Source organism: Cryptomeria japonica, chromosome 2 (assembly GCF_030272615.1).
Source record: "Cryptomeria japonica chromosome 2, Sugi_1.0, whole genome shotgun sequence".
NCBI classification, from domain to species: domain Eukaryota; kingdom Viridiplantae; phylum Streptophyta; class Pinopsida; order Cupressales; family Cupressaceae; genus Cryptomeria; species Cryptomeria japonica.
The window spans coordinates 27622634-27757479 of record NC_081406.1 but is presented as its reverse complement, the minus strand read 5'-3'; the positions used below and the strand labels follow the sequence as shown (position 1 = coordinate 27757479).

Below are 134846 nucleotides of genomic sequence, written 5' to 3'. Positions count from 1 at the left end.
CTAAAGTTAACAGAGTCTCTATATCACTTAACTTATGTAAGAGATCAAGAGCTTTGTCTAATGTGAGGCGTTGCTCATACATTAGTCCGATCAAGGATTGATATTCTGTTAGAACTTGTTCCGCTAGTCCATGCAAGGAGATCCATTTGGTCTCAACATCCCTAAGAAGCTTGTTTCCTCCTGTTACTCCCTCAACAAAAATTTGAAATTCTACAAAACGTTTAGGATTTCGGCAGAAGTATGAGTGGAGCTCGTGGACCAGATATTCAACTTTTGACACTGTAGGGAAATTGCTTACAATTCTATATGCTAAATTCATTCGATGGGCCATGCAGTGAATGCAAACCATGTATGGTGCAATACTAGTTTGTAATCTTGCACAAAGACCTGTCATTTGACCTTGCATTCCATCAGCTCCAACACACACCAACTTCTTGACAAATGTCAAGCCATCCATACCAGCAATTTCATTCAAAGCTTTCTTAACTTCCAAATATAAATTTTCTGTTGTTGAATTGCCCCTCATTTTACGAACACAGAGTAGATGAGCTCAGCGGACGTGTTCTTTTACAGTATACACATGCATACAAACCCAAGCAGTGTTATCTACCGCAGTAACTTCATGTATGGATAATGAAATAAAATTTGACTCTTTTACACTCTCTTGTAAATTTTGCTTTTCCACCTTAGTGAGATGGTTTGCCATTTCCCATCCAGCGTTTATTGACCAATGTGACATAGGATAGTGAGGAACATTCAAAAAAGATAATAAATTACTAAATTCTAGGAAATCTTTCATAGGACGCCCTCTCGACATAATATGAAAAACAACACTCATATGAACAGTCTTTGCCAGGTTTTCATCTTTCGTTGCATGTTCAAGTGTCATTTTTTGGTTATGCTCTTCATATTCCATGGCATACTTAACATGAAGACATTCTTCCTTTGATCTCCATCTTACTACTCGTGTTTCCTTTCCATCTATGATTTGTTTTTCATAAATCTTACCAATATGCTTTTCTATGGTGTCAAGCTTTAGCTGCATCTTCTTCTCTCTTTTAGTTTTCCAGCTACAAATCTTACACTTGCATTCTATTGGTTGTTCATCATTGTTTGGGACCGGTTCAATGAATGGGTACTTTGCTACCCAATCAATCTTAAAACTCCTTGTCATCTCCCACTCTCACCCCAGTTTTACTTTCCTTTTTCTTTTCTTCCTACCAACATCATCTTCAGTACTAGCATTTGCATCCGAGTGAATTATCTCATTGTGTGTATCCCTTACAACATCTTCTGTCATGTCGGTATTGTCATCCTCATTTGATGCATTTAACTCAATGGCAATCCCACCTTGTGGTGGTGGTGAGCTACTATGAATGGCTTCTGCAACTACAAAAGTTGATGGACCAGAAACTTTTCCAATTCCAAAGAAAGACTTTATGGTAGTATCTTTAAGTTTAGGTTTTGGGCATTTTGATGGCCTCTCAATCCCTTCAATTTCACCTCCTTGAGGAGTCTTACCCTTGTCTGACATCCCAATCCCTTCACCACCTTGAAGAGTCTCAGTCTCACCCTTGTGTGACATCTCAATCCCTTCACCACCCTGAGGAGTCTCACCTATGTCTGACTGTGACATCTTGAGTCTTGACCTGTCACTACGAATTAAAAGTTAAAACTAATACTATCAAGTATGAAGAAATGATTACTCACCTTTATGCCTTCTCAATTCTCTGAATCAGGAATCAGGAATGCATGGGCTTGTGTTGCAGGATTGTACCTCTGGCACTTCGCCCCGCCCTACAATGTGAATGAACTTCGACTTTCCAACTCAATTTGTGGAATGCGAATCGAGACTCGAGAGCTCCTTATTTACTAATCAGACACGAACAAATTGTAAGAAAGAGTGTATTTATAACAATCCATGATTGCATTTTTGGCAAATTGCACGGGGCTCGAGTGTCGTATTTTCCAATAAACATTTAATTTAATTGCATTTTTGGCGAATTGCGTAGGCGTGCAATGAACATTTAATTTAAGCGGGGTGAAATGGGTCCTCGAATGCTTATAATGTTTTAATTGATATTGGCGAATTTGGCCGACGCGTGCAATGAACATTTAATTTACCATTGGTGAATTAGGTCCTGGGTACATGGTCATTTTACTATTGCTAGCGAATAACGGAGGTGATCTAATACCCACGTCCAAGTGATTCCAGGAGAATATTACGGGCATGCACGTCGACGGTGTGTGGTCAATGGCGAAGCCAGATTCTATAGTGTGTCGTTAACCTCAAAATTCCGAGCAATTTGACCACGATGGTGCCCAAGACTATTCGCGCGAAATTCGCCAATTGGTGAAGATTCGCCACTAAAAAACTCTCTGCCTTAGGCTCCTCAACAATTGACATGGTTGACTCTTGACAGGTCTTTAACAAGTGGGAGAATGTTGGAATTAAGGCGTCTCAACCTTAAAGATTTATTTATTTATTCGATGCATATATTTATTATATCCTAAGTTGCTAACTTTATTTTGTTATATCACTTTGTAGAACCTCTTGGTGAGGTGGCATCTACATGGCATATGATGACTATGAAAAAATCCTATTTTCTAGAAAGTTGGCGCCAACCTTGGAGGACCTATATTTTAGGTGGCAAGTGTCATATATTGCTATGTTGGGACTATGATAACAAATAGTCCATTGTAATAGTTAGGAGTTAATAGAGGGTGTGTTACAGTTGGGACATGGGGAGGAATGGGTAGCAAAGGATGATTGGGATGTGGAAGAAGTTGCAAAGTCTAAAGCTCATGTTGAATGTGGAAAGGAGTGTCAGGTCATATGGCAATCCATGGATGTGAGAGAAATGAGGAAGATGGTAGAGAGTCATGATGTTGTCGATGAACAGGAGCAGGGCTAAGCGGTACTTGGTTGATGGTTGAGGCAATGTTTAGATGGATGGGCGTCAATGAACTATTATGGACACTCTTTTTTGTAATTTTTATACAAGTTCAAGCAATTGGATAGATGGTATATAGGTGATTAGTTTTAATTGTAGGATGGTGTAGATGTTTTTGTGCATGATTGGGAGGTAGGCTATTGTTGGATATGGTGGTTTTTTTTCTGGTTTATTACAGAAGACAAATTTACTGTAAAACTTTTTACTTATTAATATAATGGGTGCTGACCCTACCCAACTATTTCTTTACCGAAAAAAAAATGATCTAAATGTTCTCTTTTTTGATTTGAGAAATATGATTATAAGAAATACGTTTAAATCTTTATAATATTGTCTATGTAATTGGCTAATTATTGTCATGATCACTAAGTTGGATGCAGGATCCACTTTGCCCTCTAAGATGGAGAGGGAGAGTATCACAAAAGAGAGGGTTATAAACTTTGTGAATAGACAAGTAATACCATCAAAATTCTATCACATACCCTCTCGTAGGTTATGTTGGTTGAACTTGTATTTTTGGGAATGCCTTGCATCACTTCACGATAGTGTTGTATTGAACCTATATCAATTTAAATTGTCAAGGTTTAGTATTACACTTTGATTGAAAATGGAACTCGAATCTAGATCAACATTCTTTAAGTACTCAATATATATAGCTGATGTTTATAATACTAAATTGAATCCATCACTACATACATATGTATAAATACATATAAATGTGTGTGTGTGAATATAAGAAGTTATAAAAGTGATTTATATTTTTAAATTAATATGATTATTTGTATTTTAAATTAATTTTATCCGTGTATGGCTTTAACGCCAAGCCTTAATAACTCAAAGTTATTCATATATCATGAAGGGAAAATCTATTTGAGTATAGTCGCGATGCTTTGCCGCCTTGTAAGTGGTTTAAACAACTTATAATACTTGGGCAAAGATATATTGGTAAATGCATTGTTTTGGTTGATATTTTATTAGCCTTCCACATGTCGATTTAATTAGTTGTTTTGGTTGATATTTTATTATGCCAATATAGGGAGGCATAATGGAGAAATTATAAAAGACATTTTTATTTGTTTTGTATGATTGGTTAAGTATCCACAATGTAATTGAAGCCATGAGGCATAACTAACCGAATGGGAGGATATTTTTAACGGAATGGGAAGTGGAGCAATATTTTATAAGGAGATCATTCTTATTTCTGTTGGTTTTTAAAAAGACCGAATAATGGATATGATTACGGTTTTGGGGAAGTAATATCTTACTTTAAACCGTTTCATTTTACATGCTATAGAAAGTCATTATGATGTGGTAAGTTAAAAGGGAATTATCTTTTTTGGAACCGTTTTCTTCTTGGTACGATAAAGAGGAATTTTATTATCTTTGTGTGTAAGAATTGGTTAGGGAAATAGCCATCCAAGATTTAGAGGCCTATTAGCACAATAAGAGGAGAGAACAATAGAGACAAGAATAAACTATATTCTTATCAATGAAGTAGTAAGCTAGACTAAAATACATAGGAGATTCCCCTTGGTTATATAGCCAAGGTGAGTTAATGAGACAATGAAAAGTGTCGTTGTCTCATGACATGATAAGTACAACGAAAAGCTATCAACCCACCTAAAGTGAAAAATTGATCACATGATAACACAACTAAAGGTGGATCACCCGCCAAAGGTGGAAAAGTGCAACCACGAAGGGTGGATATGATAATGTGATAAAGTGATATTTCCACCTAAAGTGGAGATGCTCCAACTACTCCTATGCAATTCCCTAAGTAAGCTTAAGTGATGTGTAATTAGGACCTAGGTGAGAAATCAACCAAGGTAAAATGCCTTAATTACACCAACACACCGTCTTAAGTGCAACTTAGGGAGATGTGCATAAAAACTAACAATGCAAGATGGGTCTCAGCTATTAGGCCATGTTAGGTAGCCATGAACAAATGCAATGCAATCTCTCAAAAATGGAGAAAAGGAGAAAACCCAGTAGAACAAAACTCCTCACCAAAAGGGAGATGAAAACACACAATGCTCTCAATGATGGAATGAAAACATCAAAACCCCTTGTGAGTAAAAAGTCTCCCCCATAAGAGAGAAGAAGAGAGGCCATGAAGCCCCCCCCTCAATGTAGAATCTTCTACAACGATGGTCCAAGATGTCAACCAATATTCCTCCCCATTAGGAATAAATAGAGATAATGTCCCACCAAGAATGTCAAAGTGTGACAAAATTAGACCTACCACTGTCAATGAAAAACTGCTAATGAATCACTCACTACAACATGATGAAGATCAGCAATGGAGACAACCTGCATGAACATCAACTAGAGACTCAAACTACATACATTCTCAACTAAAGACATGTACCAAGTCTCACAAGATAGCTCATAATCTATAAAGTATAGGAGGATTACATCAAATATGTCATGAATGACAAACTACAAAGAGGTGTGGCACTTTATATTAGTGCAAGTACAATATAGCTAATGCAAGAGAATACAACATGATCATGATGATGCAAATATGGAAACATGAAGATGATGCCACCAAGGATGCCCTACAAATGATCGTTGATGATGTCCTCCAATTGGTATGTCGCTAAGAAAACATAAGAGCAACTGACCCCAGGGTACCTTTTGGAAGATGGATTGTTGCATGACAACTATGATATGTGAGCTAAAAAATATCTTTCCCAAATATGCTTATTTATTGTGCAAATTTTTTTCTACAAAAACTTTATTAAAGTTTAAATAAAAACATTATTAAAAAATAGCAAAGTGGACTTCTAATTTTAGTAATTACAATTCCCACAATTAGGCTCTATTAGACTCAAATCACTTATGCAAAAGACCAAACTAAGATCTAAGCGTTACAATTACTAAAATAGGCAAAAAAGACAAAGTGTTGAAAGTGAAATTTTTTATCACAGTGACTAAAAATTGATAGTGTCACTATAAAATACAGAAAAAAAAAATTATGCTTTTTGAAAGAAAAAAAATTACACCTAAAAAGGAGTCTATATGAGCCCGAACGAGGCCCTAAAAGTTGCAAAAATAGAGATTTTGCACTTTTCAAAAAAATCCATTTATGAAAATTAGGAAACACCTGCACCATTGTATAGAGAATGAAATTATACCTCAAATGAAAAAAAAAAATTGTTTGAACAAAAAGAATCTTGATGATTGAGATATCACTATTTGAAAATTGTTTGTGTAACTAGGATACCTAATCCGTCACCACACCTTCAAACTTTAGATGGCTCTAGATTTGGCCTTTGGAGTCAGATTTGGATTAAACAAAAGGAAATTATGACTTTCTCAAACCTCTTGAATCCAATGGTGGCCTCATATCTGACCCAACAAGCTCCAATTTTGACCTACAACAAAAAAGCTATGAATCCCAAACTCCAAATTACACCAAAAGCTCTCTAGTGGTAAACCAATGGCACTATATCAACTCTAATACCATGTAATAATTGGCTATGGAGATATCCACCCAAGATCTAGAGGCCTATTGAATAGCACAATAACAAGAGAGAACAATAGAGACAATAACAAATTGTATTCTCATCAACAATGCAATAAGTAGATCAAAATGCTTAGGAGGCCCCCTTGGTTATATAGCCAAGGTGAGTGAATCTCGTGACATGATAAGTAGAGTGAAAATCTATCACACCTAAAGTGGAAAAGTGATCACATGATAACACCACTAAAGGTGGAAAAGTGCAACAATGAAAGGTGGATATGATAATGTGATAAAGTGATATGTCCACCTAAAGTGGAGATGCTCCAACTATTCTTATGCAATTCCCTAGGTAAGCTTTAAGTGATGTATAATTAGGACCTAGGTGAGAAATAAACCAAGGTAAAATGTCTTAATTACACCAATAGTGAGCCTTCATTTTTTAAATGGAGAGAACAATAATTTGTTTTCTAGAGGACGATAGTAAGGGTGAAGGCATTTTTAATATTATCTTTTTGGTATTCACATGTAGTTATTTTCCATTATCTTCTTTCGAGAATGATGATAGGAAGGGAAGAGTCTTTTAGTAAAACATGTATGAAGTGTGTAGTGAAAGAAGAGTGATTGTCATTTCCTTATTGAAAAGTGTGTGGATTTTATATGTATGGCTTTACATGGCTTTTGAGAAGTGGGTGTTTGAAATAGTTATAAGTTGCTCTTGCAAATAGAGCTGAGAGGGAGAGTGAGTGTGTGAGGAAGAAAAAGATATTATTACTATTGATTACTTATGTGTGGGTGCTTTCTATGAAGTGAGTGATAGTTGTATTTGAAATAAAAGAATATTTGTTTTTAGTTTAGAAGAGTAGAGAGGAAAGAGTGTGTGGGAGGCTTGTATGCAAAGGGAGGTTATTGTTTCAATTGAACAAAACAAATTAGTCTGCAACCAATACTCAAGTGTAATTACTCTCTTTTCCTTCATTAGTTTCCTATGCAAGAGTTTACATTTTGAGTATGGTTAAATCTAAGTATTTGTGTATATCTAATAAATGTACACAAATACTTACATATGATTTAGTGTATTTATAATCTGATTTTTATTTTCATGGTAGAAATGATATTGCATACAATGCTCATATAGCAAGGGAAACAACTTCTTAGTTGCATGCAAACTTCTTTCCACTCTATGCAAAGTCTTAGTAGAACTATAATATCTACATGATTACTATTTAGTTTCTCCTCCATTATTCTAGTAAAGAAACTATGATTGCAAAGTCATAAAAAATCGATTATCTATGAAATTGTAGGATTCTACAAAAACAAACATATAAGGGATTCTTTCTATATATAGTTTGTTCTTAATGTTAGATTTGACATATAACAGAGTGGGTTCTATGAGGAACCATTGTATTAAGTGAGTCTCATACACTTAGTAAGCTCGAGATGAGAAACATTATTCTTGTAATTAGATACGTGAGAATCTAGGTATTATTTATGTAATCACACACATATGGGTACAAGGGTGTTTATCTATGTACATATATGGATGTATAGATACCATAAAAACCATTTACAGGTATATAGTGAGTAGAATGATTGAAAATCTTAAAGATATGACTATTTAATGGCAACAAGTAAGTTGTTCATTAACAAAGATTCAAATCATGGCAATAAAAGCATATTATAAACCTTCTTTTATTCTAGAACCTTAATTGACTTTATAAACTAAAATCTTATATTTAAACCAGTTAGAGAACATTGTCAAACCAAAGTCACAAGTGAAGAAGTTTTGTTAAAACATTAAGTCTTCACCCTTTGCAAGTGCAATGATAGTTGCCAAGTCACAAGTACACGAGGGGTGATATTGGTCCGATTTGCTATATCTAATTAAAAGTCGTCTTATAAGACTTACCTAACACTCTTCTTTTACCATAAAGACATATGATTTTTGTTGCAGTAGCCCAAAATCAATATCATGTGAGAACGCATGACAAGAAGTTTCAAGTCAATATTGTGAATAGTCTTTGAGTTAACTGAGTTGTAACTGTGGGATGACTGTAGTAATCAAATTTGAGTAGAGGTGTGCATGAACATTTGATTGCATTCCTTTATGTGTTATTAATATGAAACTTTGGTCAAAGTGATGCAATAGTCTTTGCTTGCATCCAATTGGTTCACAATGATCCAAATTATATAGTCCAGTCAAGATGGTCATACATAGCTAGAAGTATATCTATAGTTGTATAGCTGATTGGGTTATGTAGGATACCACACCAAAACTTGGTTGGCATTCCTTGACGATTCCTTTGTATATACTCTCATGAAGGGTAGGACCACTTCCATTTGGAAGGATGGCAGAGAACCACCAATCTATGGTTGGAGAAAAAACACTCAGATGATGCTCTCCCTCCTACAAATAACTCACTAAAGCTTGTGATTCAAAATAGAATATCGAAACACGGTAGTTCTTAACTCTATCTTATGCACTTGAAAAACTTCATTGTTTGATTGTAAGCTTGTAAGTACTTGAAAGTAAGGACATGCTTATTTCATTAATGAAAAATTTAAACTATTTCAAAGCTTCATATGCAATGCAAATTTTAAATTGACATGTGATGAAAATGTTGAATAAAAGTTGAAATTTTTTTAGTGAATATTACTTTCATGTTTTTACTTTACATTCTAGTAAATTCAATTACTTTCTTAAGTTTAGTAGACTATTGTTGTTACATAATAAAAAAGTATTGATATTTTTTTAATGTAATATATATCATAGATACACATTATTACTAATTTATTTCTATAAAGGCAGGTGCTCACCATTGCATGGCCCTTGTTCTATGATTTTGTTGCACTACCTTATGTGGATCGAGCTTAATTCTCAATAAAATATTATTATTACCTTCTTGGTTGTCGTACAATATGTGGACTCATATTTACTTAATAATATTATATATTCATTCCAATTGTCATACATCTTTTATGAGTGATCGTAGGCCAAACTCATACCTTGTCTGGTCTTTTAATTTTGTAAGTGGTCTATTTATATCCTATTTTAGTATATTAAATTATTTCTAGCATTTGTGAACTTCAATATCTATTTCAATTGGTTATCAAATTTGTATATGATTATTTGGTATTTTACTATTATTTTAGTATTTAAAAACAATAACAAATTAGAGGTAGTTATCACATATTGAAAAACTTTAACATCCTATATCATCAAGGAATTGATACATCAATTGTACTTTGAAAAATTGATGAAAAAAGATGGATCACTAAAAGTAGATGAAAGAAAATATACAAAAATACTGTTGTAAATTTTATGTAGATTGACCATTAGAATGCCAAATATTATGTTTAGAATGTCATTGATTTCAAAGTGTATTAATGAACCTACAAAAAGGATAGAAAGATATGTGAAAGGAACAAATGATTGTATAATCCAAGATCATCGAATTGAAGATTCAAAATTACTTGATTAAAGAAAATCATATGATAGAAAAAGTACATCAAAACATCGTTTTATATTTGAAAGTTGATTGATTTTAAGGAGTTCAAAGAAGGCTAATACAACTTCATTATCCAATATAAAAGAAAATCATGTTACATTACGAGCAACATGCACACAAGTAGTTTGATCAAGAAAAGTTTGGAAGATCTAAATGAAGAACAAAGCAATGCTACAATTAAGTAAAAATCTAGTATTTTACGCAAGAACAAAACAAATAGGACATATTAATGGGCTTGCTCGGGTTCATTTGACCATAAAGGAGAAAGTAAAGGTTGAATAGAGTAAATCAGATGAAGGTTGGATAAAGGTAAACTTTGATGGGGCCTTGAAGGGTAACCCGAGTTCGTCCGGTGCTAGATATGTGGCGTGGGATTGGAATGGCAGTATTATTGCTTTGGGGTCAAAAAATTAGTTGAGGGAACAAATAATGAAGCAGAATTTTAGGCCACCCTTGTGGTTGTCAAGATGGCAAAAAAATTAGTTGTTGCAAAGCTTCACCTGGAAGGAGATTCACTGATAGTCATTAATGCAATCATTAAAGGGGAGGCGATCACTCGGAGATTAAATAAATATTTCAATTTAATTCAAAATTATTTAATCTGCTTTAAAAAAATTTAAACTACCCACACGCTTGGGGTGGGAACCCTGTGGCGGATACATTATCTATCTAAGCTAGTGACTGCATTTAATGATGGGCAAAAGGACAAAAATTGGGAGGACTATTGAGATTTGGATCTCAAATTTTTAGAGGAATGTACGTCGCCAATTTCAATTTTCATCATGGCAATTAGAGGGCATTTAATAATGAAGCAAAATTTTAGGCCACCCTCTTGGTTGTCAAGATGGTGAAAAAATTAGTTGTTGCAAAGCTTCACCTGGAAGGAGATTCATTGATAGTCATTAATGCAATCATTAAAGGGGAAACAATCACTTGGAGATTAAATAAATATTTCAATTTAATTCAAAATTATTTAATTTGCTTTAAAATAATTAAAATTACCAACAAACTTAGGGTGGGAACCCCATGGCGGATACATTATCTAAGCCATTGACTACATTTAATGATGGGAAAAAGGACAAAATTTGGGAGGACTATTGAGATTTGGATCTTGATTTTTGAGGGGAACATACGCCACCAATTTTAATTTTCATCATGGCAATTAAAGGGCATTTAATACGGAGTGTCAAATGAGTTGTTAAATTTGGTAGTGGTGCTAACTCAGTCATTACAAAGGGTATTTAGAGGAGAGAATCTCAAAGGAGGCAACGAGTGGCACGGATTGTGGGACATGGAGGCAAATTTTACCTTGGTCACACCAAAACAATAGTTGGCCTTTCTTGGCTAGAAGACGAAGAAAAGGATGAGAAGCCTATTCAAATTTGAAGAGCATGTTTTTTTTGTAGATCACGGACATTTTGTTGGGTGAGTTCATGAAAATTGAATGCCATTATGGCACCAACATTGACAATGTCTCTATGGTGATGGCATGGGGGTTGGAGTTGGGGGACGAGGAGGAGGTCTTCTGAGTGATGGAGCAATGTGTCAAGGATTAATGGAAATACATAGTGAATGCATTTTTGGTTGTCGCAACTAGGGGTTGGAATTTTGGCTCGAAATGGGGAATGGCTACAAGTGGGGAATCTTGAGCCTCCACTACGACCCTTCATTTAGTGGAGTGCGATGACTAACAAGGATGAGAGGCGCATTGAAGCACAGATAAAATGGAGTGCCCTAGAGGACTTCCTTGAGAGAAGTGGAGCAAGCTTCGACTGGGTAAGCAACAACAAAGAGAAAAAGCACAAAATTCAACCTAGATGACTACTGGGTGAGTGACCCTCTTGGGTCAAAGAAGAAAAAATGATTTTGATAGAAATTTGAAAGGTTTTGTTTTAAAAAAATTGTATGTAGTGTCTATTTGTATACCTTATAAATTTTATATATTTTGTAGAGGTCTCTGAACGTGACGAGTCGTTAAGGGTTTTGTTTTCAATCACTGAAAGTGAATTATCTAATGCTCTAAAAAGGTGGCATGTAGTACTATTAGTAGATTACAAGGCATAAAGGGGCTCATATTTAGTCATGATAAGTAAATGTTGATACATGTTTGTAAGGGTGGTAGTTGCAGGGTAGCCATGGTGTTCTAAAGCGGCCTGGTTTTCAAGGGAAGGTGGACATTATTAAAATTTCTATACTTGTAATTGCTTTCTTTTTATAAATAAAATATAACTATATTACCAATAAATAAATAAAAAAACAAAACAAATAGATTTGAAGCACCATTACTTAAATGTTGCATTAAGAGAAATACACACAAGCAATCAATTAATAAAAGTTTTGAAAGATATAGATGAAGAACAAAGTAATGCTACAATTAAATAAAAATCAAGTATTTTACGCAAGAACAAAACAAATAGATTTGAAGTATCATTACTTAAATGATGTATCAAGAGCAACATGTATAAAAGTAGTTTAAATAAAAAATTTAAAAGATCTAAATGAAGAACAAAGCAATGAATTAAGTAAAAATCTAATATTTTATGCAAGAACAAAACATAGAGATTTGAAGCACCATTATTCAGGTGTCAAATTAAGAATAACATGCACACAAATAGTTTGATTAAAAAAAGTTTTGAAAGATCTAGGTGAAGAACAAAACAATGCTAAGTAAGTAAAATTCTAGTATTTTATGCACAAACAAAAACAAATAAATTTGAAGCGACTTTATTTAAAAGTTAGTATTAAAATTTAAAAAATAAAAAATAAATAAAAAAATAAAAATATTAAATTCAATTTCGCAAGTCAAGAACAATTAGCAAATATTATGACTAAAGGACTACAATAGATTATACACTCACTTTGAAGACAAAGTTGCAGATGCAGGGATTTAACATTGAGTAGGAAATGTAAAAAAATATCATATCAAATCAACAAGGAAATGTAAGAAAATATCATATCAAATCAACAAAATATTATTGAATAATATTTAATGAAAATAACAATTGTTAATGGGATCTTATACTACTAGAAGTTTTTTAATTCATTCCATAGTTCACTAGAAATTTATCCCTTATTTTAGTATAAGTTAGTTACTGTTTTAAAGATAAGTTTTGTTTGTTTATCCAGAAGCTATTTTTAATAGGTTGATCTACTAGTTTTAGCTGCCCAATGTTCAACTATTGTTTTACTTCTTTTTGGCAAGGGTGTGCACGAAGGGTATTGTGAGGGGCTAATCACCCCTATTGCAAATTTTAATAAGTCATTCAAGAAAATCAATTTACAATTAAAACATTGCACTTTTCTTTTAGAACCTTCTAGCCTCTTCAGCCATTTCTCATACAAGCTATAAAATAATGCAGCATAAAGGATAAAACTCAGATGAGAATCAAGTCTTCATATTGTTGTTACCACATTCTGGCTGAAAATTTAGATCGGAATAAAGAAAGCTTCTAAAATATTGAAGCTTGTTACTCAAGTATCAAGAGAAGTTGGAGAATTTAATGAAATGGAGCTTCAAGTAGATTCTACAGGCAACTAAGACTTTGCCCAAATAAATTGCCCGTCTAGTTCCTACCTGCAAGCATTGAAAGTCCATTTATGTTAAGAAAAGAGTATTATTATATTATGATTCAAGACCAAGCACGCAGAGAAATATGTACATTCAAAATCTCTAAACAGCTTTAAAAGGCTCGTTAGAAAAGAAAAGATCCACGAATACATTACGATTCAAGACCAAGCACATTTAGGAATAGGCTTAGTATGACATCATACATTGAAACTCTAAAGAACTTTAGAAGCCCATTTGAAAAGACAAGATCCACAAAGAAATCATGAAGCCTTCCAAAATTTCTTCACCCAGCGGTCAGAAAAGTCCTCACAAGATACCATCTTAAGTTTCCTGGAAAAAATGATATACAAATTAGATTTAAGCATTATGTTTTATATACTTACTTAAATTCGACACATTTTAAGGGCTGAGATTATCTAGTATAAATAATTTGTTAATTTGCCTCTGTATGGTGTCACCTCTATGTATTCTAAACATAGTCTTCTTGTTATCTTTTTTAATGATATTTTTCATCCAGCTTTACAAACTTAATACCCATTCCTCTTATGCAACATATCTCCGTCTACAAAAATCAGTGTACCTGATTATTAGTAATAGCTGAAACTAGTGAAGTGTGGCCCCTTTTGGATTGTAAAATTTGGGATCGCTGAAATAAGGCCACTCTTTCGGCTGTTTCCTTTGCTTTTTCTCTAGACTTTCCCATTAAAGATTTTTTAAATTGTTCCCGACGCCTTCTTTTTTGCTTAATCACTCTTTCACCATATGATTCGCTTTCACACTTTACAATGTTCAAGGGTGTCTGATTCACTTCTTTGGAAAAGTTATCTTCCTTACTGCTGTTGACTTCAGTTTCCTCTTTTGGCACGGCCAATCCATCATACACTCCTGAACGCAGCATTTTTTGTGCCTGCAGTCGCTTTGCAGAATCAATCAAAGCTTTTTCCAAGAAGCGTTTCTTTCCAAATACAGGAATTTTCATTTTTGATTGATTATTTTTAGCATTTCCTTCTGTACGATCAACCACGGCAGCACCCGTGGAATCATCACCACCTTTCTGACTGGAGCAAATATGATTCACTGAAGCAGAAACCACACAAGAAGACCGTCTGCGAGCCAGAATTCCTTCCCGCATGCTGGAAATTCTGGCCAGATTGTCCATGTTCCTAAATTTCCTAAAATCTGTTAACTTCTTATAATCATTCTTGAACTTTGAATGAACTCTTTTTCCTTTGGCTTCTGATTGTACCAAATGATTTGAGAAACTTCCGTTAATCTCTGCGTCGATCTTAAAATCTCTGGATGAAAAGAAAATTTTAATGAACTATATTAAAGAAAAGCATAATATATAAACATATAAAATCCAAATATTAAAAAAATAGTTTAATCAACTTGACCTCTGGATGCCTTTCTCATCAACATGCTGAACCTGCATAAAACAGAACAATATGTCAGCCTCTTGTATACACAATTCATCTATAAATTTGTGATGCTTAACTGAAAACATGCAGAAAAATATTCCACTCCATTTGTTTGAAATGCTAGTTACAACATTCTTAAGTTAAATTTTTTATATCATATCGCGTTTCTATTACATCGCAAATCCATTTATATAAGCCAAACTCCACATGGATAACATACACCTATAAGGTTCTTCATTAGAGTGCTTTCAAAGTTTTTAACTAAGATCATGCCATCATCTATGTGCTTTCATTTGTTAAAGATTTAGCTCAAACTAATTATATGATATCTATGTATGAAACAAGTACAAGAACCCTTGGAAGGATAGATGTCAAATAGCCTAATGTTGTCAAATTATTCTGTCAAAGGGTATGTTTCTTCTTAGGTTATATGAGAGGTGACATGTCATTGTTTTTAAATTGAATCAATAGAAAGTGAAACATATGTTTTTAATTTTGAAATGATGTAAACTAACATAATGCATATTTTTTTTGTGTATTTTATGTTTGTAATTTAAAAAATAAAATAAAAATTTATTTGAATATACTTTTGTTGGAATCCAAGAACACTGAGAGGGGGGCTGAATGAGTGTTTTGTCGGAATGTTCAATTTTAACCTTATTATAACATGCATTCACCAACCGGTAAACCAGTACATATATAATTGAAATAAGTAAAGCAATCAATGAACCAATCACACAAATTAACTCGATAACACAGAGATTTTATACGTGGAAAACCTCAAAGAGGAAAAACCATAGTGGGATTTTAAAAGGAATTATGATATAAGATAGGGTCTTTGTCTCAAAGTCCCTATTAAACATTTTTTTCTTCAAAAGAAAAAAATGGTAACTCTATAATAGTAACTCTATAACAAAGGATTTGCATGCTTTCAATATTGTGGTAACTCAATTAGCCTCAATTGATGATAATAGATGAAGAAGATGAATGTATAACTTTGTTATTTTCTTTGCCAGATTGATGAGATAATCTTGTTATGATCATTAGTACTATATCATCTAAATTAAAGCTTCTTATAAAAAGAAATGAGGCAAAAATTCAAGTATCTAACACAGCATGCCTTTTTGTGAGCGGTTGTTTCTAAGACAAACAAAAATAAGTCAAAGGGCATATAATCAAAGTCTAATTAACAAAGGTAAGGCACCTAACTATGGCCCTTCCACAAAAACAAAGACGCCCACTTAAAAAAGGAAGGGGTGGGTGCATACTCGGCACATCTTCAAATACACATTTGCAAGTACACATTTGTGTCATGGTGCATAGTTAATTGATCTGGGTGCTTCTTTTCATATATGACTTCTCACAAGAAGTGGTTTTGTGAATATGGAAGTTATAATGGAGGTGATGCCTTCTTAAGAGACAACTCACAATATAAAGAAGGGTTAAAACTTAAAATCCTCCCTCGGGTTTTACATATTCCAAGATTGGCTAGGAACCTAATATAAGAAAAATAAGTGATGTAGGTGTGCAAGTCATATTTAATAAAGATAATTGCAAGATGGTTCACAGAGTAATGATGTTGACAAGAGGAATCTACATAAGACCACTATTTAAGCTTGAGGCGAACATTGTGAATGATGGAACTAATAGCTCTATTGTTTCTAAGGTTGGAACATATGAGTTGTTTGCAAAGAAGACAATGCTTTGGCAAGAGAGAATGGGAAATATTGGTAAACATTGTGTAGATGGTGAATATAATTGGGTAAAGTGTTGTTGTGAAGTATTCACACATCGCCCCATTGCAAATGGGGACCCCTTCTTTTTGCTTTCTAGGGTTTGTTTTCTAGATCTTTTAGGGTTTTGTCTGTTAGCCTTTGCAGGATGAGTGTTGTCGAGGGGATCGTTGGATTACAGGCTTTGCTTGAGCCAAGGTGAGTCCATAGGGCCCCAGAATTAGGGTTTCTTTGAGAGTTTTCCTTAGGGCCTGGTTTTTCTCTCGTTGCTAATTGTGTCTTGCTTTGTGAGTGGGTATCATTCTTGAAGGTCCGAGCTAGGTCGAGTTGGTGAGTGATGAAGTCTAAAATGTCATCCTGATCTTCAAATGCCCTGAAATTTGGCTAAGTCTGGAATGTCTTGATCCTGAAATTTGGCTAGGTCTGGAATGTCCTGATCCTGAAATTTGACTAAGTCTGGAAAACTGAAGAATCCTCCAAAAACTAGATTTTGCAATATAACTCCTGGAGGTCCGAAACCATTCTCAAACATCCTGAAAGTATATATGGAATATAACTTAAAGTTATACTTAAATGTTATATTCCATAAAATGATCCTGACGGGGAGTCCAAAATGTCAAATTTCGCTCCTGACCCTTCCAAAGGGTCCAAAGCAAATTTCGCTCCTGACCCTTCCAAAGGGTCCAAAGCGAATTTCGCTCCTGACACTTCCAAAGGGTCCAGAGCGAAATTCTCCATAAGACATTCTACTTTGACCAAAACCTAGAACTACTGCATTCCTAGGCTTGAATGAAGGCAAAAGCACTTGTTTGAATGAAGAAATGCGAAAAAATGAAGTCAGGATCATGGCCTAAGGTGAATTTTGCTCCTGACCCTTCCAAAGGGTCCAGAGCGAAATTCTTATTTCCTCTATTTTTCTCCTTAGCTTGACCAAGTTTGTAGACTTTTGAGGCATAATTGAGAAGGTTTGATGCAACTTTGCCTTGGAGGGGAGATTTTAGACCTTGGGATGATGGATTCTAGCCTGGGTGAGGAATTTCGCTCCTAACCCTTCCAAAGGGTCCAGAGCGAAAATCCTTATAACTCTTGTTTTCTTCTTTATTTTGACTAGGCGTTGGCTTGAGGGGAGATGGATGGGTATGTTTTTGCCTTGAGAGGGAGTTTGATTGATTTTGAAGAACAAAATTTTGGCCTAAAGGAGAATTTCGCTCCTGACCCTTCCAAAGGGTCCAGAGCGAAATTCATCATAAACTTCATTTGCTACCTTGTTTGACCTTGAAACCTTCTTCCTCAGGTGGAAAATGATCTAAGTTTGCTTCTTGAAGTGGTTTGAAGTTTGAGAAGTGAGTGATCTAGTCTAGAATGAGATTTTCGCTCCTGACCCTTCCAAAGGGTCCAGAGCGAAAATCCTCCTAAGGCTCATTTCCTCCCTAGTCTGACCAAATTTTGAGTTGCAAGGCATCTTGAAGGGAAGTGTGGACATGTTTGGACTTTGGAAATGTTTGAAAGCCTTGAAAAAATGAAGGATTCTAGCCAAGAAGGTGAATTTCGCTCCTGACCCTTCCAAAGGGTCCAGAGCGAAATTCCTTGCAAGCCTATTCTTTTGACCTTGTTTTGGCTTAAGACCTTATCCCTTGGGTGAAGGATGATGTTTAGTTACCTCTTGAGGTGATTTTAAGTTGGAAAAAGGAAGAATCAAGCCTAAATGAGAATTTCGCTCCTGACCCTTCCAAAGGGTCCAGAGCGAAAATCCTCCTAGACCTCATTTCCTTCCCTCTTTGACCAAATTGTGATGTCCAAAGCATGTTGAAAGGGGAAATGGACATGATCTTGCCTTTAAGAGTGTTTGGAAGTTGTGAAAATGAAGGATTTTACCCAGGAAAGGAAATTTTGCTCCTGACCCTTCCAAAGGGTCCAGAGCGAAATTCCTTATAAGCCTACCTTTTGACCTTTCTTGGACATGAAATCTTATTCCTAGGGTGATGAAGGACGAAATCCTACCTTGCAAAGAAGTTTCAAGTTTAGAAAATGATGATTTTGGGTCAAAAATGAAAATTTCGCTCCTGACCCTTCCGAAGGGTCCAGAGCGAATTTTCTCAAAACCTCTTTTGCTATCAAGATTTTTGCTAGGTCAAGTGTGGGATGAGGCAAAATCAAGAAGAAGATGCCCTTAAGAATGACTTTAAGTTGTTAAAGACCATGAATGATGAAGGAATTGAGCCTAGAGGTGATTTTTGCTCCTGACCCTTCCAAAGGGTCCAAAGCAAAAATCCTTGAAAACATTTTTTTCCAAATTTTGAGCAAGGCCAGGCTTGGACAAGGGTGTGAGAAGGTATTTGGATTGTCTTAGAGTAGATTTTGATTGCCAAGAATGTAAATTTTAAAGCCTAATGAAAATTTCGCTCCTGACCCTTCCAAAGGGTCCAGAGCGAAATTTCTAAAATTCTCCTTTTTCCTTGCAAATTCAAGACAAGATTTTGGTTTTTATACCCTGGAAAGGAGAAAGACAAGATGTTCTATGCCTTGGAAGTGATTTGAAGTTGGAAGGATGGCAAGATAGCCCTAAAACAAGATTTTCGCTCCTGACCCTTCCAAAGGGTCTAGAGAGAAAATCCTAAAACCTACCCATTCCTTTCAAATTTATGCTAAGACAAGGCTTGACTAAGGTAAGAAATGCCCTTGAAGACTACCTTTGACTTGATGTTGGTTTCCAAAAGTGATGATTTTAGACCAAAGGAGGATTTTCGCTCCTGACCCTTCCAAAGGGTCCAAGGCGAAAATCCTAAAATCTCCTATTCTGCCTTGCAAAACGAAATCAAACTTGGATTGGGTGAAAGAAGAAAGCTATTTCCTAGCCTTGTGAGGTGGATTGAAGTTGGAATGATCAAAAATGAGCTACAAAAGGAGAAAATCGCTCGTGACCCTTCCAAAGGGTCCAGGGCGAAAAACACTAAAGTCACCTTTTCCTTCAAGGTTTGAGTAAAACTAGGCCTGAATTGCAGTGAAAGAAGCCATTTGGAATGCCTTGGAAAGATTTGGACCTTCAAAAAATGTGAATTTTGAGCTCAAGAGAGAATTTCGCTCTTGACCCTTCCAAAGGGTCCAGAGTGAAATTCTAGATAGGTCCTGTCCCTGGCTAGGTTACTGAGCAAAACTGACCTTTTTCGCCTTGTGAAGATCAAGCCAATGCTAGTAGGTTCAAACTAAGCGAATGTTGATGAATTGAAGTGAAGGAGATTGGAAAATTGGCTCGAGAGATGAATTTCGCTTCTGACCCTTCCAAAGGGTCTAGGGCGAAAATTCCTAAAAAGCAGTGTTTCCTTCAAAATCCTGTTGAGCTAACTTATTGGTTGAGATGAATAGATCTTGGAGATTGCTTTGGAGGAAGTTAATGATCAAGCAAAGATGAATTTTGACCTAAAAAGAGAAAATCACTCCTGACCCTTCCAAAGGGTCCAGAGCGAATTTTCTCAAAACCTATCTTTTCCCTCAAATTTATGCCAAGTCTAGTGTGGGTCAAATTTAGAGGTGCCTCTGGCCATGTCCTTGAATGGTCAACAATTATCAAGTTTGAAAGAATTGAGCCAAATGATGAAAATCGCTCCTGACCCTTCCAAAGGGTCCAGAGCGAAATACCTATTTTCACCCAATTTACTCATGTGAAGAGCTAAAAGTTGAAATCCAAGACTTTGTTAGGCCAAAACAAGCGTAAGTTCACTTTCCGAAGGATTTATAAGTGAAGAAAATATGGTATTCATGGCCTAGTCAAGAAAATCGCTCCTGACCCTTCTAAAGGGTCCAAGGCGATTCTTGTAGGGTCTGTTCCTGGAGAAAATCTTGGGCAAGTTTCATGTTAATATCTTTTTGTTGATGATTTAAGTTGAAAATGCTATTTTGAAATGAATTTATCATGTGTCCTTAATCATCTTTTGGTTTGTTTTGGCAGATGAAAGAAGACTAGGCCAGGACAAGGACGGCCTTCTCCAGCCTAGCATCAACAAGGACGACCTTCTCCAACCCAACCTCATCAAGGACGACCTCTTCCAGTCCAACATTTGAAGGAAAGACAAGGTGGCATCCCAGTCATCACTCCTCCAATCGGGTTGGTCCACTTCAGCATGTCCAGATTCAATGTACCTGACTCATCAAAGATGGCACTAACTTCGATGTACCTACCCCGGTTATCCATTGGTCGAATATTCTAGAGAAGACGTGTCCAAATAATGCAATTATTTCATTGGTCAGAATTAAGTTTGTTGTAATAAACCCTAATTAGGGTTTTCATTGTAAAATCTCGGCCATTGATCTCAAATTGATCTGAGCCATCGAATTGTATTGAGGGCACTATATAAGCCCTGGCTCCTCATTTGTAAAGGCTAATAGTTAGTCATTAATAGTTAGAAGGTGAATAGTTAGTTCATAGAGGTTAGAATAGCTAATGATTAATAGCAAATAGAATAGCAGTTAGAGTAGAATAGGAGGGCAAGGCAAGAAATTGTTGCCATTGATTGTAAATAAACTCCATTTTCATTGAAGTTATGGTGAAGTGTGTCGTTTCTTGCAATATGCATGGTTTCTTGTTGAATCTTCAATTCTAGATGGTAGATGATTAGATTGAATGAAGAAAATTGTTGAATGCACCTGTGTGGAATCGGTCTAATCCAAACCACTAGCCTCTTGCTGATGGTAAGTGTGCCTTGCGTGGTCAACTGGAATAAAATGAGCTTAATCTTAAGTTGTTACACGTCTATTGTTCATGCATTATCTTGAATGGTGATCAGTGTCTGATGGCGTACAATTTGAACATATTGGAAGCACTCCTTAGAAGATCGCATTGAGCTAGTGTCAAATTGTTCAAGCCTGATGGTGAGACCCAACCCAGTAGGACTCCACCTAGTCATTCATCCATCTTCTCGCATTCTAGGTAGTAGAGTAGACTTCCTAAACCTTGCATCCTTTGCCATTTGTTTGTCTTCCAGTTAGTAAATAGGACTTGTGATTCCAGCAAATCAGACGTTTAGTCATCAAGTGTAAGTCCTCTTGTGATTCCAGCAAAATCACATCATACCACAAAGAGCTTATCCACGAGTAGAGAACCTACATACAAGAACCTTGGAGTTGCCTCGACTGATCCTTTGGTGAGATCTTCAGCAGTCGGGAAACTTTGCTCAAGAGAGGATAAGGTACCTTTAGGTATTTTATTCTGTGTTCGCATGTGCATGAAAAACACATCAACAAGTCCCCACTAGTGCTAAGAGAGCATATAGGATTTGCAGATGATACATAATGATGTGTTTGGAGTCTTGGATCTGTCCCATGGGTATAGTTCCTCAAATAGAAATATGAGGTTTTCAATAAGTTCAAGGAATTCAAGGCTTTTGTTAAAAAAAAAAGAAGAAAATAAAGGTGTCGAGGATAGATAGTGAATTTGAACAATTTTGTAAGCAGTGTGGAATAGGAAGACAAAAGACAGCTCCATACACCACAACAAATTGGAGTTTGCAAAAGAATGAATAGGGTGCTGACTCAAAAATCCAGTATGATAAATGATGTAGGCTTAGAACAAAAATTTTGGGTACAGCAATAAATACTGCATGTTATCTGATCAATCAATCACATCAGCTCTTCTTGATTAAGACTACACAAGAGGAATGGATCAGTATTAAACCCACTCTTCAACATCGTAAAGTTTTAGGTTGTAATGCTTATAAAGGAGATTGAAGTTTTCACTGATTATAGTAATGTTATCATAGTTTACAAGTTTTAGAACCCAGAAAAGAATAAGATTGTTTACAGTTGCCATGTAATCTTTGGAGAGGTTAAAAAGCCTCCATGATGTGGTCAACAATAGGGTAGTAAATTAATGGCCTTGTCATTGCAACCAAAACCCAAATTTGATAGACATATTATTAATGCACACAAAGACACAAAATTCTAAGGTTTTAGTTCAGAATTTAAAACACAAAGGACCCATGAGGGACAGCACAAATTTGAAAAAATTTATGGCAGTCTCTCAAAAACATCTAGCATTCACTTGATCACTCTAAACAAAATCCTAGGTGTTTTAACCCCTCTATCTGAATTTTGAATTCATTTTTTAACAAAATTATAATAACAATGAATCGAATTAATCAAAAAATGAGAAAAAGTAATGTTGTTGATGTTAATTGCCCTACACCTAGGATACTCTTGCATCAAACATCTCAGTTAACTGAAAAGCACTATGAGTCTATGAGCCCTACCCACCTAGGATACTCTTGCATCAAACATCTCAGTTAACTGAAAAGCACTATGAGTCTATGAGCCCTACCGATTGATTAGATTAAAATTCTTCAACAATGTCCAAAGAAGCTGATTTTTTTGCATCTAGACTTTTTGTCAATTTTTTAATAAAAAAATGTTTCCAATTTCCTCACTCTATTTCTTCAGCATGCAATGCTTTCAATCAAGAACCTACAAACTTGATTTCTCTTACCAAGAATTTGCCCATCGTTAAAATCATATAGGTCTACTTCATTAAAAATTGGAGAAACGTCAATTCCCTCAGATACATTAAATTTGCATACAGGTCATTAATAAAATAAAATTTTGCACAATCAGATTTTATTAAATTTCAATTTATTATATGTGCCCCCTTCGGAAATCCCTCTTTCCTAAAACGAGTCATTATAAGATCTCCAATTTTGATACACATGCTCTCTTTTGCATACAGCATGTTGTTTATAACTTTATAGTTCTAATTGTTCTATTCCAAGGTCTTCACTTGTTAATGTATTTTCTAGAAAATCATCTGCTTCAACACTCTTTCCACTTGAATCAATGATTTCTCTCAATTCGACGACACCACATACACTATTTGAAGAGGGGTTTCTGTCATGCAGCCAAATTATTATTTGCAAACTCAATTACTGCCAATATCAAATCTCAATATTTGAATTTCCATACAACTGAACACCTCAACAAATTTCGGGGCTCCAATGACTACCTTAAGTTTGACCATCCAGGAAAATCATGCTAATGTCATTCCATGCTCTATAAGGCATTGGCAATGGCTGATACAATAGTTTAAAAAATTGGCAAGTACCTGCAAGAATTTTCCACTAGTGAGTAGCAATAACTGGCCCACAAGTTTCTGTTTAAAATTGCAGTGATATTTTTTCCAAAAACTCGCGATAAAATGTATAAAAATGCTGATTTGCATCTAGGGAAAAGTCATCCAACCTTTGGTATAAAATGCAAATGCGATTTTTTTATTTTTTAACTTGAATTTTTGGTGAACAAAAACCCTTCTTCACATGAACCACCCTTCACACAACTTCAAACGATTTTACAGTGTTGTGGGAGTACTTTTGTGGGTTGTTATTCCAGTAAGGACACACTTTGACTACAACCTGGCCTCTACTACCCATTTCTGTGAGTTGTTGATGGTTCCACTTCTAGGTTTTTAACTTGTTCCACGGGTTTCTAAATTACATTATAAATTTAAGACAATCTTAAAAAAAAATAAAGAATGTTGTAAAATTTCATCAGGGATGCGTATTTTGTTATGCATATGTACAAAAGTTCAATTTGGTGATCATGCCTGTGCTATCCAATTTGAAACATGCTGAGGAACTTTTGTTTATTGTATACAAAAAGAAATTCAGATTAACACTAATAATCATGCTAAGGCTTTGGATCTATATTGAAGAATTAAACTTTCACAAAGTCTTGACACTGCACATTTGTAAGAAACTGGCTCAGCAAAAATCAATTTTATTTCAATATGACTTAGATTAGTTAAAATAAGAAACTGGCTCAGCAAAAATAATCAAATGTGTGTCGTTCTATATTCTATTGATTTGATTGATTGATAAGTAAATTGTTCATTAATTAATTTAAGATGATTAATTTCAACAATTATGACCTTTAACCCTTGCATTACTCCAGTCTAAGAGGAAAAGAATGACTATGTTGTCAAGCGCTTTGATACCAATTTCAATAGGCTTCCCTCAAAGTTTACAGATCCAAGCCCTTATCCCATTTTGGACCCTGTCCTCAAGGTTCTCAGGTCGCTGATCCCCACCCTCTCTTGGGGGAAACAACTTATTGACTTGATTTAGACTGCCCCTCTTGGAAACAAGCCCATCACCTTTCCTTAGTTATTGGTAGTAATGGCAGGAATATTTTGAAGTAATTCCACTCTTATACTGATTTTACAATCTAATATTGTTATTTGTCTGATCAAATATTATATCTATATAAACAACTTATTGACTTGATTTAGATTGTCCCTCTTGGAAACAAGCCCATCACCTCTCCTTAGTTACTTAGTTACTAGTAGTAATGGCAGGAATATTTTAAAGTAAATCCACTCTTATACTAATTTTACAATCTAATATTGTTATTTGTTTGATCAAACATTATATCTATATATATATATATATATATATATACATAAATAAATAAATGAATCAATCAAATGATATTACCTATTTTAAATTATTAACACTAGCATTGCCTAAACACTAATTATTAGACTGCCCCTCTTGGAAACAAGCCCATCACCTCTCCTTAGTTACTGGTATTAATGGCAGGAATATTTTAAAGTAAATCCACTCTTATACTGATTTTACAATCTAATATTGTTATTTGTCTGATCAAACATTATATCTATATTAAACAACTTATTGACTTGATTTAGACTGTCCCTCTTGGAAACAAGCCCATCACCTCTCCTTAGTTACTGGTAGTAATGGCAGGAATATTTTGAAGTAAATCCACTCTTATACTGATTTTACAATCTAATATTGTTATTTGTCTGATCAAACATTATATATATATATATAAATAAATAAATGAATCAAATGATATTACCTATTTTAAATTATTAACACTAGCATTGCCTAAACACTAATTATTAGTCTATCTAGAGGTTGTAAAGGCAGACAGATCTGACATGCATCAGATCTGGTCTGCCACTATATATGATATTAAATATGACTGTCATACATATTGCAGTCTATAAATATTTAATAATATTTACTGTTAAATTCTGCATAAAAACATTGTCAGGATTCATATATTAAGCATACGTAATAAGCGAATCCCCATGCATACCACCCAAACAAGGATGTTCCTGCCTGTAACTCAATAACAATTCTGATCTGATCTGATCGCTGGCTGCCAGATAATATAAATTCCTGCAGACTTGACCATTCTTATTCTTTCCTTTTGAAAATGCTTATCTTTCTTCCTCCCTATTTTCCATCCTGTAACTCAATAACAATTCTGATCTGATCTGAACGCTGGCCGCCAGATAATATAAATTCCTGCAGACTTGACCATTCTTTCCTTTTGAAAATGCTTATCTTTCTTCCTCCCTATTTTCTTTCTTCCTCCCTATTTTCACCTTTTTCATTCCATCTTATAACTACATCTTTCTAATGGAGAGACATGTATCTTCGAGGATGATCATAACTCTTCCTTCCTTAATCGCACCCTTTGGTATATTTCCTATTTGTTTCTATTAACATATTGATCATTGTCTATAATGATTTCTTGTAATCCATGGTCATCTTAAACATAGAGTCTACTCAGCGCTAGTATGAATCCTTCTTTAGAGTCGGGACCTTTAGAGGATCGGGGCCCATTACTAATTCCAGATAATAATATCAATCATTAATAAATATTAATCAATTAATAATAATTCCAGGTAATAATAAATAAATGAATATTAATTAATTAATAATAATATTAATAAATATTAATCAATTAATAATAGTTTCAAATATTAATGAATATAAATTAATTAATAATATTATTAAATAAATATTAATCAATTAATGATAGTTTCAGATATTAATGAATATTAATTAATTAATAAATATTAAATAAATATTTTTTAATTAATAATTTAATTGTTACATTTGGATTATATTCATTGATAAGTTAAAAAATACGATGATCAAGGATGGGCATGACAAGATATGGGGGGCTCTTCTTCCATTGGACCACAAATACGAAAATTAGACAATGTGGGATATGGTAGTTCTAGTCTTTTTGTTCCTCATACCACTCCTAGTGCACAACTTTTGTTGGAAAGTATTGCATGCAATAGGAAATTGCATCATGAGAAGTTGGCATGTGCAAGTTTTGGTACTACAATAGCATTCCCTTTAATGTTGTTTTGAGTTCTTATTGGAAGGAGATAGTTACCACATTGATCATGACCAATAAGGGGTTCAAAGCCCCACAAAGTTATGAATTGAGTGGCCCATTATTGGAGGATAAAGTCCAAAACACATATAAGGTAGTAGAGTAACAAAAACAGATTTAAAAAAGTAAATGCTGCAATTTTTTATCTTATAGGTGGACAAATGGCAAGAATATGGCACTCATGAACCATTTAGTAGTGTTGTGATGTATTCACACATCGCCCCATTGCAAATGGTGACCCCCCACTTTTTCGCTTTCTAGGTTAACAGTCTTAGCTTAGTTGTTGGTTGTTGTCGAGTCTTTGCTATTAACCTTTTGTTCATAGTTGCTCAGGAGCTGGCCAAGTCTTTCTCTTTGAGATGAAGTGAGGTTTAACACTCCCTTTGCCCAGCCAAAGCATTATCTCTTCCACTTCTCCCGATCTTGCCAATGAGTGCCCAAACCCAATCATTCTCATTTCCATTTCATTCCATTTCCATCTCCCCTAACACTCTTCACTTCCATTTACCATACCTTCTAACTCACCTAACTTCCTATTCTCTATCCTCCATCCACCTTTCATACCCCATGCCTTAACCTTCTTCACATCTCTACATAACCTACCACTTCCATGTCCCTTACCTTACATCCCATCTTCTAACCTATACCTTTACCTACCTAACCCTCTCCCTAGTATGCTCATCCAATACCCTTCATCTACATTTACAACTACCTTTGCCCACACCTACATCTTCTACCCTCCTATCTCTATACCCCTTAGCCTACCACATCCTAACCTCCTTACCTACTTAATTATTCCCATTTCCCACCTTTATTCCTAATTACCTTCTTCCTACCCACACCTTTCCATCTTATCACCTACCCCCATCCTAGCCTACCCATATCCTATCCCTATCCTAACCTACCACCCTACCCCCTTACCCTTTTTCCTTACCCCTTATAACTCCCATTATAGCCTACATCCCCTTTACCCTTTCATTACCCCCCTTATACCTCCCACTCCACTTTATTCCCCAACATATCCTAACTCCTTCCAACCCCTTTTACCTCCCACATCTTATACCTCATTTCCCTCCACGTATCTACTACTTTCATCATTTATATCCCTTATGTCCACCTTTCTTCCAACATCCCATTCCCCCTCTTTCTCCACGTAGCAGCTACTCTTAACATTTCCTACCACTTCCCTCTCATATTTTTATTTTTTTTAACTTCTTCTATATATGTATAGGTCTTTTTCTCCATGTAGCAGCTACTCTTAACATTTCCTATCACTTCTTCCTCATATTTTTATTTTTTTTAAATTGTTTTATATATGTATAGGTAATAGATCAAAGCCAATAAAGTGTACATACCCTATCCCATTTGTGGACTCCAAAATGGAGAATTAAACAGATTTGTCTTAAGGACTCTTGCTGGGACCCACTAACCACTGGCTGAGAATGAAAAATGTTTTTTTTGTCTTTGATATTGCATGGGCCCCACCAGAAATTTTGAAATTTTAAAAAATAAAGTATCCACCTCATCAGTCCTTGCAAGGTGTGGCAACACAGAAGATAGGGAGCTGGCCTTTGAATAAGAATGTGTCACTTTAAGGAGGACAGAGTAAAAGACCTCTAACATCCAACGCCCAATATAAAGAAGGCACAGCACTAAAGTGAATTTAACCATCTCAGACCCGCAAACATCATTTGCTGATATTTCTAAGATGTTTTCATTAAATCCCAGCCTGATTTAAGTTGACATCTTTAGTGCAGGTTTGGAGCAGACATGTAGAGTTCTGAACATCGTGATTACCTCAGGGTGGCTCGTTTCTAGGCTTTCAATTATCAAATTTTGTTTCTATTTTTTGATGGAATTGTATTAACATGATTTGAGTTTAATGAAGGGCTAAGATATGAGTCTAAGGCTGGAAATCAGAATGACTATCAGATTTTACAATTCTCTGATTTTCAGAATGCAGTAACCCTTCATTTTTTTGCTTTCAATATCCTTTCAATACAGTAATTTAAGATGTTGAAATTGCAGGATATAGCTGGCAGCGCCAAATCAGGGAGGATTCAAAAGGTGAAGGCAAGCAAAATTTGATAAATCAGATCATTGTATGCAAATGAAGCCAAAGACCGATCTGTCTTAGCAGGGAAGGGCAATCATCACTTGATCAGAGAGATAAGCCAATGCAAATGGAAGCTAAAACACCAATTTGCTTTGTGACAACAAAACAATCAAAGAGTGATCTGATTTGATCAACTCACACAAATGGTTTTAATCCTTTTAGTCACCGATCTGGCATAGAACGTATATTTTGACTCCTTGAAAGTCTGATTTGGGCATCATCGTTTTAAAAAACAACTTCATGACTCAGCCCTTTTGAGCAAACTTCAACTTCATGACTTGCCATGTTGGACCGACTTCAGGACCTCACCTTTTGGAGCGAATCTCATTAATGAGCGTACATAAACGAGTTCACATGAGCGATGATTGAAGGAGAAATGAAGGATGTTTGATAGCAATCACCTTGAATGGATTCAATTCCAAATGCACTTCGGGACTTAGCAAATTGCAGCGGAATTCACATTTCATGAGATTGAGTTTATGAGCGAAGTTCCTAACTTCATGAACTGCTGTTTTGGAGCGAAGTTGAACTTCATGTTGGAGCCCTTTGAAGCGAACTTCATGTTGGAGGCTTTTGGAGCGGAGTTCCTAACTTCATGACTTTGCATGGTAGAGCGGAGTGCCTACTTCATGAGTTGAGATGTTAGAGCGAACTTCATGAACTACCGATTTGGAGCGAAGTCTGTTTACTTCATAAGCTGCCGATTAGGAGCAATTTTACAACTGCATGAATAAAGAAAATGGAGAGAGCTTCATATTTCATGAATCATCATTTTGGAGCGATTCCACTACTTCATGACTTGAAGGATAGGAGCAAAATTCCCTACTTCATGAGTGAGCAAATTGGAGCGAATTCCTTACTTCATGAATGAGACTTTTGGAGCGAACTTCACAAAATACATTTCATGAGTTAGGGAAATGGAGCGAAATTCATAAATTGAGCTAGAGGAGCGAAATCCATGATAGAAGAGCGAAGGGGATCTGAAAGCATTCAATTTGAAACAAACTTCACAAATCACCCCACGTGAGTGACTTCATGAGTTAGAAATTTGGAGCGAATTTCCTACTTCACGAGTATAAGATTTGGAGCGAAATTCCTACTTCGGGAGTTGAAGGAATAGAGCGAAGTTCATGATCTTGCTAAGTGGAGCGGTTTTTAAGAATGAAGTTGGGTATAAATAGGAGAAATGATTAAGAGAAACAACTCCATGTTTGAGCATTTTGGAGCGGACTTCCAACTTCGTGAATCATCATTTTGGAGCGAAGTTTTTTCACTTCATGAACTACCAATTTGGAGCGAAGTTTTTTTCACTTCATGAACTACCGATTTGGAACGATTTTACAACTTCATGAATTGAATATTTGGAGCGAACTTCGGGTTCAAAGGTTTTGGAGCAAAATCATTGCTTCATGAGTTGCACTTTTCAAGCGAACTTCACAAGCTGATGGATAACAGCGAGATTCATGAATAGAGAAGATGGAAACAGATTGCACCTTCAAGCCTTCGTTGACAAAGTGAGATTCAAGGGAATGAAACAAATTTAAAGATTATCGAACTTCATGATCTCTCAAATTGGAGCGAAACTCAATAGCTTCATGAATTGAGAGATAGGAGCGAAGTTTTTACTTCATGAATTGGAGCGAAATTTGTAACTTCGTGTTTAAGAGATTAAGAGAGAACTTCATGTCTCGAGGAATGGAGCGAGTTCCACACAAGCGAACTTAATGATTTGATCTACATTAACAACTTCATGATCTGAGTGAAGTGAGTGACTTCAAAGACAAGGAGAACTTAATGAACATCAATAATGGAATACACTTCAGAAGCTCCTCTTCACGAGCAAAAAAGCAACTTCAAGTGTTGATTCATGATGGCGAATCCTTTTTATATGCTCTTATTAAGCTCATGTATCAAGTGTATTTGATACTCACCTGTTTGTTTTGCAGGAGATGAAGAGGGAAATAAAGGAATCAAACAAGAAGCATCCACTTGCACGAAGACATGATCTACAACATCAACGACATGAAGGAAGTCACAAGAGAAGGAATTCCGAAGGAGAAATACAAAGATGAAGGCATTCCAACAGACAGTTTCAGAAGAGTTAATCAAAGTTAGAAGATCAAACCTACAAAGTGTGAAGTGGCATCCAAATCATCATCCCAGTCACCACTCACCAATCAGAGAGGTTCCACATCAACATGTTTAGATGCTACGTACTTGACTCATGAGTGATGGCACAAACTTTGAGGCACCTATCCCTGATATCAATTGGTCCACACTTTCTGAATGTCATTTTCTCATTGGCTATGGAGAAATTTGTTGTAACAAACCCTAATTAGGGTTTCATTGTAAAATCCTGGCCATTGATGGAGAATCAATCATGGCCATTCGTTGTAAAAGAGCTCTCTATAAAAGCTCAAAGTCTTTCATTTGTAAAGGTTAATAGTTAATAGTGGGATAATAGCTAATAGTTAGTAATAAGAGAGAATAGAATAGCAATTAGAAAAGAAATTAGATTAGGAGAAGGCAAAGATTGTTGCCAAACCTTGTTGTAGAGAACAATTGATTTCATTGAAGTTATGGTGAATTTGATTTGTTGCTTCAACAACTCGCATGGTCTTTGCTTCTCAATTTGCTTTCATGTTAATTAGATTGAGTGAAGGGATTTGTTGAATGTATTCATGTAGAATCCGCTTAATCCATACCACTAGCCTCTTGTTGCTTGTAAGTGTGCCTTGTGTGGTCAACTGGAATGATATGAGCTTAACGTTGAATCGTTCTACACTCATTGCTTATGCATTAACTTGAATGGTGATCAATGTTTGATAGTATTGATTCGAATATCTTTGAAATATGCTTAGAAAATTGCACCAAGCTTGTGTCAAATTGTTCAAGTTGATGGTGAGACCTCGCTCGGTAGGATTCCATATAGTCACTCACCCATCTTCTTCCATTCTAGGTCCTAGCGTAGATTTCTCAAACCCTATCTCTTTTTTCTTTTTTTTCTTCCAATTGAATAGATAAGACCTAAGTTCCAGCAAATCAACCATTCAGGCATTCGAATGTAAGTCCCCTTGTGATTCCAGCATAATCACATCAAACCAACTAAGCTTATCCACACATAGAGACCCTACATTCATGAACCTTGGAGTCTTCTCAAGTGATCCTTAAGCTAATCTTCAGCATTTGAGAGATTTTCTTCAAGAGAGGATAAGATATCTATGGTATTTTATTCTGTGTTCGCATGTGCCTAAAAAACACATCAACAAGTAGCTTCCAGAATATGATTGATATTTTTAAGTCAGTTGATGCCTCTAGTGGGATAAACAATGTTGAGACTTTCCGTAGCTTGTTAGATGAAGTAATGTTGGATTTGGGAATGGATAATGTTATACAGATAGTTACAACCAATGCATCTACATATGTGGCAGCTGGTAGACTACTAGAGGCAATGCACCCTACATTGTTTTCAAGCTCTTGTGCTTCCCATTTCCTTGACCTTCTCCTTGAGGATAGAGGGAATTTAAGATGGGTGAAAGTATGGTGGAAAAAACATCTTCAATCACACATGGGTCTTGGATCTCATGAGAGAGCACACTATTGGCAAGGAGTTTGTGTGTTTAGGGGAAACCCACTTTACCACTAGTTTCCTTACCTTGCAGAGAACGGTAACTACATTAGCCAAAACTATGTTTGTGAGTAAAAAGTTATTGGAGAGTCTTTACTACAAGAAGGCTGAAGCAGAAAGGGCTGTAAACACCATTTTTTAAAACACATTTGTGGAGACCATGGAGGAGATTATCAAGGCAAGTTATGATATTTTTCTTCTTTTTTCCAGTTTTACAATGTTACAAGTTATTCATTTTATGAAATTTTGGTATCTGATTTACTCTAATTTTCTAATTTCCTTTTCATGCACTCTCTTGTTTTAGGCATTAAAACCATTGGTTAGCATTTTGTGGTTGGTGGATAGGGATGAAAACCCCATGTAGTATATATATGTGGCCATGAATAGGGCCAAAGAAGCAATTCAACATTTGTATGGGTTGAATAGAACCAAATATGAACCCATATGGCACATTATTGATTGGATGTTGAACCAACTCCAACCTTTTCATGTTACTACCTGTAATTTTATACCCTAGGTATGTTAATCAGATTTATATAATTGATTATGCCCTAGATTGTAATCAGATTTGCAGTATTTTAATAAGCCAATATTCAGTAAAATCAGAAATAAAAACAATAGACAAACAGGCATCTGGGAAAACCTCCAAGGAGGAAAAACCCAGCATGAAAGACCCACAGGTCAGATTGTATATTCTCCTCTAAATCATAAGTACAAATACTTAGCTTAAATCTGATCTTCACATATCAGATCTGTCCCTTTGCATGCTTCAAAACTGCATCAATAATACACTATGTCCTCTTGGACAATTTCGCACAAGTCTAGAAATTTCGCAACCTTCCTTGAAAGTTCGCACCTTAGCAGCAGAGCTAAATTCGTTGTTTTCTTGAGATTGAATTGATGATTATGGCTTGAGAAATGTTATTTATTTATATGCACTTGTAACCTTTATTTCAAGTCGGCCTCCTTTAGGTTTTGGCGCCAAATTTATTAAGGCGTGAGTGTTTGAAGCTAGCATGGGAGAAATAGGGCTGGACCTAGCCTTGGGGTCACGTTACCTTTTAGGGCCTAGACCTAAAGGGTTCGGATGTTGCCTTAAGGCAATCCGAACCCTATAAATCCCTAGTTATAAACAACACTCCCTCTTAACTAGGGAGGAGAAGAATACATAATCTGAACCTTTAGAGTTCCATCTAGCACACAAGCATAGAATTACATCTTCCACCTAGCACACAAGCATAGAAAGTGTAAGACACAAGTGGGTCTTTACATAATTACAATCATCCATCTAGCACACAAGCATAGATTGGACATGATTCATTCTTGCACACAAGCAAAGGATGATTCACAGCACTGCATATAGAGTCACTGAGATTATAGCTCCCTCTCAATCAGGGTCCCGTTTTCCACAACACCAAGCCTGTCTCTGAAGTATTCGAACTTCACTCTGGATAAAGGTTTGGTAAGGATGTCCGCAATTTGTTCATCTATGCTAATGTACTTAAGATGAATGGCACCTCTTTGCACCATGTCCCGAATAAAATGATAGTGAGTTTCCACATGTTTGGACCGATCATGGAATATAGGATTTACTGACATCTTTATACAGCTTTGATTATCACAATGAAAGGTGGTGGGATCACTAGCTTGACCAAATAATCCAACAAGGAGCTTACGAAGCCACACTGCTTCTCTAGATGCAACAGATGCGGCGATGTACTCAGCTTCTGCAGTGCTTAATGCTACCAAAGATTGCTTTCTACATGCCCAAGAGATCATTGCAGAGCCCAAGTTGAAGCAGATACCTGAAGTACTTTTCCTATCCTTGACACTTCCTGCCCAATCTGAATCTGAGTAGCCTTCCAAGAGGATTGAGGTATTAAGTGAATACTTCAACCCATAACCAATCGTGCCACACAGGTATCTTAGAATGTGCTTGGCAGCAACCAGGTGAACAAGTTTAGGTAAGCTCATGAACTGGCTGAGAGCATTCACAGCATAGCAGATATCTGGCCTTGTATTGACTAGGTACATCAGTGAGCCAATCAACTGCCTGTACTTAGAGGGATCTGCAAAATCAGAATTAGCTACAGAAACACTTAACTTCTTTAAGTTAGATTCCATAGGGGTATGCATAGGTTTACAATCTAACATTCTAAATCTTTTCAAAATACCAATAGTATATTTTCCTTGACTTGGAAAAATTTCATCAGCTCTTTGCCATACTTCTAACCCTAGGAAGTAATGCATTAGACCTAAGTCCTTCATTTCAAATTCTGAGGCTAATTCCTTTTTACATCTTATGATTAATTTGCTTTCACCAGTGAGAAATAAGTCATCCACATACAAAACTAAAATAAGCATCTCATCATTGTAAGCTTTCAAGTAAATGTTAGCATTAGCATCATTCTTGGAAAATCCTAAACTTAGTAAGTACTTATCAATTCTTTCATACCAAGCACGAGGAGCCTGTTTGAGCCCATATAAGGCTTTCTTCAACCTGCAAACATAAGAATCTCTTTTATGGATTACATAACCTTCTGGTTGCTCAATATAGACTTCCTCCTCAATGACACCATTAAGGAAAGTTGTCTTAACGACCATTTGATGCAGCTCCCAACCTTTGGCTGTAGCAATAGCTATTATAGATCTAATAGAAGTATATCCAGCAACAGGGGCAAAGGTTTCTTCATAATCTATTCCTTCCTTTTGAGAAAAACCACGTGCTACAAACCTAGCTTTATATTTTTCAATACTACCATCAGCATTATGTTTAATTTTAAACAACCATTTAGAGGAAACAACAAACTTACCTTTGGGTCTGGGTACAATGTCCCAGACATCATTCTTGATTATAGACCTATACTCTTCATCCATGGCTAATTTCCAAGCATGATGGGACATAGCTTCTTCAATATTGTGAGGTTCAGACTCAATTATATTGCACATCACAGAAATGTAGTTGGCGTGATTTTGGAAACTCTTGCTATTTCTAAAGGTTCCTCTGGGAGCAGCAAACCCTTCAGCATCTTGAATCGTGTTTCTAATCCAAAGTGGTCTCTTCTTGCAAACCACAATATCCTGAGGTATATCGATAGAGTGCATGGGTTCTGATGGGTCATTTTGAGCTTCCTGATCTGGAAGGTCAGTAGACTCCTCCTGTAACTCAGGGTTAGCATCAACTATTGAATCTTAATTTTCAATCACCATATCATCATTGTTGGTTGATGAACCTTTAGATCTTTTGAAAGCAATATCTTCTTCAAAAGTTACATCTCTACTTACCTCAACATACCTTTGACCTAGAATGTAGATTCTGAAGGCTTTGGAAGATTCGTTGTATCCTACTAGGATGCCTTTCTTTCCAGATGGATCCAACTTGGTCCGTTTTTCTTTAGGCACATGAACATACACAGGGCTTCCGAATATCCTTAGGTGACTGATGTCAGGTTTGATTCCTGAAGAGGCTTCTTCAGGTGTCACATCCTTTAGGACGCGATGAGGACATCTATTCTAAATATAAACTGCGGTTTTGGATGCTTCTGCCCGTAGAAAAGGTTGCAAGTCTTGATCATGGATCATGGCTCTTGCAGCTTCAACAATGGTCCTGTTCTTTCTTTCAACAACTCCATTTTGCTGAGGATTGTAGGGAATGCAGAACTCCCTCTTAATTCCTGCATTAACACAAAAGTCATAGAAACTACCTGAGGTGTATTCACCCCCATTGTCAGACCTCAAACATTTAATTCGATTTCCTATAGTATTTTCAACTAAGGCTTTGAATTCTTTATATCTATTTAGGACTTCTTCAGACTCTTTAGATTTAAGAAAAAAGATCCATGTTTTCCTAGAGAAATCATCTATGAAGATAACATAATATAGGAAACCACTAGGAGATGCTACAGACATAGGACAACATAAATCTGAATGAATAAGCTCTAACCTTTCTTTAGCCCTACTATCACTTTTATGGAAAGGATTCTTTACATTCTTACCCATTGCACAACCTTTACAAACATCATCATGAGATAAACTGAGTTTAGGCATACCTTTGACCATTTTACCGAGAGTGGGAAAAGCTTGAAAGTGAAGATGACCCAATCTTCTATGCCATAGCTCGCATGATTCAGGGGTCTCATGAACGAGAGCTTGAATTGGATTAGCTGCAAGCTTATATAAACTGTCACATCTATTTCCAATAATACGAGCAGATTTGAAATTAGGTTTCTTAGGCCAAGCGAGTACTTTCCCTTCAGAAAATGCTATTTGTAAACCCTTATCTTCTAAGGCAGAAATGGAAATAAGATTTCTTTTAATACCAGGTACAAAGAGAATATCACAAAGTTGTAAGGAGATACCAGAATCTAGTTTTAAAGAGGTAGTGCCAGAACCTTTTACCGAGTATCGAACATCATCACCGATTACTACATGAAGATTGGTGTCCTTTTCAATCAGATCTGAGAGATGCTCACGAAATCCTGAGATGTGTCTGGAGGCACCACTGTCAAGTATCCACGTATTGCTGTCCGTAGGAACACTGCTGGATAGAGCAGAGATAAGAAGGTAATCTTCACTTTGTTCGGCAACTTCATTTAAATTGGCTTCCCTTTCCTTTGGGTCATTCTGACAATCTCTGGCATAGTGACCATACTTATCACATCTGAAGCAACGAATGTGAGAGGAATCTCTTGACTTTTTCCTTGGATCATATGAGGAGGATCTAAAATCTTTGCTTCTCTTCTCTTTCTTCCAATGACCACCTTTCCTAGATTTAGTTAAGAGAACATGATTATCTTTGAGAGAGTTCTTGAGTTTTCCTCTTACCTCAATTCGAGATTCCTCTTCGATGCAATCAGATTGAAGACGCTCAAAGTTGGGACAATCGGCTCTTCCACCAATGCTACGAATGAATGGTTCCCATTCATCAGGTAGACCATTTAATGCAATCATCACAAGATCTTTATCTGAGATTTGGCAATCAAGAGTGCTTAGCTTGTCCTTTAGTTCATTGATCTTCATGAAGTAGGCTATGATTGAGTCTTCTTCTTTCATTTTCATGTGAAGAAGCTGTTGTCTTAGAGCAAAAGCCCTGCTAAGATTGTTGACTTCATACATCCCTTCCAAGTGTTTGATCATTTCTCTAGCAGATACAAACTTTGATATGATAGTGACAAGATGATTCTTGACGGACTCAATTATGATCCTTCTAGCCTTGAGGGAATCTTTCTTGAACAATTTCAGCTCTTCAGCATCTTCTAGAGGAGACAGCCTTTCTTCTTCTACAAATTTTAGTAGATCATTCTCTTCAAGGATCAATAGAATACGGACTTTCCAAGCAGCAAAATCAATGGCTCCCTCAAGTCTATCTTCAGCCTTCAAACCTGACATTTTTAATCTAAAAACAAATAACAGCTATATGCAACAATTGATTTGCTAAATCAGAAGTTAGTGACACCTTAGCTCTGATACCATGTAATTTTATACCCTAGGTATGTTAATCAGATTTATATAATTGATTATGCCCTAGATTGTAATCAGATTTGTAGTATTTTAATAAGCCAATATTCAGTAAAATCAGAAATAAAAATAGTAGACAAACAGGCATACCCTGGAAAAACCTCCAAGGAGGAAAAACCCAACATGAAAGACCCACAGGTCAGATTGTATATTCTCCTCTAAATCATAAGTACAAATACTTAGCTTAAATCTGATCTTCAAATATTAGATCTGTCCCTTTGCATGCTTCAAAACTGCATCAATAATACACTATGTCCTCTTGGACAATTTCGCACAAGTCTGGAAAGTTCGCACCCTTCCTTGAAAGTTTGCACCTTAGCAGCAGAGCTAAATTCGCTGTTTTCTTGAGATTGAATTGATGATTATGGCTTGAGAAATGTTCTTTATTTATATGCACTTGTAACCTTTATTTCAAGTCGGCCTCCTTTAGGTTTTGGCGCCAAATTTATTAAGGCATGAGTGTTTGAAGCTAGCGTGGGAGAAATAGGGCTGGACCTAGCCTTGGGGTTACGTTACCTTTTAGGGCCCAGACCTAAACGGTTCGGATGTTGCCTTAAGGCAATCCGAACCCTATAAATCCCTAGTTATAAACAACACTACCTACTATTTGAAACCCATGTTTTTCTTCTCTCTTTCATTAGAGCAAATGCAAAGGTTATATTTGGCTTTAACACATGTATTGAGAGGTTAATCCTCAATGATAACCTTCAAGACCTCGTACATGATGAGTTATTGATTTATAACAGGGCAGAGGGAGAGGGCATTATTTTCTTCAACTTTATGCATTCATAGGATAAATTCTGCAACCAAGTAAAAAACACGTTATGTTTAGTTTTAGTTTACATTGTGTTTGAACTTTTAAGTTTACTAAATTTTTTTATTTCTTATAAAGTCATAAAACTGGTACTTACAAACTTGTGTTCGGAATATTTCAGTGCCACAATGTAATGTTCCTTTAGGGGATGTTCCTGATTTCTTTACCTTAAACAATGTCTTACTTCAAAATGAAAATTAACTTTATCAAAGATCAGAAATTCAAGATAGTAATCATATCAACCAATCATAGCACAAAAATCCTCATAATCAATCAAATCGTGAATTCTTTGGGAATTAAATTGCCTGGATAATTAAAGGGTCCCCATACCTTCCAACTCCTATCCCCTTAGCATGAAAGGTTTTCGTCCTTCTAACTGCTAGCCACAGAGCATGAAAGTATCACATCTTTCTAACTCCTACAAGACACTTCCTCAAATTCAAACTAATTGTTTGATGAATGTGCTTGATTAATGCTGATTGATATTTCTTGATTGATTGACAAGTTAATGTTTGAATGGAGTTCAATAGTTTATGCATAAATGAGTAATTTCTCTTTGCTGCTGTAATTAATATTTCTTCTTGCAGATTGCTTTGATTCTCCTTTGCTGATCTTTTCTTTAAATAAATAATGTTAATTTATTCTTCAACTGCTGCATATCCCAAAGAGACTTAATTGTATATGTTTTTCATTGCTGACAGCTGCTGATATCTGAATTGAAAGGCTTGAGTGCTTCAATGGATGGTTTTGATTCTTCATTCTGGGATGAGTTCCTTTTTCTGAATGTAACTCTGAATTCTTATGATCTGAAATTTGTTTTTAAATAACTTGTAGTTGAGGGTATCCCCCCTCAAATGAATTGTCTCCCCTTCTATATCTTCCATTTGGAGCTCTAGTCATACCTCTAGTCATAAACCCCATCGCCTATGCAAGAGTTGTACCTCTTTGAACGCTGCCTTAACAGGCTTAATTTAATTTTAATTTGGTAATTGCTAATAATTATATTCTCTTAGTCAGCCCTCTTTAAATAAATTGACACCATTTTAATTTCTTCCAATCTAGTCATCTCTCCTCATTCATTTGCTAACTCTTTTTAATTACATTGCCCAGGTTTACTGTTATTAAAGACTGCAATTAGTATGTATGAATGTTGTGATCTCTTTAGGTGGGGCATGACACACCATACCTAATCTTTATAAGCTTACCATCCACATCCTATCTCATCCCTATGGCACTTCTAGTTGTGGCCGCAACTAGAGTGTTTTTTGGGCCATTCACACAAAAAAGCACAACAGATTGACTCAAAAGCATTTGAATAACCTTGTGTTTGTGTAGCACAACCTTCAACTACATGAAAAGAAGATACAAGGGCAGGACACACATCATGTGCCTGACCTTGATGACATTGATCCATATTCGAATTGGGATGCTAAGGATGTGAATACACTGTGCACTACTAATGAGATCATTGATTTGGAGAGGGATTAAGTTAAATGGCAAGCAAATATGGCAGCATATGAGGCTTCAAAAAATGAGTTTAGTGAATCATCAAGGGTGCATTCACCACATACACAACTACAATTATACCATCCACATCTACAACACCCACACAATGGTAGCAAAGTTTTCTAAACTTTAGTCATAGAAGAAATATATGATTTGAAAAAAAAAATATACTGAAATTGGAAGCTTCTATATATTGAAACTTTGAACTCAATTTTCAGTCTATGAAGTGTATTGAACTTTTATTTTGATCTTTATACAAAGGAAATCAGTAAAATGGTTCAAAAATTAAATAATATGCATGTTTTTAAAGCATATTTTTTATAATAAATGGATTTTTAAATGTTCAATAAATTTGTTGAGTTATTGCCAGTCCCCAAATTTAGGCCCTTGGTCTCCCAGTCCCCGAAACCCATCCTCATGTCTCCCCGTTAGGAAACTCCATGGAACTATGGATGAAAGTGTCTTAGACAGTGACAAAGAAGAAACTTTGTTCATGGCAGCAGAAACAAGGAGTGATGTCTTGGAAGATGAAGACAACTATGTGAGAGAAGGAAAAAAACAAGATGGATTCAAAAGAGCAGGAAGATGCTGAAATTGAAGGAGAAACAGATCTTGAAGGAGAAATCATTTGTGCCCTAAGTGAAATCATAAGAAAAAAAATCTGAAACAAAAATTGTAGCTGCAAAAATATGAAGAAGAGGACCATTATTCAACAGAAAAAATGTCACAAAGCCTTGAGGAATCCGAAAAGGCCATCATCAGCCTAAAGATTCAACTAGAAGAGGCAAAGAGGATAGAAGAGGTGGTGAGAACTCAATTGAAGACAAAGGAAGAAGGCTGTGAGAAGCCAGAGTTTGATATTGTTTCCTTGAGGAAGGAACTAGAGAAAACTAATATTCAACTGAACAGAAGCTTAAAGTTTGAGAAGAGTACCAAAATATTAGATGATATTATCCACTGCCAAAGGTCACCATTCATTAAGATTAGACTTGGCTATGAAGAAGATAAAGGGAATTATAAAGAAGATCAGAATCTAAAGACTACAAAACCACCAAAGAAGATAAATGTAGAAAAGCCTAAAATCTATATGTGGTCCATCAATAATGAAAGCATCTAATGAAAGTATCAAGAAGAGAATGGTGTTCCTCAAAAAGACAACATGGATTTCAGAAGAGCATTCCCTCCAAAACAATCTCAAATGACCAGGTTACAAACTTCTTTCATTTGTTATTAGTTTTCATTTTGGTCATAAGACAGCAATGTAGGGCAAATGCAAGAAATAATTGTGTGGAACAAAAACAAGAGCTCTTCTAGGTTCTTGGATAGAAACTATAATTCATTTGCTCCTTTGTTGGATTACAATGACTTATGTTATAAGTGCAATAACTTGGTCATATAGCACATTTTTGTAGAAGTGATTTTGTGAAACCTCCTAGACAGAACAAGAAAGTGGATGCCCCTGCTAAAGAGAAGAAAGTACCTACAAAATTCTGGAAAAAGAAGCAGGAGCAAGAAAAAATAGAAGATAAGTTTCTGCTAGTGCAAACTGTTTTTCATGCCCGAGATGAAGGAAACCAATGGTGCATTGACAGTGGAAGCTCAAGCCACATGACAAGGGACAAAAGCAAGTTCCTCACTTTGAAGGAAGTAAACAAAGATACTGTAAAACTTGGAGATAATGCTACAACAAGAATATCTAGAAAAGTACTCTTAGCCTTGATAATGGAAAGACAAGACACACCATTACATTTCATGCTCAAGGTTGTGAGATCAGGAAAGCAATTATAGAAAAACTAGTTGCATAGGTAAATAGAACAACAAATAACCTACACATCCATAGTGAGATCAAAGGAGAAAGATGTCATATAGGACAAACAGATGAAAGATGATTATGTTATAGAAGAATGGGCCATATGAACTTTTGATAATCAAACATTGTAGAACTAGAAAGCAATGATTGGCAGCCTACTATATGTGACAGCATCAAGGCCGGACATTAGGCAAGCAGCACGCATGGTGGCACATTTCAAGTAGCACAAAAAGAGACTCGTGCAAGCAGTAAAAAGAATATTCAAATATCTAAAGGGCACTATGGACTTTGGTTTGTGGTATCTCAGAGGTGAAATTTTACTAGTAGCATATACGGACGTAGATTGGGCAGATAGTGTTTGATAATAGCAACAATGTTATGTTGCACACAAATTCATGTTGCAGAGGCAAAATAAGTAGCAGCAGTGTCATATTGGAAACAAGTTCTTTGGATGAAGCAAACATTGAAAGATAGTAAGGTAGCAAAGCAGCATGTCAAGATGGAGTATGTCAGGTAGAAATTTTGAGTGCTTAAGGAGAAGCACAGATTCAGGGGGAGCTAATGACTGTATTATCTTCGACCCTGTAGATTTCTTGGTAATATGCTTTTAGAAGACAGCTCAAAGAAAGATCAGCTGGTAGATTTCAAAAGAGGGAGAGTTATAGGAAAAGGGAGATTGAGGCCATTGAATTCAACAGAATGAATTACACAAAGGGGGAGATTCTTTGTGAGTATTGGACATCCCTTTGCCATTGATGTCAAAGGCGGAAATTTACAAAATGGGGAGCAATGCAGTAAGAGGGAGTGTTATGTTCTTGTTGTGTTCGCAGATGATTAATTCTTTGCAAAGTTGTCATCAATGACAAAGGGGGAGGATAGTTGGAAATGCTGACATTGGTGTCAAAGAGTGTTTTGTTCAAAAAGGGAGATTACTGGAAATATTGTCATTGATGACAAATGTTGTTTATGTCAAAGTTTGGGAGATTGTTTCTTATATTGATTTCAATTGTTGACCGACTCATGGAATTTTATTATTTTGAAAGAAGTGTAATTGGAAGCCGACTCATGTTATTTTGTTATTTTAAAAGAGGTGTAATTGGAAGCTAGCTCATGGAATTTTATTATTTTGAAAGAGGTGTAATTGGAGGCTGACTCGTGAAATTTTATTATTATGATTTATTTTCAAAGGGCCGACCTATGTGTTTTATGTAATAAAATTTGGTGCCCAAAGGGATATACAAAGGTGAAGCATGTTTGTAAGTATGATGAGTGAGAAAATTTTCTATTATTTGAATATAGAGCAAAGAAAATTTAATGCAGAGCAACTTTTGTGATGTGTGGCAGTGGAGAAAAATATGTTCATTTGTTGTAGAAACAAGATCCAGAAGGTGAAATTTTGCAGAAGAGTGCCTCCTAAAAGAAGAGACTAGTGTCTCTTGTTGAGATGGTGCTCAGTTGTGGGGATTAATTTCTTCAGTAGATTGGTGCCTACAAATTCTATAAGTGGGGATTGGTGCCTACAAATATTGTAAGATCATTTTATTTTTGTTGTGTCTAGATTTGGACAGTAGATCCAAGCAATCCTTCTTTGTGATTTTTTTTCCGAAAGGGTTTCCATGTAAATATTGTGTTCTTAATTGATTGGATCTTGTGTATGTTTTCTATTATTGTGGTTGTTAAATTTTAAATAAGTAAAAGTTTGTCTTATATTGATTCATCTTGCCCCGTCCCCCTTCAATATAAGTGTGTGCTCATCATTTCTTTGATCAAGTTTTCCCTCATTGACCCTTGAGGAATGCACAATTGATGTCCATTGAATAACAAATTATCTTGCACAAAGAATTCTAACCATGGAGTTTTATCCATGCTAGTTGGGTTTTTTTTATGCTTCTAATTTTCCACTTAAGCACATCAGCTTGCAACTTGATCATCAAAAGGTAGTATCTACTCAAAGCACGTTCAGTTCTTTGTGCAAGATGATTCTACAATTTTCCACTTTGCTGCTTTGAAACAAATGAATAACTTTGGAGAAATTCTATTCATTTCACATGTCTCTAATTTAATTTGGCTTGGTTGTTTATGAATTGCAAGGCTTGATCATTTGTGTGCAACTCAAACTCCTTCAATAGAAAATAAAGCCTTCACTTATTCAATGCCTGCATAATGGCATAAACTGAATATTTTTTGGGCATCATTCAACGTTTTGCTGAATATGCTACCGGTCTTCCCTCTTGACTCAGAACAATACTATCAATGTCCAGATAGCATCATAATCAACTTGGAACACTTCACAGAAATTAGGCAATGCCGACACTAGTTGTTCCATCACTTTCCTTGTAACTAGTACAAAACTTTCTTCTCTTGCAACTGTCCACCTAAACTCCTTTTTATCTACCTTCTATAAGGTTGAAAATTGCCTATTTTGCGATCTTCACCTTATGTTTCTACATTCATTTTGGTGTCCATCCCCATAGACATACATAGAACTTATTTGGCTCGCCTAAAACCTATCTATGGTATGGTTTGCAAGCACTTTCAAGCTATCCTAGATGTCATAAACCTACCCAAAATATATGAGCTCTTGACTACCAAAAGCCACTTTTTGCATCCAAAGCTAGTCTTCAGCTTCGAATTTGAAAATTCTAACCCCGACTATGTTTCCTAGCATATGTCTAATCCTAGACATAAAAATAAACCTTTCTCATTTTAAAAGGTCTTCTGCAATTCTTCTAGATATCGTGCTCTCTATTTTGTAGGCTTTTTGGATTACATTGCTGCAAGTTAATTTCAGCTAGGCATCTCCCACACCTACATTGCTAGAGTTTCTCCCTAATTCCAATATTTTGTGAGCTATAATCCTCTCTATCACTCTTCTCATTCTTTGCTCATTGGCTTTCTCCCATTGCTCCAAATCCTTCGTTGATTGTTTCCCAAAGCCTTATTTGTTGATATATCCATTTCTCTCTGGTACGTCTTGTAGATCAGCCCATTAAATCGCTTTTTTTTCCTTACTCCGAACTCCAATGAATTTAATCTTCTCCCCTACCCCCTCTACTAGACTCAAACACACCACCTAAGGTTTCAGATTTCTCTCTAGGTTTAAACATTTACACCTCTTACACTCAATACTTTCACCTCACTTGGGAAACACACGATCAAATAATTTTTGTAGCTACATGGAAGTTAAAAATGTCATCCTAGGGGACTAAGTAAGGTAGCCTCCGAAATCGCCAAACTCCAAAGTCTCCCCCACTTGGATCTTCAAATTCGAATAACAAGGTTGTTGATGTGTTTTTTATGCACATGCGAACAAAGAATAAAATACCCAAAAAGTATCTTATCCTCTCTTGAACAAAATCTCTCAAATGCTGAAGATTAGCTAAAGGATCACTTGAGAAGACTCCAAGGTTCATGAATGTAGGGTCACTACATGTGGATAAGCTTTGTTGGTTGATGTGATTGCTGGTATCACAAGAGGACTTACATTAGAATGCCTGAATGCTTGATTTGCTGGAACTTAGATCATCTGATGTTACAATATGGTGATGCGTTTGATCCTAAACTAGCTTGAGTTTTTTTAAAAAATAGCAAAAGGAAAGGGTTGAGAGAGTCTATTCTAAGGCCTAGAATGTAAGAACATGGATGAATGACTATATGGAACCCTACCGAGCGAGATCTCACCATCAACTTGAACAATTTGACACAAGCCCAATGCAATGTTTCAAAGATATTCGAATCAATACCATCAAACATTGATCACCATTCAAGTTAATGCATAAGGTGTAGAACAATTCGAAGTTAAGCTCATGTCATTCCAGTTGACCACACAAGGCATTCTTACAATCAGCAAGAGGCTACTTGTAACACGTAGAAATTTGAAAGAAAATTAAGTTCAAATAATCTAACCGTTGCAAAAAGAGCCATTAACATAAGCATAGCGAAAAGGATATATTTTTTTTTATATTCAAACAGGAAAAAGAATAACGATAACTGAATGATTAAGCGCATAAACTAAAAATTAAGCATACATGCAATATTTAAAAACTAATTAACTTGCATGAAATGAAAGAGAGAAAAGGGTTTAGAGAGTACTTTTAAACTGATGCTAAATTCTGAACTTCAAACTCTGTTATGATACTGGTGAGGACGGAAAGTATCATTAGGGCGCTTTTCCGCCCAACCACGGACTATCTAGTCCCCCGTGCCATATCCTTGTGGACTGGCCCGGCCTTTCGCAGGAAGGTAAAGGAATGCGAGAACTCAATGCCATCTGAGACTTGGTGTTAGGACCTACGCACTTAGTCGGTCATACACTAAGGGTAACTCCCTACTAGTATGACGCTCTGACTAAGGTTGTATCCAGTGCTAAAGATCAAACTAGTGCATGCATTACGCAGCACCACCTTGGCCAAGGTTTTACACTGTAAGCACGAGTCTTCGCACTATCAATGATCTCACCCTTCTCGACAATAAGTCAAGGTTCTACGAGTTCAACTGAGCTCAAGAGGGTAATCTCAAAAGATAGAGTATGTTTGACACTGCTGTTCGGATTGATCCAATTAAGAAAATCTAAGGAAGCTCAATAAGGTATCGACAGTCTTCTAAACACGAGACCTTGCAGGTTTTCAAATCTAAAACCAAAGGATGCTGCTGGCATGATTGTATTCAGCAGGTTACAAAATTTAAGGGTTCAAAAAACGCTTATTACACTCACACCGGTATGAAGTGTTATATCACCATGCTTACATACACATACACCCATGCATATGCACGTATCTATACAGACTGTATTTATTTGTAAGTATGTATAAAACACTACATCTACCCTTATTGCTTGGTCTGAAAGAAAACAATGATACAAACTGGCAGCCCCAATTTTTTTATAACTGATATAAAATGGACTGCTTCTTTTTAGAGACTTATAAATTAACCCATTTTTTTAAAAACAGTAAGGGATTAAATACATTCAATCATTTATTTCAAAAACCACCTATTATATCTATACATGCACATACATATATATTTTAAGTATGCTGATATACATGTGTGTACATATATAAATATAAATCTGTATGAATCTGGTGTAAGACAGCAAACAGAAAACGATTTACATAAGTTCAGATTTTCTACCCAACTTTCCTACGAGGATAACACAGAATTTTTCACAATCTTCTCTACTTTTCATGATACAGAAAAACAGGATAAGACACATTCCCTCCCTTATTTATTTTGTGAAATAGTCAAGCCCCTTTTACCCAAATCAGTAAGGCAGATTCAGAATTCTTTTGCTTGCTTTAACACCAGATTTAAGAGGTAGAAGGAGAATTTTCCAGAAGTACGAAATATATACGTATATATTTACATATATATATATATATCCCTATATATATATATACAATTCATATGTATACATATCATACTTCTTCTCACGGAGATAACACAAAATATAATATGTCCCGAAGTACGTTAACCCTCTCCTTACATTCCAGGAACAAAGTTAACACTGAATTTAATAGCAGAATGATGGTAATGAAATACGTATATCTACCTTCCAATTTCAATCTCCAAATAAGCCTTAGCAGAATACACAGCATTACATCAGACTGGTTATTTCCTACTAAAAACTGAAACAGAAACTAATATACATAGTAAAAGTGCAGAAGGGTTTTCAACTCATCTAAAATGCCATGAAATTCTCTTAAATACCCAGCCATTTACATACGACTAAAATATCTATGAATCCCTTCCATTATACTTCGAAAATCAAGAAAATAACAGCAAGAGATAAGTTAATATTGCAGGTCTAAGAAGGTAACGTGACCTGGTGTATCCGTAGGATTATGAAGTTCTGAAACCAGTTTTCCATGCTGAAACCACAAGCTGGAACCACTGAATGCCCAGCCGAAACCCTTGTTCCCTTTCTTTCCAGAAGAAAAAATATGCCGTAGATAATAATAATCCTTTTTCCTCTCTTATCCTTTGGTTTTTATAACCCACGCCCTAATACCAGGCAGATTTTCCAAAATTCCCAAGGAGTCACGCAGGACATGCTTCCATTTCCCATGGCTGCCTTTCATTTTCATCCAAAGCCCTTTTGTTTTCATCCAAAACCCAAAAAATGCAAAAATATCTTTCCACCATCATATATAATGGTGCGTGAAGTCTTTTAATTCATTTCCTTTGTTTCTTTCTTTGCCCGACAACTCCGAACAAAAGATGGTGATATAATAGGTTTATTTTACTATAACCTTTTTGCTCTTATTACATTCCAACCAGCCCGATAAACTATAAGGCTTGCTCCATTAAATAGAAATTATATGATGGTTAACATTAATAAGATTTAAAAGTTTTATTTAAGTCTTATTTCTTTCAACACTATGAAAGAAATAATTTCATCTATTTAACCATTGATATTGCCAATTAAAGTTGGTCAATAAAATAATTTATTTAATTAAAATAAAACTTGCCAAGCAATTTTTAATTAAATTTAATAATACATATTTATTTATATCTATATATGCGCAACCTATACTTCCTACGAATATCTAACTGCGATAGTGCGTATACGATCAGGTATACGTGCTACCGTACCCAGGTACTCGTATAAGATATGTCAGTTACGTATATATACATATACTTAAACATATATATTAAAAGGTAATATTAGTCCAGTCAACTTAATTAATAAACGACGAAATAATTTATTAATAGTAATAATTAATAATTATTTCAAGAAACGACAACCTCAGATTCTATGCATCGACCTACCGGTTAACTGACACACAGGCTAATCAAAGTCTGACAAGATCCACCTAGGTTTACCTGGCTTAGGCTAGGGTTTTCAAACGACATTTAGTTCTTGCATTCTTTCACCTCCCGACCTGATGATACTTTCCCTCCTTTTGGAGGGGACGACGGTCTCCTTCATACACTTGGCCCATGGAAATCGGTTAGATCAAATCTTGTCTAGTTCTGACAATTAATAAACCGTGATAAAAGTGAAACATGATATCATATAGCTAATTGAAATTCCTCAATTTACTAAATCAATTTACATCAATTTTGCATAGAAAACATAATTATCATTATTCACATACATAATTATCATTATTCACATATGCATAATCATCTGAACAAATCCATCATTTAAAGCATAAAACTAGGCACATCATACATCATACAAGTATATCAAAATGCACTAGGGTTAACATGTATCAGGAGTCAGGACGAAAATACTGCACAAAATCACTAGGGCACAAGTGGGATGTAACACTAGTGGTATGGACAAAACGGATTCCACACAAATACATACAACAAATTCTTCCATTCAATCTAATTATTCATCATCTAACATGAAGATCTAACATGAAGATCCAACAAGAAACCATGCAAGTTGTAAAGAAACAATACACTTCACCATAACTTCAATGAAAATGGAGTTCATTTACAACTTAGGCAACAATTTCTACCTTCTCCTAATCTAACTTCTATTCTAATTGCTATTCTATTCTCTCCTATTGCTAACTATTCGCTATTAGCTATTATCAACCTTTACAAATGAAGAGTTTGAGCTTTATATAGAGAGCTTATTTACAATGAACGACCAGGATTGAATCTCCATCAATGGCCAAGATTTTACAATGAAACCCTAATTAGGGTTTGTTACAACAAACTCTCCTTAGCAAATGAGAAAATTACATTCAATGAATGCGGACCAAAAGATATCGAGGGTAGGTACATCGGAGTTTGTGCCTTCATGCATGAACTAGGTACATTGCACCTAAACATGTTGATGTGGACTTCATTGATTGGTGGAAGGGATGACTGGGCCACCACCTCAATCTTGCACTTTTGTAGACTGGATAGATCATCATGAAGGAATAATTCTTGATACTTCAACATTGTCCAGCTTCCGCGACGATGATAATCTTCTAACTGTCTTCTCAAATGTCTTGATCATGGAAGTACAAGGTATAAATCTTAGTTTTGAAGTATTGATGAACTTCTGATGTTAGCATTGTCTCTCTCCTTTGAAATTCCTTCTCTTGTGACTCCCTTCATGTCGTTGACGTTGTGGATCATGTCTTTGTGCAAATGAATGCATCTTGTGTGATCTCCTTATTTCTTTCTTCATCTCCTGCAAAACAAACAAGCAAGTATCAAATACACTTGATATATAGGTTATATAATCTTTTAATTTGACATAATCTCTGATTTTGTATGATTTGTAGGTCCAATAGGTGCAGTCTTATGGGAGATCCACCCTTGGTTTTGAGCAAATTTTTAAATTTTTCTATCTCCTTTATGAGTTCCTTTCTTCCTTTGTGAATTTGTCGTTGTTCTAGTGAAATTCGCTCCAAACTTGGAGCAAGGTACATGACTCCAAAATTTGCTCTGGACCCTCTGCAAGGTACACACTTCAAGATTCGCTCCAGGACCTTGGCAAGGTACACACTTTCATAAAATTCGCTCCAGGACCTTGGCAAGGTACATACTTTCAAAAATTCACTCTAGGACCTTGGCAAGGTACATACTTTCAAAAATTCGCTGCAGGACCTTGGTAGGGTACACATGATGAAATTCGCTCTCTGTCCTTCGAAGGGTACATGACTCATTAGGGAAGTTCAATCTCAAATCTTAACAAGATACATGACTTCAACAAATTTGCTCAAAAACCTCTCCTTCAAAATTCACTCTCAATCTTCACTTGGATAAATTCGCCCTTGATCCTCAGCAAGGTACTCAACTTAGCAAAATTTTCACTATGGACCCTTAGGAAGGTACATGATTTGAAAAATGAAATTCACTTCATGACCTTAGCAAGGACATGAGTCAAAAAATGAAATTCACTCTATGACCTTTGGAAGGTACCGGGTCTCATGAAAAAGTTCGCTCTAGGCCCTTAGCAAGGACGTTCACTCTAGGACCTCTCCAAGGACATTCGCTCTAGGACCTTAGCAAGGACGTTCACTCTACGACCTCTCCAAGGACATTCGCTCTAGGACCTCTCCAAGGACATTCACTCTAGGACCTTGTGTAAGGTACATGGTTTTAAGTTGATCCTTAGTTCAATCTCTTCCTCTTTCTTCTACCTCATTAATTTGAGCCTTAAGTTTTCCAATCTTTCCACATGAAAGCATCATCGATTTGACCTTTGAGAGCACTTATGGAGGAAATTCACTCTATGACCTTTGGAAGGTACATAATTTGGAAAGTTCTCTCTCAAGCATCTGCAAAGTACATGATTTCTCAAATTCGCTCTGGACCCTCTCCAAGGTACATCACTTGGAAATTCGCTGTAAATCTTGAGTAAGGTACAGGAAGGGGTCTAAGGCAAGTTTGCTCCAGCAAGGTACAAGGCCTAAATGAAATTCAAGCAGGACACCATTCAAACAACCAAGGCTTTCTCCTGCCACTAGAAATATGAACAAATAACACAAGAAAAACCTAGGCGTGATCCAAGGGGTTCTAGTTCTACTTTCATGCTCACGGCCGACTGTCTTTACTCCACCCTAAGGAGACCAACCTGACTTGATGAACCATCAAGCTACTTGAGAAACTCTATCCCTTCAAAGCAAAGATTAATAGCAAAGACTCTAAGACAAAATAGAAAGCAAAAAGTGGGTGTCCCCATTTACAATGGGGCGATGTGTGAATACCTCACAACAAAGGTATGGTGGTCACTTTTTGAGATTCTACAAGTGTAAAAAAACTAATAAAATCTAAGTGGGTAACTTCTAAAGGTTTCAACACTATCAAAGAAAGGGGCAAGAGTGTATGGAACAACATCAATGCCCTACTATTAAACTCCAACATCCACTATCAAACAAGAGCATCCCTATGTCAAACACTTGTGCAAGACACTAGCATTCATTACTAACTCTAATGTTGGAGCACATTAGAATCTTTTACAACATTCCAAGCACCTTTCTCCCATCCTCGTACAAGTACAAGTGTTGGGTACAGCAACACAACAATTTTTTTCCCTTGGGTGCAAGTACAAATCCGGCTATATATGTATTAGAAATTTTAAAATTATAAAGTGCATCTACAAGGATAATCATAATTGCCAATAAAACAAAATATTTAAATGCCTCAAAATTTGCAAAAAAAATTAAAAATCATAAATTCATAATTCAATGAATTGTCAAATGTCAATACACAATGAAATTACAATCAATATTTAATAATCTACATATTGTTCTTATCAAAGGCATTAGAGTCAACATTTAGTTCAATTTCATTTGAACCACAATCAACTATAGTGCCACTCCCACTAGCCTCGTTACGTGCAAAAGTTGCCCCATCTATTGAGACTTTGGCAAGTTGTGCAACTATAGCATCTAAGTCGACACACTCAGGAATTTGATTCCAATTCTTTGTCATTGCCTCATTGAAATCAAGTGTCTTATATGACAAGAGACACAAGTTAGAGTGCACAAAGACCAAATCCTTAGCTTTTTATGCACTCAATTAATTGATTGCACTTAACTGAGTGAATGAAGAAGTGTGTACTCCAATTCAGCTCATCTATAGAACTCACAACCTATTGAATTCACATACAACATTTGTCATTTACAATTACAAATTACAAATTATATATATAGTAGCAAATGAAAGAAAAAGAAAGTTAAAAATCAATAAGATGCATATTTGAGAGAAAAAATTTATTGCAAAAGGCTACAAGTAAATAAAGCCTTGGCCATGTATGTACCACCATTCATGAGCTTTTTTTGGTACTTGTCTCAAAGAGTGCAAACATCATGATTCCTTGAAGATATGAAGTGGTCAAACTCACTAAAGCCAACACTTTGTATATTTATCTTTGGGCATATTCCTCTAAATGCAATCTTGTAGCCAACAACCTCTTCACCCTTCTATGGTGCCACTATTCTCCACAAGAATGTATCTCTCTATTATAATACTTTGGAGTCAAATGAACAACTATAGGACAAGCAAACAACATAAATAACTAAGGAAGAACCAACGGAGATCAAACAAGAAATATATGAACTAAATAATAGAATAGAAAGAATACAAAGGACCACCAATATGTGAAACCCAATCATGTTATGCTACCCAACCCTAGAGATTTGTGCGGAGACTCTACAACTACACTCAACTTAGCTCTCAGCTCTACCCAAAACCCAATCAACCAACAAGAAGCCCTTTAAATGACCAAAACTTCTCATTATATATTACATGCCACTTGCATTGCCCGATAGGATAGAAGAAGGTCAGCCAAATAAATGCAATGTCAAAAGGTAGATTGACTAACAAGGTGTCTTCCAGCACAGAACATTAACCATTCTTTAAAAGATTCAAATCTGATATTCTTCTAACTCTAGAACAAAAATGCCATTAGAAAACCCAATTAATGCCATCTAACAAAAGCATTCTAATGGAATGAGCAATTCCCTGACGGTTGGCATCAATTGATCGCTACAATGTGCATGCTAGGACAAGTTGGTGTCTGGTGAAGCTACACAAAGAATAGTGGGTTTTCGCACAAAAGAACTTGCACTTGGTAAAGATGTGGGGGGACTGTTGTGAGGTATTCACACATTGCCCCATCGCAAATGGGGACCCCCACTTTTTTCCTGCTTTCTAGGTAGTGTCGAGTCTTAGCTATTAGCCTTTGCATTAGAGAGGTATACACGCTTAAATGGCTAGGAGTCAGGTGGATAGTTTTGCATAAGTGTGAAGTAGGTAGGTTTGCAAAGTCTAGATATGATGAGTTCAATCATGAGTGAGGAAGATTTGTTATTTAAGGGTCTCTTCAAATGCTACTCTTGGGGAGCAAATTTCACTTCATGAACACTCCTTATATAAGTAACTAAAATTCATGTCAAACTTCAGCAGTTGCAACTTTGGAGCGAGCTTCATGCTGGAGAGATTTGGGGTGAACTTCCTACTCAAGCCTTCATAAGTGGATTTGAAGAGGTGAAGTGATAACATTTACCTTCAAGGGAACAATCTGAAGTGGACTTCACAAGCTCAATGAAGCAAGTGAACTTCATGACTTCATGTTTTGAGGCGAGCTTCATGAACTAACAAATCAGAGTGAACCTCATGCTTCAAGGATTTGGAGCGAACTTCTTCATGATGAAGATGGAAAAATTGAGAAATCTGCGAGCACTCACTTCATGTTGGAGAAATCAAGAATCAGCTTCATGGGCTAGAATTTTGGAGCGAACCTCATATCAACTTCATGAATCAAGGAAATGGAGCGAGTTTCACACAGAGATGAACTTCATGTCACGAGGTGAACTTCATGAGTTGCAACTTTGGAGCGAACTTCAGGACTTAAGCTTTTAGAGCGAATTTCATCAATGAACAAATATGAGCAAGTCCACATGAGTGAAGTTGGAGTAGAGGAGAGAAGGATTATGAATAACATTTCACCTTGAATGGATTCAACTTGAAGATTGAATTCATGACTTAGCAATTCCAAGCAAACTTCATGACTTTGTGTTTTGGAGCGAATCTCCTACTTCATGAGTTGCTGTTTTGAGGAGAACTTCAGGTTTGACAGATTTGGAGTGAATTTCATGACTCCATGGAGTTGCAAGGTGATTGAAACAAACTTCATGCTCGAGACTACATAGGTGAATATCAATTTCATGACTTTAAGATTCCAAGCGAACTTCAGGTTTGAGTGATTTGGAGCAAACTTCAGGTTTGAAGAGTTTGGAGCGAAATTCACACATGAAGCAACTTCACGAGTTGGAGTGATGGAGCGAACTTCAGGTTTGAAGAGTTTGGAGGGGATTTCATGTTTGGAAAAGACCAGCAAGCCTAGCAAGCAAGGCAATGGAAATAAGACTTCATGTGCATCCCCCTTAGATCGAAATTTACAACTTCATAAGTTGCAGTTTTGGAGCGAATTTTTCGCAACTTCATGGGTTGCCACTCTGGAGCGATTTTATAACTTCATGAGTTCAAGGTTTGGAACCAGCTTCATGCACAAGGAAATGAAACGAATTTCATACAAGTGAACTTCATGAATTGAGAAAGACAAGCAAGCAAGGTGATTGAAACAAGCTTCAAGTGCATGCCACTTAGAGTGATCTTCATGCTCAAGCCCAAATAAGCAAATCTCAACTTCATGAACTTCACAACCTCAACATGCAAGAGTAAACTTCATGATTTGACCTACATGAGCAAACTTCACAATTTGAAAGATATGAGAAAAGTTCAAGAAAATGAAGAAGATTAAGGCGAGGGAAACTTAATGAACATCAAGGATGGGATACACTTCAAGAGCTCCTCTTCGCGAGCAAAAAAGCAACTTCAAGTGTCCCTTTATGAGGGAGAATTCTCTTTATATGCTTTAATTAAATCTATATATCAAGTATATTTGATACTCGCCTGTTTGTTTTGCAGGAAATGAAGAAAGAAATAAGGAGATCACACAAGAGGCATTCACTTACACAAAGACATGATCTACAACATCAACAACACGAAGGGAGTCACAAGAGAAGGAGTTTGAAACTCCGAAGGGGAAAGGTAGTAGTGACATCAAGAGGTCGTTCCAAGGCATGATCAATACTTCAAAACTAAGATCTATACCTTGCACTTCCATGATCAAGGCATTTGAGAAGACAGTTTCAGAAGAGTTAATCAAAGTTAGAAGATCATCATCATCATCGCTGAAGCTGAATAATGTTGAGTATCAAGAGATATTCCTTCATGATGATCTGTCAAACCTACAAAGTGCGAGTTGAGGTGGCATCCTAGTCACCACTCACCAATTAGAGGGGTTCCACATCAGCATGTCTAGATGCAATGTACCCAACTCACTAGTGATGGCACAAACTCCGGGGCAACTACCCATGATATCTATTGGTCCACACTTTTTGAATGTAATTATTTCATTGGCCGAACTGAGTTTGTTGTAACAAACCCTAATTAGGGTTTTCATTGTAAAATCTCGGCCATTGATTTCAAATGGATCTAAGCCATTGAATTGTATTGAGCTCTCTAGAAAAGCTCAGAGTCTCTCATTTGTAAAGGTTAATAGTTAATAGTGGGAGAATAGCTAATAGTTAGTAATAGGAAAGAATAGAATAGCAATTAGAATAGAAATTAGATTATGAGAAGGCAAAGATTGTTGCCAAACCTTGTTGTAGAGAACAATTGATTTCATTGAAGTTATAGTGAATTTGATTTGTTGCTTCAACAACTCGCATGGTCTTTGCTTCTCGATTTGCTTTCATGAAATTAGATTGAGTGAAGGGATTTGTTGAATGTATTCATGTGGAATCCACGTAATCTATACCACTAGCCTCTTGCTGCTTGTAAGGGCGCCTTGTGTGATCAACTGGAATGTTATGAGCTTAACTTCGAATCATTCTACACTCATTGCTTATGCACTAATTTGAATGGTGATCAATGTTTGATGGTATTGATTCGAACATCTTAGAAACGTCCTTAGAAGATTGCACTGAGCTTGTGTCAAATTGTTCATTTTGATGGTGAGACCTTGTTGAGTAGGATTCCACCTAATCATTCACCCATCTTCCTACATTCTTAGGATTAGAATAGACTCTCTCAACCCCTCATCTTTTTCTATTTTTTTAAAATAAAGCTAGTTTAGGACAAAAAGCATCACCATATAGCAACATCAAATGATCTAGTTCCAGCAAATCAAGCATTCAGACATTCAAATGTAAGTCCCCTTGTGATTCCAGCATAATCACATCAAACCAATGAGCTTATCCACACGTAATGACCCTACATTCATGAACCTTGGAGTCTTCTCAAGTGATCCTTAAGCTAATCTTCAGCATTTGAGAGATTTTGTTCAAGAGAGGATAAGATACTTTTGGGTATTTTATTCTGTGTTCGCATGTGCATAAAAAACACATCAACGTGGACCTACCAAAACATGTGTAGAACACCAAAAGCCGCCTAACATAACATGGGTGTATGGAATAAGCCCAACACACAACAATCTACCATAACATGGAGCATGCACAAGGAACTAAACATACTTTTGGGGGGAGTGATGAAACATTGGACTAACTCAAGAATGCTTTTATAAAAAATTTGAGCAAAGTGATCAATGATCCCAACCTTTTCCCATGCACAAATGTTTGTCTAAGTCATCTCTCTCTATCATTGCAAGGGATTCTCTACCATCTTCTATAAAATTTATGAAGTCAACATCTCTAACATGAATGCATTTGTCACCTACTAGGGTTGTAAGAAGTGACTAGAAGGAAGACAAAGGGTCAAAGATTTTGAGTCAAACCTCATGTAAGCAAAAATACAAAATGTAAACAAGGAATCATATGAGAAACTCTACTACCACTACTATGTGATAGGAAATAGTCAAATAGGCTATAATATCACTAATCTAGAACATAGGGTGATACAAAATACAAATAAAGAATCATATGAGAAAATCCAATACCACTATTATGTGAGAGGATATAGGCTATGATATCACTAATACACAACCTACGGTGATATAAAATGCAAATAAGGAATCATATGAGAAGCTCTAATACCACTATTATGTGATAGAAAATAGGCAGTGATGTCACTAATCTAGAACCCAGGGTGCCTAAAGATCAAAACACTGAAACAAATTATATCGTGTTGCGTGGAAATGATATGATCCAATAATAACAACAATCAAAGTACCAAGATAAAGAGAACAAAATGACAATTGAACACCATCGTAGAAATATAATCCAAAATTTTGTTATACAGAATTATACTATGCAAAATTCTATAAAATAATCCAAGAGACAAGATGTGTAGCCAAATGGGTTTATATATTCATCTATTTGATGCCCATTCAACCAATGGTTAATATACATTAAGGAGAGAGCAACAAACAGATGTTAGGATGGTTACAAGAAATGCAACTGCTCACATTTTTTTAACATGTATCCCAAGATGTCGTTTTTTGCATGTGCTGTCTGTGTTGAACAAGGTTTTGGTAATTAAATATTGGGAGTTAGAACTTCATGGAATGGCCACATGTGCTTGAGATGATCTTGAAGCTAGTAGGAAATGGGGATATGCCACTTAGTACAACATTGGACTGCAAGCTGAGCAAAGTGCCAGATCCTCTTGGATGAATACCAAGTACAATAAGTAAGCTATCATGACTATTACAGCCCTGTAAACAAAATAATGACCGACATAAACAGATTTGCAGCTTCTATGGAAATGCAAGGAAAGGGAACAAAGCAAAAAAGACAAGACAACAGCCTCAATGCAAATATACACACGATGACAAAATTATTCCTAAAGCATGGGTCATTTAAAATTTATCTCAATCATTGTTGTACTTTCTTTGTTTTCCGAACACAAGAATTTTACTGAAACATTTGGTTATTTTATAAATCTCTCATTAATATTTAATATTCATCTGTCAGAAAGTTACTTTTTTGGCATCCTTGTATCAAAAAACATATAAGCTAAGCATAGAAACAAGCATCTGGAAAAAATCGCGATTATACGCGATTAATCGGGAGTCGAGGACAAAAAATCGGAAAAAATTGGTCAACTGCAGTCAATGATTTTTTCATTGAAAATCACCAAAAAATCGTGATTAAAACCCGATTTTGAATGCAAAAAACGGCAAAAAAACGCGACGGAAAAAGCAACCCTAAACCGCATGAAAAAACAGAGATATTTTTGCCCGCGTTTTCTTTAAAGTCTGCGGAGAGCACACATCGATCCATACAAGTCGACAGGGGCAGCAAGTCGAAGATATTTAGGTGCCTTTGGTCTTCTACGAAATCTGCAAGTCGAGAGCAAGAGCAAGTCTTTGAGAAATTTCACGGGAGCAAAATCAGGTTTTTACGTTTTTTTTTAATCAAAGTTTTTGTTTATTTCCATTTGCTATTTTCAATATGTTTGTCTCTATTTATGAACTTACTATAGTCATACATTTGTTTTTGTATATTTCCATTTGTTTATTATAGTCTCTCCCCACTATTATGGTCATATTTTACTGTAGATATTTAGGTTCGTTTACTTTACTTTAGCTTAGTCGCTCCTAATAGATATTTCCATTTGTTTACTATAGGAGTATATTTAGCTTCGTTTAGTTTACTGTAAATTTTATTTACAGTTTAGTTTAGTATATGATATTTTATTTGCAGTTTAGTTTAAACTTTACGTCAAATTGGAATTGTATCTTCAATATTTTAAAGTTTCTCTCTTCAAACTTTTGCTCATAGCTTAACTATGCCACCAAATGGCCTGCACTTCCTTGTCAAGTTGTCAACTATCAAATATGAAATAAATACATACACTTATCCAAAATGTTTTAGCAACAACCTTAAACAAGTCACATGAAAAAGTTTGCTCCAATACCAACTGATCGGTAATCAACTTAAATATTCTTGTGTAAACTCACCAACACTGATTTTTCCTTTTTTACTAATGTGCTGATCAAATGCAATATACTAATGTACTACTGAAGTCAACACTCATAAGGCCAAAATCAATATTTTTTACATATGGGAAAAGACCAGCAAAGTGGGTTTATGATTCCATTATCATCTTCTAAGTTTTACAAGCCAATTGCTTAAGGACCCTTCAAATGCATTGTGGATCTTCTGTAGAACTTCCATAGCTTACCAGCTTGCATTCTGAGGAAGACTTGCTTAATCCTCATGCTTGACTGCTGCAACAGTCATCTTCTACATGTCACCAATGCAAGAATTGATGATTCAACAAATTGAATTACTTGTACATGACCTAAATGGGTATATTCATGCTTACAAGAAACATAAGCATTTGAAACTTTCTTTCTTTTATGTAGTCTAAAAGCCTTCACAATTGTCTTTTTGGTCAAGTCATAACATTTGATTGTAGTCATAAAAACTCATATCTTTAAAAGTATCAATTGAAATTGTTGAAAGACTGAACTAAAATGTCTTTGCAGAACTCATTCTTGATCACAATGCCATGTCAAAAAGACTTTGCATGGACACATTGCACAGCAATTCCTAGTAGCACGAAGGTCAAGTGCAATTGGTGTCTAGAAGAGATCAGTGGTGGAATTTATCATTTCAAATGGCATTTGTCCAAAGAACGAGGAAATAACACCGTGATATGCAAGGCATGCCCTGCAGATGTCTCGTATCAGGCAAAGCAATCTCTTGACAGGATTGCTGAGAGTAAGGCCAAAAAGGCAAGAATTGGGGTTGAACTAGGTTCTAGTTCTGCAAATCCCAGGACGAACCATTTGGGTGAGGAAGATGGAAGATGGGAGTTTCAGGGAATCTGAGTCGACACATAATTCTATAGCACATGGACCAAACACAGGTGGAGGAAACACTAATGCTTTCTTCCAACCTCGTACCACACCAGGATCACAAACCACTTTGGAGAGTACAAGATGGAGGAAAACTGTCACTGAACAAGCAAAGAGGGCAATTGCTAATTATTGGTACTCCTCTCACACAGCATTCCATGCTTCCAGAAATCCATATTGGCAACCCATGGTAGATGCTATTGCAACTGTAGGTCCTGGGTTTCAAGCCCCATCTTGTGAATCATTGAGGGTTGGTATGGTGAAAGATGCAGTAGAGGATGTTCAAGATGTTGTTAAACAACATCCATTGCAGTGGGCTAGAACTAGTTGCAGCATCATGTCAGATGGTTGGACAGATAGAAGGAACCAAACTCTCATTAACTTCCTTGTCTCTTGTGAGATTGGCACTGTTTTTTTGAAATCTGTGGATGCATCTAATATGATGAAATCCACAAATGCATTGTTTGAGATGTATGACGTGGTAGTTACGGATGTAGGGCCACAAAATGTGGTTCAATTTATCACAGACAATGCTGCTGCTTGTGTTGCTGCAGGGAGACTTATGACAGATAAATATCCTTCCATGTTTTTTACACCATGTGCAACACATTGCCTTGATCTAACCCTAGAGGACATTGGAAAAATTGAACGGGTTAAGGCGGCATTTCAGAAAGCTCACAAAGTTACCAAATTTATTTATAATCACACAAGGGTTTTGGCTATAATGTGCTCTTTCACAGGAGGCAAGGAGCTAGTTCGACCAAGAGTGACAAGATTTGCAATATATTTCTTTGCATTACAAACATTATGTGAACAAAAAGGTAATTTGGGGCGAATGTTTGTTTCAGCTGAGTGGATGGAGTCTGGTTTCACAACTCAAGCAAATGGCATAGCAATGGCAGAGTATATGTATTCTACCACATTTTGGGAATCTATTGAACAAATTGTAGAATTTTCAGAGCCTTTAGTAAAAGTCTTGAGACTAGTGGATGGAGATAAACCCCCCATGGGATATGTGTATGAGGCCATGGATAGGGCCAAGGAGGTGATAAAGAGTAAGCTGGAAAATAACAGGGATAAGTATATGCCGTTGTGGGACATAATTGATAGGAGATGGGATGGACAAATGCACACTCCTCTCCATGCTGCAGGATATTTTCTCAATCCTTTGTTATTCTATAAGACTGACTTCCTGGAAATTGATGCTGAGATCAAACGAGACTTCTTCAAGTGCATGGAAAAAATGTTTCCTGACTTGGAAAAATTTGATGCGGCTACGATAGAGCTAGAAATGTACAAGCATGCTAAGGGCTTTCTCTCTTCTAGGGCTGCTATACAAAGCAGAAAGACAATTCAACCAGGTAGACTCTATAAACTTTTGACAATCTCTTTATTTTGCCAACCATTAAGTTTGTTAAGATTATAAGATATTCTTAGTCTTACAATATCATCTCCATATAATGTGTTTTTCAGCTGCATGGTGGGCTTCTTTTGGAGATGAAATACCAAATTTAAGGTGGATGGCGGTGTGTATTTTGAGCCAACCATGTAGCTCATCAACTTGTAAGCGTAATTGGAGTGTGTTTGAACACATACATTCTAAGAAACGCAACCACCTATCACAACAACAACTGAATGACTTGGTATTTGTTCATCACAACCTCCGCTTGAAGATAAGGAAAGCTCAAGGTGAGAATATTAATATATAGTTGCAGTTTTTTTAATTGTATTCACTATTCATTGTTTTTTCATTTGTAAGGGAAACACTAATTTCTACATGGGCAAAATCAAGAACTATTGAGGAATGCTTGCCAATTGACCTTGATGAGATATATCCAAAGTGTTGTTGTTGATGATGCTGATGATGATGATGATGATGTTGATGATGATTATGTTGCTGCTGATCGTCCGCTTGTGTCTGTAGATTTTGATATCATGAGGCAAGCCAACTTTCGTCCTGAATGGGTTGAAGGAATTAGGACAGGCTCTTGCCCAGGAGCTTCATCATCAGGGCCTCCTGCCCTCTAGCATGTCATTGCCTACATTTGAGATTTTGGAATTTTGTACTTAGTTTACAGGTTGACTTTGTTCAAAGTCACAAACTATATTGTAATTGACATTTTGACATCTATCACCATCTAGATATTATTTATGGTGTAGTATATTTTGTGGAACGTAATCAGTGATATGAATATAAACAACGAAAATCTATTTCCTGCAATTCATGTTTTCAAGTGTCTATTTTATTTGCCTACAATATCTCTATGCTATGGAAATACCCTAAAATATATTAAAAAAGTAGTTTTTGATTGTTTTTTTGCAATTTTTTTCGTTTTTTTGTATATCCGATTTTTTCCCGATTTTGATTTTTTCCCGATTTTTTGAAAAAATCTTATACTTTTGTTTTTCCGATTAATTCCCCAAACGATTACTGTTTCTATGATAAATAGCAGCTTAAAAAGGAAAAGGAAAATCCAGTATTCTGTATCCAACACAGAATACATGCTGGGAGTCAAAAAGTTCTTAGTCATTTATCTAGATCTCTAAATGCTTACACACATCTTAAATGAATATGGACTGCAAATTCCTAGTGATAATAGATAAAGAATGATTAGAAAAATATCCAAAGCCATGAGTAAGATATCATGACTGTCACCCCTGTCAACGAAATAATAACTGGTATAAACAGATTTGCAACTTCTGTGGAAACTCAAAGCAAGGGAATGGAGCCAAAAAGACAAGACAACAACCTGGATGAAAATACAAACTTAAGGACAAGAATGTCCCTAACATGGCTCATTTAACGTTTATCTCATCATTACTGTACTTACTTTGTTTTTCAAACAAATATTTTATTGAAACATTTAGTAATTTGATAAATCTCTCATTAAATTTATCTGTCAGAAATTTAATGTAATGTCCCCTACCTGATGTATTTCAATATATTAAAATTGATTGATATTCTTCAATTAGTTATTAACAAGTGCTTATCTATTTTCCTAATTAGATGATTAATATCATTATTAATATAGATATCAGACCTTGCTACTACTTCAGTTTTAAGGGAGAAGGGATTACGTATGTTACCAAAGCGCTTAGAGACCAACTACAATAGGTTCCCTCAAAGTTTACAGATCCAAGCCCTTACCTATCTTGGTCTATACTCTCAAGGCTTATGGGTCGCTGATCCCCACCCTATCTTGGGACTTAATCTATTGCTTGGATTTAGACTACCCCTCTTTGGAACATCTCATCCCCGTCTTCTTAAATACTGACAATAATAACATGATTTAGACTATAAGTACACTAACTTCTAATGTACTATGAATATATATGATATTAAGTATGACTGTCATACATATTGCAGTTTATAACAATATTATTACTAGATTCTGCATTACAACTTTATCAGGCTTCATATACTAAGCATACATATTGTAGACATATAAAAATGATCATATTCCTAAATGAATATTTTAAGTTCATTCCTCTATTTTAGTTAAATCTAATTTAACTAAATCACCCACATTTTTCTATTTAATTAAGTAAATTATTCAATTTATTTAGTTAAATTCACTTAAGCCCTTTATGTCATTTAATTGAATAAATCATTTTATTTAATTAAATCCCTTCTTCTTACCTTTTAATTAAATTTACATTTAATTAATAGTCTACCCCAAATTGAATAAATCTAATTTATTCAATTTCGCAAATTGCAACCAAATTGAAATAAAGTAATTCATTTTAATTAATTCTATTTTCCCTCACCAACTTGCATTTTCCTACATCTCCCACTTGCATCCTAAACCCTATTCCTAATTTCTTCTAGAATCCATCTAATCCTAATCAATTAACCCCAAACCCATCCATTATCACTTTTCCCTAAATTTGAGAAGGTCACTTCTCAAATTTGGAGTAAAGTCTTCAAAAGGCATTAAAGCCTTTATCCATTCAACAAGCTAACTTGTTGAATACCCCCAAATTTGGAAGGACTCTTACAAATTTGTTCCCAAAATCTTCAAACCATTAATGGTTAACTAACCCTTAGTGGCATGGTTAGAGACTTTTTGACTAACTTAACCTCCATCTAACCCAAGGGTCTCATCAAGCATTTATTGCTTTGACCATGGTTATTCCTTTAACCTTTGCACAAGAGTTTACCTCTTGGGTAAAAGCTTTATCCAATGGATAACCCTAACCTAACCTTACCCCTTACCTCCTAGGGTAACCATGAGGTCTTCTCAAGCATTTAATGCTTCTTACCTCTCCTCTCAACCAGCCTTATGTTGACAATTGTCACCATTTCACTAGTGAAAATTAAAAACGTGCATTGACAACTTTCAAACTTGACCCTTGATTAACTCTTTCAATCCTGACCATCCATTGCCCTATTTTTACTATAAATAGAGCTCTCATTCCTCCATTTTGATCCATGCAAGCTTTTAGTATCTCATTTATGCTCAATTTTATTAACCCATCTAGCCTCTCTTTGTAATAGGAATTAATCTAATAAGCATTTTAGACTATTTCCTTTATCATTAGCTTAACTCATAAACTAGTATATCATGTTAGGATAGTTTTGTTACTAATCTTGTCATCTTATAATCTAGTTTATTGCATTTGTAGAATCATGCATAGATAGGATGCATTTTCATAACTAAATCAATCATAAGCATCCCTCATTCTTGCATTTGTCATCCCTAAGCCATTTTGCTTAGTGATCTGAGAGCAAAGGCATTGGCTTGAGGGACCTTGTGAGATAGAGAACCATGGAACCAACCTTGGGAAATTGAGTCATTCTTCATGACTCCATAACTTGCACCAAGAAGTCCCGTGGGTGTGTGGACAAGCCTTTTTTAGCTTCATTTTTCACATTTTATGTTTCATCGCCCCAGTTTTCCCGCATACACGTATTAAGCACATCCCCATGCATACCACCAAGAACACAAATGTTACTGCCTGTAACTTGATAACAATTCTGATCTGATCTGATCAATGGTGATGTCACTAGATGCTTTTGATTCCTTCCCTTTATATCTCTCAATTTGAGGGAGAGGTCACACCTCTTCATCATGTATACCCTTTGGCAAGAGACATACCCTTTCACCATTAGCACCCTTTAAAGAGTGCAACTCTTCATTATTTCTACCTTTTGAAAGGGACACAGCCTTTCATAATCAGATCTGCACTTCTCATTTCCAAATTATCCCCCCTCTCAAATGAGGTTCTCTTCTCCCTTTTATATGTCATTGTTGAGGGAGTCACAACTTTTCCTTTCACGTCTTTTGGCTTTTCATTAACTTAATTAATTTTTAATTAATCATGTTCATTTATATTATTTTATATTTTAATTTAATTTTGAATGTATGAATTTTATTATTATCATTTATTATTAAATTCTATTTCAAAGTGGGGACATTACATTTAATTGGGCATCCTTGTATCAAAAAACTTAAAAGCTAAGCATATCAATAGCAACTTAAAAATGGAAATAAAAATATGATGCTTTGTAGTTCACATGGAATGCATGCTGGGAACTCAAAAAGTTTGTACTCATTTATCAAGATCTCTAAATGCTTACACATATGCAAAAAAGATATGGAATGCAAACTCCCTATGACGGAAAACAAAGAACAATTAAAAAATTATCAAAAGTCATGTGAAAACATCAAAATAATGATCCCTGCTTCTACTCAGAGTAAAATTGACTGACATACCTCCATTTCATTTTGAAAAACCTGTGGCTCATCTGGCTTATGATTTGGGTTCTTCAGATAATAGAAACCAGATGGCATGGAATCTATCATAACTGCATCTTGTTGGCCAATATTATTGGTAGGATGCCTTTTCTTAGCTTTCACTTCAATATGAGCATCTTCAGCCATTGTGTTTTTTAAGCCAGATTGTGTTTCTTCACAATACTGTTTATTGTCAATCACTCCTGTTTGTAAATGAAAGCCTTGCCCTGCCTTTGATGACTCTTCTACCATCAGTGTACAGCTTTCCTCTAGGTGGTTACTGAAGTCAACCTGTTTCAGTCTACTTTCAGATAAACATGCCAAAAGACTGACATACTCTTTACTAACACAGACAAATAATGATAACCATTACATTCATTTTAGAGTTTAGTAAACACATTTTCCATCCTATAAAAAGACATTCACAAGAGGCTTGAGATATTACATAGAAGGTGGACGGTATATTATCAACAAATCAATTGGAAGACTCAGATAGCACAAGAACAGTACATTCAAAAAGCTATCACCGTACCTGTTGCTCTTTACAAATCTGGGTCTTGGTACAATCACCTGCAGAAGTTACTGATAAGAATCTATTTCCTCCAGTGGGAAAGAGGAGAGACCTCACTCTACTTGACTCACAAGACATAAAGGAAGATGTGAACCTATTTGCACCATGTGGAGGTATAAGTATTAAAGATGCACGCCTAAGCACCCTTGATGCTCCATTTTTTGGGGGTATATTCTCTGGAGAAGAAGTGGCAAGACATCCTAATCTCGAAGTACCCAGATGGGGATCTCCAGAATCAACATGTTGAATTTCTGAGATGGCCTTCTCTGTCTGAAGAACATGTGAATCAATGAACTTGCTTAACTCCATTTTCTTGCCTACTGGATTGGAAGTTTCTTCAGAGATTCTAAGGCTCTTCATGACATTTCTCTGTACATCCACAGCATAAATATTGCATTCAGATAGAAATAATCTATGACTCTTAGTATTCAAATTTGCAGGAGCATTATTTTTCTTATCAAAATGTAATTTATTACGGTACTAACAACAGAGGACTTAGAAGAGTTATCAGGAGCAACATCAATAAATCCAATACCCCTGGAGACCAAATCACTATCAACAGTGAGATCTCTCTTCCTTCCAGTCCTCATATTAATAGAGACGGGTTTGTGGAAAATAATTTACTACTAATAACTTCACCAGCTAAGTCATGAATGGATTCTCTAGTTGATGAAGCATCACTAGAAATCCTGGGTATACAGTCATTCGCCACACCTTTAGTCTCAACGGAACACACCTTATTTAGTAATCCATTACAGACATCTTCAACAATATCAGTTGCCGTATCAAAAGTCATGTTTAGACTGTTCTGGTCGATTGCTTCAGAAGTGTAGTCTTTCTCAGTCAAGCCATTATCCAAATCATCTAAGTTACTCTGCATTTCATGATTAAATTGAAAGAACTCATTAAAATTTAGACCCAAATTGAAGCATTCCAGTAATCAGCAAACAAGGGCAGTTAATAGGATAGCATGATTAAAATAGTCAATGAGAGAACTGAGCAAAATTTACCATGAACGCTGCATTATCTTCCTCCTCTCCACCCTGCTGAAAACTTTTCCATTCCTGATGATTTATGTCATTTGCTTTTGCAAAATGCAACTGTTTTTCTGCACATATATCATCATGTTCCTGATTAGCAACAACCATTTCAAACTTTTTTGACAGAAATTGACTTTTATTGGCTGGGTCCGTCATCACAGTTGCTATTTTTCAATATCTTTTCCATTATTTCATCAGGGCGAGATTCACCTTCATCACCCTCAAAAACAACCTTTGGTGCTATTGAATTGCCATGTTTATTTTGTATTTCCATGTGAAGAGGACTAGAATTCTGCACTTTATCCTCCAGCCTAGCTATGGAGTTTTCCAGAGCAGAAACAACCTGCAGACAATCCAATCGTTGGAGATATGTCAACTTATTCTGTTTTGTATTCAAAACAATTTTGCTATTTATCACAAAACCAAGATATAATGATTCGAAGAGGTTGATTTTTTTTGCTGTTTAGAACAACAGTAAATCTTATTGCTAATTGGACCCCCAAACACAATAATTCATAATTTCAAACAATTAAAAGAGCATTGGTGAGTTTTCCTACCAAGAAAGGGAGAAAACTATTTTGACCCAATAGTGCATCCTAGCTGATACAATAATCCAGTTCAGTGCTGATTGTTGAGATTCAAGTTTTTGCTGTGTTTTACAACAAAAGTACAGCCTAATGACATCTGATTCCCAAAACCCTATAATCCAAGTATTAGAAGAAATAATGGTGTGTTTGTCTCCAAGTTAAAAAATTATATGATTCCAAAAGTGCATACTAATTGACACAAATAATCAAATTCAATTCTGATTGTTGTCAAGTTTATTTAATAGTTTATCCTTTACCATAATCAATAATTTTGCTACCATTGACTAGAAAACTGGATCTTCTCCAACATTTTATACTAAGTTACTGGTTCTGGTACAGGAGTGGGTACATGTACTTGGTACAGGAGTGGGTACATGTACTTGGTACAGCAGTACAGCAAAAAGATTTCCTTGGGTGCGGGTACAAGAACAAACATATATATATATGAACAGTGATACTCACAATTGCCAATAAATAGAAATATTTGAATACCTAATTTGCAAAAAATGAAAATACTCAAATCTCAAAATGTCATTGCACAATGAAATTCAAAATTACAATCAATGTCTAATATTCTTCATATTCTTCTTCATCAAAAGCATCAAGGTCAACATCTGGTTCAATTCCATTTGAGCCACAATCAATTGGAGTGACACTCCCACTAGCTGTGTCACATGCAAAAGCTGCCTCATCTATAGAGACATCACCATAACTATAGAAGCAAAGTGACTATAAAAGCATCAAAGTCAACATTTGGTTCAATTTCACTTAAAGGACAAGTTACAATGCCACTTCCACTAGCCATATACTGTACAAGTTGCCTCATCTAAAGCTATTTACTAGCAAGTTGTGCAACAATAACATCTATGCCAACACACTCAAGAGTTGGATCCCAGTTCCTTGTCACCACCTCATTGTAATCAAGTGCCCCAATGGGGTTGAGGGGCAGCATCCCTCTTGGGGATTTAGGGGCAATGCCCACAACAGGGTTGAGGGACAGCGCCCCTCATTAAGTCTAGGGGCAATGCCCCCAATGGGATCGAGGGCCCCTCATAGAGTCCAGGGGCAGCACCCCTCGCAGGTTTCCTATTGTGATACAAGGCAGAGTCGAGGAGCAAAGCCCTCGCCACCAAGCCCATAGTAAAGCCTTGAAACCACACAAACCTTCATAGTACACACCATTTTCACAATTGTATCACTTAAGGACGAAATTATGAATACAAGCACTTTTTTGTTTATAAAAATGTTCTTAAAAAATAGCTTTTTCCTGATTCTTTTGTGGGGCAGACCTTGGGTCCCCCAAGTTTGCCTAGGTTCAGCCCAGATTCACCCAAGATCCCTCCTGAGCACCCCAACTTCTCTATATGAAGGACCCATAAGGAACCCGGGGTGCTCGAGAGGGATTGTGGGCGAACTCAATGAGGAACCAAGATCCAAACTGATTTTATATAGAATCAAATGAATGAGGTAAATCATTTGGGCTTTTATAATGGAGCCCCAAGTTCAAATATCCATGACACGCATTACTGATATTGATGTCAACAAAAGATAACCAGCAAAAGAACTCTTGGATGATTTTGAAGAAAGATGTACACTTCAATCATGCCATCTAAGCCAAAAGTAACCTCACAAGGGAAACTTCACAATCAAAAAATTGCATCCTATTGCTAGAAGCTCTACATAGAGCCAAGAAGGTAGAGACACATTAAACATCAACCTTCGCCAGCAATGAGATGCCCCCACCACAGCCACATCATAGTTGTAAAAAAAGTAAAAAACATAAAGGTTCAGGTAAATCTTAGAGGAAAGCACAAAAAATGGGGCTAGTATTGGGATAATGATAAGGTTAGAGTCATGTGCACTATGATTGCCTAAAGTTTGAACCCTCCCTACTAAAATTTGACACATGCATTGCCATAAGTACTCAATTTTTTTTTGGGTCATTTGATACTACAAAAAAATTTTAACAAAATGTATCTGGTAGCTAGATATGTAAAGCTGTTAAATGGACATGATAAAACAAAGAATCGTGAATCATGAATGAAATGGCATAAAGGCACAAGTCTATAGACCCCAAAAGTTACAATTATGTCAACTACATAAAGGACTGAAATTAAGGATAAAGCACTTCTTTAAGTGAATTATTTCTTTTGCCATTGATGTGTATAGACACCAAAATAATTTATCTAATTATTATTAATTTATCCATTATCACCAGTCAATATCATTTAATATCCATTAAGTATCATTACATCATTTATCATCATTATCATTCTTTATAATCATTTAATTAAATAAATCCTTTATTATTTAATTAATATGAGGTAATTATCCATTCAAATAAATTAATAAATCACATTTTTATCCTATTATTAATTATCAACATTATCCATTATCATTAATATAATCATTTAATTAAATAATATTTTATTATTTAATTTAGATTAGATAATTATCCATTTAAATAAATTAGAATATCTATAATTATCATCTCATATCTTCTCCGCTAGTTTACTCTTTTGACAATTTAGTAGCTTCCTCATTGATAAATCCATTAAATAAATAAATGTTAAATTCAATTGTTATTCTCACATATCCTCTCCATTAGTTAACTCGTGCTTCAAGTCAATAACTTCTTCAGAAAAAAATCTATTAAATGAATTAAATAATTCATAATTATCTTTTCACATATTAACTCATTTATCAATAACTTGTTTATCTAATTATTCATTAAATAAATTAAATATTTCATTATTATCCTCCTAGAAGCTCAAAATGACAATTTTTCAATTTTGTTGAGTTATCTTCTCCACTTTCTTGAGTTGAATCTGGAATCAATCCAATTTAACTCAAATCCCCCATCTTGTCCTCATCCATCCTCTCAAGAAAATATATAAATACTATCATCCTTTCATCATTTTGAGGATGTTTATGCAAGTTTATTATATCAAAATTATCAAAATATAGTGTGTTATACTGCTGAGTTGTATCCGCATTCCTTAATAAGAAAGTTGCTACAGCAAGCTCAAGCTGAGGTTTGCAATGAAATTGATAAATAACACTTGATTTGTTTGAGTTGTTTGTTTGTATCTTTCAAGTACTTATTTTAATGTTTTCTAAATCTCATGCTTACAATGAGGATCAACAATTCCCCAAGACTCCAAAGTTTGGATCCTTGAACAAAGAAAACATATGGAAATCTTTAAGCCAGAAAGAAAAGGGATATACCATAGCCGGAAAGGAAGGGTCGTCAGACCTGGTGGAACTCATTTCTCCGCCGTCAATTCCACCATCTGTATGAAACTCGGAATCTGTATTACTCCCTGGCATCCTGTTCGTATTTATCGTGGCACTAAGTGACCTTGGTTTTATCAATGGTGACATAATTACAATCAAACGAAAGAAAACGCAAGTTACCTCATCAAAAAAGGCAAAAAAAACATTAAAACTCCCTGTTCAATTTTAACAGTGATGACTTGAAACATAAAATGCTTGTACGAATCAATAAAAACGATTAAAAATGCTTTAAGCAGTAAGAATTATGTCTTGTTGTAGCGTACCTGTTAATAATAGTTGCCGCTCTAGATTGTTAAAAGACAGGCTAAAGTTAAGGATGGTTTAGGGTTTTGATTCCCCAACAAGGAAATTACAGCTGGGAATGGAAAAGAAATAGCAGGGACAGAGAAGCTTCTGTACCGTTGAGCCAAACCAAAGTGAACTTAAAATTAGAAAGAAGAGGCACATGATACACAAAATCAAATAATAAGGCCGTTGGTAATGCGTGTTATGGAGAGTGAAAAGCCTGATGGGGATGAAGGCAGGCGTGAGATAATAAGGTAGCGGTTCGTAAGGGGCTTTTCAAAATATTTTAGCGAGGGTGCCTTTTATTTAGTGTATTTTATAAATTAATATTTATCTTTAGGAAAAAATTATGTGAAATATATTGAGAGATTATTTTTTAAGATGTTTAATATTAATTGGATATTTTATTTATTTAAATAGATATTTAGTTCTTGTAGAATGTTAATGTATTCATCTAGTTTAATTATTTCTAATAATAATATTGTTCAATAGATATGAAGTATTAAAATTTATTGATTTTTTTCTTAAGTTTGCATTCTTTTGTATTTATTAAATTTTTACAAATATCTTTTATCTTTATTTCTATTGGACAATAGTAGTGTATAGTCATATTATATTGATGTCAGCTTTCAATTGTTTTGTCAAATTTTTTTATGCATTTTCATATTACTATTGAAATTATATTAAGATGTGGACAATTGTGCTATTGTTGTCAAATAATACTTAACAATTTGCATATTGTAAACTATTATGTTTGAAATACTAATCCAAGTAGAAAAGCCAAACAAGAAAATGTTATAATATGTCTAGAGTCTTTTCTTGAACGATGTCATGGGAAATTCATACTCATGCAATAAGGTGTATTACATTTATTAACATTGGTGATTTGATAGAAATGCCACTAATTGTCTTGAGATGTTCATTGCATAAAGTATTCTTTTTGAAATACTAATCCAAGAGAAAAAACCAAACACAAAAAATGTTGACAAGATATCTTCTAATATTTCTAGAATTTTCTCTTTGAAGGTGGCGTGGAAAATTTATACTGATGCACATGAGAGGATAAGATTTTTTGTCTATTTCAATTAAATTTGAGTAGATAGAATAGACATGACAATATTTGTTGTAATTTGTTCTTTTAAATTTGTACAAATAATGTGAATTAGTCGTCGATTTCAAACATAGTATAGAAATTTTCTTATCCAATTATAAGACTTTTTTTAATATGTTCCATCCGACAATTTAAATCACTTTTGGTGCATTATTATGGTCGTCCATGAAACTATTTAAGTCACTTTGTTGCATTATTGTGATACTTGGCACAATTGTTTAAATCTCTTGTTGCATTATTGTGAGCAATGCATCTATTCTCAGACAAAGTTGTGTGAGCAAATCAATTTAGGTGATTTGTTTCCTCTATAGTAGGAAGATGAGCAGCAACAACCCCTACTTTTATCTTTTTATATTTTCATTGTATTAGAATTTGTATTCCAATTATATGGTTGAATGGGTTGAGCATCAATAAACCCTAGTTTTTATCCTCTTTTATTTTTATTGTGTTAAAATTTGTATTATGGTTATATGACAGAATGAGATTTTTGCTTTGATTTATATAGTGTTTTACATTCTCTCGATACTTTATCATCTCTTTTTGATTTGAATATGAGACTTTGTTATGAATCCACGGATACTTTTGTATTCCTCAGAGTAATTTTTTCTAGATTTAATCCAATTTTGAAGTAGATTGGTTTAAAGTTGAGAACCACTGACTTCTTTCAATTCACGTGAGAGGACAATTCTCATATCTTTATAATTTGGTGACTTTTTGTGATAGGTAACTAATATGTAAACTATTATGAATACTCCTAATCACTTTGTCAATTGCGTTGTTTTGCAGTATTTTTACTTAAAACATTCACCCCACAAGAAATGAATATGTTAACAGAAATAAAATAGAGACAATTATGGCTATTTAATGGAGACAATTGTATTATCAAATTTTGGGTGCCTTTAAGAATATAAACTGCATAAGACACTAGTCTAAGGACATAGTTTGGTGAGTGTCATAGTTGTGGTGCATTGAAGAATAGAAACAACATAGGACACTAGTCTAAGGACACGGTTTGGTGATTGTCATCAATTGTACCAAACCAATCATGTTTTAGCTACTAACTTGTGGGAAATGTTTTTGAAATAGGAGCTTAGCTTGTGGCTTTGTATTTGCTTGTTGGATGTTAGTTTTGGTGGGCTGGTTTGTAACAATAATAGGTTGAAATGGGGAAGAGTGATTGATATAATTTTTACTTAAAATTATTCTAAGTATGAAGAAGAATTTTTTACTCTTAGAGGACCATTGAAGACTTCTTGTGCAAGGCATTTTCAATCTTTTGTTGCAATGAAGATGTTTTTATCTTGAAGATCTTTGAGCTAACTTAGGAGGTCTTTCTCAAATATGTTGTAGTCACGGTTTCTATCAGATGACTTCACCTTCTCCAAGTCAAAAAAAGATGAAATTCAAAAAGCAAGATCCTCATCTTATCTTTCCACCATCCTTAGTGGTGTCAAACATTGCGAACACCACTTGTTTTTAGAATACAAGCTACCTGGCGACAATATGAAGATTTTCTGAAGACTGATGATCATAATAAAGATGTGTCTTTGGATACTTAGTCATTTTTATGCATATATAGTCAATTGTCATTTTGTTTTTTCAATCACTACATCAGGTGTCATTTTGTATATACAGTTTTGCATGTAGGATTGCACAAGTCCTAAGTCAAATCGAACTCCACTTTTGACTTAAACATAGTTAGCTAAGTTTTTCCTAATTTTGCTCATTACACCTCTTCTATATATATGAGGGTGCCCTTTGTAATTAATATCTTTTATTTTATGCAAAAAAACTCAGCCAAAGTAAAAAACAAACTGAGACTCTGTGTTCAAATTCTGATTTTGCAAGCTCAAACAAAATAAGAAGAAGACAAATTTTGGCTTTCAAACTTTGTGTTGGAATCATATTTGTTTATGATATAGATGTTCTTATGTCATTTATGTCATATATTCTTGAGAATTTGAGTTGAGAAGTGTGAGTTGTGTAACATATTGAAGAGTAATTCAAATTTGCTAAGTAGACTTTGTGTTACTTTGGGAATTCAGAAGTAGAATTGTGCGTGTGGATAATAAGTTAAAGACTTTGAGCTTTAATTTATTATTTTTTTCAAAAATTTCATTAATTGTATTCAAGTAGCAACATAAAGACTTTGTGCTTCATTTGTTATTTGGAAAATATTGGTTAAAAGGGTTATTTGTAAAGAGGTTGATAGGATCTAGTAGTAAAAATAAGACTTTGAGCTTCATTTATGTTGTCTCCTCCAAAAAATCATTTTCAGAAAAGGAAGCAATGGGAGGCTTTGTACTCTTATGGACACTTTACGTCTCGTTAGTATAGATTTTTGAATTACTGCAAGTGAGAACTGTTTTAAGTATCAATAAAGGAAATCCATTCTAGATCAAGAATTGGGAAAATACTTTGAAAAAAGAGAGTGAAGTAATTGTATCACCCTAGATTAGTGTAAAGTTAGCAAGTAGAATAAATTTAGATATAGATTGCAGTAGAAAGGGGGAGCCTTCCCTTATAAATAGGAGAGATTGTATCTTGCCTTCTGAGAGATATTGTCTTCCATACTATGGTGAAATCCCACATTTTGTAAACCTCCTCGAGTTCATAAAATCTTCACCCAACACCACCTTATCTAAATTAAAAAATTTACATATTGAAAATCGCACCCATTTGCCACACCCAGTAACATAGAATGTTGAAGAAATATTCAATGTTGTTTTTCTACAAATGATACATACTAGAAACAAAATACACTATATGAAAAACTTATAAAATACTTGACTAAACTTATATTAGATGATGAGCACTCTACAAGACCAAAAGGTGACGTCCATGGCTAATCTAAAATCTAAATTGCAGACCATAAAAAGTTTAAAATGAATGCTTACATTGTCTACATAATCAAGCTTTGGGTTTCTTTCAATTTCATTTAGAGGAGCCCTTCCATCTTATGTATACTGTACATCTTGAGTAATGTTAATGGTTCAGTAATATTTATCAATGCACTATTTAGTATTAACAAATCTTTATGTTTGATTTGAAGAGAAGGCAATCCCTGATTGTGACTAACTAAATAGCTACAATGAAAAATGATGTTTTCACTAAAACTCCACAAGACACGTGAGTGTTGAAGCCTATGTGTGCAAGCATGATTATCATGTTTTCTTAGGTTAGATTTTGTAGTAGTACAATTATAAAGAGCATATGCAAATCTTGGGATGTGTGTGGAGGGATTAGAAATCCTAAGAAAGATCGCATATGATCTTATAATCTCTAATGTACTTCCATGTTGACTGAAGAGAACCATGTTCTAGGCAATAACCTTCAATTCTCGTATACTTAGGAATTTAAATGAAGTTGAACTATCATAAAAACAAAAATGAAGAAGATTTTGTATATTTATTTACCATATTTCGTAAGGCAATTGCCAACAACATTGTAGTATCGAATTGTGAGCCGACTAACTAAGAATAAAATTTATCAAATGTTATTTCCTTCTAAAAAATTTTGGAAATATGAGGATGGAACTTGAATGACAATTCAAATTATCCACAGTCATCTGCTAAGAAAAAAAAAAAATTCAAAACTCACAAAATGCTTACCTTGAATAGAAAACTTGCTCAAATAGCATGCTTCAACATCATTCTCAACTTGTCATACATCCCACAACTTTGAAAAATGTGAAGACACATGCATCGTTTTGAAGGAGAGTTGTATTCAACAAGTGGAGCGAGAAATAAATCTTGTAGCTATTTCCCATGCTGACATTTGGTCACAATTTTGTTACAATAAACTCCACCAAAAAATAGGTAGCGTATTGTGTCGTAGCTTTCCCCTTTGTATGGCATTGGATTGTCATACAAGTATATGAACATCTAATTGCTTTTGCACTATGTTTTAAATTCATCAAACTTATAGTATATATCAATGAATGAGATGGGGAAATAATAAGATTATTTAAAGAACACATCCTATAAAACAAAATAAGTAAACATTGTTGTTGCTTGTCTCGAATCTACATATATAATTTAATATTCTTCTTACACATATTCAAAATATTTTCAAAAGAAAAGTTCAAGATAAATCTATATATTAAAATAATAAAAATATGTTGACTAGTACAATCACAAAGAAAACAAATCATTGCAAACTTATTTATAAACAATCTCAAAATAAAATATTGTTTGTAGACGTATAAAAATGACCATATTCCTAAATGAATATTTTATGTTCATTTCTCTATTTAATTAAATCCAATTTAATTAAATTACCCGCATTCATCTATTTAATTAAGTAAATTACTCAATTTATTTAAATTAAATTCACCATGCCCATTTAATGAATAAATCATTTTATTCAATTAAATCCCCCCTATCCACTTTTAATTAAATTCAAATTTAATTAAATAGTTATCCTAAAATTGAATAAATCTAATTTATTTAATTTCTCCAAATTACAACCAAATTGAATAAATCATTTAATTCAATTAAATCCTATTACCCCTCCATCCACTTGCAAAATCCTGCATCTCCCACTTGCCTTCCTAAACCCCTTCCTAAATTCTTCTAGACTCTTCTAATTGCTTCTAATTAGCTTAACCCATCTTCTAAACTTTGTCACATCCCTAAGCAAAGGGAGGTCACTTCTCAAAAACCTCAAAGTCTTTGATAACCATTAAAGGCTTCAAACCTTCAACCACAAAAACCTCAAAGTCTTTGATAACCATTAAAGGCTTCAAGTCTTCAACCACTTAATTCCCCAAAGTCTTCAATAACCATTAATGGTTAACTCAAACCCTCTTACATGGTTAAAATATTTCATTTAACTCAACCTTCATCCAACCCAAGGGTCTCATCAGGACTTTAATGCTTTGACCATGATTATCTCTTAATCATTTGCACAAGAGTTTATCCTTGGATTAACTCTTAATCCAATGGGTAATCTTAATTTAAGCTTGACCCTTACCTTCTAGAGAACCATAAGGTCTTCTCAGGCATTTAATGCCTCCAACCCCTTTTCTCAACCCAACCCTATGTTGACACTTGTCACCATTTCATTGGTGCAAATTGCAAACATGGATCCCCAACTTTCAAATTCAACCCTTGATTGAATCTTTCAATCCTGACCATCCATTGCCCTATTTCTGCTATAAATAGAGCTCTCATTCCTCCATTTAAAAAAAAAACAATCCTTCAAATTTGTAGTATCACACTTATGCTCAAATACATTCAAGCTTTCATATCATTTTATGCTCATCATTTAGCCTCTCTTTTAACTAGAAATTAGTCTGAATATGCATGTTTAGAATACTTTCTATTATCATTTAACTCAATCATAGACTAAATATATCATGTTAGGATAGTATTCATACTAATCTTGTCATCTTATAGCTAGTTTATTGCATTCTAGAATCATGCATAGCTTAGGATGCATCTCATACTAAAATCTATCAAAGCATCCCTCGTTCTTGCATTTGCCATCCCTAAACCATTTTGCTCAATGATTTGAGAGCAAAAATATTGGTTTGAGGGACATTGTAAGATAGAGAACCATGGGACCCACCTTGGGAAGCTGAGTTATACTTCATGACTCCATAGCTTGCACCAAGAAGTCCTCTGTGTGTGTGTGGACAAGTATTTTTGGAACATTTTCACATATTAAGTTCTATCAACCCGCTTTTCCCGCATACATTTATGGCGCCCACCATGGGGCCCAACCCCATATATCAAATCAGTTTTTAAAATTAACTACTTTTGCAAGTCTGCGGGAAACAGGAATCAACGCATAGGAAACATTCCCTAGTGCATCTGGTTAACAGTCTAGCGCGTCCCGCCTATTGTTTAGCGCGTGGGGTCTCTACTATAGCGCGTAATGTCTTTTCTTTAGCGCATAACCCCCACTAAACTTTTCCTGTAGGTCTCAGCGCGAAAGAAAAACAGAGTAGCGCATCTGCAAAATAGATTGGTGCTTCGGGTCTGTTGGATAGCGCATCTAGTCTACCATCTAGCGCTTTAAGTCCATCATCCAGTGCATACAAACCATCTTTTAGCGCATCAAATCATCACTTTTCCTGTAGATCTCAGCGTGGGAGAAAAACAGAGCAGTGTTTCCAACACACAGAGTAGCGCATCAAGAAAACAATGTAGCACATGTAGACATAATTATGGCGCATCTAGGTTTTATGGTAGCGCATACAGTCCTTTCTGTAGCGCATCACTGACAGTGAGCAAGAAAATTACAATTGTAACCGAAATAAAATCTAGACTTGTAGAAGTCCACCAAAATCTAGATTTTCTAACTATTCAATTGAAATTTTGCAAGACTCTAACAATTTCTTACAAGTGGAGCGGGAAATTTTCTTTAATCGATTTCTTTTGTTGACCACCAAGATCAAAAATTTTGCTTTGTTGACCAATTATTTTTCATAGATCAAAAAACCATTGTCTTAAAAGGATAAAATAAACACCATGTTTTCATGGAGCAACATCTCCATATAGATTTTAGCAAATCACTGAATTGAAAGGCTAAAAAGAACCAACTTGATTACTTTGTCTCGAAAGTAGAAGGAATATGCTCTCCCCTTAACTGGGTGATCAAAAATCCAGACCACACTTAAAAGCTTTCTTTATTTCAAGTATAAATCCTTTAGCAGGCCTGCCTTCCCGAGGAGTTGCAATCAACTCTTAAAGTCGTTTATGGCCGGTGTGAAGGGAACGACCTAAGTGGGGAACGGCTTTGACGCCAAGAATTCCAACTCACTATAATCAAATGTGGAAAGTGATGAAAGTCCTTTTCAATAGTTGTGCGCAGTGATTAGCCTTCCCCCAGTATCCTTGAGATACGTAAAGCCTTTGTTTTAAAGGTTGGGAAGCCTCCTGAGGGAGTTTATCACTGACGACCGAACAGGAAGCCTAATTACGAACCATAGAAATAGAAGCTTTGAACCGAGTCAGTAACCAGACATTTATAACATCATAGTGCAAGGGTGGGGAAGAATCCACCCCCAAGATTACTCACCATATATCTCCCAAGATAACTACTCAACTGTGAAGCAATTCACTTTGGGTTACTTTCTGGCAAAAGGCAAAAAAACGGGCGCCCTTTAGGAGGTGACACGGCTGTTTGAGCTGACGGAGTATCAAGACTAGTGGGCTATGATGTTATTTATGACCCTTGACTAAAGAGTCTTTCTAACGTGTATTTATTCGTATCAAAACCTGTTAAAACATTGGGGATTTGAACACATCCTCGCAGAACATACACTCTTTGTTAGATTAGGCAAAATGGTTGTACTTTTTGTGTCATGCTTGCATTTACTACTTCAAAAAATCATCCATCGAACTTGAAAATTTCACAACAAAAGTTTAAAATTTGAAAAAAATCAAACAAAGGAAAATTCAGGGCAGATTAGCACATAAGAGCAACTTCTTAGCGCTTAAGGTACTTATATTAGCGCATCCAAACATTCAGTTAGCGCATCGGTTCCAAACAGTAGCGTTTTATCCCAGGTCAAATCAGTGTTGAAACATTTAGCGCATCAGAAAAATAGTCTAGCGTGTGGAAGAAACAGCTTAGCACATAAAGTTCAACCGTTAGCCCGTGACATGCCCAGAACAGCCAGAAAACAATTTCAAACAGTCAAAACTTTAGCGCGTGTCTGGGGGCAGCCTAGCGTGTTTGGTTGTTATTTTAGCACGTAGGGTAAATTTTGTAGCGCATATAGTCTCTGTTTTAGCGCGTGGTCGAAAACACAAAAACAGAGGGCAAAACAGTGAGGAATTTTCAAATTTTCAAAAACATTTTCAGAAGCCTTTTTCATCAAACATCATTTTTTCATCAAACAAGAATAGCAAAAACAAACCGTTAAGACTATTTCTTGAGCTAAATTTTAGTCAAAACAAAAGTTGTAAAATCCTAAACGAATCGCATGATAAAAGATGTCTATCTTATCATAATTTGGAAACCTCATCAATTGTATCAACAGAATCCTTTACCATCTTACGGATTTAATCTCACAAAAACACTTGTTTAAAATCTTCAAATTGTCAAATCAAGTCTCCATATCGGAAGTCTTTTATCCATATCATTTGACGCACTTTGTCATGAAGGGACATCTAAACCTTCACTTTGATAAAGTAAGATTTGAAAATTTTCAAACAAGATCAACTGAATCCAAACCAATCAAAGGAAACCATTGATTACTCATGCATGACTAATCCTCATATTCTGAGAAGAAAGAACCTTTAACGTAACATCATGTTGAAGAAACAACAACCTAGTTTTTCCAAATTCATCAAGAGAAACAAGTTCTTATACATCAATCGTCAACTATTCAAATCTCATCAGGTATTCTTACATCACGTCAAACGTTATATCCAAAACAAATCCAACGAATTTGACAAGGAACCCTTGAAAACAAGAGCATACTGTCAAAAGTCTGCTTTTAATCAAACCATAAACCGCAGCGGAAAAATCAATCCAGCATTCTTGCCTGACGACTGTATCACTTATAACACATCTCGACCAGAGCCACTCACCCCTGAACAACATATCAATGAGGCTTTTGTCCCTTTCATCACTGAGAGTTTCTACTAAAATGCCTATTACTCTCTCTCAAAGCAATAAACAAAGCGAGACACACGCTGAGTCTAGCATGAACCGAAGATTGTCAAATCCTTTTGAAGTTCCACCCTTAGAAGAACCTGAAATTACTAAAGCACTTCTTCAAGAATGTCAGGAAAACCCCTCATTCCAAAAGCTTGTAGAAAAGCTCATGGAAAATGACAAAGAAAAATATCTGCTCATGCTTACAAGTAAAGGCGTTAAACTTTCCGAAGATTTAGACCCAAACATCTTTAAAACTGGATCTCGATAATATGCATATCAAGAACAACAAAGAGAAGAAGAAACTCGTAACTTTGAACAACACATATCTGAGCAACGCATTCCAGAACAACGCATACCAGAAATGCGTATACCCGAACTAGAAACACCAGAGCAAAATATACCATTTACCACACCTTTTCAGCTGAGAACAAATACAAGGGAAGAAATTTTCCCTCGATAAGAAAGTATACCATTGGCTGCCCTTACTCAACAAATGCAAATGTTGCAAAGACAAATACAAGATATGCAACAAGGGACAACAGTGCGGTACTCTTTAAACGAAATCTATCCTTATCTATTTGACAAAAGATTGAACATGGTGCCTTTTCCTCCAAACTCAGACGTTCCCAAATTTGATAAATATGATGGGAAAAGCGATCCCCGAGACCATGTTCGAGAATTTTGCACACTGAGCCTTGAATTTGCTCATAATGACACCTATTTGATGAGGTTATTCCCCAGAAGCTTGGGAGGGCAAACCATGGAATGGTTATCCAAAATTACACCACCTGTCAGATCATTTGATGAATTGGTTAACAAATTCATAACCCAATATTCCTATAACATCCAACATGCCATAACCATGCTAGATGTTTGCAACACCAAACAAAAGAACAATGAAACATTCATGGTATTCCTTCAACGCTGGCGACGTATGGTCTCCAGATATCCTCGAGATATTCTCGAATAGGAGAAAATGGAAATCTTCATCGATAACTTGAATAGTGAAATGAGTTACAGACTAAAACTTCAATGCATACCATCTTTCGCTAAATTAATTGAAAATGACATTCAAGTAGAGGAAGCATGTGTCAAAAAGGGAACGCTCAAATTCTACAAGGAAGGAACCAACTCATCAAACTACAATAACTAGAACAACACCAACCTTGACAAATCTCGCTTTTGGACTCGAAACAAAAACGAAGGCACCAATGAAACACATGATCCCAAATCTAAACAAACAGTGCTTGCATTATCTGGAAATCCTCAAAGCATGAAAAATCCTAAAAATGCTAATCCAAATGCTAACACATATGCACAAAACACCGATCAAGGACAACTCAACACAAACAACACCAATGATACTCAAAGCAAAAACATGAATCCAAGACCTAACAACAATTCATGCAACAACACAAACAATTTCCAAAAGCGTATCTTCACACCACTGGGGCAATCACTAGAATCAGCATTCAGAGAACTTTTGGCACACAAGATTCTTTTCTTGCCTCTAATCAGCAACTATGAACCTCAAATCAAACCACCTTGGTGGAATGATTCACACTATTGTGATTACCATCATAACAAGGGTCATCAGACGAACGATTGCATGAGGTTAAAACATGTGGTGCAAGATATGATTGATCGAGGTGACTTAACAATAGATGGTCTCAAAACAAATGGTGATCATGGAGCCTTTAAAAATCCTCTTCCAAATTACAACAAAGATGGAGCTTCAACCTCGAACGATACACGCGGAGCTCGTATCAACCATATCTACAACAACACCATCAATCACATATCAGCTGAAGATCATCAAGTAAATGTCATCACCATCCGAGATTAGCGTGATCATGAATCTGTCAATGTAACAACCCAAACTCAGAAATGTGTCTTGAAAGGACATACTGCACCTACAACTACCACACCAAAAATCCAATATGACTTGGTTAGCCAACTCCGTAAAACTCCAGCACATATATCTATCCTAGAATTGTTGAAACTATCACCAAAGCACAAAGACATATTAGAACAAGCGCTATTGGAAACCAATGTACCTCAAAATTTGGATACAGACAGATTTCAAGCCATGGTCGCCCATATAACTGGACCTCATAACCTAACCTTCTCAGAACATGATGATGCTTCCTTGATCCATCCGCATAATACTCCTCTCCATATTGAAGTCATTGTTTGCAAACACCGAGTAAAAAGAGTCATAATAGATGGAGGAGCCGGCCTTGATATATGTACTTTAAAGCTTATCCGTGCATTAGGCTTCTCAGAAGAATCTATTGATCCCTGCAAGAAGATTACCATAAAGGCATATGATGATGAGGAAAGGTCCTCTAAAGGAATTGTGATATTACCTATTCAAGTGGGACCAATACAAAAGGATACTATATGTCAAGTCTTGGACATAGACCTTACCTACAATATTTTATTAGGGTGACCCTGGATACATGAAATGCAAGTAGTACCTTCTACATATCACCAGTGTGTTAAATTTCCTTATGACGGACAAGAGGTCTCCATATCTGTTGATCACAATCCATTTCAACATTGCAACGCAATGGGGGCAGCCTAGGACAGTTTGGTTCCTCATAATAGAGAAAAGTAGCAATCTTCAATATCAGATCAACAAACAGCAAAATCCAACTCCTTATGGGGAGACTTCAAACAGAAAATGCAAATCAAAGACCAAGGTATAGGAGAATACTCTTTGGAACCCTTATGTTTAGCCAAATTGCCAACATCACCTAGATCTCATGGATTGCCTACTACATCGACACATCTGGTCACTCAGCCCATCACCAAATTTGATGGTACCTTCATCCAATTGGGCACTCTGGCACATGAATCAGAAGACAAGGATATTCTTAGCTGGTTATACAGAGATGAGAAAGAAGATAATAGAGCAGGTACCCTGGATATTGTTTTACCTACACACCTATATGGAAAAGGATACTTAATCATGCAGCAAATGGGATATGACGGTAATGACCTATTGGGAAACGCAAGGAAGGAGTCACTGAACCTATAAATCTTCCTTCACAACCCAATAGAAACAAAGTAGGATTGGGTTGTGAGCTCACTTTCTTACTGAAAAGGCCACTCCACCTAGCTATAAAACCTCAATGGAAAGTAAAGACGAAGTACAAAGAAGAATCCTGGCAGGAAGCACTCTTTGAATCAACAGAAACAATTCGCAAGGCACGGGAACGTCAAGATCAGAAGTTACATCAAGAGAAGCTTCTGAAACACAAAAGGGCCATATCTGCAACAGTAGCTCATATTCAAACACCAATATTTCAAGAACAAATAAAATCATCTCCAGATACCATTATTCCTCCCCGAGGAAGCACGGTCTATGAACAAATACAGAAAATAGAAGACAGATCTGACACAGAATCAACAAAAACTATCAAAATGGTATCTATCATCAAAGATTTGTTTTCACCATACAACATACCAGTTTACAGCACTGATAGAATCTGGGATGATGCCTCGGAGACTGATTCCAATGAATATGAATGGGGTACCTGCTCCAATGCTACTACAGATATCCCTAATGATACTGATTCTATATCTCTTTCCCAAGAAGAACATAACGCAAGAGATAGACCTCTTGAATTTGGCCCGCAGAATATCTATGATGTCGGGGAAAGCGAACAAAAACATTATGAACAAGTCTATGTGGAAGATAATACCATCGAAGACCTCGACGAAATCCTGGACTTCTTTAAAACCAAGAACACTCATGATGAAAACTCTGTCCTCACACTAACAGTAGCCGAACTTGATCCACCTAACGATTCCTTACCGCTTGTCTTTCCTGACCTCGTTGACTGGGATGAACCTGAAATCCATGATATACCAATTTTCCCAGATGATGAATCTATTATCCATTACCTATGTACCGTAAATCCAAAAACAGGCTCTACCAGTGAACAAAGTAATGATATCTACAAACCAGGGAGTGCCAAGTCTCTCAGCCGCAAAAATGAACAAAATAAAGAATATGATGCTGAAAACCAGTCAATGGCAGCTCTAGATCGCAAAAAAGTAAAAATAAAGGACGCATCTGAGGGTGAAAACCTTTTTAAGGCACCTAACGGTGGGAGACTTGACACTCTTCCTGAGCACTTTCATGAGCGATCACCCATATTGATTGAGCCCACTCAATCAATCAACATTGGTACCACGGAAGCAGTCAGAAACCTACACCTTGCAGAATCTCTGACAGAGAAAGAAAGATCAGCATTCATCATTTTCTTTAAAGAGCGGCAAATTAACTTTGCTTGGTCAAATGCTGATATGCCTGGAGTGGATCCACACTTAATCATGCATCACTTGTCCATCTCTTTAGGAGTTAAACTAGTCAAGCAAAAGCTACGAAAAATAAATCCACAGGTGGCACTCATGGTCAAAACTGAACTAAAGAAATTATTAGATGTCGGATTCATCTGACCCATTGACTATGCAGAATAGATTTCCAACATCGTTCCAGTATCAAAACCAGATGGTAGTATCAGAATATGCACTGACTTCAGGGACGTCAACAAAGCTTGTCCAAAGGACGACTTTCCTCTGCCCAGTATTGACATAATTGTAGATCTCACAGCAGGCCATGCAATGCTTTCACTAATGGATGGTTTCTTAGGATATAATCAAATCAAAATAGCCCCAGAAGATCAAGATAAAACCGCGTTCACCTATCCTTGGGGAATGTACTATTGGAATGTTATGCCTTTTGGCTTAAAGAATGCAGGGGCCACTTATCAAAGAGCAATGACCACAATATTCCAAGACATGATGCATACATTTATGGAAGACTATGTGGATGATTTATTAGCTAAATCCTTCACCAAAGCAGAACATCTTGGCATCCTAACAAAGATCTTTGATCGATTGGAGAAATTCCAAGTCAGGCTCAACCCTAAGAAGTGTGTCTTCGGGGTTACATCAGGCAAGTTACTAGGCTACATTATCTCAGCTAAAGGTATTGAAGTAGATCCAGCAAAGGTACAACCATTATGGACATGCCACCACCAAAGAATATCAGTCAACTCAGATCTCTACAAGGATGACTTCAATCAATCAGATGATTCATCGCTCAGCTAATAGATAAAAGTCTACCATTTAACCATTTACTACAAAAAAATGTACCATTCAAATGGGAGACCAAGTGTGCAGAATCTTTTTACCAAATCAAACAGTACCTGATGAATCCACCAGTTCTAGTACCACCAGTTGCAGGAAAGCCTCTTATCCTATATATCTCAAAAATAGATATATCGCCAAGGGCACTATTGGCACAAGAAGATCAACAAGGGAAGGAATGCGCCATATATTACATCAGTAGGACATTGAATGGCTATGAACTCAACTATACATTCATTGAAAAGGCTTGCCTAACAGTGGTCTTCGCATCTCACATTATATGCTAGCACACACCATTAAGCTAGTTGCAAAAATTGATCCTCTCAAATATCTACTCAGCAAGGTAGCTCTTACAGGCCGCTTGGCTAAATGGGTCATGAGTCTCAGTGAATTTGACATTCAGTACACAGAAAGACGAGCAATCAAAGGCCAAACAATTGTTGATCAGCTGGCTGAAGCACCGCTACCAGGAAAACACACCATGGAGATTGAATTTTTGGACAAGGACGTTCTTGTTCTTTCCACTAAACAATGGACCCTATACTTTGATGGATCCTATACACAACATGGTTCGGGTGCTGGCATTCTGTTCATCACTCCTGAAGGACACACTATACCAAGATCATATAGGCTTATGTTTCCATGCACAAATAATGTGGCTGAATATGAGGCATTGGTTATAGGCATCAAAATGGTCGTAGAATGGAAAATCACAGAGTTAAAGGTCTATGGAGACTCACAACTAGTCGTCCATCAAATTAACAACGACTATCAGACAAAGGATGACAAGCTACTACCCTACAAGCGAATGGTGGACGACTTCAAACAATATTTTGTGCACATCACCTTCGAGCAAATACCAAGGTTAAACAACAAAGTAGCCAATGCAATGGCTACTATCGCTTCATTGCTACAAATTCCAGAGCAACAGAGTCGTTACGAGTTCCTGGTCGAGCAATTGTTCTCCCCCGCCTATGACCACTCTGAGTCCCAAGTTATCTATCCCTTGACTGGTTCAGATTCTCCGTTATATGGACCAATATACGACTACCTCAAGCACAATATCTTACCAATTGACCAATCACGTAACCAAAAACATAACTTTATCCGACAAGCTGCCCGTTACACCCTTACTGCTGATACTTTGTATCGTCGAGGTCTAGATGGTACTCTTCTTCATTGCCTTTATCGTAATGATTCTGATTCTGCTTTACACGAGCTTCATGAAGGTATTTGTGGCACACATTCAAGTGGCACTACTCTTGCTAAAAAGCTTCTACGGATGGGATACTACTGGCCTACAATGGAGAAAGACTCATACCACTTCGCCAAGAAATGTCCTAAATGTCAGATCCATGGTAATCTGATACATGCACCAGCATAGGAACTACAGCCATTTACAACATCCTGGCCCTTTTGTCAGTGGGGACTAGACTTAGTTGGCAAAATTCATCTTTCATCTTCAAATGGACACAAGTTCATTATAACAACAACAGAGTATTTTACCAAATGGATAGAAGCAGTTCCCATGACCACAGTGACTGGGAAACAAATTGCCTCTTTTATCCTTAATTATCTAATCTACAGATATGGTATTCCAAGTTCAATCATCACAAATAATGGATGGCCTTTCAAAAATTAAGATGTCCAGGAACTATGTGAAAAATTCAAAATCCAACATAGATTCTCTACACCAAACTACCCACAGGGAAATGGTCAAGCGGAAGTGTCTAACAAGACAATACTGAAAATCCTCAAGAAAACAGTGAATGATGCAGGCAAAGATTGGCACGTACAACTCAATCCAGCACTTTGGGCATACAGAACCAGCATCCGCACACCTACAGGATCAACACCATACTCATTGGTATATGGATCAGAAGCCATTTTACCCCTGGAAGTAGAAATCTCATCTCTCAGAGTCTCTTTGAAAGGCTTAATCCCAGATGAAGAGTATCGAGTTAACCGACTGCAAGAGCTTGAACTATTAGATGAAAGACGTCAGCATGCTTATACTCATCTCAAAGCATATCAACAACGCATGTGCAGGAGCTACAATCACAAAGTGATCCCCCGCAACTTCAAAGTTGGTGACCTAGTCCTCAAAGAAAATCCAAGAAATCAACAAGATCGAGAAAAGAAAGGGAAATTTGAACCTAATTGGTTGGGTCCCTATGTTATCATATCAGTCTATGGATCCAGTGCCTATTAGCTCACAAATTCAGAAGGAGATGTGCTTGACGAACCAACTAACAGCATCCATCTAAAGAGGTACTACACATAAGTAACCTAGTGCATGGAAAAAGCCAAAATAAAACAAAAAAATCAAAAAATTCCAGAAAAAGCAAAAACATAAAGTACAATAAAAACAAAGGGTGAAAACCTGGTAAACAGGCACTCTTGTGAAAGAATGGCTCCTCTATCTATATCCCTACCATTTTATTTGTAGAAACACTATCAGCCATTGCCCGACACTTAGCAAATATCCATTCAGGACATATTTAGCATAGTCACTATCCTGGTTTATCCATATATATACTCTTACCACAAATACACTATGGCTTGGAAATCACTGTACATATTCACATCAAGAGGGACACTTGGCTAGGGGCATCAAATCGTCTCAATATTGCAAACATTCAAGACATCAAGGCTACTTGCAAAACTCAAAAACATGACATCCAACAACCAAAACTACGCTGCATAGCCAAAACCAAACAAAACAATACCAAGGATGGATGATTTTCTAAAGTATTAAATGTTGCATTATCGCATAAAAATCTTAACTAGTTTTGCATTTTGAACTTTTTGAATTATTGGATTCTCTTCCTTTTTCTCACTAAAAAGCTTCAAAGCTAGAGATCATGAGGGACTTCCAATATTTTCTTAGTCTTCTGTCTGGGAGGCAATCACTTGTACTGTGTGAATACTGGCCTCGAGACATGATAATCGAATATCACTGAAGGCCTGATTCCACTTCACGCATACAAATGATTCAATCTTGTCTGTTTACGCAATACGCACTCAAGTCGTCCTGGTTCAATTATACCTTGACGCTTGTGCTATCTTGCAAAATCAAACATCATGTAAATTTTTCTCAGGTCATTATGGTTCAATTATACCATTATGCTTGTATAAATTTTCAACATATCCTAAACAAATCAATGCTCAATGATGATATATACAAAGAAAGAAAACAAATGGCTATATCGGATGGCAAATACAGAATGAGGATGCTACCAAAAACATAGTTGCATATCATTTTACAATTATTTGCATATCATTTTACATTTAGCATCATATCAAATCACACATCTCATTTTCAAGATACATCTCACAGCATATAAAAGCATACATCCTGCATCATACATTCTATCATATATTTAAGCATTACATCATCACATAAATGAAATAACCCATATAACATGCATCCATATAAACACACCACATGATCAAGGAAAATGGGGCTATATATATATATATATATATCTCTCAAAAATGATCAAAATGTACAAAATGTGTCAACACTGTGTCCAGTACAAAGAATAACAATGATAAAAAATACAACAGAGACCACGTCTCTCAAGTATGACTATCCCTTGACGGAGATGGTCTAGCTCCAAATGCACCCGCCCCTAGATCCCCAGGAGGGTCCTTTCTCGGTGGTCCTGTCACACCTCGGCTCTCCGACCGCGACCCAGTATCTCAAGATCGACTAGATCTCGACTGTGTAAAGCTCTGTACTCGCCGGTCCCTAGGTACCATAGCCTCATAGTGTTGCTGATAGTACTCTACCTCTTGAGCTCTCAAAGCTAGCTCTCTCGAGGTGTCTCTCATAGGACCACCCGCCGCTGCTCTCTACATGCTAGACACCACCTCCTCCGCCCGTCCCCTCCGCTCTATCTCCGTATCTCGCTCAGTAGTCAACTACGCAATCTATCGCTGATATGTCAAAACTTGCACCTGCAGCTACTGTACAGTAACCTATAAGGTCCGAATCTGAGCATCCTCCATGTGACTCGGGACCCAAACCTGTAGCGGTACCTGTGCAGGGGCAACTCCTCCTACTCGGCCCGTCCTCGATGCTGGAGGGGGGAGCACATTTGTCCTCCTCCTCTGTGTTGGTCGCCTCGCCTCATCCACACCTCCCACTACAGGTAATGTCTCTCCCACTCTCCCCTCTCCCCCGACTCCAATAGCCAATCCACCTCTCCCCCTGTCTATCACCCCCTGTCTCACCGCTCTCTCCACACCTCTATCTCCTCTCCTCCCTCTACCTCCCCGCCTCCCCCTGGCTCTTCTCCCTCGTCCTCCTCCATCGTCTCCCCCGTCTCCCTCCTCCTCATCATCATCATCAAAAGTTGGCCTCATCTCCTCAGGATCAGATATCCTGGCCACCGCCCATACAACAAACAATCGGGCAAACTCATCAATCATGCCCGCATCCTAAATCTCAGGGGCATAATCCCATATCTGCCCGGCCAACCCTACAAACTCCTCCACCGCCACTACACTATCGATGGTTGGCCCCCAATCTGCTACATCCTGCCGCCACCGTGCATATAGGCATGCTCCCTGTGGAATACCTTGTTGGTGCCCAAACTGCCTCAAAACTCGGGTCACCACAAACCTCTCGATCATAAACGGGGTCCTCCCGATCAGATATCTGGTCATAAATACAAAGGGCATCTCCAGCCCATCCTCATCCCACACCTCACATCCTATATACGGTCGCCATGTGACCGTATCTATATCATCCAACACTCTCCTCCAGTGCTCTAGTTTGCCCAACTTATGCTGGACAACTAGACCTCTGTATCCATAGGCATATGCCGCTCCTACGGGCCTTTCTCTGTCTGCTAGTGGCCTCACCGCTGGAATGTGCTTCCAGCACCATACCTGTAATAATGTCACGTCAGCTGACAAACTGTCGTAACCGAGGTATACCACCTCATGTAGGCCCCTGTATAGATGGGTCAGCATAGCTGACCCCCATGAAAACTTCTCGCCCTGTGTGACCATCTCCTCCAAAACCAACCCCCATCCCACAGAGAATCCCTTTGACCTGCGATCAGGACAAAGGAATCCACCAATGAACCCTGCTAGTACAAATGGCAGTTGGGCGTAGTCTAGGTCCAAAAACTCCTGCCACAGGATCTCGTAGCCACAGACTGTCTCATCATGGAAGATGCGGCACAGTGCCTCTATCCCACCCTCCTCCGACTGCTCATATGGTAGTAGTGCACCTACTACGAAAATCCGCAGAATCTTGTAACAGTCCTCTGGGGTGACTGTCATCTCTTCAGTCTCAAAATGGAAGGTGTTTGTATCACTATGCCACCTCTCGGCCAATGCTGTCAGTAGCCCCCGGTTCACAGTGAATGGAGGCATATCCAAAAGGGATGTCAACCCACATCTCTCAATAATATCAAGATCAGCCTGAGACAACCGCGGTATCAATGTCCACGGTCTGGGAAATCGCTCTCATGACTGAACCACACCCAATCGCTTGTTGGGAAAAATGGTGTCTCAACCTTGCATTTATGCGAGGTTACTATTTATAGTAAGTTTTTATTTGAGCACGAAATGGTGCGAAACTCTCCCTGAAGCTTCTGGTTGGCTAGATAAGCATTCTGGTAAAGTTGCGTCGCAAGGTCACAGCTAGTTTTGAAGATATTAAAGTTTTCGTCTTGGAGGGGTGCAATAAAATGTTTAAACTTAATTTTGGGGACTTTAGAGGCTCCGAAACGCCCTGAAAAGTTGCCGTAACCGGCAAAGCCGGTTACGAGGTGATAGAGCACTTCGCGAGCTTTCCGGCGCTTCAAACGGTTCGTCAATCGGACACTCGGTTCTCAAGTTATGGCCTCCGGAAGTTTGTACTCCTGAAATAGGAAAAATAATTTGTATCGAATACATAAATGAGCTGTAAAAGGGAGCGACACGTGTTGATGTGTGCTTTAACATGTCATAGGGCATCTAGAAGGGAGATAAGGTCGGCTACACCTTATTGGGTGGTTTTAGCCCATGGTTTTGTAATACCGTTTGACGGTTTCTTGTATTGTATCTCCTATTTATGAGGTGTGTGAGATAGAGGTTGTGTGAAAGAGTCTTAATATGGCTATTGAGTTGCCTCTGAATCTCTGATTAGTGCTACTCCTGCGAAGAGCTTGCTCTGCAAGTATTTTTGTAATCTGTTTTTGATTGCTGAATAAAATATTGAGCTGCTTTTGGAGGGTGGGGTTTTTCTCCCGAAAGGGTTTTCCCCACGTAAATCATTGTGTTGTGGTATGAATGCTATTATATCTATTTCTATTTTCTGTAACTGTTGTAATGATCTGAAAAAGTTTTGCATTACCCTCCTCTCAAAGTTAGTGTAGGAAGTTGTTTCCGCTACTTAACTTCCTTACAAGTGGTATCAGAGCCTGATCACCTTTGGTTTCAATTGTGGGCAGTTGGGTTTTTTGAACTAATCCAGATTTGAGTGGGAGCTTGTGCAGAAGACACTTTTTGATCTTGTTGCAGGAATTTTCAGATGGCGAGTTCGTCAGGGAAAATAGAGGTGGAGAAATTTAATGGAAGTAATTTTGAGATGTGGAAGCTGAAGATGGAAGATCTGCTAATAGATCGAGATCTTTGGGATGCTGTTGATGCGAATGTCCAAAGACCCTCAGATCCTACTGCAGCAGCTCAGTATGATGTTATGGACCGAAAAGCCAAGGGTCTAATCAGACTGTGCCTGGCAGACTCTGTTCTAATCAATGTCCATGAAGAAAACTCTGCAAAGAAGCTATGGACTAAGCTTGGTGAGATGTATCAAGTGAAATCTTTATTAAATCAAATTTTCTTAAGAAAGAAATTGTATTCCTTGAAGATGGAAGAGGGTGGACGAATTGCAGACCACCTAGAAGCATTCAATATGATTGTGGCTCAATTAGTATCCGTCAGTGTTAAGATGGATGAGGAGGAGAAATGTCAGATCTTGCTTTGTTCTTTGCCTGATTCGTGGGATTCTCTTGTTATGGCTATCGGTAGTACTTCTGTTGTTTTAAAATCTGAAGACGTGGTGGGTGCCCTACTCGGTGAAGAGATGCGAAGGAAGGTATCCATCAGTTCAAAGGAAGCCCTAACCGTTCGTGGAAGACCTAAGGAGAAAGGCAAGAAGAATGAGAAGCGCGGCAAGTCCAAATCCAAAGGGAGATCGAAATCTCCTGGAAAGTCCAAAGTCATTTGCTGGAATTGCGGTAAACCGGGTCACATCCGTAAGGACTGCAAAGAAGAAAAGAAGAAGAAAAAGAAAAAGTTCGATTCTGATTCTGAGTCCAACAAGGAAGATGGCGATGCATTTATTGCGGCTTTGGCGACTCATGCAGGTAATGATGCCTGGCTAATTGACTCAGGTGCATCTTTTCATATGACTTCCAATAGAGATTGGTTTTCTGAATATGAAGGATTTAATGGAGGTAAGGTGTACTTGGGTGATGATTCACAACTAGACATTGTTGGTCGAGGTAAAGTTAGAATCAGGTTTTCTGATGGTAGAATAAAAAGGATTAATGGTGTGCTGCATATCCCTGGATTAAAACGAAACCTGTTATCTGTGAGCAAACTGATAGATGCAGGTGTGCAGGTAGTCTTTTCTGAAGCAGGATGTAAGATGATTAAGGGTGCTATGGTAGTTGCTAGAGGTGTCAGGTTTGGCACTTTGTATAAGCTTGAAGCATACACTGTTGAATGTAATAGCACTTCTGTAAAAAACAAATTTGCGGATACTTCACTAGAAGATTTGAAGGTTTCACCTTCAGCAGATGGAAATGGTTTTTGGGTACCTAAGGGTGCTCTTTCGTCTGAAGCAAAGTTACCTGCAGAGAAGACTATGTTATGGCACCAGAGACTTGGCCACATTGGAGAAAAGGGTCTAAGGACCTTGAAAAATAAAAATCTTGTTGAAGGTTTGAATGATTGTAATCTTGACTTTGATTTCTGTGAGCATTGCATTTATGGAAAACAAAACCGCGTTCAGTTTTACTCGAGTTCTCATAAAACTTGTAGTGTTTTGGATCTTATCCATTCTGATGTGTTTGGTCCAGTAGATGTCTCTTCGATTGGAAAATCCACATATTATGTTTCATTTATTGATGATTTTAGTAGAAGGACATGGGTATATTTTCTAAAGAGTAAATCTGAAGTTTTTAGTCGTTTTAAAGAATTTAAAGCAATGGTTGAGTTGCAGACTGGAAAGAAAATAAAATGTTTGAGAATTGATAATGGCGGTGAGTTTTGGTCTAATGATTTTGATAGATTCTGTAAAGACTGTGGAATTAACAGGCATAAGACAACTCCGTATTCTCCACAGTAGAATGGAGTTGCAGAAAGAATGAACAGGACACTGATGGAGAAGGCTAGGAGTATGTTGAGTGGTGCTGGTCTCGAACAAAAGTTTTGGGCTGAAGCTGTTGCCACTGCTTGCTACCTAATTAACAGGTCTCCTACATCAGCTCTTGTTGATAAAACGCCTATGGAAGCATGGTCAGGTCACAAGCCTTCATTGAGACATTTTAGAGTTTTTGGTTGCGAGGCATATGCACATGTGCCAAAGGAGAAGCGAACAAAGTTGGAGAACAAGGCTGTGAAATGTATCTTCATCGGGTATAGTTATGGTGTGAAAGGATACAAGCTTTGGGACCCTGTTGCACAAAAGGTAATTCACAGTAGAAGTGTTATTTTTAGAGAAATTAAGTCTCCTTCTGTTACACTGCAGCCAGAACAGACTAAAAAGGAAGATGTGATTCAACTTCCTTCTACACCTGAAAGAGTTGAATCGAGACCCCTAGATAGGCAAGAATTTGAGGAGAGCTCGTCTAGCTCTGAATCTTCAGAAGAAGAGGAAGAACCTCCAACTCAGCTTGTTCGAAGGTCTACAAGACATAGACAACCACCTGAAAGGTATTCACCTGATGATTGGAGATGTATTTTTGCTTTGAATACTAGTGTGGATGAACCGAAATCTGTAGAAGAGGCATTAGGTATGAATGATGCAGAATCCTGGAAGATTGCTATGGAGGAAGAAATGGCAGCTTTGAAAAAGAATGATACATGGGATCTTGTACCATTGCCTGAAGGACGAAAACCTGTTGGTTGTAAATGGGTGTTCAAGAAAAAGATTGGTTCAGATGGAAGCATTGAGAAGTATAAAGCAAGGTTGGTTGCAAAAGGCTACTCTCAGGTTGAGGGTGTTGATTACGGTGAGATATTTTCTCCTGTTGCAAAAATAACGTCCATTAGATTTTTGCTTTCTATTGCTACTGCTTATGATTTAGAGGTTGAGCAAATGGATGTGAAAACTGCTTTCCTTCATGGTGATTTGGAGGAAGATATTTATATGACACAGCCGGAGCACTATGTGGTGAAAGGCAAAAGTAATTTGGTCTGTAAATTGAAGAAATCTTTGTATGGCCTCAAACAAAGTCCTAAGATGTGGTACCAGAAATTTGATACATATGTGTTGAGTTTGGGATTTGAACGTTCTAAATCAGATCACTGTGTTTATTATAAATCTTATGGTGATCATTTCTTATTCATTGCATTGTATGTTGATGATATGTTATTCATTGGTAAAGGGAAAGGTATGATTTCAGAACTGAAGTCTCAGCTCGCTGCTAAATTTGAAATGAAAGATCTTGGTGCAGCAAAGCACATTCTTGGGATGGAAATTAGAAGAGATAGGGCGAACAGAAAGCTATGGCTAGGCCAGAGTAAGTATGTGAATTCAGTGTTACAGAGGTTCAACATGCAGAATTGTAGACCATTGAGTGTTCCTTTTACAGTTGGAACGAAACTATCTGTTTCAGATTGTCCTACATCCCCATTGGAGATGGAAGACATGAGCAGAGTGCCTTACCAGAGTGCAGTTGGAAGCTTGATGTATGCTATGGTCTGTACTAGACCAGATATTGCCCAAGCAGTGGGAGTACTTTCTAGATATATGTCTAATCCTGGTAGAGTTCATTGGGATGCAGTCAAAAGAGTCTTCAGATATTTGAAGGGTACTTCAGAGTATTCTTTGTGTTATCATGGTAATTCAGTTGGAGACATGACTTCCCTTGATATCCATGGTTATGTAGATTCAGATTGGGCAGGTGATATTGATAGCAGAAGATCCACCAGTGCTTATGTGTTTACTTTGTTTGGTGGTGCAATTAGTTGGATGAGTAAGCGACAGGCTGTGGTTGCTTTATCCACTACTGAAGCAGAGTATATGGCAGCTACTCATGCTTGTAAAGAGGCCATTTGGCTTAAGAGACTGTGTTCGGATATTGGAATAAAATAAGGTACAGTGACAGTTTATTGTGACAGTCAGAGTGCAATTAGCCTAGCTAAGAACCCGACATTTCATGCCCGGACCAAACATATTGATGTTCAGTATCATTTTGTTAGAGATATGGTTGAAGATGGTAGGGTGAAGCTGGTTAAGGTGGACACTTTGATGAATGTTGCAGATGCTTTAACTAAGGCTGTGAGCACAGAGAAGTTCAGATGGTGTTCAGAGTCTATGGGCTTTATGGCCCCTAGCAATTGATTCATTGTGTTGACATTCCCTTCCGCTCATGCAAGGTGTTCGACAAGTGGGAGATTTGTTGGGAAAAATGGTGTCTCAACCTTGCATTTATGCGAGGTTACTATTTATAGTAATTTTTTATTTGAGCACGAAATGGTGCGAAACTCTCCCTAAAGCTTCTGGTTGGCTAGATAAGCATTCTGGTAAAGTTGCGTCGCAAGGTCACAGCTAGTTTTGAAGATATTAAAGTTTTCATCTTAGAGGGGTGCAATAAAATGTTTAAACTTAATTTTGAGGACTTTAGAGGCTCCGAAACGCCCTGAAAAGTTGTCGTAACCGGCAAAGCCGGTTACGAATTGATAGAGCACTTCGCGAGCTTTCCGGCGCTTCAAACGGTTCGTCAATCGGACACTCGGTTCTCAAGTTATGGCCTCCAGAAGTTTGTACTCCTGAAATAGGAAAAATAATTTGTATCGAATATATAAATGAGCTGTAAAAGGGAGCGACACGTGTTGATGTGTGCTTTAACATGTCATAGGGCATCTAGAAGGGAGATAAGGTCGGCTACACCTTATTGGGTGGTTTTAGCCCATGGTTTTGTAATACCGTTTGACGGTTTCTTGTATTGTATCTCCTATTTATGAGGTGTGTGAGATAGAGGTTGTGTGAAAGAGTCTTATGGCTATTGAGTTGCCTCTGAATCTCTGATTAGTGCTACTCCTGCGAAGAGCTTGCTCTGCAAGTATTTTTGTAATCTGTTTTTGATTGCTGAATAAAATATTGAGCTGCTTTTGGAGGGTGGGGTTTTTCTCCCGAAAGGGTTTTCCCCACGTAAATCATTGTGTTGTGGTATGAATGCTATTATATCTATTTCTATTTTCTGTAACTGTTGTAATGATCTGAAAAAGTTTTGCATTACCCTCCTCTCAAGGTTAGTGTAGGAAGTTGTTTTCGCTACTTAACTTCCTTACATCGCTCTTGTCAACAAGCAAAACAAATCCAATATCAGTTTCCACATCAAAACAAAGCTATCGAATTCAAATTTACATCAACAATATGAAATAATTTGCTCATCTACATCAAGTTCAAAATCCTATCATTTCATATCAACTTGTAACACAACTCAAGTTATCAAAAACCATATCAAAACTTGTAACACAACTCAAGTCGCCACAATCACATAAACTTGTAAAACAACTCAGGTTTCCCACCCATATCAGCTTGTAACACAACTCAAGTTTCCAACCCATATCAGCTTGTAACACAACTCAGGCTTCACACATTGAACTTGAAACAACGATACGCAAACACATCATATTTTGATCACAACACCACATTGATATCTATACATAACTTGAAAAATCACAAATCAAAACAAGTTATATCGACATTCATAGTGGACAAATCCATAAAAACGTGACAGACAGACACGACAAATTTACAAATCGGCTCATCTCGCAAATTTTTTTCTAGATGCGCTAAAACAAACTCCTACTGCGCTAAACTTTACCCACGGGCTAGGCTATTTTTCCTATGCGCTAATCTATTTACCCTATGCGCTAGATTGACTCTACGCGCTAAAACTTTCCCCCCATGTGCCACCGAACCCACCCTATGCGCTAGACCGACTCTACGCGCTAATCTATACCACCCAGGCGCTATCTGTTTGACCCTATCGCTAGGTTAGCTCTATGCGCTAAACCCCCTTACCCATGCGAACCCCTGTGACCCCTATGCGCTAGGTCTACCTTACGCAGTACCCTGCTAACCCTATGCTCTACCCGCCTATCGCCATGCGCTATTCTGCGTCTATGTGCTAACCTAAATTTCGTATGCACTACCCTATTTTATTTCGGACACACCCCTGAACTAAGCTGGATGCGCTACTTCATTCTTCGTATGCGCTAATCTACGACTTAGACGTGCTAAAACCGAGTTTTGAAAATAAAAAAAATGACTAAAAATGACCAAATAAAAAATCAAAAGTAGGTCAAAAGCATTGACTTACTGGTGGTCCATACGCGGTAGGTCTCTGGTACCTCCGAATGCGCTCGAAACGGTGTCTGGAATACGGAATAGGCATTTTCTCTGCAGACCAAATTCTCTTTCTTCAAAGTCAACAAGGCACAAATGAATCAAATCAAAGCTCTTTTCCCCTTTTATAGGAGGAAAATGAAATTAGGGTTAGCCAAACGGATTTGTAACATGGTCGCGGTCTCCCCTATACCTTACACGTTGTACATTATCAGGAGATGAATCAATTTACACACATTTTACATTGATGAAATCCTACACATCCAAGAAACTCATCAAATCAAATCAAAAATTTTCAAAAAAAGTTGATTCATCTTCCGAGGGGGCATCACCATCAAAATATCGAACCTGGAGCATCACACAAATCAGGGGCACGACTGGCAAATCAAAAGAGCGACACAAAAATTGCATTTGATCATAAATCATGACAAAGCATTATTTTTTTTGAAATAACATGTGCACACATGTCACTTCAAAGAGGGGCAAAATGTAGACGTATAAAAATGGCCATATTCCTAAATGAATATTTTATGTTCATTTCTCTATTTAATTAAATCCAATTTAATTAAATTACCCGCATTCATCTATTTAATTAAGTAAATTACTCAATTTATTTAAATTAAATTCACCATGCCCATTTAATGAATAAATCATTTTATTCAATTAAATCCCCCCTATCCACTTTTAATTAAATTCAAATTTAATTAAATAGTTATCCTAAAATTGAATAAATCTAATTTATTTAATTTCTCCAAATTACAACCAAATTGAATAAATCATTTAATTCAATTAAATCCTATTACCCTTCCATCCACTTGCAAAATCCTGCATCTCCCACTTGCCTTCCTAAACCCCTTCCTAAATTCTTCTAGACTCTTCTAATTGCTTCTAATTAGCTTAACCCATCTTCTAAACTTTGTCACATCCCTAAGAAAAGGGAGGTCACTTCTCAAAAACCTCAAAGTCTTTGATAACCATTAAAGGCTTCAAACCTTCAACCACAAAAACCTCAAAGTCTTTGATAACCATTAAAGGCTTCAAGTCTTCAACCACTTAATTCCCCAAAGTCTTCAATAACCATTAATGGTTAACTCAAACCCTCTTACATGGTTAAAATATTTCATTTAACTCAACCTTCATCCAACCCAAGGGTCTCATCAGGACTTTAATGCTTTGACCATGATTATCTCTTAATCATTTGCACAAGAGTTTATCCTTGGATTAACTCTTAATCCAATGGGTAATCTTAATTTAAGCTTGACCCTTACCTTCTAGATAACCATAAGGTCTTCTCAGGCATTTAATGCCTCCAACCCCTTTTCTCAACCCAACCCTATGTTGACACTTGTCACCATTTCATTGGTGCAAATTGCAAACATGGATCCCCAACTTTCAAACTCAACCCTTGATTGAATCTTTCAATCCTGACCATCCATTGCCCTGTTTTTGCTATAAATAAAGCTCTCATTCCTCCATTTAAAAAAAAAACAATCCTTCAAATTTGTAGTATCACACTTATACTCAAATACATTCAAGCTTTCATATCATTTTATGCTCATCATTTAGCCTCTCTTTTAACTAGAAATTAGTCTGAATATGCATGTTTAGAATACTTTCTATTATCATTTAACTCAATCATAGACTAAATATATCATGTTAGGATAGTATTCATACTAATCTTGTCATCTTATAGCTAGTTTATTACATTCCAGAATCATGCATAGCTTAGGATGCATCTCATACTAAAATCTATCAAAGCATCCCTCGTTCTTGCATTTGCCATCCCTAAACCATTTTGCTCAGTGATCTGAGAGCAAAAATATTGGTTTGAGGGACATTGTAAGATAGAGAACCATGAGACCCGCTGAATTTGGTAGCTTTTTTTTGATGTGGAAATTGATATTGGATTTGTTTTGCTTGTTGACAGGAGCGATTCGGTGTGGTTCAGTCACGAGAGCGATTTCCCAGACCGTGGACATTGATATCATGGTTGTCCCAGGCTGATCTCGATATTATTGAGAGATGTGGGTTGACCTCCCTTTTGGATATGCCTCTGTTCACTGTGAACCGGGGGCTACTGACAGCATTGGCCAAGAGGTGGCATAGTGATACGAACACCTTCCATTTTGCGACTGGAGAGATGACAGTCACCCCAGAGGACTGTTACAAGATTCTGCGGATTCTCATAGTAGGTGCACTACTACCATATGAGCAGTCGGAAGAGGGTGGGACAGAGGCACTGTGCCGCATCTTCCATGATGAGACAGTCTGTGGCTATGAGATCCCGTGGCAGGAGTTTTTGGACCTGGACTATGCCCCACTGCCATTTGTACTAGCAGGGTTCATTGGTGGATTCCTTTGTCCTGATCGTAGGTCAAAGGGATTCTCTGTGGGATGGGGGTTGGTTTTGGAGGAGATGGTCACACAGGGCCGAAGGTTTTCATGGGGGTCAGCTATGCTGGCCCATCTATACAGGGGCCTACATGAGGTGGTATACCTCGTTTACAGTAGTTTGTCAGCTGGCGTGACATTATTACAGATATGGTGCTGGGAGCACATTCCAGCGGCGAGGCCACTAGCAGACAGAGACAGGCCCGTAGGAGCGGCATATGCCTATGGATACAGGGGTCTAGTTGTCCAGCGTACACTGGGCAAACTAGAGCACTGGAGGAGAGTGTTGGATGATATAGATACGATCACATGGCGACCGTATACAAGATGTGAGGTGTGGGCTGAGGACGGGTTGGAGATGCCCTTTGAATTTATGACCAGATACCTGATCGGGAGGACCCCGTTTGTGATCGAGAGGTTTGTGGTGACCCGAGTTTTGAGGTAGTTTGGGCGCCAGCAGGGTATTCCACAGGGAGCGTGCCTATATGCACGGCGACAACAAGATGTAGCCGATTGGGGGCCGACCATCGATAGTGCAGTGGTGGTGGAGGAGTTTGTAGGGTTGGTCGGGCAGATATGGGATTATGCCCCTGAGATTCAGGATGCGGGCATGACTGATGAGTTTGCCCAATTGTTTGTTGCGCGGGCGATGGCCAGGATATCTGATCCTGAGGAGATGAGGCCAGCTTTTGATGATGATGATGAGGAGGAGGGAGACGTGGGAGATGATGGAGATGATGGAGACAATGGAGATGATGGAGACGAAGGAGGAGGACGAGGGAGAGGAGCCAGGGGGAGGCAGGGAGGTAAAGGGAGGAGAGGAGATAGAGGTGTGGAGAGAGCAGTGAGACAGGGGGTGATAGACAGGGGGAGAGGTGGATTGGCTATTGGAGTCGGGGGAGAGGGGAGAGTGGGAGAGGTATTACCTGCAGTGGGAGGTGTGGATGAGGTGAGGCGACCAGCACAGAGGAGGAGGACAGATGTGCTCCCCCCTCCAGCACCGAGGACAGGCCGAGTAGGAGGAGTTGCCCCTGCACAGGTACCGCTACGGGTTCGGGTCCTAAGTATTCTAGTTACCTCTTCAATTCGCCACCTTGTTGCATGTTCTAGAGTGTTGGGTTGATGTCCTGGTGACTGGAATTCCTTCCTTAATCGCAATATAACTATGGTTTAAAATCTATTTTATGTAGATTAAGCAAGTATATTTATTAATTGAATATCAAGGGAATACTAATCTCGATATTCATGAATTCTGTGGATAACATAAATTTTTTACTAGAGGAATATTCTTCAAAACTGGAATTGAAGATTCAATTTTTTTATAAATTATTTTATCTTGGTCTATGTGTTTTATGTCTGAAGCATATGAGAATATGTTGTGTTTGAAAAGGTTATAATCTCATAAAAATATTGTGGTGTTAGGATCATCAACAATAATGCAATTTTTTCTAAAAAATATTGTGTTTTAAATTTTATTGACTTATATAGTATTTTTTTTATTTACTCATTTATACGTTTTCATGTTACATTAAAATAAAATATTACATAAAACTAAGAATAAAAAAAGATGGCGAGTGAGCTGGAAGCTAAGCAAAAAAGAGGAGGTGATATGGAGGGAAGAAACTTAAAGGAACTTGTCATGGAGCACCCAATCAAGAAGGCTAACAAGGGGAAGAGCAAACTAAGGGATACTAAACATGTTTCGCAATGGGTGTTTGAGAATGGACGATTGGTAGACAAATATTCACCTAGGCACCAATTGCAAGCAAGGAGGCAAGATGTGATGCAGGAGCATCCCTGGTTTTTGGTGTATACGGTGAAAAGTGATGTTGAAAACCTATGGTAAAACCATAAAGATCCAACAACAAACAATTTAATTCCTACAATGAAACATCCACAATAAACCAATAGGGATACCTAAGATCATGCAAATTCACAAAATGAACAATATTACCATTCACGCATCAAGTAGGGTTTCAATATCCATTGTCTCCTATCTCTATTGATCTTGTTTGATACATTTGCTCTCAGATTTTATGTGTGCACAAGAGCTCAATAAAGAACAGATTGTGGTTGATAGCTTGGTCGCAAGAGGGCTTGATTGTATATGATCGATTAGACGCATTGACTAGGGTTAGAAAAGGAAGAGGGCATCCTCTTATATAGAGAACATCATAGGAAATGGAGGGATAAGATTAAGAGGTGTAAAGATAAATGGTTGGCTAGGATTGAAGGGGTAGGTAGAGAAAATAAGAAAATAATGAGATGGTAGGCAGTGTAAGAATTAAAAGATGAATGGCATGTGTCATGGGTAGAAAACGCTAATGAATTTATGTAAAATCTTTATTAATTACATAAATAAAGATTTATTCGATTAATAGAGGAAGGGGATAATTAAATAAATAAAATATTTATTTAATTTAGGAGCAAGATAATTTAAATAAATAAAAGTATTTATTTAAACTAGAAAAGGGCTAGAAGAAGCTAAATTGAATTAATTAAATAAATAAAGAATTATTTAATTAATAGAGGACTTAGGGTAAAATAATTAAATAAATAAAAATATTATTTAATTAGACAAGACAATTTTAGGTGTCTACATTTTGCCCGTCTTAGAGAGAATATAGTTTGTCACATTGGCTCAAAGAAGATAAACTGATACAAAGTTGCCCCCATGATAGGAAGGATATGCCCCCTCAAGAGATTGGATGGAAAGACTGAAAGGGGTTGGAAACAATCTCTCGATAAGAGAGAAATACTAGGAAGGAATAACGCGAGAAGGACTGACATGGGGAGAAAAGATCGACACGAGAGACTAGGGCTAAGCAAACTATATGTACAAGCCACAAAGAAAACATCCTCATTTGCATCCACACACTTAAGAGATCAGAATGCATGGAGAGCTTAGAGAGAAGTTAGCAGAGCTAGATAGATGGCAGATAGGCTACACAAGTTTGGTCGTGTTCACCAATTCTAGAGGCCAGACGACATGGGTGAGTCGGTAAATACCTCGAACTCACTTTGTACGATTTTGCATTTATTGTCACTTTTAATGCATTTTAGGCTAGTTTAACAAAAATGTGGTAGCGACATTTAGGGTAGAAACACGTCTACGTTAAGTTTGAGCGCGTCTATGTCAAACAATTGCCTCTAGGTTAGCTACGAGCATATTTGTGATTGTAATTGCATCTAGGTATAGATGCGGGTGCGTTTGTGATAAATAGGTGCGTCTATGTCGACAAAATGTGTTTAGGTTGAACAGTCTCACATTTGTGATGAATAAGCACGTCTAAGTGGCAAAAGTGTGTTTAGGGTAGGTAAAACCACATTTTTGTAGTAAAAACGCGTCTATGTCTAAGTAGGCAGGAATCGACAGTTCTATGATGAACATACGTTGTCGATTGGATAAGCTATTGAATGGATACACTCAAACAGGTGCCCTAGGGAGACATACTAAAGAATAGGCAAGAATTGATAATTGTGTGATAAACATACGTTGCCAATTGGATAAACTACTAAGAGGATTCACTCAACAAGTGCCCTAAAACAAGTAGGCTTGCTAAGCTAAGTATCGGATTTAAGTCATCGAATTGATAAAATCTGGCGAGTGCTCTAGCAAAACAAGGATCAAGTGCAATTTCATAAACATATACACTAGGATAGGATTTAGCGCCATGTGATAAACACAAGCACTAGGATAGAAGTAGCATTATGTGATGAACATGAGTACCACTAGGATTGACATGATTGATTTGATTGGATGCAGTAGTATTTACCCTAGATTGAGTCTAGAGAGTGATTCCCTATGACTAAGAGATTGCACACAAAGTTGACCTTCAAGGAGCGTCCTGCTATTGAGGGTATGGGTTTGAGACACGTCCTATACATGCCAGAGATTAGGATGAACATTGGATTGTTGACTTCTCTTGTGGAGAGATGGCACTCTGAGACGTGCACGTGTCATTTGTCGACTGGTGAGATGTCAATCATATTAAAGGATGCATACAGGATACTGCGGGTTCCAATCCATGGGGATCTCATAGTTTATGATAGAGAGGGAGATCGAGATGCACTACGATGATTCTTTGCAGACCCAGAGCTAGATTTGAGACCAAGACACTTGAGCTGGGAGGTTATGCATTCTAGCGGACAGAGGTTAGCAACTGTGGTAAGTGGGATGATCAACAGATTTCTATGTCCTGACAAGGCTACACAAGGGTTGGCTATTGGTTGGGGGACGAATTTGGAGATCCTCATGACTGAGCACTAGATATTTGCATGGGGGCCATGCATTTTGGCATACTTGTACCATGAACTACACCAGTTTACTTATCTTGATGACTACAAATTGGGGTGTGGAGTTACATTATTGCAAGAATGGGCATATGAGCATATTGTTGTGACCAAGCCTATCCACTCAGATTTAGAGGGCACATGCAATCGTATACACATGTATATAGTATGATTACTTCCCAACCACGGATTGGGAAGGTAGAGTACTGGTGGTAGGTTATTGATGATATTGATAGTGTGATATGGAGATCGTACTTAAACTGTGAGGCATGGGAGGAGGATGTGACAAAGTTGTCATTTTGCTTTAGGAGCAAATATATGATTGGGTGGACTCCCTGTATTTTGGATAGACATCTTATTGATAGGGTATGCAGGCAATTCGGCAGATAGCAGGGGATGCCACGGGGTTCTGGTGAGTTTGCACGAACGGTTAGAGAGTAGAGTCATTGGTGGCCCATTTTGTCATATGATATAACAGTGTCATAGTTTGAGAAGATGGTGCATATGTCGTGGGATATGTTTCCAGATGTGATTGATGTAGGTACGGATGACGAGTATGCATGCTATTTTGCAGCTCATCCTTTCCCTACATTAACCGATCCAACAGAGCCCATTCCTGCAGCAGATGTGGAGGAGGATGATGAGGATGGAGGTGGAGGTAGATGACAGAGAGGAAGAGCTAGGAGGATGGTGAGAGGGAGAGGTGGATCCAGGGATGGAGGGAAGGCAAAGGATGTTGAGGGAGGTGGAGATGCAGGGCAAGTAGGCAAGCCACTTAGACCACACAAGGGCGGAGGGGGACAGGTATTACAGGTGCCAGCCCAGAAACAGGTATAGGGACAGTTACCGCCCTAGGTATAGGGACAAAAAAGTATACAAGAGGAGGCTACATAGGGAGCAGATGAGGAGGACGAGCTAGTCATGTTGTGGGAGCTCACAACAGGACAAGCCAATGATATCGAGGATCGAGAGAGAGACGTGACTCGATTGAGGTGATAGCTAGGAGACATGTAATGTGTGTGTGTGTGTGTGTGTGTGTGTGTGTGTGTGTGTGTGTGTGAGAGAGAGAGAGAGAGAGAGAGAGAGAGAGAGAGAGAGAGAGAGAGAGAGAGAGAGAGAGAGAGGATTCCATACAAAGATATACGGTCGTGGAGGAGATCATATGGGTTGCGAGGGCAACATTTGCAAGTGATACTGCATCAAGTTTTGCTTTTGCCTCTAGGAAGGCGATGATATAGCCTATTGGAGGAACCTCTACTATGCAGCAATACCACCAAAGCTACGAGCAGGGAGCTACCGGAGAGCTTCACGCTCTATGACTACAGGGAGAGATAGGAGAGAAGCATTTAGTGGCAGGTTCATGGGTCCACCGACACCACCAGGGGGAGGAGGGCAAATGAGGTGATATAGGGGCTAGATCTTTGGGAGCTCAGATTCCTTTGAGGCTTGTGGACTTCGAGGGAGGATCTTCATCATAGCTCTTTTGGATCCATTTGGCATTAGTTTTTGTATGATGATATAGACACTTGCGGGTGATTTTGTAGTCATATGAGATATTGACATCACTGTATTATGACACTGATATAATTTTGATATATATGTGAGATGACTTATTCCTTGTGGCATCTATATGCATGTGTTTCCATGTGATGTTTCTATATGCTTTATGATGATGTGATAGTATGCTTATGATTGTATATGATGATGCATGTTACATGTTTTATTACAGTGCAATGATGCTCATGATACTTAATGCGATGGATATATTATGGAATGCAATATTTTTGTTTATTTATGTTTTATGTGTATGTTATCCATGGTACAAATGTAAAATAGAAATGAATGGATAGTGATGACTTATTTACATGATGAAATGCATGATATGCTATTTTTGTCTTTTTATGTTTTATATGCGAATGCAAACACTAATCAATGATATATGCAAGATGTGATTCTTTCATGATATATATACATATGCATGATGTACTAACATGTGATAATGCATGTACAAACTACATTAAATGCATATATTTTTGGCGTGTCATTATACTCGGTCATGTGATAGTGGGCTACATGGACTCAAGAAGGAAGATGGAGGTCAATCAAAAAAGGGGGATGGAAGGTAGAAGATATCAAAGTGAAAGATTGTGCTTTATCATCATTGAGCTTTATTATGGCAAATAGGTTATGACCATATAGGTATAAGTTCAACCTAAAAATCGGTGTACCCATTTGCATGGAGATCAGACAGTTACAAATAAGGAATGCCCCAGTTTAGACTAGATTCACAATGTCCTCATATCCTTGGACAATCCATAGCATTACTAAGAGACAATCCACAGACAACAAAACAATAGGTGAACATATCCCATCCTCGCCTTTCTAGTCAAAGACATCCTAGAAATAAAATCTCTAGTTAAAGATATCTTGGAAAAGCTAAAAGACATGTCACCTTAAAAGATGAAATCAAAAGAAAACCAAGACTTGACACCAACACACAATGAAATCCTCAAGTTATTTGTGTTTCTTGCCACATATGTTAACATGTTTAATTTGGTCACAATGTTGTTATCCTAATAAAGGACATATTATGTTGAAAACCATGTTGTTGCCAAAGTTTGCTGAAAATTTTGATTTGTTGAAAGCCCATTGTTGATTGTGTCTCATCTAAAACTAACTAAATCCATGAAACTGATACCTTTATTGCAAAGAGAAACATAACTTTATTGTGGATTGGCGATGCAAGTGACCTTTTATTGTGAATTGTGTGCGAAGAGAAGAAGGAATGAAAAGATGATGCTCCTCAAAACATGCGATGCTCAGGGTACCACTTCCATCACTAGATTTAGGATTTTGCCCTAGTTGCAGATTGGACCTGATTTCTTATGGAAGAAAGGGTGAAAAGGGAGGTTTATTACAAATGGCTAACAAATCTTAGGTAGATCAAGAACAAGCCATGATGGGAATGGGTCAATTATTATGGATGGATAGGTTGTGAGTATTTGCAAGGTGAAAGGATGAGATTGAATCCTGAAGGAGGGAGGAGCAAAGTCTCCACACATGGCGTCGATAACCCGATTTTCACCATGGTACTTTCCCAGAGCGTCATCAAAGAGGTTTTCACCTTTGGATGGATTTATTTCTCTTTACTTTTTTTTATTTTTTCAACAAAAAAAAATTGTGTCACAAGGCTCCTATTTGACAAGTTTTCACCAAGTAACGGTTTTTTTGTATTTTTAATATTTTTTTATCTTTTTGTATTTTTTTTATTTTTGATAATGGGATATTTTGAAAAACTATGTGTAAAACCTATGAAGGTGCCTATTTTTTATCAAATCCTCCAAAGGTTCTCCATCTGGTGTTGAGAGCTAATATGCACCTGATCTATAGATTGTTGTGCTGACATAAGGACCAAGCCAATTTGGTTCTAACTTGCCCTTCTTCTCTCTGTCTTGCTATTTTTTAGGATTTTTTTTAGAACTAAGTCACCCACCTCAAATGTGTGAGGTTTTATCTTATGATTGTAGTTGCGACTCATTCTTTGTTGATATGATTTGAGATGATTAAAAGCAGTTTGTCGATGCTCATCCAATAATTCTAGATCTTGTAAGTGGGAGACCCTGTAATCTTCATCATTGATTAGATTGCACAAAGAAACTCTCGGGGATGGTAACTCGACCATAATAGGCAAGATAGCTTCGACACCAAGTGAATAAGGTGTAGCTCTTGTAGGTGTGCGAACACTTGTGCGATAGGCCCAAAGTGCGAGGTTAAGCTGGATATGTCAGTTACGGCTAGCATCATCAACTCCCTTTTTAAGGATTTTGAGAATGGTTTTATTAGACTCCTTAGCTTGACCATTACCTTGGTGGTAATATGGGCTAGAAAAGTGATGGTGGATATAGAAATGATAAAAAAGCTCACAAACATCCTGATTTTTGAAAGGACACCCATTATCTATGATAATGGAAAAGGGAACACTGTAGCGATAAATAATATAATTAAGGATAAAAGTTGCAATCTACTTCCCAGTGACTTGGGTGAGAGCAACGACTTCAATCTGTGTGAAATATAGATTGAAGTTGTCCACTATTTTCTTGTAAAACATTGCTTGAAGTTGTCCACTATTTTCTTGTAAAACATTGCTTGTCTAATATAGATTGAATTTTCTCAAAGACTATCTGCGTGAAATATTGCTTGAAGTTGTCCACTATTTTCTTGTAAAACATTAACTTTTCATCTTTAGTTTGATAATCATCATTTTCTTGACAAATTACAAGTTGGCAGTCCCCAAAACCATGAAATTCATGAATCTTCCACTGAACCACAATTCGTAGTCTTGTTGTCAATGATTCGTATTTTGCTATGTTGTTGGTGCAAGGGAATGACAATAGATACAACTTAGGAATGGATTCCCCTTGATGTGTGATAAAGATGATACCAACACCCGTGTCATGCTATGTGTATGAACCATCAAAATATAATTGCCAAGGCTTTGTCTTCGTCACTGTAAGAATGGATTCATTCGGGAATTCAAAGACAATAGGAGTATCATCAATCATGGGTGCATCTGCCAATTGATCTGCAGTATCTTATCCTTTAATTGCTTTTCTATCCACGTATTCAATATCAAACTCGCTCATAATCATAACCCATTTAGCTAATCTTCGAGTGATTGTTGCCTTATCAAGTAGATATTTTAATGGATCTATCCTAGCAACGAGCTTTTTCTTATGAGCTAGCATATAATGTTGTAATTTCTGCAAGGCAAAAACCACAGCAAGACATGCACACTCAATCAGTGTGTTGTTAAGCTCATAGCCAACCAATGTGTGACTGATATAGTATACTGCTCTTTCCTTGCCTTCATTGTCCTATTGTGCCAAGATTGCCCCCAGTGTTGTTTGTGTAGTTGATATGTATAGTAGTAGGGGTTTTCCTGGAATAGGTGGCATCAAAACTTGTGGATTCAAAAGGTAATCTTTGAGAATTTGAAAATCATGTAAACACTTATCATCCCATCTGAATTTGATATTCTTATGAAGGAGATGCTGAAAAGGATGACATTTATCTATTAGCTGTGTGATGAATTTGCTTATCAATTGAAGTCTTCTCTATAGAGACTGAATTTGAGTGATATTCTTTGGTGGTGGCATCTCTAATATAGCTCAGACTTTGGTTGAATTTGCTTCAATTCTCTTTGTGAGACAATGTATCCAAGGAGATTCCTAAAGGTTAACCCAAAGACACATTTCTTAGGATTTAGCTTGACTTTGTATTTTTCCAAACATTCAAAAACCACTGATAGGATATATAGATGTGTTTCTCTTGTTACAAACTTTCCCTGAGATCATCAACATAATCTTCCACATTGACGTGCATGAGATCATCAAACATTATCGTCATTTATCTTTGATATGTACCACTTGCATTCTTTAGTCCGAAGGGCATAACATTCCAGCAGATTGTACCCCAAGGACAAGTAAGTGTCATTTTATGTTGGTCTTTAGGTGCTATTTTGATTTGATTATACCCAGATAATCCATCCATCAATGATAACATTGGATGACTAGTTGTAAGATCCACTATCAAATCAATGTTTGGCAATAAGAAGTCATCTTTAGGACAAGCTTTATTGATATCACTAAATCTATACATATTCTAATGTTGTGATCCGGTTTACTGACAAGTACTAAGTTAGAGATCCATTCGGGATAGTCGATCGGTCTAATAAATCCCACATCCAATAATTTCTCCAGCTCTACCTTGACTAATAGTGCCGCTTGCGGATGCATCTTTCTCACTTTTTATTTTATAGGCTTAGCTCCTAGAGTAACTATCAAATGATGCATTGCTGGATCATGCTCCAATCCAGGCATATCTGCATATGACCATGCAAAATTGATTTATCATTTTGTGAAGAAACTTATAAACTTTGCTCTTTCTTTTTCTGTCAGAGATTGTGCTAAGAATATGTTTTGTGGAAGCTCTTATGTGCCAATGTTTGTCTCGATAGTCTCTTCCATGAGCATCGATGATTTATCTTCATATGATTTCATAGGGAGAGTGTCAAACCTTCCATCCTTGGGCACCTCAAAGAGGTTTTCACCCTCATATACGTCCTTTATTTTTACTTTTTTAGAGTCAGACGACGCCACAATATGGTTTTCACCATAAGACCCGTGATTTGTTTTTATTTGTATATTTTTGGAACTAGAAGGTTTGGCATTCTCTCCAAGATATGTCATGCTATCAAGTTCTATGATGTATCCTTCTTTGTGGTCCCCAATAGGTAGATCATCTCTTATGCCAAGATAGTCAATAAAAGCCTCATCATTTTGAAAAGTGTAATTGTGGAGGCTCTTGTTGGTCCCAATCAATGAGTTGTGGGTGAATGAGAGGAAGTCCATCAATATTTTCAAAGTCAACGAGAGTAAGGTAAAGACACAAGAGTCTTCAGGTATCTCAATGCAATCATCGAGATCATCTCTACAACTCTCCTCATTAGCCTCGATCATGTATGAATCCAAATCGACCTCACTAGAGGGGCACTCGGCAATGGGAGTCTTCACTCTTTGTGGTTTTGACCTATAACCTTGAGATATTGAGTGTTTGGGATCCCAAAATGTTTTTATCCATGGTTCGTTGTTGTCACTCTTCTCTTGTGATGTAGACTCTGATAAAGTTAATTGACCAACACTAAAGTGTCTGTAAAACTCTTCTTCTTTTCTAGGTTCACCTGGTTCTCTGAATGTTTTGGTGAGCTCATAGTCACTAGATGACTTATCTAAACCCCATTCCCATTCATTAGAGTATGTGGAATAGTGTTTCTTTTCTTGTTGGTCACTAGAGTCTGTGATTTGCAATGCTTTTGTAGGATTATGAATGCCTAATCTAAGGGGTATGAAACCAAGTCCTTTGGAGCGTTGATTTTTGAATGTCAACTCTAGTTGCAATGGTTCAACAATTCCTTTCTTTTCTAACCCATGAGGGCTCTTCCAATCATATACAAATTTTTACAAGAACTTGAATCCTTTGCCATATTTTTCACAAGGTATTTTGATGTGATCTTGTTTAGATTCCTCTTCAATTTCCTTATAAAGCATTTTGTAGAGATCTTCTTCTTCCATCTCACCCCATCTGTAGATAGTGGGATCCCATTTTATTGTAATGGTGGATACTTTCTTAGAGGGATGTGGTCATCCATAATCTTTAGGAGAATCTACTATTTGTCTTAAATACATAGTTTGATTCAAAGTATAATCTCCCATGCCTTTGTCCTTGTATTTTTCTTTAAGCTCACCTTGTTTTGATGTGGAAGGTTTTAACGATCATGAATCCACATATGTTGATGATGGAGTTACTTCTCTATTGATTGGAATTATTATTTTAGATTTTGGTCACAGGTTATTACTGATGCACGCTAAAAAGGACATAAAAGGATGCTCAAATTCAAACGTTAGTATTGTTAGTGACAATAAAAAATGAAAGATAAATGAAAATATGATTCTAAACATGCATATCAAGAGAGATATAAAATAGATAATGAAAAGCATACAAAAATGAAGGAAGGAAACAAAACCCCCCAAGATGCTCTCCAAAATGCTCATAGTTACTCCTCCCTTGTTCCTCTCCTCTCCAAGTTCCACATGAGTGTAGCCCTTAGCTTTTTGCACTATTTATGGATGTCTTATGGAGATTCAAGATTATGAAAATGAAAATAACTACTTATGCAAGTGTAAACAAGCTAGATAGGAGAAAGCACCTTAATTATTCTATGTTAATTTTAGCCAAAATAATAACACAAAATTCTTCTAAAATGTTCTCTCCAAATGACTATAAATTTGATGCATAAAGATTTGTGGATAATTTTGAAGAAGGAATGGGCTCTATTTATAGAGAAAAATAGAGAAATGGATGGTCAAGATTGAGTAATCTTAGCAAGGGTTGGGATTGAAAGTTAATCAATCCATGTGAGGGATTTCAACCCAATCCCAGGATGAAAAATGTCAACATAAGATGGCTTGAGAGGAGAGGGAAGAAGCATTAAATGCTTGAGATGACATGAAGGTTACCTTAGGAGGCAAGGTTAGGCTTGAGTTAATGAATAAATATTTTATCCAATGAATCCAATGGACAAACTCTTGTGCAAGAGTTAATGGAGATAACCATGGTCAAAGCAATAAATGTTTGAAGAGACCTATGAGTTAAATGGGGGTTGAGTTAGAGGGAAAGCCTCTAACCATGTGGGCAAGTTGAATTTAACCATTAATGGTTATTTAAGAGCCATAAATGGTTATGTAAGAACCATTAATGGTTTGGAAGACTTTAGGGGTTAACTTGTTGAAGACATAAAGCCCTTAATATTTTTCAAAGACTTTGGAGGCTTTAGGAAGTGACTTCAAGTTGCTTAGGAATGTGACAATAATTAGGAGGGGGATTAGGCTAATTAGAAATGCTTTAGAAGAATCTAGAATGGGTTTAGGATACAAGTGGGTTTGGTGGGTGAGAGAAAATAGGATTTTCATTAAAATAAAATTACTTTATTTCAATCAAATAGTGCAACTTGCATTTGTAGGAGAATGCAAGTTGGGGGGGGGTTAGAGATTTAAATAAATATTTATTTGTTTATTTAATATGAGGAAAGGGGGTAAATTAAACAAATATGCTTTATTCATTTAATTAATTGTTAGAGTGTGGTTTAATGAATTAATTTAAATAATTGAATAATTTATTTAGTTAATAGAAGAAGAGGTTGAAGATGAATTAAATTATATATTAATTTAATTAATTGTTTATTGATGGTTAAAGTAATCAAATAAATATTAAATATTTATTTAATTAAGTGGATAGATTTATGTGTCTACGTTTGCCCCTCTTTGAGACGGTGCGGTTTATCGCGTTGTTTCAAAGAAAGAAAGAATAGGTAAGAAGAAATATGCCCCATAAATGTTAATTTAGTGGGTGGTATGCCCCCTCGAGAGATGGCCGAAAAAATTTAAAAAATTGGGCGATCTCTCGAAAAAGAGAAAGAAGTTGGGGGGAGGTAGAATAGAAGAAATTAGAAAGAATGGGAGAAAATGGAGTTAATACGGAGAAACGACAAGCTAGTGAGTACCCTTAGGTCATGCAGGAGATTCAGTGCAAATGCGGTGTTTGTGCTTTTGATTGATACTTTACAATTGATCAAAATTGGTTGGACAATCTGGTGCAATCGATTGAATTGCCCCAATTTTAGTCAAAGCGTGATAGTTGATGTCAGATGTTCGCTTTGATAGGATAAAGTCTGAGTAAGTGAGTCAAAGTGACCTATTGTGACTTAGACAATTGATGTAATTGCCCAATGAAGTCAAGATATCTGAAGCAAAATACTCGTTGAGACTTAGATAATTGATGTAATTGTATGTGTTGATTGTGTTTGATTGGTTGATCAATTGATAGTGTTGGCATTGTAGGTTGTTTGTGGTGAATCATAGCAACCCTGTTGAGACTAGGTCATTGTGATAAATGTTTGTTGTAGTCTAGGATTGCCATAATTGATTACCTGTTGAGACCTGAAGATACTTGATTAAAAAGTATTTGTTGATAGTCTAGGTGTGTGTGAGTCGATGTACCTATGTAGACAAAGTAACTTTCTTTACTTATAGGAGGACCTAGGATGGGAAACACAACCCCTTCTGTTAGAGATGGACGGTGATGAATGTGGCTTGATTGGGTTTCATGGTAAACAATGTAGGGTATGAAATTATGATGATGACCGAGATAGGGAGGGTGAGGGGGATTTAATGTTAGATAGAAGTTATGGAGGACTTAGGACCCATTCCTATGTAAGAGAGTAAAATAGAGTATCCATTGTCATGACTATGTATGAATGATATCCAGCTATATGGATTTATGGATGGATGGAATGCAACGGAATGCAATATATACATATGAGATGAAATGATGATCCATAAATTATTTACAGTGCTTTATTTTCATCATCGAGCATGGTAGTATCGTTCTTGGCTGAGGTAGTAGGAACCCAGTTTGAGAATTTCACCTATAAGCAAACATCGCAGACAAGGAAAGTTCCCCTCCATTCTGGTTCATGTGCAAATGGTCGAGGTATACGCTGTAGTCAGTAAGCCATAGTGATCTATGATTGTATTTTGCATAGGATCACATAGCTTAGTGAACTTCCCACGTAGACACCATTAGTACATGCCCCAAAACTTCATTGGAACAATCTGTAGACAACAAACAAAGAAAAAAGATATCAGGAACCATCCCGACTACTCTAATCACTTGTGGATATCCTGGAGTAGCGTAGGAACCTGATATGAATAAAAAAATAAACAAATAACAAACTGACAAGGTATTTTTTAGCCAAACCGAGTTTTCTTGTCAAAGAAAATGTTATTATGTCTTGTCTTTGAGGAAGGATGCATCCTTGTGAAGACGATTGTGTGCAGATGCTTTGATTGGTTGGTTGATTGTATAGGTGGTCATCGTTTGAGTAGCTCAAAATGTTTGTTTGGTGTCTGTTGTGATGTGTATGTACAAAGAATAATATGTGTTGCAATGTTTTTGATTGATTTTTTATTTTTTTGCCATGTTTTTGGATTTTGTGGGTGTTTTTGGGATTTTTTAAGATTTTAATGAATGTTTTTTGTATTATCTTTCCAGATAGTTTTGAATGAGGAACTCAATGAATCACAAGTAATGTAGAATCCACTTCCATCAGTAGGTTAAGAGTACTGCCCCCAGTTAGATCTCGCTATGAAAGTGGGTTGTATGACACATGAAGTAATAACCCTAATTGTAGATCAATAACAAGCCATGATTTGAATGATGGATGAATGGATGCAATGGATGTGATCGCAACGAGTCTGAAAGACAATGGAGCCATATCTTCTACGAATGGCATCTATATAAGACAAAGATGATCAAAGCGTCTAGTTTTAGGAATGACACCGCTTGTATAAGACAAAGATGATCAAAGCATCTGGTTTCAGGAATGATATATCCTATATTAGACTTGGTCAACACGTCTGGTTTTAGGAAACCTACATCCTATATAAGACAAAGATGATCAAAGTGTCTGGTTTCAAGAATAATATATCCTATTTAAGACTTGATAGATGATAGCTAGAAGAATGATGAAGATATAAAAATGAAGAGAGATTTCACGATGATGCGATAGATATGCATGAGGGGGATGCAATGATGAATGTGACTAGATGATGACATTGATGAGATGTATATTGAAAATGAGATGTATGATAATGATAATGATTTGATACTAATGCAAGATTAAAATGATATGCAACTAAATGCAAGTTTTAAAATGATATGCAACTAAATGATCACTTTAATTTTGTTGTTATCTTGCTACGTGTTTGGTCCAATGTTGAAAACCCTGAAGGCGAAATGCCCCCAGCGAGGTCAGGATTTTGCCCCTTGCTATTGATACTACTTTGATATGGATATTTACACTGATCACCAAGCCATGGTGGGATACGATTTGGATAACTAATTCAGATAAACCAAGGACAATGACTACATTGAGTATGTCCAGGATTGATAAGGATTTGTGAATTTATGGTGATGGCTCAGATGGGTGGATATGATATGTACAATATGATCTGTGAAACATGTACTGCCATCAATTGATAAAGATAGGGCTAACTTAGAACAAAATCTAGTAGTCATACTGATCTATGTCATTATTTTAATTTGTTCGATGATTGATAAGAAATGTTTGGTTTCAAAGAGTGAGTACTTATCCCTCTATAAGACATGTTGATGTTGATGTTGATGTTAATAGATGGATTGATTATCAAGACTCGATGATTGATAGGAATGTCTGGTTTCAAAGAGTGAGTACCCCGTATAAGACCTATCTATCTGGTTTCGAGTGTACCTATCCCTGTATAAATGTTTGATGTTGATGTTGATTTCGAGTGATGAATTGATTGACAAGACATGTGATTAGTTTGATTGCAAACTTTGAGAGTTTTCCTGTTGTTGAATTTATGGATGGGTCATGCGTTCATGCTTTGAATTGATGTGATAAGGGATATGGATTAGAGGATATGGATGGCGTGAAGCAATATCATAGATAGAATTGGATGATAGAAGCTATGAATAGATAGGATAGATGGTATGGATTAGAGGATATGTATGAGGTGAAGCAAGATCGTAGATAATGATGAATTTAAATAGGATAATGGATATTGGAGGAAGGATAATGAGAGATATGGTAGGAAGAATAGAGTGGATGAAAGTTGCCCCCAAGCATATAGGTTTCTATTTGCAAAAAGGCAATATATAAGATTGTCACAACATCTAGCATTACCCGAATAAGTGTTCTTGAACTTTTCAGAGATAGAGACCCAACCCACACTTAGAACCTCCGAAAAATTCAACTGAACATTTATAGCAACTGGGAAGTAGACTCAAAAGGGAAGAAGAATCCCAAACTGGATAAAGGTATTTAATCTTTGATTACCCATGTGTGTGCAAGTGGGTTCATTCTGGCTCATATGATCATTGTAATCTTCAGAATCCAACATGGCTAGTTACATGAGTTACCCTGACTTCAAAAGCATCGTGGATAGAGCCTCACTGCTAGCGAGTGTCCATAGCCCCAACGAGGTTATCGTTGTAATCTCACAAATATCTCTCCATTGCTAGCCAAGCATCCATATCCTCAATGGAGTTACTTGCATGTTCCCATAGCCAAGCATTTTGATATTGCTTTTTTTTTTTCTTGATATTTTTTTTCTTGCTCGTGCTTTTGATCTTTTGATATTTCTTTTTGCTCTTTATTTTTCTTGCATTGGCTTGCAAGTGGTGAAACTTACATGGGTCTTATAATTACAGTGGTACTGAAGCAAGATTTTAGATTTTTCACTAGCCATGTCTTCAACTAAGAGATCACAATGATTTAGAGCAATTGATTAACTATATGAGATATAGTAATCAAAAGATGTCAGTACCAAGATACGATAAGCGGTTCTTTTCTGGATTGAGTGTGTATCCCAACCAAAAGAAAATGTTAAAGAGGAACAACCTCAAATTTTGAAGCATTTCATGAATAGATATCTAGGAAAAGGACTGAACATGAGATTCAAGCATGGGCAAGCATGTGACAAAATGACACAAATGCCTATTTCACAGATGATGAATTTATGTAAAGGATTGAGTGATAGGGATTGAAGGATATAAAAAAGGTGTTGGATAATAGATAGAATGTTTGAGGATTTGTGCGAGGATAGATGGAAATGTATTCAAGATGAGTGTTGGTACACAACTCAAGAAGTGATGAAGAGAGAGGAAAATTGAATTTTGGGACATCGGGACCCAAAATAGATAGAGGAAATGATGGAAGAATAGTTTTGGAAAGATGTTTAGATAGATGGTTGAAAGGATTTCAAAGATGTGTTCCTTTGTTGATCTTTCTTATGAATTATTTGAGGTGATGGATTGGTGGATGGAGGGAGGTAATGACCCAAGATGGATGGAGAGTTTGAATTCAAAATGAAAGGACATAAGATAAATTTAGAAGAAGAAAAGTTTGACTTTGGAATGAAAGGACCTAAAATGGATTTGGAGGATGAAAAGTTTCACTTTGGAATGAAAGGACCTAAAATGGATTTGGAGGATAAAAAGTTTGTCTTTGGAATGAAAGGACCTAAAATGGATTTGGAGGATTAAGAGATTACTTGATCTTGATCTTGACTTGGAGTAGTATCATTTAAGTGTGTGCTTTTCTCTTGATTTTGAATTAGATTAGTGAGGGAGATGGAAGGGCTATCATGCTCTTGCGTAGGAGGTTGATGTTTAATGGGACTGCTCTTGGGATAAAAGGGGATTAACATGGATGGAATACCAAAATCTTAGAGGATCATCATAAGATTCTTGATAGGTGGGATCTTGATCAAAAAATGGGATTAGATTGGAGAGCCATGATATCTTGATCTTGATTTACGTTAGGACTTATTTCCTTTGACTGAGTTTCCTTTTTCTCGGTTTGATGATGAAGGGTCATACAAATGATCAAAGTTGATGTTTTTGATAGGTTGATGTTTGTGAAAGTGATTATGAGGTGGTGATGGAATGTTTGATGGAAGACAAGTCTTTGTGAAATGTTTGTTGGAAGATAGATCTCTAACATTGAAGGTTGGATGTCAACAAAGTTCTTTGTGAATTGCTCTTGTGTTTTTCAAATATTTTGATGTGATGAGCTATAGAAAGGTTTGAGATGTGTTACAAACCAAGCTACTTAGCAATGAGAGGATGCACTCATAAACTAGTTTTAACCTGTGTAGAAATGCCTCTTAGGATGATTGATCCTAGATGTAGAGACACCCTAAAAGTGATTTGTTGGTTTGATTTAAGCAATATCTAAAAGAACTCGGGACAAGACCTCTTTGTGTTTGAGATTTGTATGGTTTTATGATGCGTGGAAGTGAAAATGGATAGAATATGTACCTCAATAAAAACATTTGGTTACAAAGGGGGTTTCTATCTCTTCCTCTCTCACAGGAGTCAGTGGTTCCCCTCGAGCTTCATTGTTTGTGATACAGATTTGAGGAAAGAAAGCAGGACTGATCTTGCCCCCTTTGTTTTTGCGATAATCAAAAGGTCTATACTAAGTAAAAGCTCTATTGCTCAAAGACTCTTTGTCAAATTTGTTGGATTTTCCTTGTAAGTACAAGTGCATATGACGTAAGAATACCCTATGTGAGAGAAATAGTTGTCTATTGATATAAAAAAACTTCCGTATTTTGATAAGAGATTTTGAACCAAGTTGTCTCTTTTTCAATGTGGTCCTTTGATGAAGATTTCATTTTCTCAAGATATGAGTGATGGTCGTACAAACTGATACTTTGTTTCACTTGTTGATGTTGTTTTGTTTATCAATGTTTGATGTAGATTCATTGGATGGATACTTGGTTTAAATTTGTTTTGAATTTCTTTGACAAGAAAACACAACAAGCACACGAGCACAATAACCTTGCCCTTTTTCAATAAAAGGCACAATAGGTGTGGGTCTAAATCAACCCAATCATGAACTTTTTGACCCTTTACAAATGTATTTTATGTTCCCAAAGCTTGAAGTCAACCTAAATTGTTACTGGTCTGAAACAAGATGAAGATAACTCAAACACTTTTTATCCCTAAGGTCATGGCCAATTGTGATATTTCAACCCACATCTTTGATATTTCTTCGACTTTGGTACTACATACCTTATGAATCCCGTCGTGGCAGGTAAGGATGTGATTTACTAAGTCTTACATGAGCATAATAGATAGATGATTCCTGTGATGGGGGAGCCACCACTTTCATCAAGCTACAAGTATATTTTCAAAAATCCATGTTTCTACTCAAGAAAATATGTATGGTGAGTATCTTGGGAGAAAAAGCATCTATGCTCTTGCCCTAACTTTTCACAAATATCCTCAATCAATAGAACGGATGGGCTTATAAAATAAAAGGTGTATAGTAATGTCTGATGTCTTTGGACATAAGTTCATTCTGTAGTGACTCACTTAAGAGCATTGTAACTTGTGGTGGGGCCCATATGTCCTTCCGGCAAGTTACACTGTAGGAACAACTACACCCAAGGCTACAACTTTCGCTTTCACCTGATTTCTATAGCGGCTCGAAGGATTTACCGCGCAAGGTCATTCCCAAGAGTGATGTGTCTCTTGGCAGACCTCTTTTAAAAATAAAAAATTTAGAGCGTTACTAACACTTTTCTCTTGCACCTAGGACCATGAGAGTCAAGGGAGAGGATAGTGTGTATTAGAAATGGGACCACTCTAGAGTTTTGCACAAGCGTGCCAAACACGGAAAACACTTGTTCTTTTTAACTATTTATTGCAATGTGATCTATTTGCTATTTGGAGATGTTACTCCAACAGACATGATGTTCTTTTTAATTACACAAAGCAATTTGTTTTCTAACTAGGAAAGTGAAAATCCAGGTCAACAAAATGGAAAGCACGTTTGCTTAAGGTGAAATCGCTTTGTATACATAAATGGACAAGTTGTTTGTTCTTTTTAAATTGCAAATAAAAGATTGATTGTGAATTTTATCCTTGCAAGAAATGAAAGATTGTTGGTTTCTTTTAAACCCAAATTGAAAAATTTGTCCCCAACTTGCAAGAAAGCAAAGTTTGTTTGTTTGATTTGTGGTTCTTTTTAGCTTGCAAATGAAATTATTTTTAAGCCCAAATTGAAATGTTTGTTGATTTTAGCCCAAAAATAAAAGATGAAGTTCATTTTAAACAAAAGGAAAATGAATTCTTTTTACCCACCTTTTAAAAAGCTAGAAAAGAAAATAGATTTTCTTAATTTTCATTCCTCGAATACTACAAACAAAACATTAGTAACCTGTAAAAAAAAAAAGAAAAATTAGCGAAATGAAGATCTTTTTGGTGGGATTCTATAAGCCTAAGTTTTTTTGTTTTTTTTTCGGTTACAATTTTTTTTTAACACTCTGTTACAAAAGCACTACTACAGACAAAAGCTTCGAAGTATAAGCAGAAGCACTAAATAAATACCAACAACGCTAAAACATGAGCAGATGCACTAATTTAAACTGTTCGACATAATGAAAAGACAGACAGACAGAGAGTGCAAAGGTGCTAAAATATTATAATAGCTCTATAACTCATATCAAAAGCGCCAGAACACGAACAAAGGCGCTAAATCTTCTTCTAACAATGGTGCTAAAACGAGTGTCAAAAGTGCTAAAGCACAACCTGTGTATGGAAATTTATGAGGAAAATCACAAAAAAGTTAGTTTAAACAATCAGAAGGTTGTGTGTTCGATTCACGTCAGGTTCACCAAATGATGCACGCTAAAAAGGATGGTATAAGAGACACATACTCAAATCGTTAGTATTGTTAGTGACAATAAAAAATGAAAGATAAATGAAACTATGATCCTAAACATGCATATCAAGAGAGATATAAAACAGATAATGAAAAGCATACAAAAATGAAGGAAGGAAATAAAACCCCCCAAGATGCTCTCCAACATGCTCATAGTTGCCCCTCCCTTGTTCCTCTCCTCTCCAAGTTCCACATGAGTGTAGCCCTTAGCTTTTTGCACTATTTATGGATGTCTTATGGAGATTCAAGATTATGAAAATGAAAATAACTACTTATGCAAGTGTAAACAAGCTAAATAGGAGAAAGCGCCTTAATTATTCTATGTTAATTTTAGCCAAAATAATAACACAAAATGCTTCTAAAATGTTCTCTCAAAATGACTATAAATCTGATGCATAAAGATTTTTGGATACTTGTGAAGAATAAATGGGCTCTATTTATAGAAAAAATAGAGAAATGGATGGTCAAGATTGAGTAATCTTAGCAATGGTTAGGATTGAAAGTTAATCAATCCATGTGAGGGCTTTTGACCCAATCCCAGGATGACAAATGTCAACATGAGATGGCTTGAGAGGAGAGGGAAGAAGCATTAAATGTTTGAGATGACATGAAGGTTACCTTAGGAGGTAAGGTTAGGCTTGAGTTAATGAATAAAGTTTTTATCCAATGAATAATGTCTTTATCTAATGGACAAACTCTTGTGCAAGAGTTAATCGAGATAACCATGGTCAAAGTAATAAATATTTATTTAATATGAGGAAAGGGGGTAAATTAAACAAATCTGCTTTATTCATTTAATCAATTGTTGGAGTGTGGTTTAATGAATTAATTTAAATAAATTGAATAATTTATTTAGTTAATAGAAGAAGAGGTTGAAGATGAATTAATTAAATATTAATTTAATTAACTATTTATTGATGGTTAAAATAATCAAATTAATATTAAATATTTATTTTATTAAGTGGACAGATTTATGTGTCTACAATTACAATACATGAATGGATTTGGATCACCTCTTATTGTTACTTCTACTCCATTATAAGGAAATTCGATACATTGATGGTATGTTGATGGTACTGCTCTCATATCATGAATCCACAAACATCCCAAAAGTATGTTATATATTTGATCTAAATCAAGAACTTGACCAACCACATCCCTCGTGACTAGCCCAATTCTTAAAGGTAAGGTGATTGTTCCCTTGGATGAGTGTTCTTCGTCATCATATGTTTTTATGGTGATCTTGTTCTTTGAATTCATAGTTTGTTTAGAATATCCCAATTATTTAATAGTGTTCAATGTACAAATATTCAGACCTTCTTCTCCATCTATCAAGATTCATTTGATACGATTTTTGTGGAGAAAGGCCTCAATGTAAAGGGGTGCATTGTGTGGTTAGCATATGGATACATCATCTACTTCTGTGAATGTAAGGCAATGTAGAGTGGAAAGGTATCCCACCATGGCTTGAAACCAGTCCACGTTCAGATCAGTGGGTATGAAGGTTTCTCTCAATGCTTTGTCAAGGATGGCCTTATGTGAGGGGGATATACGCAAAAGCTCAAGGATGGAAATGAGGGTGGGTGTCTTCCCTAACTAATCTTCAAAGTCATGCACATTCTTAGTAGATGATGAAGTTGTGGTCTTAGATGGAACACCTTGCAAGGTGACTTTACCTTGACGGGTTGTGACATTACATTCAGAGGTTTCAGTTTTGGAGGATGAAGAAGATGGTCCAATGCCTTTTAAAACAACCTTACTCCTTTGGGTAAAACATTCGGGAGTCTTGTCCTTTATGATAATGGTAGAAACATAATTGTCCACTGAAATGTGATTAACGATTGAGTCATAATCATAAGACATCTTAGCATAGTTGACTTGATTATCTATTTTGACTTTTCCTTTATCGTGTTTAGGGAATGGCTCGTTAAACATCACATGTTCTTTATTAGAGGTATGACCATCAACTTATATGTCACCCTTGTCAATAAGATCTTGTATAACATCCTTCAATTTGTGACAATTTCCAGTTGTGTGTCCTTTGCTCTTGTGATACTCACAATACTCATCATCATTCCACCATACAGGTTTTACTTTTGGTTCATAAGGTGTATTATCTGGTAGTTGTTGTCACGGAGGATGCACCCGCTTCTGCAAAGCAAATCAATACGAGTACTTATGCAATCATGTGCAACATGGAAACAAAACTTGAGTTGTGGGTAAACTCAGAAAGAGAAATGAATCTTTAGGTTATGTGTCGACTCCCTTTGAATACCTCCTAAAACTAATTAGGTATGGAAAAGAGTAAGGAAATGATTAGAAAAACTAAAAAATTGAAATTATTTTAGGAGGTGATGCACCAAATTATAATGATGAAACTTGCCATGACTCACAAAAACCCACAAAAATTCTCCTCACACAAGGTAATTAAATTTTCAACCACATAAGTAATTCCTAGAAAGGTTAAGAAAATCAACAAACTTGGAAGGAAAATTGGTTTGACAACACAAATTGACTGAAAACCTACAACACAAACTAAGACCTGTGATACTGAAAAGCAATGATGCATGCACACTAAAGAGACAAAAGATTCAAGGTTTCAAGTGAAATGTAAAAATTACTTCTATCAAATCTATCATGAACAAACACAATCACAAAGGCAAACTCATGAAATTCTGTAAATAAAAGGAGTCTTTTGCAAATAATAGAATTGAAAAAACACTGTTGTAAATCTTTCTATATTAATGAATGAGTACAAATCTTTGAAAATTCTCTGAAGGCAAGAGAATATCAAAGGCAAGAACCAAGGAAAAAATAATAAGATTTCCTCTATATACAACAATAGGGCATGCAACCCTAAAAGAAAGAGTTGTACTCTCCAAAAATCAGCTGTAGTCTGAAATCTGAGCTCAAAAGAAAAGTCTAAAAAAATGGGTGTCAAATTTGCATGAAAAGATGAAGCAATACTACCAAAATCCCCTCAAGTCATTTTGTAACTAAAAAGATCTCCAAACCCAACCTCACACTATTGATAACTGCCTCAAATTGACTCTGAAATTGTTGTTCACTGAGCTATCATTCTCTATCATATGGATGTGTGTTTAAGTAGAAAATAAAATAAATATTTAAAGTGTAGTCAATCATGACTTTTACTTTTAATATTTATTGTGTATGAATGATTTTGTCCCTTATTATGTCAATATAATACATATTAAAAGTAATTTATAAGAGCATCACTTTAATATTTATTTTACATTTCAGTTATGCATGTATGCATATGACAGAAAACAAAAATCTCTTAAGTGCATTAACTTAATTATTTTTATTTATTTATTAATAATGGTATATTTGTGTAATTTCATTATTTTCAATATCATTATTAAAATAATAATAATAATTGTCGTGCTCTATGAAGTGTACCTGTACCTACAATCACAATGCACTCAATAAATCATTACAAGCAATGGTTAGTGAATTAAAACAATGAAATGTAAAACCATAGCTAATCGACTTATTGCCTCCTAGTAAATGTGAGTATGAATTTTACTCTCAAATCTTATTATGCAAATTCTAGTGACTTGACTACACTTAGATGGAGGATTTGAATGATGAAGATGTATGATCTAGCAAGAATAGCATGATTAAGCTATATGATTTCATGATTATTTTAGAAAATAAGCTAGAATGAAGATGCAATTAAGCTACAATTGAGCATGATAACATTGCTAAGATGATAAACTAGAAGCTAGATGCCTATAGTAATAATGCATAAGATGAGAATGAGATGGGATCCATATTGCTCCAAAATGAGGTCTATTTATAGTATTTCACAAGGCTAGGGGTGATGTGGCAGGAATCAACGATCAAGATTGATCTGAAGATATCAATGGTTAAATTGGAGGAGGTTGTCAAAGGGGGTTGGATTAAAGGGAACATCTATCATCTCTGTGGTGACAAGTGTCAAGAGGCTTCTAGAAGGGTTGGATGAAAGGGAACACTTAGTGACAAGTGTCACAAAGGTTCTAGAAGAGGTTGGATGAAAGAGGACATGGTGGGTAGGTAGAATGGGTTAGGTTTAGGAATGGGTTAGGTTAAGGAGTGGTAGAAGTTGCGAGAATTCGAATTTAAAAATTCAAATAATGGGAAAAGGCTAATTAATCTCAACAACTCATTGATTTGATTTGTTTTAATTAATTTGACGATTAGAAGAAATGATTTTGATGGGGAGAATTAATTAATTTGAATTAATTAATCAAAGGGGATTATTGAAATGAACCTATTTAATAAATCCTTAGATTTATTAATAAGTAGATGAAAATGGAGGATTTGATCAAATTGTTGATAAATTCAATTAATTTGGGGAGAGAGATTAATTAAATAATTGCATGTTCAATTAATTATCTTCAGACCATTTTTAGGTGTATACAATAATAATAATAATAATAATAATAAAATTATTCTTTACACTTAAATAAAATAAGGGTTTTAAGCCCCCCACGGTTGTCATGACTTAGGACATAAAGTCCCAGTGGGGGTTAAACAACTCGACCACCACGAGCAAATAACAACAAGTTTAAAAGAAATAAATCCCATCTAATTCCCATCGAAAATTAGGACATGGAGAATAAAAGGGTAAGAAAAACCCTAAAAGATGTATTGCATTGTTTCACTTATCTTCACAAAGAAGAATCTTGTAGCCACCATTACTATGCATTCCTTTTTCGAGATAGGGTTTGAAGTGTTGTTGGAATTGAGACTTGGTCTTGAACTGAATGTCAAACTAGAACTCTCTTGGCTGGGTATGTCGTATTTTCTCCCTTATCTTGCAATATTTTTGTTGCTTTTTTTGATGTGTATGCGTTTTAGGGTTCTTGAAACCCTAGCCTTAACTCTTTGTCATTGATGCATACATCTTGTAATATATTACTTCTCTTCAAACCTACAATAAGAGTTATGAGGACTCTTGTCATTTGGACTACCAATTTTCATTGCTTTTGCTGCTATATACTTCATGACTTATGACTTGTTTTCAATAGAAGCTTACTGAGATTCTTTGTTATTTCTATGTATAGCTTTCTTGATCAACAAATGATGTGCAAAAGCTTTGTCTTTTATGGCCATAAAACCCTCTGTGACATATTCAATACCTTTGTAGCTTTAATATCTCTGTTGGGTAGTGTTTTATTGCTCTAAGGATTTATTTGCATTTGGTAAGTGTCTCTTTACGACTTTTCGTGCTCTTTGTGGTGATATTGGCATGTTTTTGTATATTTTGAAGAATGCATCTCTATCATGATTGCCATTGGGTTTTGATATTGACCACCGTGCATCAAAATGTGATAGTCTCACAAGTATGAGACAGACTGCTCTATTCAAAGTTTATATGTTTCCTTTGACTACTACAGGTTTCTTAAACAATGATATCTCTGTCCTTTAAATCTGCAATATACTTGAGATGGCTTTCAAGCTCTGTCAAATGAAAGAGGATGTCTCTTTGATCTACTCCTGATATTAAAGTGAGTGTCTTATTTGCATGTTTAGCTTGGAAATTGGGAACCTTGATTGTAACCCTCTATCCTTTTGTTTCTTGGGACTGCTACTTCTCATTACCTTGCAGTTTTGACATAACCCTATGTTTATTATCATTGTTCTAGAACAATCATGATATCGTAGTTGTTAAATAACATCTTTTGTAATGGAGACTATCTTCTATATTCTTAAGATTTTCATGGGCTTTGACGATTCTATGTATTTTCACATATAGGGCTACAACTTAGACCTTTTATTTAGTCACTTCTAAAAGTATAGACTACCTAATTTGTCATTATTTTTTGAAATGATTATTTGTCTCTCAATAAATAACACTATATTATTGTTTATATTCATACAAAACATCATTCTCTATGATCTTATTCCTTTGGACTATCCTGAGGCCTTTTGTTGATCTGCTCCCTTTGCATCTTCATCACTATTATGACTGCATGTGATGTGTGAGGGTTTGCCCTTAAGAATATTGCATGCACAATTATATCTTATGACTATGATTGTCATTGATATATAGCCAAAAAATTGTCTTTTATATCTTTCTCTACATCTCTATTTTATATTTGACCCTTATCTTTGTATTTCAATTAGACTAATACCCATGTTTAGTGACTATCTTTGTCCTTGAATCTTAATACCTTTGTGAATATTTATTCAAAACTGTCTTTTGAAGGTTGTGTGTAATTTGGACCTAGCAATATTGGAAGATGGTTTCCTTTTGATGGATTATCTTTGTTCTCACCTTAGTTATTTTAGACTCTTTGCATTATTGCAAGCTATTCATGAAAGCTTTATGCACTATGTGTTGTGCCTTTTGTTATGCACCTCTGTCGTTGAATTAGGTCCTTCATGTTGGCATTACAACAAAAAAGGAGATTGTTGGCAATTCAATAAGGATATTGAGAAGGTTGTTAAAGATCATTGATATAACTGAAGAAGGATGATTACTATCTTAATAATATTATTTTGTCATTGATGTCAAGAAATTGATTTTCTGATTCAGTATGATGTTGGCATATCTTGAGAAGAATATTTTGATGAGTATTAAGTGGTCGGTAAGTGACACCGAAAGGATGTGATAATGAAGGGGAATAATAAGTTATTCAATGGGCAACTATTACCGAGTTAGAAAAGGATGAGATCATGTCATTTTGATTGTTTTGATATCCTACATATGTTGTTGATTATAAGTTTAATACTGTACTATGTCACCGAGCAAAGAACCTAGTCGGTAAACCCTAAGGTACCTAGTCGGTAAACCCTAAGGTTATTGATATTAGTTAAAGAAGGCAGGATGTCTACCGAGTGAAGTTCAGTATTTACCAAGTAACAACCAAGTTATAATAGATCGCATTGGATGGATAAAAGCATTATTTAATAAAGGATGTTGATGAGCTAGAGATGAATAAGTGATTGGTATGTCATGCATGAAGTTTGTTGAGGATCAACGACATGGAAAACACAAGAGGAAGATCTACAACACAAATTGAACCGCAATAACCTAGCACAAGTTCCAAGGAAGGAATGCAAGTTCCAAGGTAAGGTAAAATGTTTTTCAGATCGAAGGATACATTGAACCTGGTCAAGTTTGAAGATCTGATAGCTAAGATTGATCATGGGAAATGTGATCAAGGAGATTAAGCGGTTAGATATTGTTTATAAATGAAGAACTGTTAATGAACAATTTATGAGGGCAAATATATGCACAATGACGCTACAGTAATGTTTACCAAGCACAAAAGCTTGAAGATTTGATTGAAGAATAGATTGAGAAGCCCAACAAGGGACAAGATAAGTCGTATGACAAGATTGTTTTGAGCAAATAGAATTTGCTTTGGCATTTCAGATGTGAAGTTGCAGATATATTTTATTACTGTTGTTTATTTTGTAAGTGACAGGAAATCTCTTAACCGAGTGGACTTAACAGTCTTATTTGTAAACCCTCTAGCAAGGTAACATTCTAAATGAGTGTTTGAAATCCTTTGACAAGGCCATTTCTAACAAAGTGTGAGACTCTAACAAATCTAAGGGAAATCCCTTAACCAGGTCACATCTAGCAATGTGTTTGTAATCTTTAACAGGATAAGCTTTTATCCGAGCATACTCTAGAAGGGTATATTTCTTAGTGGGTCCGAAATCCCACAGTGGTTTTTCCCTATTTGGGTTTCCATGTTAAATTTGGTTTTAAATGTGTTATGATATTTTAAGTGTATCTGTTTATGAGTTTAAATGATTTACAGTCATAGTTGCATATCTGTAAAAGCTACCGAGGTTGAATCTGTTGAATATATTGAATTGTAAGTTTTTATGATTCACCACCCCCCCTCCCCCCTCATCTTAACTAACAATTGGTATCAGAGCTTAGGACTCCAGAAGAAAAGTTTAAAGGTACTTGAGGCAAAGATCCAAAGATGTATAAAAGGGATGCACCAAAGCTGAACAAGTCTAGTTTATCCACATGGCAGAAAAGGATGAAGCTGCATTTATCATGAATTGGAGAATATGCAACATATTATCTGGAGAATGATTACATAGCACCCAACACCAACTCGATGACAATGGAAGAGATAAAGGCAAATCAAGAACATATTCAAGCTATGATTGAAATAACTTCTGCATTAACCGACTCAAAGTTTAATGACCTAGAAGGCTGCAATGATGCCAAAGCGATGTGGACTAAGCTCATATCTGTGTATGGTGGTGATGAACATGTTCAGAGAGCAAAAGTAGATAGTCTAAGAGGACAACTTGAATCCATGAGAATGAATGAAGGTGAGTACATAACCCAATACGGTACAAGGTTAAAGGAGACTGTCAATCAAATCAAAGGAGAAGGGGGAACTATTGAAGAAAAGGATGTAACAAGTAAGTTGCTTAGAACACTTCTACCTGCTTATGCCATTTGAATCTCTGCAATCAATGAATTAAGGCATGTACCAAATATGTCGGTTTCTTTGGATGCTACTATCGGTAAGCTACATGCATTTGAGTTAAGTAATTTTGATAACAGTGGGTATTCGGTAAATAAAGTTGAATTTGCATTCAGTTCTTTTCATAATGGTGAATCTGATGATTAAAATGATAGAATGTATAAGTATACTGAAGGAAATCACAGTGGAGCAAGTGAAATATTTCACAAAAACATGGAAGAGGTACACAAACTATATGAAGAAATAAAAAAGCAAGAAAAGTTTGAAGCATTATTAGCTAGAAGGTTACCAAGAGGAAAAGGTAAGTATAAAGGAAGCTACCTTTAAAATGTTTTAACTGTGATAGAATAGGACATATGGTTTCTAACTGTCATGACAAAGAATCCAGTGAAAAGAGAGAATACCGAGATGACAGACAGAAAGACAACCAATACAGAGGACACTGAGACTTCAGAAGGAAAGATAGAAAGACATGCCTAGTAGTTGATGAAGAATCCAACGATGATAAATCTGATGGAACTGATACAGAGGAAGTTGTTTATGTGGCTATCAAAGATGGATCAGATGAAGAAAGGTATGAAGAAAAAGCCCTAATATCTCACATAAATAAAAATGATTCTTGGATCATAGATAGTGGATGCTCACATCACATGACAGGTGATAAACACAAGTTTGTTAAATTAGAAGACTATGATGGAGGATATGTAAGATTCGGTAATGATGCACCATGTCCGGTGAAAGGTAAAGGATCCATAGCACTTGTAAAGCGGAAAATCGCGGTCGAACCCTAGTTGGTCTCCCCTCTTCTAACTCCAAGGAGAGAGAAGGGAGGTTCGCTAGGATTCGATGGGTTTTCACTTAGGGGGAAGACTTTACATTCAAAAGAGGGGTTGAAACTCATAAGATTCAATCCCACACGATGTAAGATTGGATGCTAAATGAATTTCAAGGGTTAGGAAAGCAAGGCTACCCTCTTTTGTAAAGAATGTTGATTAAGGAAATTAAGCTAAGGATGCATAGAAAGTCATAAAGATTCGCTTATAAACTGAGTTCAGGTTATAGGATGAAGCTGCGGACCTGGAATTAGCAGTAAAATGTCGATACGGCGCTGTCCTACAAATTTGAGCAAAAGTTGTCGGGACGATGGCGCCCGGTGCCACGGTCCTCCGAAAAATCCGCGAAACGAAGGGGGATCTGTTCGTCTCTGCACAAGGATTCCAGATCTTCAATTTCAGTCACGTACCTGCAACCTACACACAGAAAAGCGAAGACGATTGGGGGGTTAGGGATTAGGGGTTTGCCTTTAGGTCAAACCCCGGTTTTGGAATTAACCAAGAAATGAGCAAGAGCTGTAAATGTAAATGACTGTAAAACAAGTACTAATACGTTGTTCTAAGGATGTTTGTATCCTTATGTGCGAAGGTTTAGATGTTGTATGTTGTATGTTGTAGCATGTAGTATGTGATCTCCTCTTCAATGGTTGAATCCTTGTCTTGAATGCAACACTTAGCCTTGAATGGAGACTTGGAATGATCAATTGCTTGAAGGAATGCTTGAATGCTTGAATGCTTGAGTATAGTTTCCACGCTTTTGTACACATATCCTTCTCATATATTTTTCCTCTACCCAAATGGGAGAGAAAAATGGAGTTTATATACTTGTCAATTAGGGCTGATAGACTAATTTTCCTGACCTTAGGCCGACCAGGGAAGTATATTTTCCAATTGCAATCAAAAAGACCCAATATCACTTAGGAAACTGGGCCCGAAATAGGACCCAGGGACCAGGGCGCTGGGCGCTCTGGTCCCACCTCCCGGGACATCAGGGTGCAAGGAGGTTCAGACCAGGGTGCTTGAAAAATGCAGTTTTCAGTGTCGTGAGCAAGTTTTGGGGTCTCCATTCAGGTTGCGTGTTGCGTCGCCATCGTGAAGACCGAAATGTAGTCGAAATTGCAAGTGTCGCAATTTTAGGACGCTACAGCACTTCTTGACAATGCAAAATGTGATGATGTATACTGGGTTGAAGGTTTGAAATACAATATGTTGAGTGTAGCACAGCTAAACAATACAGGATGCCGAATAGAATTTCAGAAGGGATGTGTCAAAGTTCATGACAAACATGGAAAGCTAGCTGCTATTGGGACACAAACTAAAGGTAATACATTTCATCTTGACTCAACTAGGAACAACTGTCTGTATGCTAAAATAGATGATATCTGGTAATGGCATAAAAGGTTTTGTCATATAAATTTTGATAACCTGATCAAAACAAGCAAGAAGCACCAAGTAAGAGGTCTACCGAGCTTGGAAAAACAAGAGAATGTGATATGTCGTGGATGCTAGATGGGTAAGATGACAAGGTCAAGCTTTACAAGTAAGTCCTACACCTCTAAAGGAATTTTAGATCTTGTACACACTGATCTTTGTGGTCCTATGAAAGTTCAAAGTTATTATGGAGATAGATACCTAATATTATTTGTGGATGATTACTCAAGAATGATGTCAGTTATGTTTTTAAAAGAAAAATCAGAAGCCTTTCAGATGTTCAAATGGTATAAGGCTAAAGTTGAAAAAGAAATAGGAAGACAGCTGAAATGTCTAAGATCTGATAGAGGAGGAGAATTCATTTCTGATGAATTTAATCTATTTTGCAATTATCATGGTATAAAGAGACAAGTGTCTGCACCGAGAACACCTCAGCAAAATGGGATAACAGAAAGAAGAAACAGATCAATTGTAGATTGTGCCAGAACCCTGATGATAGAGAAGAGGGTGTCTCAAACATTTTGGAGAGAAGCAATCAACACTGCAGTTTAAACCCTGAATCGAGTACAACAGAAGAAAGGAACTTTGAAGACACCATATGAAATCTGGTATGATAAGAAACCCAATATAAGTTATTTTAAGATATTTGGAAGTAGATGTTATGTTCACAAAGATGATAGAAATGGAAAGTTTGATCAGAAAAGTGAAGAAGGAACATTTCTTGGTTATTCTTCTAGAAGCAAAGCATTTAAATGTCTGATCAAGTCATCTAAGAAAATAGTAGAAAGTGCAAATGTGAAAATTGATGAATTTGCAGAAAGAAATGATGAAGGAAATTCCAAAGAACCAGAAAATTATGAAGAATTTGTTTATGTTCAACCGAGAAATCCTATCGAGAAAGTTGATGAATAAAATGAAGAAAATACTTAGTTATCGAGTGATGGAGAAGATCATACAGAACCTACCCAGCCTATATTAGCCGATTATGTTAGAAGAAATCATACATCAAGTCAGATT

At 36.4% G+C, this 134846-nt stretch overlaps 1 protein-coding gene across 2 annotated transcripts; it reads right to left on the bottom strand.

Moving 5' to 3' along the window:
• Window positions 1-13202: 13202 nt before the first annotated feature.
• On the bottom strand, window positions 13203-72298 carry LOC131048515 (uncharacterized). 2 transcript variants are annotated; one of them, XM_057982482.1, is made up of 11 exons: window positions 72016-72298; window positions 71684-71816; window positions 68079-68211; window positions 67839-67936; window positions 67565-67702; window positions 66790-67197; window positions 66237-66548; window positions 14889-14920; window positions 14075-14789; window positions 13698-13824; window positions 13203-13500 (listed from the first exon to the last, which is right to left on the bottom strand). In XM_057982482.1, exons 2-10 carry the CDS (start codon window positions 71783-71785, stop codon window positions 13816-13818), a joined length of 1947 nt encoding a protein of 648 aa, XP_057838465.1. In that variant the 5' UTR covers window positions 71786-71816; window positions 72016-72298; the 3' UTR covers window positions 13203-13500; window positions 13698-13815. The 2 variants fall into 2 exon arrangements, with proteins under 2 accessions (XP_057838465.1, XP_057838464.1); XM_057982481.1 differs by having other exon boundaries at window positions 71684-71786.
• Between the last annotated feature and the right edge of the window lie 62548 nt (window positions 72299-134846).

Coding starts and splice junctions, on each gene's coding strand:
- LOC131048515 (XM_057982482.1), bottom strand. CDS start 71,785: ATGCCAGGGAGTAATACAGATTCCGAGTTTCATACAGATGGTGGAATT. Junction 67,937..68,078: donor TGTTTTTGAGGGTGATGAAG/GTGAATCTCGCC, acceptor ATATATGTGCAG/AAAAACAGTTGCATTTTGCA. Junction 14,921..66,236: donor TTTTTCAAAATGAAATGGAG/GTATGTCAGTCA, acceptor TGTTTTATGCAG/GTTCAGCATGTTGATGAGAA.